Raw genomic sequence first — 117181 nt, 5'->3', positions numbered from 1 at the left:
GGGGCAAGGCCGGCGCGGCTCTCCCGCTCCCTCCGGCCGCGGTCCCCGTGGGCAGCCCCGCTCCGAGCCCGCGTCCCGCCGCCGTCAGGGGGGCGCGACCTTCGCCGACGCCGGCCGACCGCGGCCACGTCTCGAGGGCACCGAAGGCCGCTCGGCAGGGCGCCCCGCGGCCGCGGCCCCAACGAGGACAGGCCGTGCGGTTCGCCCGTGCGGCGGCCCCCGCGGGGTCCCCGGGCGCTGCTCCAGCGCGGACGTGCGGGCCGGGACCGCGGAGCTCGCCCAGCGCCCAGGCTGCCGGCGGGAAGCAGCGCGCGCGGAGAGCAGGTGCGGGACGGCCGCGCCCCCCGACGCCGCGGCCTCTTCCCGGCGGGCTCCCTCCGTCCGGGCCGCGCTGCCCCCGCGCCTGCCCCCTGCCCGGACGGGCCTTGGCCACGCCTCGCTCCCCGCTAGCAGGACCGCGGACGGAGGCTCACGGCCGCGCTCGCCCCGAGGGCCGTCGAAGCTCGAGTGCGGCCCGGGACGCAGCGCGAACGCACCCGAACTAGGGGCCCGCGCCGAGCCCGCCGCCCTCTCACCGGGCACGACCTTTTTAAATCCGGCCAATCACAGAGACAGCAGAGGCCTCCGCGCTCCACCATTGGTCCTGCTGGGAGGCGGGATCATCATCGCGCCAATGGGAGGCCAGCGGCCGGCAGGGGCGGGACCCGGGTCGCACCGCCCTCACCGCGCGTGCGCGAGGGCAGGAGCGCGCCCTCCCCACCCCCTCCGGGATTGGCGGCGGGCGGAGGGCGCACGCCGGGGGCGGAGCCGGGCTCACGTCTGCGTGACAGTTGTCGCGGGGGGAGGGCGAGCCCAGACTAGGGGGAGGGAGTGTAAATAGAGCGAAGGCGGCGGCCTCCGACCCCGTCACCTCTCGGGCGCCCCGTGAGAAGCCCTGCAGGGCATGGAAGAAGACGAGCAGGAGCAGCGGCGCAGGAAGGTGGAGGCCGGGAGGGCGAAGGTAACCGGCAGCGCCGCCGCCTCCTCCCGCTGTCCCAGCGTGGGTTCCCAAGGGCGGGTTCCGGTGACCGCTCCTGTTCCGTGCTAGGAGCGGGTGCGGGCAGGCAGGGTCCGCCGGCACAGTCTCGCCCTTCCCGCCGACTCGGCTGGAAGCCGCCTCCTGGCCGCCGCCATCTTGAATCCGCCGCCCTTTGCCCTGCCCCGCCCCCACGGCGGCCGCAGCCAATCACCGGTCGAGGACCGCGGGGGGGGAGGGGGGCGCGAGGAGGCCAGGCGCGGGGCATGCCGGGGTTTTGCGGGGCTGCGCCTGCGCGCAGGGCGGGGCGGACGCCCGTGGGAGCGCACGGCGGGGAGGGGCGGTGCCGGCGGGCGGGGTGGGGGCCGGTCTCGGCCGCGCGCGGGCTCCCGCCCCCGCCCGGGGCCTTCCCGCGCTCTCCCGCGCCTTCCCGCGTTTCCAGGGAAGCTGGCGCGGCCGCCTCCGGAGGCGCCGGGACGTCTCGGCCAGTGGCGCCCTGATGGACACGGGCGGCCTGGGAACGCCCCCCCCCCCCGCGTCCTGTTGTCCCGCGCGGTCGCACGCCCGCGCCCCGGCACCTGCCGCGGCCCCGTCCCCGCCCCCGGGGCTCGGGGCTCGGGACCGCGCGTAGGGCCGTGACTTCGTCCGGGCTCGGCTCCATTCCCGCCGTCTACCCGCGCGCCTTAGCGTCTCCCGGAGCTCTGCGGCTGCTCCGAACCCGAGAGACGCTGGGCCTGTGGCCGGGGCTAGTGGCCGGTCCGCCCTGCCGAGTGCCCGCTGCCGGCCCGGGGTCCGGACGCTCCGGCGGGCTCGAGGCCGGGGCCCGGGCGCGGAGCTCCGCTGGGGGCAGCCCCCGCTGGACAGGTGCGGGCCGCTCGGCGGGGAAAGCCCGGGAGCTCCGTGCTCCGGCGCGGGCGGCTGCGGGGCGCGGGGTCTTCCTGCCTCTGCCCGGGACCTGCGTCAGGGGCATAGCGTGGGCTTGAGCCGTGAGCCGGCCCGACCCGGGCGGCCGCGGAGGGGAGCACACGGCCGCTGAGGCTGGACTCCCCGCCCGCCCCGTCCCGTCCCCGTCCCCCCTTGTGGCTGCTCCGGGGCTGAGGCCCCTGCTGGCCGAGGGATGAGGGAGAGCCGCGCCGTGGCCCCCGCGGGCGGGCAGAGCCCGGGGTGTAGCTGCGTGAGGTCAGCTGTGGCCGGTCCGTGCTGATCTCCCTCGAGGGAGCCCCGGGGCCGCTGCAGGGAAGAGCCCGTCGCACACGTAGTGACCGCGGTGGGGCGGCAGGGCGAGGACAGGGCGGCCTCATTCGGGCTTCCTGGGAAGCAGAACTGTGGCTGGGTCTGAGCAGGGCGGCGGCGGCCGTTTCTCCTTCCACGAGCCCGGCCCGTAGCTGGGCCGGGGGACCAAGCTGCGCCGCAGTCCAGTATCTGACGTGCTTCCCCGAGCCTGCGGCGGGTGAGCTTCCACAGGCCTGCGGGGCGCTGGGCTGGCGAGGAAGGTTCACCTTGCAGGAGGAAGCAGGGCGCCTCTTGCGGAGACCCCAGGCCAGACTTGAGGGTGGTGACGGGGGAGGGACCCTGGGGACAGAGCTGACGGAGGGGCCATGAAGGGAGGAATGGGGGGCTGGCCTGGAAGGCAGGCCGAGCGGACCACACACGGTTTCTCGCGTGTAAGTGGCCTTACGGAGTTTCTCTGGGTCTGTGGAAGTGTGCACGTCTGCGTTGACACAAGTGCTTGCTAAATGCATCTGCTTTTATGAGTACAGCTGTCACTTGAAGGAGCTAGTGTCTCAGGAAAAGCCGGTGTTCCATCTCCTACCTTCGAGTAAGATCTTACGGGAGATGGTGTGGGAGCACACTCCAAAACCCTCCCGTTTGAGGGACTGAGCGGAGCTCGGTTGTGTCTTCTGATGGGTGACACTCTGGAGGTCCCTGGTGCACTGTGAGCTGTGTCACGGAAAATAGAACATCTGATTCCATAAAGGAGGATCGTAGATTGACCTGGCTTAATTAATTTTTTGCTATTTCTGTACCTTGCCTCAGAATCTGTGGCTAGAAGTTTTGGCTCGGCTATGTATTTCCTCGATTGGGGGAAAATGGGAGCAAAAAGAGATTTAGCATTTACATCGTTTTAAACCTTAAGCATGCCTTGATAAAGCTATCAGTCTTTTAAATAGATGTATCTTTTTTAAATCGTATTTTTCTGTGAACTGCCAGGGGCTAGAAGAGCTCTTCTGCCCGTTGGCCGTATTGCTTTCTTTTGTCTGTATGTAGGCGTAATTAGCAGTTCTTCTTGGGGGATCGTTGGGATCGAATTCTGAACTTAAATGCTGGCATTGCAGATATTAATGAAGGCGGAGTTTGTGGGACGGGGATCTGCCGGCTGACCTGCGGGTCTGGCGCGGTCTGGCGAGCGCACTGAGCGCCACAGCCTCATGTTCCCCAGCAGCTCGCTGGCTTTGTGGTTCTGTTACTTTTTTCTTACTTACCTTTGCCTTCACTACTTCTCGACGTTTTTGCGCAGCTTGCTCACTTCCGACAGAGAAAAGCCAAAGGTGACTGTGCGCATCCGAAGAAAAAGACGGCGAAGAGGAAGGGCCCGGCTGTCGATGCGCCTGTCCAGGAGGAGGGCCCGGTAGCCCCCGAGGATGGACTCCTGGGAAGAGGGGACGTTTGCAAAGATGCGTCGTGCAGCCACACCCCCGAGGGAGCACAGGCAGCACAGGTGGGTGTCTCAGCTCGGTGCAGCTTCGCGGCACCAGCAACTTTGGTCTGTTTTTGCCTGTCAGAGGTCGGGAAAGAGAGTTTCACTTTATGAAAAAGGGAATGTATCTATTGTTTTCACTCCTATACCTTTTGTGATTTTGGATTGACTGAAGGCAAGTGTCGGTATTGGTTCTTGCTTTGGTAGTGGAGGTTTTATCAGTGCTCCCTGGGTGTGGCTGTATCAGCCCCTTTAACAGGCTTTTTTCTTTGGACACTTAAACCGTGATATTCCTTCCGTCCGCTCACCCTCTCTGTTCCTCACTTTCTCTCTGAATGTCGGGGTGGAGAAGGCCTGGGTGGAAACGCTCCGGGAGTGGCGACCTGCTGGACGAGGCACCGCTCTCTGCTTGAGGCCTAGTCGGGGGCGGGTTGGGGCCCACCTGGCCTCCGGGTCGCCTGTGGGTGGGCTTGCGTTGTGGCTTCTTCGGTACCTTACTGAGGGCCCTTGCCGTGTGCGGCAGAGCAGGGGCAGGGGCCGGTGTTTGCTAGAAGCGGCTGGAACACTGGTGGCTGAGGGCAGAATTTGAGGAAACCTGTGATGCGTCTGGCCTGCTTTACTGGAAAAGTGGCGTCATGGCCAGTATGTGAATTCATGATACTCTCCCTGCACATCTGGAGTTTTCCTTCCGAGATTTGGAAGCTGTCGCTGTTGTACTCCCTCGTTGGGGGGCGCAGCTGGCCAGCACTCTGGGGGCTCAGCCTTTGGGTCAGCTTGATCCCCCACTGCAGGCCTGAGGGTCACTGTCCTCTCCTGTGCTTGTCCCGGGGGGGGGGGTCGCCGCCCTCACGGCTGCGCAGGTGAACGCCCCACACGCAGAGGCCCGATAGTTGGCTTCCAGGGCTCTTCTCTGCATGTTTTCTCCACGGCTCCTTGAGGAGAAAAGCTCATGACTTATAGTTAATGGTGGTTTTATTTTTGCTTTCAAGTTAGAGAAGTTTTTTAATTTTATGTTAAGGGTTCTAGCTTTTCATTTTGAAATAACGTTCAGCTTAAAAAATTTGCAAAAATTAGCCCAGGGTTTATGGACACTTTGCTCTGATTCCTGAAGTGTTAACGTTTTGTGTTACCGCACGATGATCATAATCTGTTTCAGTTCACGCTGAAACAGGACCGTGAGCTAACGGATGGATCATGTTCAGGGTTCTCGCTCCGTCCCACTGCTGCCCTTTTTCCAGTCCAGGACTGTGTACTGCATCTCAGTGTCCTGCCAGCTTAGTCTCCTCCAGTCTGAGACACTTTCTCAGTCTTACCTTGTCTTTTATAAGTTGGATATCTTCAAAGAGTCACTGGTAGGTATTTTTTTTTTTAAAGATTTTATTTTTATTTGAGAAAGAGAGAGCGTGCGCCCACAAGCCAGGGGGAGAGATAGAGGGGGAGAGAGAAGCAGACTCCCCGCTGAGCAGGGAGCCCCATGCCGTACTCAGTCCCAGGACCCTGGGATCTTGACCAGAGCTGATGGTAGAAGCTTACCCTGGTGAGCCACCCGGGCGATCCCTCACTAGTCATTTTGTGGAATGCCCGTCAGCTTGGGATTGTTTGATGTTTCCTTCTGATTAAAATCAGGTTATAAGTTCTGGTGAGAACAGGGTAGAAGTGAGGATTCCCTGCTCCGTGCAGGTGGTATTGATACGTGGTAGTCTCACTACTACTGGTGAGGTCAGCTTTGATCACTGAGTTACTATGGGACCTGCCAGATGTCCCTTGATAGAAAAGTCACTGTTTTTAACTTTGGTGTTAGTAAGTTTATTGTGGGAAGAGAGAGACCCTGCAAAGCCCCATTTCTCCTGCTTTCCTCCACTAATTTTACCTTCCATTGGTGATTCTTGTTTGCAGCAGTTGTTATGGTGGTGTTGGCCAAATGATGATTTCTGTGTCTGTTATTCTGTCTCCATGTGTTGATGTCCTGCTGTGAGGAGGAGCTGTCATTTCCCTCCCATCTGCTTGTGTGTCCAGTTGTGCATGGTAGTGTGGATTTAGGGATTTCTCTTTTCTTTTCTTTTTTTTTTCCCCCTTTTTAAAGTAAACCTTACACCCAACATGGGGCTTACACCCTTGACCCCGAGATCAAGAGTCACGCTCTCACCACCTGAGCCAGCCAGGCCCCCTGCGTTTATTCTGTAGGTTTTGCTCCGTTACAGCAACCACGCCAGTGTCCATTTCGTTGCCGAAATACAGAGATTTGGCCATTGGGTGTGCCTTTAAATTGGCATCAGTCTTTCCTACATGGCCTTGTTTTTGGCACCTTAGTTCTTTGCATTTGGGGACAGAGATTTCCCAAGTTTGTTTTGTCCTTTTCAGACTGTTATCACCCAATTCTTCAAGGAGCTCTGGTTTCTTTTAGTGGAGAATGGTATTTAGAAACCAATATCTGGATGATAGGTGTGCTCATTGCTATTGGGGTGTCTTTGGTTCCAGGCTGCTTCCACAGAGAACTAGGTCTCTGTTTCTTTGTCAGTCTCTGCGTATAGTTATGAGTTCACACTAGTACCATGAGTTCACACTAGTACCATGAGTTCACACTAGTACCTTCAGTTCCCATCCAACATCACGGGAATCATTCTAGCTTCTCACCCCTCTCCTTAATCTTAATTCCTTTTACCAATAGTGAGAAACCTGGCGCCTTATGTACAATAAATTCACTTACTTTCTCAGTCTTAAAATTTATACAGATTAGTTTCAGAATTGCTAATCCTCACTCCTGTGAAAACAAACTTACTAACTAGAATATTTGTATATGTAGTTGATCCTTCAACAGCAAGGGGGTTGGGGCACTGACCCCCCCCCCATGCAGTTGAAAATAGGCCTATAACTTTTGACTTCCCAAAACATAACTACTGTTGACCAGAAGCCTTACCAGCAACGTGTAACAGTCGATTAACACATATTTTGTGTGTTTTCTGTATCATATATGGTATTCTTTTTTTTTTTTTTTTTTAAGATTTTATTTATTTATTTATTTATTTGAGAGAGACATAGCAAGAGCCTGAGCATGAGTCAGGGGGAGTCACAGAGGGAGAGGGAGAAAGTCAGGTTCCCTGCTGAGCAGGAAGCTCTATGCGGGTCTTGATCCCAGGACCCTGAGATCACAATGTAAGCTGAAGGCAGACCCTTAGCCAACTGAGCCACACAGGCGCTCCTTCGGTATTCTTATAATAAAGCAAGCTATTTAAAAATGGAAAATCTTGAGGATGAAATATTTGAACTTAAATAAAAAGAGCTTAGGAAATATGCATGTGTCTGAAAGATTAGAATTTATTGTGAAACTAAAATTTAGTAATTTAAGTGTCATGCACAGTGAAATGAGGCAGAATTCATTAAATAGAAGAGCAGTACGGTGCCTAGGGGCTCAGTCGGTTAAGCATCCAGCTCTTGGTTTTGGCTCAGGTCATAATCTCAGGATCCTGGGACCGAGCCCCATGTTGGGCTCTGCACTTAGCATGGAGTCTGCTTGTCCCTCTCCTTCCCTGTCTGCCCTTCCCTAACCCAGAGAAATAAGTCAAATCTCAAAAAATAGAAGGGCAGTAACATCATTAGGGAAATGGTTGCATAAGAAATGTTTAGGGTTTGAGAATTGTTTATGGAGGAACGTGCATTCTGAATGGGAAATGGGAATGGAATTGGTGTGGGCATTTGGGTGTGTGGGTGGGAAGGCCTGAGGTTGCAGCCTTGGACGTTGCTGTAAATGCTCTTCTCTGGCCCTTCCTTCTTAGCTGGAGGACCCCAGTGGAGAGAGGACAGGGCACTCGGAGCAGCCACAGCAGAAGCTGGATGGCAACCACTTGGAACAGCCTGAGGATATCACAGAGGTATTCTTCAGGGTTCTCTGTTAAAGTGTGTTCCTTGTCAGAGGATTTCTCCATCTTGTGGTGGAAATCCAAACCAGAGAGAGGACTCAACGTCTGAAGGGCCCTGTCTCTTCAAGAGCAGAAGCTCAGAACAAAGAGAGCTGGATACAGAACTTCCCCTGCAGGCCTCACTTCCTTGGTGTCACCCTTGCACAGAAGGTCTTTCTGGTGATCCTTCTGATGGAGCCCCAGTCTCCCTTCCTTGGGACCTTTGATCTTTCCTTCCGGATGTTGAAGAGAGAAGGTTGCCTTTTATGCACTGAGGCTAGGGGTCATGTCTGACTTTCTTCATTTTCCCATGCCCAAATGTTGTGGCGTGTTCCTTGGGCCTGGCCTTCATCTCTCCCATTGTCAGTTGTGTGTGTGGGGTCTGTTTCTGCCACAGAGCCTGGCATGAATTCCATATATGATGGATTAGTTACACTTATTAATTGTTTGGTTTGTTTTAGCATTTGGAAGAAAATTCATTAGATGCTGAATTGACTGGTTTGAAAGTGTTGTGTTAAAATTCTGTATTTTCAACATTGGATTCTAGCTGGACTCAGTTCACATTACTTTAGACAGTGAGCAAGCTTGGCTTTTAATCTGTATTATTGCAGGTGAGATCTGGATCATAGGCAGGGCCTGGAAAAATCATCTCTGGTGGGGTCCACAAGGATCACCCTAAAATACATGTTTTTATACTTGTTTTAAACTGTGACACAAAAAACGGAAAATGATCCCTGTGATATACAGCATGTACACGGAAAAGTAGAAACTGCATAAAATGTACATACAGCCTAACAAACAAGTACACAGTAAACACCACGTGATCCCCCGCAGGTAAGACACGTGACAGTGCTGGGCCTGCTGCTGTCTTCTCTCGACCCCGAAGTCAGCTGCACCCCGATTTCCGTGGCAATTTTGCTTTAGAATGCTGTGTAAATGGGTCAGACGTGGTGCTGGTGTGTTTCTGTCCTTTCCCTTCCAACATCTTTGCGTCCTTGTGTTTCAGTTTATGTCCTGCTAAACAGTGGGGGCTTGATTTTTAAAAATTATTCTGATGGTCTGTGTCTTTTTGGTGGATAATATAATTCATTTACATTTAATGTAATCACTGATGTGTTTGAGCTTATGTTTCATTTTTAGGCTGTTTATTTCCTTTTTCCTTTTGCAGGGGCAAGGCTTTGGATTATTTTTTATCAGGGGATTTCTTTTTTTTTTAATTCTCCCTTCACCCATTTTGAAGTAATAATATACTCAGTTTCTGTTCTTTTACTGGTGAGCTTATTACATAGAATATTTATACTTGTCTATGTCTAAACTTAATCAGTAACTTTGGTCTTTGAAAGTACAAGGATCTTAGAATATTTAAACTCCATTTATAAGTCTCTTAGTGTACGTTATTGTTATTTTTTTGTTATAAAATAACACCATAAAATTTACCATCTTAACCATTTTTTTTTTAAAGATTTATTTATTTTAGACAGAGAGACGGGGGGGCATGCACAGAGCAGGGTGGAGGGACAGAGGGAGAGGGGGAGAATCTCAGGCAGACTGCCCCACTGAGCACAGAGTCTGACAAGTTGCTCAATCTCAAGACCCCAAGATCATGACCTGAGCCAAAACCAAGAGTTAGGTACTTAACCGACTGAGCCAGCCAGGTGCACCTTAACCATTTTTAAGTGCACAGCCCATTTGTTTTAAATGCATTCATAATGTCATGCGGCCATCACCACTGTCTATCTCCATAGCCTCTGTCATCTTGTAAAGCTGAAACTCTGTTCGCTTTAAGCAGTATGTCCCCATTCCTCCTCCCCAGCCTCTGGCAGACACCACTCTACTTTCTCAGTCTCTGATTTGGACTATTCTAGATACCACACTTAAGTGGAATATGTGGTATTTTTTGTTTGTTTGTTTGTTTTTGTGAGTGGCTTATTTCAGTTAGCATGATATTCTCAAGGTTCATATGTGTTGTAGCTTGTGACAAAGTTTCCTTCCTTTTTAAGGCTAATGTGCCTTAGTATGGTTAGACGGCTTTTTGGTCCATTCATCTGGGGGAAGATGCTTGAGTCTCTTCCACGTTTTAGGCATCGGGAGTAATGCTGCTGTGGATAGGTGTGCAAATACCTCTTTGAGACTGTGCTTTCAAGTCTTTGGCGGTTTATGTCAAGAAGTGTGCTAATAAATCAGATGGTAATTCTAATTTTAATTTTTGAGAAACCTCCACACTGTTTTCCACAGTGGCTGCCTCAGTTTACATTCCCACCAGCTGTGCACATCCTCCCCAACACCTGTTACTCTTTTTTATAGTAGCCATCCTAATGGGTGTCACATTCCTTTTTGTTTAAGTAAACTCTGCACCCAGCGTGGGGTTTGAACTCATGACCCTGAGATCAAGCATTGTACGCTCTACCAGCTCTGCCAGCCAGTGCCCTTGCTTTTGTTTTTTTAAAAATGACTTTTAGCCCCGCAGTTCGTTCAGCCTTCTGTCATCCAGCCGTTCATTGGTTTAAATAAGCTTTTAATTCGGGAAGCGTTAGAGATTTACAGCAGAGTTGCGGACTGGGTGCTGTTCCCGCACTCCCTCACTCCCTTCCGTCCTGCTGGCATCGCGGACGTGGGCACACGTGTTGGGGCGAAGGCCCTAACTCTGCAGCGTCACTGCTAACTGTGTGCGGACTCGCTTGGGTCCCAGGAGTTTTCCAGCTACGAGCTTTTTCCGTCTGGGACTCCGCTCAGGACCGCATCACTCTCAGTCGCCTGCTTCGACTCCTCAGGCCTCTGACCACGTCTCAGTTTCTGGTGACCATTTGGAACAGCGCTGGTGGCTGCTCGGGGACCGTCCCTCCGTGTGGGTCTCTCTGACGATTGTCATCATTAGGGATTTCACCACCGCGGCGACGTGCCCTTGTAGCCTCCTCCTGCCGGGCTGGGTCAGCCGGGTTTCCCCTTCTCCAGACTCTCCTCTTCGGGAGGGAGCCACTGAACCCAGCACACTCTTCAAGGGATGGAAATCACGTGCCGCCTCCCACAGGGAGGGGTAGCCACACATTCTGTTTGTAAATCTTCTGTAAGGGAGACTTGCTTCTTCGCCCCCATTAATTAATTTAATCACATATTTATATCAGTGTGGGCTCGTGTGTATTTAAGTTACACTTTCTGCTGTAACCTCAAACTACGTCTTATTTCTTTTGTTGCTTCAAGTGTTCCGGCTCGGGCCACTGGGAGCTTTTTCAGTCCGGCCCCTGCGTCCTGGTGACATGCCCCATCCTTTGTCTTAGAAGCACGTTCTGGCTTTCTTCAGGCTCGTCTTGCGCTCCCTGCCTCAGTTCTGGAGTCACACGTTTCTTCGAGGGGCCCTGGTTCCCTTCGTTTGATGCTGGTAGAAACCAAGACCGGGGCTCCGGGTGCGGTCACTGCTGGGTCACTCAGTGGATGCGGGGGCACACTAGTCCGTGTGCGTGTGCGGTTATTAACCACCTGCAGTTAATTCTGTGTCTGTCTGTCCTTATGTGCACTTATTAAAGTAAGCTTGAGCGCATCCTGCTGGCCCCAGATCGAGTCCGGCACCACAGGGCTCCCCACGGAACAGCTCCACCCCTGCAAGTTTCCCTGTGCCCCCCCACCCCCGCTGTCAGCCTCCCCTCCCTCCCCCAGCCCCGAGTGACGGCCTGCCTGTGTCTGTTCTGTACTTTTGCCTTTTCTGTGGTACGGATGGGATCTGACTTTTTGAACCTGTAGCACAACAAACGTAAGGTGCATGCCAGCTGATTCTCCATCAGGGCCCCCTTCTTTGGCTGCTTTACCGCATGCACGTGCTGGTTGACGCGCTCACCTGGTTGCTTCCGCACGATGGAAGGAGTCCTTTGTTTTTTCGTGTCCGTTCTTGTTTAGGGTGAGCGCTGTAGTTCTCTTTTCTTCCTCCTTTGCTCTTTCTCAGACTTGCACGGCGGGCCTCGCCCCTCTGTCCGCAGGACGCTGCCCAGCATTTCCTGTGGCAAGACCCTGCTTGTGCCCGTGTCCCATTTGATGTTTTCCTGAATATATTTTTGGCTTTTTCCCTTTGTTCCTGAAAGATAGCCCTGCCGGCGTGGACTCAGAGATTGGTGGTGTGTGTCACGTGCTGGGTGTTTGCCCGGCTCTGCCCCAGCTTCAGTGTCCGCAGCCAGCTCCCGGTCCCTTCGCCGCCGCCGCCACCTTGCACACTTCCTGCTTGGCCTTCCACACTCTCACTTTCCCAGGCCGAGATGTGCACGTCTCATTTTACTAGCGCGACCTGGGACCTGGGCTCTTGCGCCTGTTGCTTCTAGAAGATCTCCAGGCGCGTCCCCACACACAGCGTCCGGCCCTTCTTTCTCCAGGGCCCGAAATCCCAGTGGGGTTTTCCGAGCTCCTTGTGTGCACCTGTCCCGTCTTGTTGGTTACCCTGGCAGATTCCGTCTGGGTTCTCTCTTCTTTACTCTGTTCATCTGTGTGTCATCGGCTCCGAAATCCGTCTGTTGAGTTGTTGACTCTGGCTCCGCTCTCTGTATTTCGGGACATTCTGTCTGGACTCCTTAAAGACAGCGGCATCATTTTGTGTCATGTAATGTTTCCTGGAGGTACTTTGGAGCTGATTTTGTTGTAAGTGCAGCTGTACCTTTTCATGAGCAAATTGGTCTGAATTTTGCTCAGTGTTCAGAGGTGAGGTTCGTTCCTCTCTGTAGGTTTCTGTAGGGCTTGGGCTCGTTTTGGGCTGCGCACCTCTGTGGGGACCCCCTGCGGATGCTGCCGAAGGTCTTCTTCTTCTTTTTTTTTTTTTTTTAAGATTTTATTTATTTATTTGACAGAGAGATCACAAGTAGGCAGGGAGGCAGACAGAGAGAGGAGGAAGCAGGCTTTCCGTGGAGCAGAGAGCCCAATGTGGGGCTTGATCCCAGGACCCTGGGATCATGACCTGAGCCAAAGGCAGAGGCTTTAACCCACTGAGCCACCCAGGTGCCCCCGAAGGTCTTCTTTAATATCTTGTTCTGCAGGTACCTGCTACTTCCTGGGGTAGCCTGTGTGTGCTCGCTTTTAGTGAGGTGTTTGTGCGGTTCCCATGAGAATGTCTTGTGTCCCTCGCTTGTGGGAGCCCCTCCGGACGGGTGCCAGATGTGTACCGGATAGGTGTCCCAGGAACAGCCCTTTGTTAGGACTTATTTTTTCTTTTTAAGATTTTATTTGAGAGAGAGAGAGAGAGAGAGAGAGAGTACACAAGAAGGGGGAACAACAAGCGGGAGGGGGGTGGGGAGAAGCAGACTCCCTGCTGAGTAGGGAGCCTGACTGGACCCAGGGCTCCGTCCCAGGACCTTGATGTCATGACCTGAGCTGAAGGCAGATGCTTCGTGGACTGCGCCACCTGTGTGCCCTTGCTGGGACTTGTTTTTACGTGTGTCTTGGCGTGGGGGGTTCTGCATCCCACGGCACGTATACGTTTGTAAACATGCGATGAGCAGGCCTGGGTTTTAATGTTTCAGGAGAGACGCCCCCACCTCGCCGCCTCTGCCTCAGCATCTGGACGTGGGTCAGCTCCCTGGCCTCCCACACCTGCCTTCCCACCCTTGGGCAGCGAAGATACGCGTCCTGTCTTGCCGCACAGCCTTCAGGACACCTGCTTGTGTCCGACATCTCATTTCTAACTGCCCTTCCGGCAAAGCTGCCAGTTCTGGGAGCGTGTGCTGCCCTCACGTGGCCCTGTCCCCCTCGATCATTTTAGATTCTGGGTCCCTCCTGTCTGGCACCTGGTGGGTTCCCTCCCGGAGAGCATTTAGAGTCATTTTTGTTATATTTTATCCCACAATTCTGATGTTTGTAACAAAAATGTTTTGAGATCCTGCCTTTTATGTTTTAAACTGGACATTCCTATATTATCTTTTACCATTGGAAAGAACCCTTTAATCTGAAGAAGGGTCCGTAGTGATATTTACTGGGCTCTAACACTCCCCTTGGAACGGTTTGCTTCCACGCGCTGAGCCGCACAGGTAGAGGCGCGCTGTGCCTCACAGCTACGGGGCAGATTCCTGGGCATCACCGACAGGTGCAGGGAGCAGCGGGGGTGGGCGTCAGGGCTGGGAAGTCCCAGAGGAGCTTAAGGACGGGAGGCAGAGCCGGTCCGTATGTGCAGGGGCCCCCGGTGCACGAGGCAAGTGCCAAGTGGGACAGCAGGAGGGACTGCCCCCTTCAGGGATTTTTCCCCAAGGGCAGCAGGGGGTGACAAGGTTGGATTTGTTCCCTGAATGTATCATCTGGCCTCCAAGCCACTGACCTCACATTAGGCTGAGTGACCGTGGGGGCCAGTCACCTGTGCTCATGGGAATGGCAGTGGCCAGGATTGGCCTTGGGCTGCTGTGGGGTTGCTGTGAGGGGAGACAGGAATAGGAGTGTGAGGGTTTGGGGGTGCTGTTAACTGAGGTGCATAATGTTGGAGGAGCCCCGGCTTGGGCAGGAAAATTCAGTCTGGTTGGAGTCTGAGGTGCCTTTTCAGTAAGCCCCAGAGAAAGGTCTGGGCTGTCAGGGAGGGGAAGGTGGGAGGCCTGTGGCTCTAGCAGCCTGCTCTGCTCGGGGGGGGGGGGGGGGGGGGGGGGGGGGGGGGGGGGGGGGGGGGGGGGTCGGGGGGGGGGTGCTCGGGGGGGGGGGTGCTCGGGGCGGGGCTCTGGGGGGTGCTCGGGGCGGGGCCTGCTCTGGGAGGGGGGGTGCTGCTCGGGGCGGGGCCTGCTCTGGGAGGGGGGGTGCTCGGGGCGGGGGGGCCTGCTCTGGGAGGGGGGGTGCTCGGGGCGGGGCCTGCTCTGGGAGGGGGGGTGCTCGGGGGCGGGGCCTGCTCTGGGGGGCAGGGCCTGCTGCGGGTTGGGGGCCTCTCTGGGCGGGGCCTGCTCCTGGCTGGGCGTGGTCCAGGCTAGGTCTTCTCCAGGCCTGGCCTGGGGCTGGTTGCCGGGGAGGGTAGGGGAGACCGGGATGCTCAGGGAAGGCCTGTAGCTTTTCTTTTCCCTGTAGATTGTTGATGCTGAAAATGTTCCTAGAGTTGGGAAATTTTTTTTAAGTGGGTCTGAGCCCAGCGTGCAGCCCAGCGTGAGGCTTGAGCTCACGACTCTGAGATCAGGACGGGCTGAGATCAAGAGTCGGGTGCTTAACCACCCGAGCCACCCAGGTGCCCCCAGCCCAGGGAGTATTAAGACAGAAACGGTTTCTATGGCGCTTGACGTATGTTATCAGAATTGCTCCTAAGAAAACGTTACACCAGCTTACTCTGCTGTGGACGTGATCGGTTGTTTCCCCGTGACTTTGGTGACATTGAGGATCAATATTACCACGAGCTTTTGCTGCCTGACTGACTAGCTATAAAATGATATTTCAGTCTTACGTGTCAGGTTCATTGAGCTGTTACTGGTACCAGCCGTCGCAGGCGCCGTAAGGGCGTCTTCCTTCCCGTCAGCGTCACTCCTGACTGAGGAGCGGACAGCCTGGGGCACTCACGCTGCCGTCCCTCAGCGACACCTGCGGCTGCTGTCCGTTAGCAACATCTCTCCGGGGTTTGCTGCTTTACCCTAAGCCACTTAAACGGGCTGATTGTTCTTTCTTAGTTATTTTTATTGAGATACGATGCCCGTATATAAAATTGACCATTTTAAAGTATATATACCAGTGGCTTTTGATACATTTTGTTGCACAACCATCACAACTGTGTAATCATAAAATGTTTTCATTACCCGGAAAGGAGCCTCATACACGTTAGCAGTCATTCCCCATTCTTCTGTCCCTGTGGATTTGCCTATTCTGGAAGTTCATGTTCACAGAACCGCACAGTGTGTGTCTGGCTGCTTTCACGGAGTCTGACGTTTTGAGATTCTCAGTGTCGTAGCTCCTTTTTATAGCAGAGTGATGCTGCCCCAACCCCGATGGCTTTTCCACGTTCTGTTTGTGCATTTTGCTGTGTGTGGACGCTTGGGTTGTTTCCACCTTCTGGCAGCTGTGAGTTGTGCTGCCGTGAACACTGCTGGGCTCGGTTCCCTCTGGTGTGTCCTGAGTGTTGGTCGTGACTGTTTTCTCATGTGACTTCTCTGACTTCGGTCCTTCGCTGCCTTCTTTAGGGATGCGAGCAAGAACGCGAGCTGGAGTGTGCAGAACTGACGAGAAGACAGAAGGATGCCGGTGCCGGTGGCGCACAGCAGCAGGTGGCCGTGGGGCTTCAGCAGCCGACAGAGATGCAGCAGGTGCAGCTGTAGACCCGGCCACGGGGTGCTTGGGGGTGTGGCTGGTCCCTGCGCCAGTGGGTTTGGGGATCCGGGAAGGTTGCAGGTAGTACAGGTTTGTGCCGCAGGCTTGCTGCATGGGGGGGCTTTGAAAGGGCAGGTGGAGAGGTGTGGGAGGACACTTGGGGATGGTGAGTCTGGCCAAGGGCCACTCAGCACAGCCAACGGTTTCCCTATCAGCTGCCGCTCCCATTCATTAAACACAGGGGTTGCGTGATCCTGAGGGGCCTCGAGGGAGAGAAGCTGTGAGCCAGGCCATCCTGCAGGCACATCTGATTCCCCTGGTGGCTGCCGCCTCTGGGAAGCAGGAGGTGCTTGTGGCAGGAGGGCTGGTGCGCCTCACTGTCGCCTTGCTGTCCTGCCGGAGGTCCCTGCTGACCTCTCTGGAGACACATATGCTTTTCCCATGGTTTCTGCTTCTCATTTATTTATTTTCAAGGATTTTAATTATTTATTTGACTGACAGAAGGAGGATGAGCAGGGAGAGGCAGGCAGAGAGAGAGAAGCAGGCCCCCCGCTGAGCAGAGAGCCCGATGCGGGGCTCGATCCCAGGACCCTGAGATCATGACCTGAGCCGAAGGCAGAGGCTTTAACCCACTGAGCCACCTAGGTGCCCCATCTGATGGGGGTCTTGCAACATCTGGAATGACTGCTCCCCTGTCTCCAGCCGGGATGGGCCTGTGGGCTGGGGAGTCTGCCTGGAGGGAGGTTGGGGGCTATCCTGCGTGGCTGCATGTGGCCCGTGTCCTCCAGGAGGAACTACAGCCCCTGCTGTCTGCAGAGCGACTTTGGGTGGAGGCAGGGCCCTGTGGGCCCGAGCGGCTTCAGGAACAGCTGGCTGGGCCGTTTTGGGTGGCTGGGGAGCCGCCAGGCTGGGCCTGGCCGCCTGAGGTCCTTTGGGGAGCTGAGCTGGTACTGTCCCTGGAGCATGAGGCTCCCGGGACGCGGGTGGAAAGAGCCTGCGGGGGTGGGGTAGGGGCTGCTGCTGTAGCGAGTTGGCAGCCCCGGCCCCGCCAGGCCGTGCGCCAGAGTGCCCAGAAACACCCCTGTCCCACAGCCAGTGCCCGCGCTGGAGCTGGAGGCGCTGCGCCTGAGTCTGAGCAACTTGCACGCCGCACAGCTGGAGCGGACGCAGGCCACCCTGCAGCGGGAGAAGGAGGCCGCGCTGACCGAGCTGCGGGCCACGCTTAACGGCCGCCACGCCCAGGAGCTGGCCCTGCTGCAGAGCCGGCAGCAGCACGAGCAGGCGCTGGCCCAGGGAGCAGCATGCGCAGGAGCGCCAGGAGATGGAGCTGCGCTGCCGTCAGGAAACAGGTGCGGCCGTGCCTGCCTGGCCCGGGGCTCGGCGCCCACGGCTGCCCATGGGGAGGCAGGCGGGTGACCCGGCCAGTCCCATCCCGAGCTCCCTGAGCGCGTGTGCGGCACCCTGCTCGGGGGCGGGGCTCTGCGGTCCCCTCGCCCGCTGTCTGCTTCTCCCCTGGGCTTGTGTGCGTTTTTGAAGTGGGGTCCTGTCATGGGAGGTGATCCGCTTGTGTGCCGGAAGCTTCCGTGCCTGCCTCTGGCGGGACTGTCTGTGGCAGCGTTGTTGACCACCGCAGATGCTCCTGGACACAGACCCTGCATCCCACGGGCTCCTCCCTCTGCTCCCGTGGGGCCATGTCACTCCCCGGGGACAGCTGAGGCACCTGCTCCTTTGGTGATTCTCTGGCCTAGACCGAGCTCTTTCTCTACATCTAAGATTGAATTTTATGGGTTATTTTCTCCGAATTTTTTGTTTTAATTTTTTGTTTTCCAATTTCTTTGTTAGTCACTACTTTTGAAGACGTCAGTTTTGTGAATACCAGCTTGATTGTGTTCTAATTCACATAGCATACAATTTTCCCATTTAAAGCGCGCATTTCAGAGTTGTGCAAACGTCCCACGGTCTAAGGTTAGAACATTGATCCCCAGAAAGAAACTCGTGCCCGTGCAGTCACCCCCATTTCTCTGCTCATCTGCCCGTCGAGTTTTTCACTTGAAAATTGAAAACAGTGGCCCGGGTGTGTTGCAAGTCGCCGTCTTCTGGGTCGCACGCCCAGCCCTCAGAGGGAGCCAGTCTTCTTAGGTTCTGGGGATGCCGTCTCATGGGCCCTGACGTAGAGTCAAGCAAACATACGTAGTTTTATGTCCCCCCATTTTTGCTCATTTTTAAAAAATACAAAACGTGTTTTCCTTTAGGCTCCTTCCAATGCTGTCTTCTCTGCTCACCCTGGGGTGGGACCACAGGGGGCCACGCCTGCCCTCTGCTCCATGAGGCTCTGCCATGGGCTGGGTCCCTGGGACCTCCCCTCTGAAGTGGTGTCTGGCCTTGGCTTGAGCTCTGGGCTTGCTTGGGCCACCCTCACTTTGTACGTGTGCCGTTGCCTGGCCCCAGCTTCCCCTCCCCCCTTTCCTGAGGTCCCTGTGTCTCTTTCTGGTGCCCGCGTCCCCAGGTGTGCATCCACCTCAGTCCCTGCCCAGGCCATGCCCACTGGTCCAGCCTCACCCCTCCTCTGCATCTTTTCTTGTGGTTCTTCCCTTGGGGCTTGGGAGCTGATGGGTCATAGAAGGTCTTTGTCTGTCTTTCATACCTTGCCTGGAGTCTGGCACAGCGGGAGGCCGGGCGATGGGCCCAGGGTGCGTGGGGGCCCGGTGTGGGGCAGACAGACCAGAAGGGGCACCCAGGTCTAATGTGCCAGCCTGCGTGGGGCTGTCAGGCTGGCTGAAGGCTCTGTCCTGGTTTGGGAGGAAGAGAACTTGGTCGTCCGTCACACGTGGGATTCCTGTTGCCTCCCTGTCCTTCCGTGTTGGCGAGTGTCCTACGGCACGGCCTTGAGGTGCCGGCAGCCCTCTCCCCTGCGAGGGGTCAGGGTGTGGGAAACGTAGAGACTCTGGGAGCTGATCTGCCTTTCTGTTTCTCTTGCAGCCGAGCTGAAGGAGAAGTTACAGTTAGAGATGGAGAAGAACGCACGGATGCTAGAGGTAGACGTCGTTAGCGAGGTCACTCTGCGTGTGCGGCGTTCCCCTTTCCTGTCCATCGCCCCAGCCGGCCCGGATTCAGACAGCATGATTCAGACAGTGCAGTCAGAGCTCTGATTGAACGTGCCGGTAGAAAACACATGCCTTTTGCTATAAAGGGAGAGCATTCTTTCCTGTGTACAGGGTGTTAGCGCGGCTTGTGTGGGGGCTCACGCGTGCTTCTGCTGTCACAGGAAGCTCTAGCACCCTGAGCTCTGATTCCTAGGGGGCCCCGTGGCCTGGCTGTCGCTGTGCGCCAGACGGACGGACATCCCAGGGCAGGGAGGTGCCCCATGGCAACTGAATAAAACGTGGGGTGCCGGTCCCAGGCACCTCGGGGGAGCGTGTTGGGGAGGGGTGGGGCAGAGCCACCGTGCAGCAGCTGATGCCTCCCCTGGCCCCATGTGCTGTGCTGACCGTGTGTTCTGCGGTGGTCCCGCTGATGCCCCACGCCCCTCCTGGAGAAAGAGTTCTGTGTTCCGGTGGGACGGAGTTAGCTCCTCTCTGAAGACACCCCGCCCTGGATGGTCCATCCTGGCCATGTGTCCCCTTCTCAGGGCCGTGTTTGCGGAAGGGCTGTTGGTGCCAGTGACAGCAAAGGAAGTGGCTAGTGTTGGGGGACGTTAGTGACATGGGGGGACACATGTCTGACACTGGACACGTGGGCGTTTGTGTCCCAGCTGTTCTGATCGGGCCGTTGGCGGAGGACAGCTGTTAGTCCCAGGCTGGAGGCTCGTGCCCCAGCTCCCACCCCTCTGTGCCGGACAGCAGGGACTCATTTCTTAGGGCATCTGGGATAAAGCCAGCCCTTGGCAGAGGTCAGGTGACATCACTGTAGCATCTTGGGTCTTCTGTGGAGGACGTGTGTGTGTGAGAATTACTGAGCATGACTCTGTCCTCGCTTCGTTTCCGGGCAGGGGGCCCTTGCTCTCTCTGCTTCTGTCCCTGTGGGTGGTGGGGGCCACCCAGCTCCTCTGTGACAGTCCAGTCTGGGTGCAGTGACTGTCCACACCTGGTTTTCGAATGCAGTTTAAATTTTTTACCCCAGATCGTCCACCATTGGCCCATATCTTTCCCCTTACTTGGATTAGAACCTGAAGCAAGGATGCGCAGCCGAGAGAGAGTTGTGCTTGGAAAACCTGCGCAGAGAACTGTCGGCAAAGCATCGGTTGGAGTTGGAGAATTTGCAAGACCAGTTTAAGAACGAACTGGCAGAACAGAAAGCTGAATTGGAGAAGATTTTTCAAGCCAAAAATCAGGCTGAATGTGAGTTTCAAGTTCAAACGATCCGGTTTGAAGAGGGGACGTGTGTGTGTGTGTGTGTGTGTGTGTGTAGTGCTAGAAGGACAGTCCCGTGCGGTGCCAGGCCCTTGCTGGGGACGAGCATGTGCATCTCCTTGCCAGAGGGGTGGTGGCTGCGCGTCGCCCACAGCGATGGAGACAGGAGTGGGTCCGCTGGGCAGCACAGGCCCAGCCTTGGGCTCTCCCCTCGGTGAGCACAGGCTTCTCCAGCTCCTTGACCTCCCCTGAAACCTTGCTTTCAGAGGTGTTTGTCCCCGTTCTGTGATGGTCGTTAAGAAAGCAACGCTGTTCCTATTCACGTTCTATTCTTGCCGCCCACCCCACGGCGCCATCACGGTCAGGAGGTGGTGGCTGTCTGGGCTGCTCCCCGGGAGAGCAGAGTACTGGAGCCGTGCTCCCGCGTGGTCGGGAAGGCCACGTGCTCAGGGAGGTGTGTGCCCAGGTGCGCTGAGGACTCTGGAGACCCAGCAGGACGCGGCCCTGAGGCAGCTGCGCGAGGACCTGCAGTCTGAGAGCGGTCGGCATGTGCGGGACTTGGAGCAGAGGCTCCGCGACCAGGAGGCGGCCAAGCAGCTCGAGGTGGGCCGGACGTGTATGTGTGTGTCAGCCACTTGGCAGGGAGGGGAGGCTCTAGAAGGTTCTGGGTGGGATCGTTTCACGTTCTGGCGTTAGCTCTAACTCAGGTCGTAGATTCCGAGCCCGTTGGTTTCTAGTAGATGGAGGAGTGAGGACAGCGTGTGGAGCTGGCGTGACTTATGCTGGATCGCACACACGCGGAGCTGGTGCTCTTTACCAGGGCGCCTGGGACCCAGACTGCAGGCATCACGGGTCTAAGGCCAGGTTCTCTGACCGAGACCCTAAAGAAGCACGAAGTCTCAAGGAGACTGAGCCAGAGACACTTCTGCTGCTCGTGCTTTCAGAACTCTCTTCCAGCAAGACGTCATGTTCCCTCGGTGGGCCATGTGGTCAGGTCTTACGCAGACACCCGAGGGCTTCTGTCCCGAGGGCCATCGGTGCCCCAGCATCAGGCTGAGAAATCAGAGAGGCGGAGTCCGTGTTGGCCTGTGCGTGGATTTCAGAAGAGAACCCAGGAGGACCTTGTGCTTCTGTCCCCGTGGTGTCCACACCCACTCCCGGCCCCCATGCCCCATCCCCCCCATGCTCATTCTTCCTTGCTGATGGGAAAGGAACACGGAAGGGCACCTTCTGTCCTGTCCCTGCATGAGGCGGGCGGGGCCACCCACAAGGCAGCAGGCCGGCCTCAGGGCCACTGCAGGCCGGAGCTCCCATGTCCTGTGTCCCCTCTGGCAGGCCTTGTCCTTCAGCCCTGTGCCCTGCACTTGTACCCACCCACTTGGTGCCTTGGGGCCGCGTGCAGCCTGCCTCCAAGCCCCCCGTGAAGGGCCGAGCTGCACTCAGCTCCGTGGGTGCAGGGTTGGCTCTGTTCAGCCCCGAAGAGACCCTTCCTGGGGTGGGGTGTAACCGAAAAATGCAGAGAACACCCCACCATGTCCCAGGAGGGGGAGGGAGGGACCCCCGGGAGGCTGGTGCTGACGCAGTGTGGGCAGGAGCCTGGCCCTCCCTGCCCCGACAAGGTAGAAGGACGTGTGTCTGGGACAACAGAGAAAGTTTCCGTCCTCACTCAGTGAGGGGAAGGCCAGGCAGCAGCGGGGGGAGGCGCATGAGGAACGAGCCGTGTGCGGCCATGTGCGGCCGCTGTGGCTGGTTCGCTCTTGGCTGCAGGCCTGGGGTCTCACCGCGCGTTCCCCAGAGCTGGGCACAGACCTTCTGGGCTTGGTGTCGGGCGGTGTCTCATGCTGCGCTTCCCTCTTGCAGTTAGAGAGCCTCCGAGCGTCGTACGCCGCGCTGAAGGCCCAGTCGCAGGAAGAGATCCGGCGCCTGTGGTCCCAGCTCGAGTCTCCGGGACGCGACAGTCATGACCCGAGCGGTGAGGCATCTGCTGTTCAGAGCTCAGATCCTCGGAAGCTGACGCGGCGTCTCCACGGCCGTGACAGCTGTTGCATGGACAGCGGCCGGCGTGTGGTTTTCAGGCACAAACCCGAGGGCCTTGGCTTCACCGTGGGGCCGGCCTGCCGGGGGTGGGGGCCGTGAGGTACCTGCGGGGGGGCAGGGGCCGGCGAGGCTTACCTGGCGCGCCTCATCCCGCCACACCCCTGCACCCCTGAGCTCGCCTGGGGCAGGTGCTCTTAGGCTCCTATGGCCCCAAGGGGGCTGCCCACGTTGGCTGGGCCCAGCGGCTCGCCCGGCTCCTCCTATGGACCCTCTGTGAGAGGGTCCCTGCTCACGGGCGGTGCCTCCAGCGGGGATGTCAGGGGATGTGGGCGAGACAGGCGGACTCGTGTGTTCCTCCTGCTGCTCTCCACGTGGAGCCTTTGCAGTCCGGGGGTCAGCCTTGCCGGGCGCACATCGCTGGGGGCCCAGAGCAGGCTGGGAAGAAGGGCCAGAGTCCGTGGTGAGGCCACGCCCGTCCGCTCACGCCTGGTCTTTGCCTCGAGCCTGTCCATGGCGGCGGGTGTGGCTCCCGGCTCTACGGACGCCGCTGAGTGAGCTCTGGCGCTCGGCTCTCCGTGGCCTGTGGGGAGCCTCACACTGGCCTCCAGGGTCCTTCCTGGGACGTTTGTCTTGAAACTCCTGGGTGGTGCTCCATTCCCGTCCACGGTATTGTTAAGCAGCTGGAAGCACCCTCTTGCTGAAAGCGGCGATGCCAATACGTTTACTCACGCTTGGCGTCCACTCCAGTTCTGCTGCTCCTAGCAAAACGCCACAGATGCAGGGCGGGGAGCCACGCACGCTCCGTAGCGGCTGGTGCTGCGCAGGTCGGAGTGGATGGCGTGACTGGGTTTTCTGTCCAGGGTCACCTGCGGCCGGAATCAAGGTGCTGGCGGGGCCCGGCGGGGCTCACGGCGGCTGGGGCAGGATGAGTCCCTGCAGTTGGGGGGCCGAGGTCTTGTGTCCTTGCTGGCCGTTGGCCGGGGCTCTCAGGACCTGGGGACCGCCCACATCCCTGCTCTGCAGCCCCAGCTGCCCGTGGAGACCTGCTGGCATTTCTGGTCTCTGTGATGCCCGCAGCACCAGCCTGAGAAGCGCTATGCTTCTGGGGGCCCACGGGCTCCGCTGAGGTCGCCCCGGCCAGCTCCCTGTGTGAGGCACCCCCCAGCGTAAGCCGCGGAGGGTCCCGCTGCGCCTTCACGGAGGCTGGGACCAGGGCCTTCCCGGAGCGGAGGTCTGCAGTGTGTTCTGATGTGTCCTCCGCGTCTGGCCCGGAGGTGACTGCAGAATTCCTTCCCCTTGAAGCATTCCACGACCAGCTCCCGGCCCGCACGCCTCACGGGGAGGAGCAGGAGCACCGGAGGTGGGACCGGCGGCAGCGGCAGCAGCGAGAGGAGTCTGTTCCCGAGTCTGCACAAGTCAGGTGCACGGGGCCTTTCGTCTTTGCTGTGTGCTCAAAATACGGGGCCTTTGAGCTGAATCGGAGTCTGCTTTTATTTGCGGTTTCCTGCCCGTGGAGACCGGGAGCCTCGTGTTTTAGAAACAGCTGCCGCTTGAGCCTCGAGCAGGAGAGGGTTCAGACAAGGAGCCACATGGGACCTGCAGCTCCGGGGTCCCCTCTGCTCCAGCACGGGGTCCCGCCAGGCGGTCCCACAGCCACGGCCTGCTTGGCCGAGGGCTCCCGTCCTTGACGGGGGTGGGGGGTCACCGTGGAGGGAGCAGGGAGGGAAAGAGCGTATGAGGAGGTTTTAAAACGCATCTTCTCTCCTAGTGCACCCGGGCTGTCTCTAGAGGAGAGGACTGGAGAAGGGACAGCGCACCTCGAGGGACCCCGCCTTCAGCCGGAGGTGACAGCCCCTCTTCCCTGCATGGAGGGAGCGGACGCGGAGCGCACGTTTCAGGAGCGCGAGGTGCTGGCGTTTGCGGGTGTGGCCGGTGACCGCCCCTCGGTCTCCTCAACGCCTGTCAGCCCCAGGGCTCCAGACTTTCTTTTTCTCGTGACGAGGACTTGTAGGCTCTACCGTCTCAGCCACTCCCGTGTGTCCAGTGCAGCCTTGTCTCTGGTCACCGAGCACTGCACCCCCAGACTCTGTTCTGTGACCGGAGGCTCGTGGCCTCTGACCCTCCCTCTGTTCTGCCCACGCCCACCCCCACCCCCACCGCTCTGTGTCCGTCTGCTGGGTTAGCATCGCACGGGGCAGTGACGTCCCGTGGGGCGTGTTTCTCTCCGACTTATTCCGCTTCTCCCCTCGGGCTGCGTCCACGTCCACGTCCACGAGTGGCTCGTCCTTCGTGGCTGAGGAGTGTTCGGTCGTGTGTGTGCGCATCCCCTCGGTCCGACCGACAGTCCGCGATGCACGGGCTGTGCGCACTTGAGATGTGGTGTCCTGTCTCCTGAGCATCCCTTTACTTATGGTGATGCGTGGGGTGTCGGTGGCCCGGGTCTCGTGGCCGTCACCCCGGGCAGGTGGTGTGCGAGATGACGGTGGCCCCATGAGGACAAGCGTCCGCATCGGTGGTTTGCAGTCACCCTGGGTGGCCGTCACGTGTGCATCTCGGAATGGACGGTTACACGGCAGAGATGTGTCTCCTCAGAGACACGTCGTCTGGAGGCCGGGAGTGGGAGCTCGGGGCTGTTCTCTTGAGCCCCGTGTCCTTGGCTTGCGGTCGGCCGCCCTCAGGCTGCCTGGTCAGGAGGTGTGTGGTGTGCCCGGTGTCCCGGTGTCCAGATGGCCCCATTTTGATGCGTTGGAGGTTCAGACTTCGACATGTGGATTTTGGGGTCACAGTTGATCCTGTTCAGCTGGCCGCTTCCGGTTTCCCGTGGTTAATGTCCTTTTCCTAGAACTGTCTTTCTGCCTGCGTTGACTTCTGGGGACGGGGGCGCGGTGTGGCGGTGGCTCCCTCTCTTCCACTTCCTTTCTTGTGTGTCCCGCTGGGCGTGGTGTGGCCGCCACGGCAGAGCCTCCGGGTCCTTGTCCACGGCCCTGTCCTGCCCTCTGGGCCCCCTGCCTGCTGTCGTCCTGGGGTCCCCCTGCATTCTGGTCGGACGGTCCCTGCACGTGGTCCCGCTCTTGGCTGCACCTGTTCCCCGGTGGAGACCAAGGGCGCGTGAGGGGAGCCCTCTGAGAGCTTGTTCCGTTCGCGTGTGTTGGGCGTGTGTTGCGTGTCCTCCGCCTGCGCCGTGAGCCGCCCTCCATCCCGCTGATCCTCTCTCCTGTGTGCGCCGCCCGCAGCGCCGGGGCCCTGGGAGCTGCCTGGAGCTTTCAGGGAGCAGCTCCAGCGTGTGCGTCCACCGTTCCCGCTGGCCATGCAGGAGGGCCTTGCGTCAGACTGTCCCTCCGCGGCCCAGAGGCCGGTCCTGTCTGCACTTCTCAGCGTCCGCCATGCGCTTTCCTGGTGGCTCTTGTGAGCTGTGTTTGTCTTCAGGAGTGAGCGTCTCATTTCCGTTGGCGTTTTTGATTTCTGGGGGTTTCTTGCTTGTTCTGTCTGTGCCACGGTGCAGCGTTCTCACCCACATCTCTGGAGGCCCTCGGTGCTAAAGGGTTTCTCGTGCTGCCCATGTGCCCTGCTTTCCGTCCGTCTGTCCCTCTGTGTGGGTGTCGGGGTCCCCGTGTCGGTTTTTGGTCCAGGGCTTGTCTTCACAGGTGGCATGAGGCCCCCCCCTGGTGTCAGGGAGCTCCCTCTGGGGTCCAGCCTTAGAAGGCCGGGTCCCCGGACCCCCGACGGCCAGCTTCGGCCCTCGGGTCCTGCGTGCACGCAGCCCCTCTGCCCCGGGCCCCGGACGGTGCTGTGAGCAGTTTGGTCTTCCCAGGTTGGCCGGCCTTGGTGTCTCGAACCTCTTCCCATTGCCTCTCGTGACGTTTCAGGCAGGCAGAGGAGAGCGGTGGGACGTGTGTTTGCGGGAAGTCTGGAGTGTGCGCATGCCTCCTCACACGTGCGCGTGTGGAAATGTCGACAGGCCGCCGTGCCCTCCTCAGGGCGTCTGCGGAACTCCCCCGGGGGTGTGGGAGCCCAGGGCCTCCCGCCGCCGCTGGAGGTCGCCAGTGTGTGCTCCTCGCCGAGGGCCGGCCGGTGTGTCGGCAGTTTGCGTTTCTGTGGTTTCCAACGAGGTCAAACCTGTTTTCACTGAAGCTGAGCGTTCTCCCCTGCAAGCTCTTTCTGCACACCGTGGCTCTCCTGGCCTTGGTCCCCGTCCCCTGCGGTTCGGAGGGCCCCCCCGCGCGCCTTTGGACTCGGTCGTGGCCCTTCTCGCACTGTGCTCACGGGCCTGGGTCTGCGGTCCTGGGTCCTCCCCTGGCCCCTTGCTCTTTGTCCCCGTCCTGAGTGCCGCCGGCTTCCTGCGTTGTCTTCTGACGCTTGGACGTCATTCTCTCATTTCACCGACTCGTCTTTAGAGATCTGGTCTATCTGAGGGAGAGTGAGGCAGCGAGAGGGCGGGAACACAAGCAGGGGGAGAGGGGGAAGCAAGCTCCCGCGGAGCAGAGAGCCCAGCGTGGGACTCGATCCCCGGCCCCTGGGATCATGACCTGAGCCGAAGGCAGACGCTTAACCCACTGAGCCACCCAGGCGCCCCTTTTCTGATTTTAATTTAATTTTAAAGTCTTTGATTTTTCCTTGTCCACCCGAACCTAGTCATTGTCCAGCCAGAGGTGTAGGCTCTGAGCTGGTGAGCTGACCCCCTCTTTCCAAACAGCAGGTCACTCTCTCAGGCCTGACCTGTTAAAACACAGCCTGTGTGCTTAGCTGTCCCCGGGGCACAAGTGCGTTTCTGGACTCGATTCCTCCTGTCACTCAGGTGGTCCGTTTGTGTAAGAGCGCAGAGATTCGAGTCTTGCTTTAAAAGATAACGCAACCTTGTCGTGAGCTGGAAGTTGAGGTCGGTGTGATTGCTCCGTGGTACTTGAGGAAAGCGGGTTGCCTGGCTGTATTTTAAGGGGAACAGCAGAGTTTAGCACGTGCCCTGAGCCCTTGCCTAGTTTCCCGCCTCCCTGCCTTCCCTCAGGGTACTTGGGCTGGGCTTGTTGTCGGGTGCTTGCAGCAGGGCCCAGACACCCCTCCCTTGGGGGCCCCTTCCTCTTGGGGGCAGGTCCATGTCCAAGCAGGCCAGGCGTGTGTCCGCCTCCAGAAGGGGAAGTGCAGTGGGGAGACACAGTGTGGGGAGTGAGTATGCTGGGGCCCTGCAGCGGAGCAGGGTGTGTTTGGCCGAGGCCCCGGCCCTGGGAGGAGGGGGTCTGCTGGTCAGGGCCTGCGGCAGTTCTTGTCCGTGAATGTTCTGGTCAGGCTCGCGGCGGCGGCCTGCTTGGCATCCCTCAGCTGGGGCTCCGTGTCGGCCTTGGTGAGGACAGCACAGGGGTGAGGCGGGCTCTCCAGCCGGTGGTGTGCCCCGTCTCCTCCCGGCGGTGGTCTGCCGCCTCCTGAGTTACTTGGATCCCCGGAGGTGACGCGCTGCGGATGGAGGAGACGGCGTGAGCGTGCGCGGCCCCGCGAGGGTTCCGGGGGGCATTGACTGGGTGACGGGCTAAAGAGACCCCTTGTAACTTTTCTGTAACTTTTCCTGTGTGTGATTTTCCCTGCATCTGTACGCGCAGTTGGAGGAAAACCACCGGAGCCCGTCCTCCCTGGAAGCCCGGCAGCAGGTGGGCCACGAAGGGACCCCAGTGTCGGACGGGGAGCAACGTGTGGGGCTCTCAGAAGGGCCCAGAGAAGGTGTGTGAACCTGTGGTTCGGCCCGCAGGGAGCGATGTGTGGGAAGGTTTGGGGCTCCCACGTGGGTTATCGGGACATCCCGGGCCTCACGCCACAGACCTTCCCTGGTGGTGTCCTCAGAGTTCGGAGCTGGGCTCGGGCCTGACCAGATGCAGCGCCGGGGGTCCCAGGAGATGGGGGTGGATGAGAGGCGGAGGTCCTCCCAGCAGATGCAGCAGAGGGGGACAGGCAGGGGCCCCACTGCGGAGGGGAGCCGGTGCGAGGCCAGCCCTGGACACGGATTCCAGGACGGGGGGGCGCTGTTGCCACGCCTCGTAGCGCAGGGGTGGTGAGGTGGAGGGTCCCAGGGCGAGGGTGTGGGGGCCTGGCTCCACGGTGAGGGGCTCTGACACGACTTCCTGCTCTGGACAAGGGCTCCCGTGGAGCTGCTGAGACGGGCTAAGAGAAGGACCGTGGCTCGTGAGTGCCAAGGTCACGTTGACTTGGCTTCTGCCTCTTGCTCTCGTCCCAGTGCTGGAGCTTGTTCTCAGCTGCTGCACACGCGGTGGCCACTGGCTGCCGATGGGCACGCGCGGTGCTCTTCTGGCCGCCGCTCAGCTCATTCTTTTTTTTTTTTTTTAAAGATTTTATTTATTTATTTGTCAGAGAGAGAGAGCGAGAGCGAGCACAGGCAGAGGCAGAGGGAGAAGCAGGCTCCCTGCAGAGCAAGGAGCCCGATGTGGGACTCGATCCCAAGATGCTGGGATCATGACCTGAGCTGAAGGCAGCCGCTTAACCAACTGAGCCACCCAGGCGTCCCCCGCTCAGCTCATTCTTGAGCCCAGGGAGGGGACGAGTCCTGAGCTGACCGTCCCGGGAGGGGTCCCCCCGGCCTAGCTCCCCATAGCGGAAAACAGTCCCTGATACCCCACTGGTGGCCCAGGGTGGGCCCTGAAGGGGTGCGGGCCGCTCAGGACGGGGCAGCCCAGGGTGCGTCGGCCTGGGCTCCCCCAGGGCTTGGCAGAGCTCCAGGTGTCTGTGGTGCGAGGCGCCGGGCCCCGTGCTGTGTGTGGTGCCCTCGAGGTGCCTGACTCTCCCCCCTGCTTCTCGTCCCTCCCAGAGCTCGCTCGGGCGCCTCTCCCGTGTGTGCCGGACATGGCCTTGCAGGTGGAGGCCGAGGTGGCAGCCAGAGTCTTGCGCTTGGAAACTGAGCACAAGCTTAAACTCTCGCTTCTTCAGACGGAGCTCAAGGAAGAAATCGATGTCTTGAAACTAGAAAACGGAAGTTTACGCGAGAAGCTGCAGCAGGCGATCAGCGAGAAGGAGCACTGGGAGAGGGTGAGTGTCGCTCTGGCTTCCGCGGCGGCAGACTCCTGCCAGGGCCCCGCTGGTCCCCGCGCTCCGTCTCCTGCCGCCTGCGGCACAGTTGAGCGAGTGCAGAAGTGGGGTCAGGCCAGGGCCCCGCTGGTCCCCGCGCTCCGTCTCCTGCCGCCTGCGGCACAGTTGAGCGAGTGCAGAAGTGGGGTCAGGCCAGGGCCCCGCTGGTCCCCGCGCTCCGTCTCCTGCCGCCTGCGGCACAGTTGAGCGAGTGCAGAAGTGGGGTCAGGCCAGGGCCCCGCTGGTCCCCGCGCTCCGTCTCCTGCCGCCTGCGGCACAGTTGAGCGAGTGCAGAAGTGGGGTCAGGCCAGGGCCCCGCTGGTCCCCGCGCTCCGTCTCCTGCCGCCTGCGGCACAGTTGAGCGAGTGCAGAAGCGGGGTCAGGCCAGGGCCCCGCTCGAGCCGAGGCAGGGTCTGGCTCCTTGTTCCCCTTTGCCCTGCCTCCAGGTCAGGGGACTGGCTGGACGTCCTCAGACGGGCGGCAGGCTGGTTGGCACGGCCGGCGGCAGGCCCCGTGTGCCTTGGGGCCCCCAGTGGTACTGGGCTCCTGAGCTCTTCTGCTGTCGGTTGTGTGGCTGTGGGGTGTTCCGTGGGCGCGCGGAGAGCCTGCGCAGCACCCCCGCTGGCAGAGGTCTGGCGTGTGGGCCTCCCCCGGACTCCTGGCGCGTTTCACTGTATACGCAGCGCGGGCAGTGGCTCGTCTTTGGGTCGGAGTTGTTAGAGCGGAGTCTATTTCGCCAGCGTCCTAAGTGTTCAGCGAGCTAAGTGTCCCCCCGACTTCACACTTCACCCCGTAGCATTGTGTGAGCCGCAGCCGCCTTCCCGTTCATCAGTGCCGTGTTCAGCCTTCACGCACGTTCCGTTGGCACGGCGGACCCTTTTCTGTCCGTTTCACTTGGAGTCTCTGCAGACCACCTGGACTTAGTGCCGGCGCCTGTGGGTTGAGGGCTCAGTCCCGGGACACTGTCCCCACATCAGGAGCCGTTGGCAGTTACTGGGTCCCCAGGTGATCCACGGATCTCAGTCCGACTCGGCTTTGGAGTCTGGATAGTCCCCTGCCCCTCACGGCCCTTTCAGGCTGTCGCTCAGGGAAACAGTGTCCTAATACCAGTGTCTTAGGACGGAGGCGAGCGAGTGACCAAAGGGAAGAGAGGCGTGGGGTGAGGTGTGCGTGGTGGGTGGCGTCCACGCCCGCGCCTGTCCTGCCACCGCTCAGCCCCCCACGTGTGCACCCGCCTGGCAGCTCTCCGAGGCCCACCATTTGGGAGTTTTTACGGAAGCTCCGTAACACAGGCGTGTCTGAATCACCGGCCGTTGGTGACTGAACTCCGTCTCCGTCTCTCTTCTTCGGAGGTCGCGGTGGAGCTGGAATTTCCAACCCTCTAATCTTGCCCTGATTTTCTGGGGACCAGCTTCCACCCTGAAGCCACCCAGAGGTCCTCAGCCACACGCCATCTCGTTAGCATACAAAAGACACTGATCGTGCCAGAAATTCCAAGCGTTTTAGCAGCTGTGTGTCAGGAACAAGGGACCGAGACCACATACTTTTTAACATATTACACGTGTGCTTAACATATAGTTGATTATGTTTTTTAAGATTTTATTTATTTGAGAGAGAAAGAGCCCAAGTCGGGAGGTGAGGAAGAGCAGAGGGAGAAGGAGACTCAGACTCTCTGCTGAGCAGGGGGCCGACCCCCAGCTCGATCCCAGGACCCCAAGACCATGACCTGAGCTGAAAGCGAATCGTTGACCGACGGAGCCACCCAGGAGCCCCTGCAGTGGAATATTTTTAAAATCCTTTTTGACAAATCCTGCCTTTTGGTCAGAGTGTTTAGCTTGTCACATTTCATCTCGTTGTTGACCTGGTTGGAGCCGGGTCTACGTTCTACTCTCTTCTGTGTGTGCGTCTGTTTCTCCATTTGCTCCCTGTTCGGATTATTTGAGTATTTACTTGGATTGTTTGGATTTATTTGGATTATTTTATATTTATTTGTATTATTTTTAGAATTGGGTTAGTTAATTGGACTGATTAATTGAATTGGATTAATTTTTAGAATTGATTTTAATGTGTCTGTTGATTTCTCGGTCCTATTTCTTTGCATCACGTGTTTAATGATTGCTTCCGGGGCTCGACTCGTTCTCACGCTCTTCTCAGAGGTTCACGGTCGCTGTGCGGCTGGAAGGTGAGCTCCAGCCGCATCCTTCGTCCGCTGTCTTCCGAGCTGCCACGCTGACGGGTGTCACATCTGTCTTTGTGGTTAGATTCCACAATAGAAGTTTTGCTTTGAACAATCATGGGTCCTTGATTGATTAAAAGGGAAAGTGGTCTTAGATTCCCAACCCTGAAGCGTTCTTTCTTTCCTCCAGAAGTTGGGAGTTTCCGTTTGGCCTCACTTTCCTTCAGCCTTTCATGTTGTGCCTGTTTTCTTCACAAGTTTTCTTTGGGCTGAGAGTCTCTATTTTACTGTCTTTCGTGAAGAAATTTTTTTGCTACATATAGAAGGCAAGGTTTTTGTCCAGGATTTAAAGTTGATCACTTATGACCTTATTTCCAATAAGTGATCACTGAAATCAGTCTTACCCTGAATGTCATGTGTCATTTTCTTTTGACTGCTTGTTTTTCTCTCTTTTATTCTCCTATTTTTTTGAAGATTTTATTTATTTATTTGACAGACGGAGATCACAAGTAGGCAGAGAGGCAGGCAGAGAGAGAGAGGAGGAAGCAGGCTCCCTGCTGAGCAGAGAGCCCGATGCGGGGCTCGATCCCAGGATCCTGAGATCCTGACCCGAGCCGAAGGCAGAGGCTTAACCCACTGAGCCACCCAGGCGCCCCCAGGTGCCCCTATTCTTAGTCATTTCACCACGGTGTGCCTACGTGTGATTTTCTTGGATGTTTTTTCCTCATGAAATTCTTGAAATCTTAAAAACATAAAATTGATTCTGAGATAGTTACCTAAAAAAAGGAAAACAAAACTTGGTACTGGATTGACCTTATTTTTTCTTACATTTAATAATGACACTACTGAAAAGGTGGCCCGTTTTAGTGACTTACAGAGTATTCTGCTGTATGTTTATGTGTTTTCCCAAATTTTGAGAAATTTTTACCAAGTATGTTCTTCGTTTCTTCCTTCTGCTCCGTTCTGTCCTTTCTCTTGGACTCCGTTCACATGGATGTTCTGTTGGTTCGGTTTCTGTCTGGTCTGCTCCCTTCCTGTTGGTTGGATTCTGTTGGTCTCTGGTTCGTGGTCTCTTGCTCACTCTGATCTGCTTTTAAGTCCATCCAGTGGTTTTTAGAAGTTCAGATACTTTGCTCTCTAGTTCTGGGATTTCGGTTCGGTCGTTGTTTTCTTCTCCCTCATCCACGTCTTTTTTTTTTTTTTTAAGATTTTATTTATTTATTTGAGAGAGAGACAGTGAGAGAGAGCATGAGCGAGGAGAAGGTCAGAGGGAGAAGCAGACTCCCGTGGAGCTGGGAGCCCGATGCGGGACTCGATCCCGAGACTCAGGGATCAGGACCTGAGCTGAAGGCAGTCGTCCAACCAACTGAGCCACCCAGGCGTCCCACTCCCTCATCCACGTCTTAAGAGGGTCTTTTTTCTTTGCCGTGATTTGCTGTTTTTTATTCGTCATGAGCATGTTTTTCTTGCAGTTAGGGTATTTGCTTCTAAAATCTTTGTCTGCCGTTCAACATCTGTGTCATTTTGGGGTTCTCCAGTGATTGTATTTTTTTTTAGCATGGGTCATATTTCCGGCTTATTTGTATATCAACTAATTTTGGACTGTATTCTGGACGTCGTGAGGGAGACATTGTGGACACTCTGCATTCTGTTTCACGCTGCTGAAGGGTGTGAATTTTTCTGTGTAGCAGGGAGCTGACTTGGCGCACTCTGACTCCACACCATGTCTTCCCGGTGTCGCTCTGCTCTTGGCGTCTGCCCACACGCGTGTGCATCAGAGTCAGCCTGAGATGCGGGCAGGGGTTGATGCAGGGATTTGACGGCCGACTGTCTCTCTGGCTCTGTCCTCATGGGCACCTCTTACTTTCCACCTCCTCTGTTCATACAAGGGGTTGTGGGATTTCTGTGTGCATGGCCCGGACAGGGCAATTGCCCAGTGCCATTTCTTTCTTCTGGGTGTCCAGCCTTCTGCACAATCTCTCTGCTTAAGATGCTCTCTCAGGCCTTTGGGTAGCTTCTTATGTTCTTTCTAGCCTTTCTAGCTGTTACCCTCTGGGAGGGCTAGCCTGATTAAAGCTTCTCAGCCATCTCCAGAAGCATGACCCTAAACTTACTTTTGTTAATTTTTTTTTTTTAAGAAACTTTTACCCAGTGTGGGGCTTGAACTCATGATCCTGAGATCGAGTTGCTCTACTAACGCCAGCCAGGTGCTGCTTTAATAACTTAACTATTATTTATTTATTTATTTGTTTGTTTTTTAATATTTTATTTATTTATTTGACAGAGAGAGAGATCACAAGTAGGCAGAGAGGCAGGCAGAGAGAGAGAGAGAGGGAGAAGCAGGCTCCCCGCTGAGCAGAGAGCCCGATGCGGGACTCGATCCCAGGACCCTGAGATCATGACCTGAGCCGAAGGCAGAGGCTCAACCCACTGAGCCACCCAGACGCCCCATGACTTAACTTTTAGTATATGTGCTGCCAAAGCGAGCACATGACTTAACTTTTAAATAAGAAGCTGAGGTCAGTCTGCAACACCGCTCTTACTCTGGTTTCTTTCTGATGATGTTTCGTTGTTCACTGACTTCCTTTCCTCCTTTTTGTGAAAACCGAAATGTTTGTCGACTGTCAGCTTTGTGACTCACCTCCCTTTTCAGAAGAAACTCTTAAAAGTTTAAATTTTGGTTCATCAGTCTTTTGACCAGGTTCCGTGGAGATCATGGAACACAGATGCGGCCACAGACTCGAGCTTGTTGCAGCATTTGCTCCTCCGGGGACTTCTGGTCTTTTTGCTGAGGGCGGCTCTGCTCTGTCTGGGGTGGTCGGCCTCGCTTGGCGGAAGCCCTGGGATGTGCCTGCCTCTGCCGCCGGTGCTGGCTCACGACGAAGGCCTCTGACGCTCCCTTGGTTTGCTGAGCACGTGTGCGTGTGCGTCGAACTCCGTTAGTTTCGTCCGGGCCTGCCGGCTCCAGAGGGAAGGACAGCGGCTTTGGTGTCATTGCTGCCAGTAATCTTCTCCTTTAAAAAGTTTTTTCTGTTTTACCTGAGATTCTGCTCCCTGCAGGTAAAATGCGAGTTGGTTGAAGGTCACCAGGAGGAGCTGAAGAGAGCGAAGGAGAAACTGGAGCTGATGAAGCAGGAATCCAGAGACCGAGAAGCAGGATGGAAGGTGGCACGTGAAGTCCTGAAGAGAGAAGCTGAAGAGGAACGCACGCTGGCACTCCTGCAGCTCCGGGAGCAAGCCGAAGCCGAGACGCAGTCCCTGGTGACCAGGTTTGAGCTGCGGGAGCTCGAAATGAGGCGGCTTCAGGATCAGCAGGCCGCCCAGATCCGGGACCTGGAGGAGTCCCTGCTGGAGCAGCAGGGCCGCCTACGGCAGCTGGAGCTCGGCCTCGCGGGGGAGGAGTGTCCGCAGTGTGGCGGGGAGCCGGGCGGCCGTCCCGCAGACCAGGGCGGGGAGCTCGCCATGCTCCGCCTGAAGGAGGACTGTGCCCTCCAGCTGATGCAGGCGCAGAACAGGTGGGTGGCGCTCTCGGAGCAGGCGCTAGCTATAGAGCCGCCTGTCACTTTCCTGCCTGAGGTCCGACCCCGGCACCCGCCGCACGGCATGGGAGGCAGGTCCCCTGGCCGATGTGCTGTGGGCTTTCAGCAGGGTGGGGAGATCTGCAGGAAGGCAGGGCCGAGCATGGTGTGCCCGGAGTCCCGGACGCCTGGTCCTCACCCTGAAGTGGCAGCGGGGTCGAACCGCTGTCCCAACACTGGATATGCGGGAACCAGCCAGAGACCGCGTCCGGATGCTCCTGGTGGAGTCTGTGTCCCTTGGTGGATGCTACTGTGCACACGTCTTCATGTCAGTTTTGTTCTTTCCACATTTAAAACCTTCAAAGGCAAGAATTAGACCCCACTTACTAGACGTCATGCACTTTGTCCGTATTAGTTCTTTCTATTTTGAAAGTTCAGGCAGATGTTTTTAAGAGTAAGTGTTTTCCTCCTAAAACGTGCACATATTTCCTTGGAAGTAGATTGAGAATGTAGTTTGGTTCTTTGCCCCTGTTTATGCCAAGTCTGCAAATCTGAGCTTTCTTGCCTGGGCTTGATGGTCAGTCTTGGGGCCCCTGGACTCGCCGTTGGGCTACTTGTTCTCCCGGGTCCGCAGCTCCCGCCATCGTGACTGGAGTGCTTGAGCTTTGGGTCTGGGGTCTGAGGATGCGAGTTCAGATCTTGGCCCAGCAGGTGCACGCTGGGTGGATGCAGGCGCTGTGCTCAGCCTCACAAATGCTTCCTGCCCGCCCCGTGTGGAGAGGGTGTGTGGGTGGTGTGGGCAAGCCTCCAGAGTCTCTGGTGGCAGACCGGCCCGAGCAGAGCAGTAACCCGGGTCTTACCGCTCTTCGCGGGAGCGCACCAGGGCAAGTCATGCCCATGTAGCGTGTGGGGCTTCTTCCTGTCCCTGGTGGGATCCTGGGTGCCTTGGCTCAGGGGGAGTCTGCTGGCCTGTGTCTCTGCCAGCCAGCACCACTGGGGCTCTTTCTCATTCGTGTCCCTTAATTCACCAATTCTCCTGAGGTCTTTTGAGTGATCTTTATGGCCCTGTGGGCTCCTGCAGGGGACCCCGCTGCCGCTGCCCCATCGCGGTCCTTCTCACCGCGCGTGGGCCGGTGCGTCTGCTTTGGCGCGGATGCAGTGTCTTGCTGTGGGTCCCGCATCCCCACTTGAGTTCATCCCCACTTGAGCGGCCTTGTCCTTTGAGCTCCTCTGGCTTTGTGTGGCCTCTTCCCTCCCGCGTACTTCTGATGGTGGTCCTCTCGGGCCGTGGACAGCAGAGGGAGAAGGAGCGGGGACAGTCCGACACAGCAGCGACCTTGTGTTTCGAGTGGGAAGGGGCGGGGGTGCTTGTACGACTGTCATTCCACGGCCCGTGTTCACGCTGCGGGTCCTCGCAGGTTCCTGAAGGAACGGAAGGAGATCACGGAGAAGTTCGCGGCTGAGCAAGACGCGCTCCTTCGGGAGGCCCAGGAGAAGCACAGCCGCGAGCTCCAGCTGCTCCAGGAGAGACACCAGCGGCACGTGCTGTCCCTGACGGCCGAGCTGGAGGCCGTGCGCCGCGCGGAGCAGGAGGAGCTGAGAGCCTCCATGGAGGGGGAGCAGCGGGCCCTGGCGCAGGCCCGTGAGGCCGAATTGCAAGCCGGGCACGCGGCCGCGCTCCGGGCTCTCGAGGCCAGACACTCGTCCCACCTGGACTCTCTGGAGTCGCGCCACCGGTCGGAGGTGCAGGCCCTGCGGGAGCAGCACCGCCGGGCTCTGGAGCAGCTGAGCGCAGAGCTGGAGAAGCAGCGGCAGCACAAGGACGCCTCTTGCCCCGCGGTGCCGACTGGGGAGCGGGGCCAGGAGCTCCTGCCCGCGGACGGCGGCGTCACGGCACAGACGGAAGCGGATCCGGGGGCTGCCGGGGTCGCGCTGCTCTACCCCGCGCTGCCGGCCGGGCAGCAGGTGAGGCGGGCTCAGGGTGGGTCTCCGTGCGGTGGGCGGAGGGGTGCGTGGAGATGCGGGCGGGGCCGTGTGCTGGGGGAGAACATGTCCCAGCGTCTGGTCCGGCCTGGCAACAGTCGTCTGTGCAAGGCGGCTTCCTCCATAGTCTCTTCTGCACGTGGTCCCCGCACCGTGCACCCCCGGCAGCTCCCTCTGGTCCAGGGCGCAGCGCTGCACAAGCTCTTGCCGCAGGTGCATGCAGACCGTGTCTCCCGCTGTCCTGTCCCTTGTTACCTGGCCGGTGCTGGCCGCTCTGTGCTGTGAGCTTCTTCTCATGCACTCACCATTGCCGTCAGGTCGCCTCCCCAACCAGTGTGTCCCATCCTGCCCGGCGCGGACCCTCCTCTTCATCCAGGACGTCTAGGCCGGGCCCTGCACCGGGCCCAGCGGGAGCAGAGCGTGAGGGTCGTGCTTGTCGTCCCTGTCCTCGTGCTGCGTGCGCTCTCCATTGTGTCCGGGGCTGACCCCGCTCGTCTTTGCAGATGCCTTCAGGGGCCACCCCTGTGGCCCGGCCAACCTGTGTTGGTGTCACCTCGGAGGTCAGGGTGGGGAGGAGTGTCGGCAGGATCCACAGGGGTGAATCTGGAGGGTGGTGTCCTTGGAGGGCTGGGCCTCACTCGCAGGCAGTGGCAAAGGCACAGCTCTGTTCTGGCGGCATCCGTCGGACGGCGGGACGGAAGAAGGGCTGGCGGTGATGGGGCCACGTAGGGTGAGCGTCGGCTGCGGCCCTCAGGAAGCTCGGATGGGAGGGCGCAGAGGCAGGCCCGGGACCCCTGCAGGAGGTACCTGGTGCCCCACAGGGTGTGCTGGGCTAAGACTGACATGGTGCTTCCGGGGTCGTGGAGAGGCTGGGGGATGGCTGGGGGGGACGGCTGGCGCTGGGCTCGCGGGAGGGTGCGGCGGCTGAGGCAGAAGAGCCGTCCCCGCAGGAAGGGGAGGACCGTGCGGGGCGGCTGCCGCGGCGGTGCTGCTGCCTCGTGTCCACACGGAACACGTGCGCTACGGCGGTGCGCCCCGGTTCCCTGCGTGGGCTCTTCCATGAGGCCGGAGTGTCCACGGGCCTCGTGGTCGTTGGCAGAAGTCTGTCTGCAAAGCGGTGGAATTCTCTGGAACACGCGAGGCTGCCGTGGGGAGGGACGTGTGGGCGGGGACCTGGCGAAGGGGCGCTCGTGTCCTGCGCTCCCTGTGCATCCAGGCGGGGTGGCGAGTGGGGGTGCTGGCTGCACTCCCCGAGTTTTCGGGTGGGAAGTGCTCGTGTCTCCTGCCTCTCCCGGGCCTTGGAAAGATGAGGTCCGGTTGTCGCCTCTCTCCCGGGTCTCCGGGGCTGCGGCCCTGCCGCCGCGGGCTGTGGTCGCTGACACTGTCCTCCCGCTGCGTTGTTGTGTGGGGACACGGCCGTGTGCTTGCTGGAGCCGCGCGTCCGGTCTGGGCTTGGGCCGGGCCTCCTTGTATTTCTGTGTGGACGGCCGTCTGGGTGTCGCATAGCGTTTCGGGAGTGTTTGCAGTCGTCCGAGTGAGTCCTTGCTCGGGCAGAAGATGCCTTTACTCTGCCACCAAGGAGGTGAACGTGAGATACTTTTTAAGGGACCTTTGCTGTCTGGCCGGTTTCTCAGAAACCGCTGACTTGTGGGAAGGCGGGAAGCTGTTTCTGACCCTACTTTAGCTTTTACCGGAGAACATTCTGACATGGGCAGAAATAGGATAGTTGGGTGAGGCTCTCTGGCTGCGCAGGCGGGTACGTGCCAGTCGTCGTGCCTCGGGGCTCCCCCACCCTCCACGTATTTACAGCAGATCCCAGGGAGCGTGTGTTTTCATCTGTAAAGACGTCACTGTGTCTCTACCAAGTAGTGTGTTTCTCTCCCCGCAAGAGAACATAACTGCGATCCGTTCTAACTTAAAAATGGTCAGGGATCCTTGATGTGGTCCTATATCCAGCCCAAGTTCCCATCTCTTCCTGTGGTGGTTCAGTTCTGGGTCCACACGGGGCACGTGTGCTCGGAGTCTGGTTTTCCTGCCTGCTGTGATGCTGGCTGACCTGTCTGACCGCTGCACAGGCCGTCCCGTCGGGCCTTGGTGTGGACTCCTGGGTGTTCCCGCCGTGGCCTTCCCTCAGGCTCTGGCCCGCAGGCAGGTCCCGCAGAAAGCTTAACTGGGCACTTTCTGAGATGCCAGGGATATTGTCCCCAGAATAGCACGGACGCACTGTTCCGCCTCTGACAGGTTTTCTCTGGGCCACAAATATCTTTGCACCTGTTGGTCAAGCAGGGTCACTTCCCAGAAGAGTAATTTCACTTGTGCTTGTGAGCTAATTGGATTACTTTCCAGATTACTTCCTTTTGGAGTTACTTCTGAGGAAAGTTCTCTGAAACCGTAAGCTTGATTTCCTTTTCTTGGAGATGTGCCTCCTGTCGAACACTGTCCCTGTGGCCGGACCACTCAGCCGAGGTCTGGAGCACAGGAGTGGACCACAGTTTGCCCAGTGTCAATTGCTCAAGGCAGTTTCATCTTGTCTTCAATCAAAAAAAAAATTCTATACATGTAATTTTCGAAAACAGTAAGGTCATTTTAGATATAGTTTGAATGTTTTAAATTCATTACCGGCTGAATTTATATTACTTTTTTAAAAGACTTTATTTATTAGAGAAAGAGCAGGAGTGTGCACAGGGGTGCTGTGGGGTGGTGAGGGCCGGGGTGGAGGGAAGCAGGATCCCCGCTGAGCAGGGAGCCTGACGCGGGGCTCGATCCCAGGACCCTGAGATCATAACCCGAGCCGCCCTGGCTCCTGACTGTGTTGGTATTTTTTGTGTAATACTACTTTTTTTTCCCGGGCACATCTGTCATGTTTTCTTAATGGTTAAAAAGATGTATATGACGTTTTTCTCCCGTGTCTTTAGAAAAAATGGAGAATAAACTTCAAAAAGCATCTTTTTGTTACATGGACCTTACTGTTGAGCACCTGGAGAATCACGGAGTTTCACGCAAGGCTGAAGTAGAAAGGGTTATGTGTGAGGAGGCATTGTGGGTGGGGTAGGGCTGCATGAGTCAGCGGGGACTGGACTTGGAGCCTCTCCAGTCAGTTGGAGGGGGTGGCCTGAGAATGTGTCCCGCTGGATGTCTGCAACCATCCCGCAGCCTCTGGGCCTTCAGGGGCTGCACCTTTCCTGCCTCTCCGAGTGTTTCCCGGAGACCCGTCCGGCCTTACGATGCTGCCGTTTGGCCTTTGCCTCGGTTATGGCGATGGTGCACTTTTTCCGCAAGTTCCCGTTGTGGGCCCGGGCGTGCACTGGACAGGATAGGCGTGAAGTGCGTCCGCTGCCCCCTTGTAGAGCCATTCCTCCTACGCACAGTGCACGTGGGGTGGGTGCTTTTGTTTGCTACTGGCTTCGTTACGTTTATGCTCTTGTCATGCTGCGTGTGCGCCATAAGATCCCGAGACAGTGATGGGGGACACATGATACGCTTAGTGTCCACCGTCTTTTAGCAAGTGCAGCTCTGCGCTGTGTGGCCATGGGTCCCTCAGGCACGTGAGGGGCTGCACTCCCTGTGGCAGGGACACTGAGGTCCAGAAGGACCAGGTGGCCAGAGAGAGGGGCCTGGAGCCTGCTGATCACTGCTGCCCTGGTACCAGGTCCAGGTGCCCCAGGACTGCAGGGCGGGGTTCCTCATGGGCATGTGGGGGTGTGCGGAGCTCTTGGACTCCTGCCTGACCTCACACAGAAGTCGGCTTCTATGAAGGATTGTTGCCGGAAGAAAGCGATCTGTGGCTCAAGGTTTCCCAAGAACCATGTATCTAATCCTCATGCGTCTGCAGAAGAGCATTTGACGGGCAGGGTGAGCATGGGGGGGGTCAGCCGTCGTGACCAGTCCCTGAAGGCGTGGGGAGGGAAGCGCCCCCGGGCCTGTACCAGGGTCCCAGGGCCCGAAGAAGTGTGGTTTCCCTTTCCTGTCGCATTGTTAATTGTGACAAACATCGGGAAAGGATTCTGAAGACGTCTTTGGTGCAAAAGGGTGGATTTATTCAAGCACAAGAAATGCCGCACTGGGGTCATGAGGTGGCCCGTTCCATACTTCCAGGTTGGGAGGGGCCAGAGATCGCGGGAGTCTAAGGAATTCGGAAGCAAGGTTCCCGGGATCTTGGGGGGCTGTTGTCACCAGACCCTTCAGATGCATAGCAGTGGGCTGTGTGCTTGGGGGGTGACGACCAACACCTCTCTTGGAGGGTTTACAGGTAAAGGAAGTTTCCAAAGGAATTTGTCTATGTTGAAGTAGACTCACAGGGTCCTGGCCGGGGAGCCAGGGTCAGGCTGGCACTGCCTTTGCCCTCAGCAAAGTAATAACATGGAGGCACTTGAGTCCCTAGAGGAAGGTCGCGCTGCCTGTGTCAGGGACTTGTCAGTGGGCTGTAGGAAGTCAGGAAATTCGGTAGTTTTTTCTGTCTTTGTTTCCCACGTCAGTCCGTTTCTCACGTGCTGGGGTGAGGCAGGGCGGTGCTTGCCTCTTCCTCCATGTCGATGGTTTTCTTTTTCCCGGTGTCCTTCACAGTGGTGGCGGGGTTTCCCGAGCTGTCTCTTTTTGGAGGAAAGGCAGTATGGTTCCTGTCCCTTGGCCTTGGCCTTGCCGGTCTGTGGTGCTCTTGGCGTTCAGGGTTTTCCCTGTACTAACCCGCATTTTGTGGTTGTCCCTCGCGGCATTAGTGAGCCTCCTCGACCCTGACTGCGCTCCGGGCTGTCGCTTCCTTCCTAGCTGCGACTGGTTGGCTCAGCCCCGTCCTTCCCTCGGAGGGGAGTGGTGGCCGAAACGTGTCATTCAAGTACTTGGGAAGCTCGGACACGTGCGAGGACTTGGAGTTTGCACTCGGTGCTTCTTTCTTTAGTGACACAGAATGTGTTACTGGTCGGGGGTGCAGGTCTGTGGTCCGTAGTCTCACACAGGTCACAGCGCTCACCGTAGCTTGTGCCTCCCCAGTGTCCCTCAACCGGCCACCCCATCCCGCCCACCCCCACCCCTCCCCCGCAGTCTGTTTCCAGAGATGAAGAGTCTTCGGGTTTGTCTCCCTCTCTGGTTTCGTCTTCTTCCAGTTTCCCTTCCCTTGTTCCTCAGATTTTTCATGTCAGTGAGATTTGATGCTTCTTTTTAAAGGCTTTGGAGTTAAATTTATTTCAGGAGACAAAGTTTATAGGAATAATTTATGTTATCTCTGTAACTTGAAAGTATAATTTTACGGGCACCTGGGGCAGCTTAGTGGGTTAAGCCTCTCCTTTAGCTCAAGTCATGGTCCTGGGATCGAGTCCCGCATCAGGCTCTCTGTTCAGCGGGGAGCCTGCTTCCTTCTCTCTCTCTGCCTGCCTGTCTGCCTAGTTGGGAGCTCTGTCTGTCAAATAAATAAATAAAATCTTAAAAAAAAAAAAAGAAAGTATAATTTTAGTGTTGTGCCATGCGTGTCCGTTTTCTGATGATTGTGATTGAGATGAGAATCCAGAGCCTACAGTGGTCCGGAGCGTTCTAGGAGCTGTAGCCTGACTCCTGTGTGTCGTCACAGTGAAAATACGTGGAATCGAGGGGGTCCAGTAGGACAGGGCTGTGCATATGCAGAAGAGCTCAGTGCTGACTCTTCCTCCCTGTTCACGGGAGGCACCCTGGCTCCTGCAGTGCTTGGGGCCAGCGCCCAGCTCTTCGGGCCGAGCTGCAAGGGAAGGAGAGACGGGGCAGGGGACGGAGCTGCAGAAGAGCCGGTCGGAAGCCTTAGCAGAGCGGCTGGTCACACAGCCGGGGACGCAGGGGTGAAGAGGGGTCTGTGTTACTGCTCCCCTTTCCGGCTGCAAAATCAATGAGAAATTTTACTTTTAAGTCAACAGTGATCTGCAAAGTGAAAAGAAACATTTGCATTGTGTTAGACTTTTTAGGCAACTTTTTCATTCATTTTTTTCTATTTAAATAGGATGGTTATCATTCCTTTTCCACTAGAAGTTACCACCGAGTATTCTAAATCTGAGAAAGTTTGGGTCTTCTTGCTTTGGTGACCCAGAAGCCACATCACCAGTCTTCTTGCCTCCAAAGAGCAGGAGGCGTGAACACTCAAACACCTACTCTGAGGAGTTTTCACGTAGCTTTGTTTTAGTTCTTTATTTTATTTTTATTTTTTAAAAAACTTTTAGAAGATTTTATTTATTATTCATTTGACAGAGATCACAAGCAGGCAGAGAGGCAGGCAGAGAGAGAGAGGGAGGAAGCAGGCTCCCCGCTGAGCAGAGAGCCCGATGCGGGGCTCGATCCCAGGACCCTGGGATCATGACCTGAGCCGAAGGCAGAGGCTTTAACCCACTGAGCCACCCAGGCGCCTGTTTTTTAACAAGAACGTTATTGAGATCGAATTTCCATACTGTAAAAATCACTCTTGTTAAGTAGGTGTTTCAGTGGATTTCACCGTATTCATCAAGTGGCGCAGCTGTCACTGCTCTGTCACTACTTCCAGAACATCTGCCTCTGCACAGAGGACTCCCCGTCCCCCAGCCCCGGAGGGGTCGTGCCGGTTTGCCTCTTCGGGGCCTTGTAGATGCGGACTCATCCAGTAAGTGCCTTTTGTGCTGGTGTCTTCGACTTGGCCCGGCCTTTCCTAGGTCACAGGTGCTGTAGCGTGTTCAGTGCCTGCTGTTTGCTTTCCAGGTGTCTTTTGTCGCTTGTTTTCCTAATTTTCCATTACTGCCTTCTTTTCAATTTCCTTGATGTTTTTCTGTGTATTTTTTAGTTATTTTCTTAGTGCCTGCCCTGGGGATCGCAGCGAGCCCTTTATAACGTGCAGATCGGATCGGTACCGTCTTAATTCTAGTAGTCGCGGACTCGCCTCCTTTTAGCTACCCCCCCCCCCCGTCCCTATACCGTCCGTCAGACTACGGTCCTCTACGATTCATGCTCATGCCTCGTTCAGTTTCCTCTGACTCAGACCGAAGAAAAAGATGACCACGATTGCGTGGATTCTGTCTTTCCGTTCCCTCGATCGGTCACCTTACCACGTGTTCCTTTCTGTGCGGTTTCAGGGCCGTGCCCAGTGCCCTTTCAGTTTGGCCTGAGGGCGCCCTTCAGTGTATCTTCGGGCAGGCTTGTTAGTAGTGAATTCTCTCACTTTTCATTTACTGGGAAGGGTTTAATTTCTCCCTCATTTTGGCAAGATAGTTTCCTGGATACCTGATTCCTGGTCAAGTCTTTCTTTCAGCACTGAGGATCGCACCCCTGCCTGTGGGCCTCTGTGGTCTGAGCAGCGGGCCAGCTGTTGACCTGCTGTGGAAGATGGCTTGTGTTGAGTCACTCTTGCTGCTTTCAAGATTTTTTATTGTGTTAGTCACCGTGTAGTACGTCATTAGTTTTTGATGTAGTGTTCCGTGATTCATTGCTTGTGTGTTAACCCCAGTGCCCCTGCAGTGTTGGCCCTCCTTAATACCCATCTCCGGGCTCACCGGCCCCCAAACCCCCAGCTTGATTCCCGGAGTCCATAATCTGTCATTGTGCGTCTCCCCCTCTGACTTCCCCCCCGTCGTGAAACCGTATGATGCTTGACTTATTTCACTCAGCATCGTCTCCTCCAGTCCCGTCCATGTTGCTACAAAAGTTGGGTATTCGTCCTTTCTGATGGAGGCATCATACTCCATAGTGTATATGGACCACATCTTCCTTATCCATTCGTCCGTTGAAGGGCATCCTGGTTCTTTCCATAGTTTGGCGACCGTGGCCATTGCTGCTATGAACATTGGGGTACAGATGGCCCTTCTTTTCACTATATCTGCATCTTTGGGGTAAATACCCAGGAGTGCAATGGCAGGGTCATAGGGAAATTCTATTTTTAATTTCTTGAGGAATCTCCACACTGTTCTCCAAAGTGGCTGCACCAACTTGCATTCCCACCAACAGTGGAAGAGGGTTCCCCTTTCTCCACATCCCCTCCAGCACTTATTGTTTCTTGCCTTGTTAATTTTGGCCATTCTAACTGGTGGAAGGTGGTATCTCAGTGTGGTTTTGATTTGAATCTCCCTGATGGCCAGTGATGATGAACACTTTTTCATGTGTCTGGTAGCCATTTGTATGTCTTCTTTGGAGAAGTGTCTGTTCATGTCTTCTGGCCATTTTTTGACATGATTGTCTGTTTTCTGTATGTTGAGTTTGAGGAGTTCTTTGTAGATTTTGGATATTAGCCCTTTGTCTGTACTGTCATTTATGAATATCTTCTCCCATTCCATGGGTTGCCTCTTTGTTTTATGGACTGTTTCCTTTGCTGTGCAGAAGTTTTGATCTTGATGAAGTCCCAAAAGTTCATTTTCGCTTTTGTTTCCTTTCCCTTTGGAGACATATCTTGAAAGAAGTTGCTGTGGCTGATATCGAAGAGGTTACTGCCTATGTTCTCCTCTAGGATTCTGATGGATTCCTGCCTCATGTTGAGGTCTTTTATCCATTTTGGTTTTATCTTTGTGTATAGTGTAAGAGAATGGTTGAGTTTCATTCTTCTGCACATAGCTGTCCACTTTCCCCAGCACCATTTATTGAAGAGACTGTCTTTTTTCCACTGGATATTTTTTCTTGCTTCGTCCAAGATTATTTGACCACAGAGTTGAGTGTCCATATCGGTGCTCTCTATTCTGTTCCATTGATCTATGTCTCCAGGTTTTTTTTTTTTTTTTTTTTTTTTTTTTTGCCAATACTGTGCTTGTCTTGGTGACCACGGCTTTGTAATACAGCTCGAAATCAGGCAGTGTGATGCCCCCAGCTTTGTTTTCCTTTTTCAACATTTCCTTAACAATTCAGGGTCTTTTCTGGTTCCATACAAGTGTTAAGATTGTTTGTTCCACCTCTTTGAAAAAGGCCAGTGGAATTTTGATTGGAATGGCATTGAAAGTATAGATTGCTCTAGGCAGTTTAGATATTTTAACAATGTTTATTCTTCCAATACGTGAGCATGGACTGGTCTTCCATCTTTTTGTGTCTTCTTCAATTTCTTTCATGTGTTCAGTAGTTCCTTGAGAATAGATCCTTTACCTCTTCGATTAGGTTTATTCTCAGGTATCTTACGGTTTTTTGGTGTTACAGTAAATAGAATTGGTTCTCTAATTTCCCTTTCTATATTTCCACTGTTAGTGTATAAGAAAGCAACTGATTTCTGTATATTGATTCTGTATCCTGGCACATTACTGAATTGCTGTATGAGTTCTAGTAGTTTGGATATAGTCTTTTGGGTTTTCCATATAAAGTTACCATGTCATCTGCGAAGAGAGAGAGTTTGACTTCTTCATTGCCATTTTGACTACCTCTTTCTCCTTTTTGTTGTCTGATTGCGGATGTTAGGACTTCTAGTGCAGTGTTGAACAACAGCAGCAAGGGGGGGCATCCTTGTCGTGTTCCTGGTCTTAAGGGAAGGCTGTCAGCTTTGCCCCATTGAGAATGATGTTCACTGTGGGCTTTCATAGATGGTTTTTTTTAAGAACTGTTCCCTTTATCCCTACACTCTGAAGAGTTTTACTCAGGAAAAGATGCTGTATTTTGTCAAATGATTTTTCTGCATCAACTGAAAGTATCATATGGTTTTTGTCTTTTATTAATGTGCTCTATCAAGATGATTGATTTGCAAATGTTGAACCGCCCTTGCCTCCCAGGAATAAATCCCTCCTGGTCGTGTAGGATAATCCTTTTAATATACTGTTGAATTCTGTTGGCTAGGATCTTGTTGAGTATTTTGGCAACCATGTTCATCAGGGATATTGGTCTGTAATTCTCCTTTTGGATACGGTCTTTGTCTGGTTTTGGGATCAAGATAATGCTGGCCTCATAGAATGAATTGGGGAGTTTTCCTTCTGTTTCTCTTTTTTGAAACAGCTTTAGAAGAATAGGTATTATTTCTAATTTAAATATTTGGTAGAAGTCCCCTGGGATCCATCTGGCCCTGGATTCTTGTTTTTTGGGAGTTTTTGGATTTACTGCTTCAATTTTGTTACTGGTTATTGGTCTATTCAGATTGTGTATTTCTTTCTGCTTCAGTTTTGGCAGTTTTTAAGTTTCCAGGAAGACATCCATTTCTTCCAGTTTGCTTAACATATTGGCATATTGTTGCTGATAATAATTTCTAATAATTTTTTCTGTTTCCTCGGTGTTAGTCATGATCTCTCTCCTTTCATTCATGATTTTATTTATTTGGATCCTCTCTCTGTTCTTTTGGGTAAGTGCGGCCAGAGGATTATTGATCTTATTAATCTTTCAGAGAACCAGCTTCTAGTTTCATTGATCTGCTCTGCTGTTTTTCTGGTGTCTGTTTCATTGATCTCTGCTCTAATCTTTATAATTCCTCTTCTTCTGCTTGGTTTAAGTTTTCTTTGTTGTTTTTTCTCCAGTTCTTTTAGGTGTAAGTTTAGCTTCTGCATTTGGGATTTTTCTACTTACGTGAGTGAGGCTTGGATGGCTCTGTATTTCCCCCTTAAGACTTCCTTTGCTGTATCCCATAGGTGTTGGACCGATGCGTTTTCATTCTCATTGGTTCCCAGGAATTGTTTAAGTTCTTTGATTTCCTGGTTGATCTGAACATTCTTTTTTTTTTTTTTAAGATTTTATTTATTTATTTGTCAGAGAGAGAGAGAGAGAGAGCACAGGCAGACAGAGTGGCAGGCAGAGGCAGAGGGAGAAGTAGAACTCCCTGCTGAGCAAGGAGCCCGATGTAGGACTCGATCCCAGGACAGTGGGACCATGACCTGAGCTGAAGGCAGCTGCTTAACCAACTGAGCCACCCAGGCGTCCCTGATCCGAATGTTCTTGAGCAGGGTGGTCTTTTGCTTCCAAGTGTTTGTGTTCCTTCCAAATTTTTTCTTGTGAGTGAGTTCCAGTTTTAAAGCATTGTGGTCTGAGAATATGCCGAGAGTAGTCTCAGTCTTTTGGTATCGGTTGAGCCCTGATTTGTGACCCAGGATGTGCTCTAGAGAAAGTTCCATCTGCCACTTGAGAATGAGTATTCTGTTGTTTTATGATGGAATGTTCTGTGTGTATCTCTGAGGTCCCTCTGGTCCCATGTGTCATTCTAAGCTCTTGTTTGTAGATCTTCTGCTTAGATGACCTGTGTGTTGCTGTGAGTGGAGTGTTGCAGTCCCCTTCTATTAGCATATTATCATCAATATGTCTATTTCGGTTAACAGTTGGCTTATGTAGTTGGCTGCTTCCAACTGTAGGGGCACAGATACTTACAGTTGTTAGATCCTCTTGTTGGATAGGCCCTTTAAGTATGATGTAGTGTCCCTCTGCATCTCTAACTACAGTCTTTAGTTTGAAATCTAATTAGTCTGATACGAGAATTGCTACCCCAGTTTTCTTTTGAGGCCCATTGGCATGAAAGATGGTTTTCATCCCTTCACTTTCAGTCCGGATGTATCTTTGGATTCAGAATGAGTCTCTTGTAGACAGTGTATGGAAAGGTAATGTCTTTTTATCCAGTCCGCAGCCCTGTGCTGTTTCACGGGAGAAGTTAGACTGTTCACATTGAGAGTGATTATTGAAAGACACGATTTTATTGTCATTATGTTGCCTGTGAAATCCTTGTTTCTATAGGTCGTCTCTATAAATTTCTGTTCCATGTCACTCTTGGGGCCTTTCTCCTTTTATAGAACCCCCCCTTAATATTTCTTGCAGGGCCGGCTTGGTGGTTACATACTCTTTCAGTTTCTGCTGGTCTTGGAAGTTCCTTGTCTGTCCATCCATTCTGAATGACAGCCTTGCTGAATAAAGACTTCTTGGCTGCATGTTCTTCTCACTTAAGTGCCCTGGATATGTCTTGCCAGCCCTTTCTGGCTTGCCAGGGCTCTGTCGACAGGTCTGATGTTCTTCTGATGTTCCTCACTCTGCACGTAAGAAATCTTTTCCCCCTCACTGCTTTTAAGATTTTTTCCTTGAATCTAAGATTTGCAAATTGTACTATTATATGTTGTGGTGTTGGTCTGTTCTCATTGATCTTGGGACGGGTCCTCTCTGCCTCTTGGATACGATTGCTTGTTTCCTTCCCCAGATTAGGGAAGTTCTCAGCTACGATATGCTCAAATTTATTTTCTGGACCTCTCTCCACCCCCTCAGGGATCCCATCAGTTCTGACATTGGAACATTTCATGGTCATTAATCTCTCTCAATCTGATCTCTTGGGCTTTATGTTTTTCCAGCCTCCTTGGCTTCCTTCTTTTCTGTCATCTTATCCTCTAGGTCACTAATTCATTCTTCTGCCTCTTTTACCCTAGCAGTCGGAGTATTCAGTTTAGGCTGCATTTCGTTTATAGCATTTTTAAGTTCGGCCTGATTAGATCTCATTTCTGCCCTTAGAGATTCTATATTGTCCATATTTTTCTCAAGCCTAGAGATCGCCTTCATAATGTTACTCTGATGTCAGTTTCTGACGTTCGGTTATGTCCATATCCATTAGTTCTGTGGCAGAAGCCACAGTCTCTGAATTAATCTTGTGTTGGGGGTTCCTCCTCATAGTCATTCTGTTGAGTGGTGGTTGAGGGAATGCACGGGGTCCAAAGTATTGACCGTGACCCAAGCAAGAGGCAGCGGTTTTATAGGGACCTTAGGGTTGTCGGCCTCTTTCTTGGTCTTCCAGCCTGTCTTCTGGGGGAGGGACCTGCCGTGCTGTTACTCAGGCAACCCTGTTTGGGCAGAGTTGCCATGCCCCGGAGGTGGGAGTGGGCTCAGTGAAAACCAGTTTTGGGTGGCTTTTGTTCTCTGGCGGCTTTCCCCAGGTGGCTTTCCCATCTTTTCTGAGAGAGCAGAAGTGACTGTGTCCAGGCTCCTTTCTCAGAAGACCGAGATCGCCGTCTATTCTCCAGTGAGCTCTCCAGGCTGCACTGTCTCCGTTACTGTCTGTTCTGTTAAACACCTTCGTGTCCTGGGTTGTGGGCCCCACGGCAGCACTCCCTCTTTTGCTTCCAGGTCCAGGCACTGCTCCAGTGGTGCAGGATCCCACTCCCTCCCCCTTCTGTTGATCTTCCAGGATCTACCCATAGAGTCTCAGCTCCCCGCTTCAGACCTTGAGACCAGCTGCCTGAGATACCCCATTTGTAGGAATCCAGATGCGTCTTCAGGTGTAGCATCTCAGGCTGATTTCGTGGGTGTTCAGAGTGGGCTGGCAGGTACCGAGCTTAGTTCAGGGGACCGGTTGAAATAGGGTGCCCTACTCCTCCGTCATCTTTCTGCTTTCAAGATTCTTTTTCTTAGTCTTTCACAGTTTAATTGGGATGTCTCTTGGTATGGATCTCTTTGAATCTATCCTACCTGGGGTTAATTGGGCTTCTTGTGTTTGTAGATTAATATTTTTTCATCCAAGTTGTGGTTTTTGGCCAGTATATCATAAAGCAGGCTTTCTACCTTGTTCCTTCCTCCTCTCGTCTGCGACTCCCATCACGTGTATGTTGGTCTTTGAGAGTGTCCCACAGGCCTTGGGAGCTCTGTTTACTTTTCTTTCTTTCTTCTTTTTAGAGGTTTTACTTACTTATTTATTTATTTAAAGAGAGAGTGAGCACGCGAGCAGGGGGGAGGGTGAGAGGGATAGAAAGAGAGAATCTCTGAGATTATGGCCTGAGCTGAAATCAAGAGTTGGACACCCAAGGCATTTTTCTATTTACTTTTCTTTATTCTTTTTTCTTTTTATTCTTCAGACCAAATAGTCATATTTGATCTGTCTTCATATTTGCTGATTCTTCTGCCCATTCGAATTTACAGTTGAGCCTCTCTAGTGAATTTTTCATTTCAGTAATTGTACCTCTCAGCTCCAGAACAGCTCTACAGTTCCACTTTCTAATCTTTACTGAGGGGCTCTGGCTGGGGCGTGCTTCCAGTGCACTGTGGGTGGCTTCTTCCTTAGCTGTGACTTTGTGTGAGTGTGAGGTCAGCAAGGAGTGTTAGAGCCTTCTCAGCTTTTCCTGGATAGGTACATAGCCCTATACTTGCTTCCTAAAGTCCCAGGAATGTGCTGGAGCCTTCCAGAGCTCCCTGTTGACACCACATTCTCTAGTGTTTCCTTTTAAGCTTTTTTTGTTTACCTCTTACTGGCCCCAACCTTGACAAGTTAATGGGTTTCAGGGCACTGTAATGTTAAGCAGTCGCTGTCGGTTGATTGTGGTAAGTGGCCCCGCAGTAGGGTTGTGACAACGTGAGCTCTGGGAGCTCATCCTTGAGAACGGAGTTTCTCAGTGGGCTGCAGGATAGGTCAGTTGGTGATAGTTGGCGGGCTGGTGCTCTTGAGGAGCTCCGAACCCCTCTGGTCCCCCCCAACCCTTAGGACTGCGGGAGGCTGTGTGCAGAGCTCTGCCAGAGGTGCGAGGATGGGTTAGGGCAAGTTTGAGCACCTCAGAGCTGCTGTTCGGGTGGAGACTCAGACTCTGTTTTTAGCAAACTCTAGATTGTTACAAGTCTTTCTTAATTTCCAGAGCTCTGAAGAAGTTGTGTTTTCACAGTTTCTGTCAGTGTTCTCAGCCCTGTTATAGAGGAATGCGTTCTTGGATGTTCTTATTCTGCCATTTTGGAAGTGCTTCCTCTGTAGTAGTTGTTGTTTTGTTTGTTTGTTTGTTTGTTTAAAGCTTATTTCATTAAAGATGCCAGGGTGGCTCAGTTGGTTGAGCCACTGCTTCAGCTCAGGTCATGATCCTGGAGGCCAGGGATGGAGTTCTGCATCAGGCTCCCTGCTCGGCGGAGAGTCTGCTTCTCCCTCTGACCTCCCCCATCTCGTGCTCACTCTCTCTCATATATATATATATATATGTACATATGTGTATACATATATATGTATGTATATATCGGATATAGATCTTTTCTTTTTTTTAAACGATGACCTTAAAAAAAAAAAGAAGCTCATTTCATTAATGTAAGTTGTTAGGTGAATCTTATGAAGAACAATGTTTATTATTTAGGAAGAAATAGGGTTTATGTTTTGAAACCAAAGGAACTTTGTTTCTAAATATCTTAGATTCTGATGGCCGTGGTATGGTGGTGATGGGTAATTTCTTAATGTGATTGTTTGGGAAAAGAAGCGAGCTGTCCTCTTGATGTTCTCTGTGGGAAGCACATTGAATACGTGTTCACTGTGGGTAGTGGCTTTGTCCCTTTAGATCACTGCTCTTGGCACAGGGTGGACTCAATAAATACTTGTCCAGTGAACTGTGCTTTACAAACAACAAGGAAATGGAACAAGCATAACTTTTAGAGCTCAGAGCGACATTTTTGCTGTTTTGTTAACAGTGTTCTTTTATACAGGGTGAATCTGAAGGTGAAAAGAAAGCTGCTTTGCATGAACAGGAGGAGATCCCTAGGCTGGAGTGTGAGCAGGCACCGTCTCCTGGCCAAAAAGAGGAGGAGTGTTTGTTTCTGCAGCTTCAGGAGAAGAATGACCAAATTCTACGGGTATGTGGCAAGTGTCTTGTCTTTGTTTTTATTTCTGTGTGTGTAAAATGTGCATAACATGAATTTACCATTTTAGCCATTTCTTTTTTTTTTTAAGATTTTATTTATTTATTGGACAGAGAGAGATCACAAGTAGATGGAGAGGCAGCAGAGAGAAATAGAGAGAGGAGGAAGCAGGCTCCCCGCCGAGCAGAGAGCCCGATGTGGGACTCGATCCCAGGACCCTGGGATCATGACCTGAGCCGAAGGCAGCGGCTTAACCCACTGAGCCACCCAGGCGCCCCCATTTTAGTCATTTTTAAGTGTTACGGTTCAGGGGCGTTATACCCCGTTCACAGGGTTGCGCGGCTGTCACCGCTGTCCGTCTCCGGCACTGCTCATCCTCAGTCCGTCTCCGGCACTGCTCATCCTCACACGAGCGGAAACTACCCCCACTGCCCACGAGCTCCCCGTCCCTTCCTCCCTCCAGCCCCGGCACCCACTCTTCTGCCTTGTGCCGCTGACTCTGACCGCTTCCGGGGCCTCCTGTGATGGGGCCAACAGCAATAGTCCTCCTGCGTCTGGCTTAGTCCCTCAGTGCAACGTCCGCGGGGCCCGCCGCGTGGCAGCGTCTCGGGGTTTTGTGGCGGAGTGATAATTCTGTGACATAGAGATGCGCATCGTGTTGCTCTCTTCGTGGACTTGGCTGCTGATCGGCCTCTGGATGCTTGTTTCTCCGTCTTGGCTGCTGTGAATAACGTCACCGTGTGTACACGTCTTGTTCCAGTCCCTGCCGTTGGTTCGGGCTGTGGGCTTCTGGGAACAGGATTGCCGGGTGCTGGCGACTCCGTTTCTGTCTTGAGGAGCCGCCGGGCTGTCTTCCTGGCGGCTGCCCCGTCACGTGCCCCTGCGGCTGCGCGCGGGGCTCCGGTTTCTCCACAGCCATCATGGTCACGTCGCAGGGGGCGTGAGGTAGGACCACATCGTGGTTCTCATGTGCGTTTCCCTGGTGCTGAGTGACGAGCATCTTTTCAGGAGCTTATTGGCCATTCATTTGTCTTCGGAGAAACGTCTGTTCAGGTTTTTGAATTGGGTTTGGTTTTTTGTTAGTCCTTTGTAAGTTTAGTATGTGCAGTTTTACTATTTTCTTTTTTTTTAAGTATGCTCCACACACAGCGTGGGGCTTGAACTCAGGCCCTGAGATCAGGAGTCACATACTCTAGCAGCTGAGCCAGCCAGGTGTTCCTGTTTCTACTATTTTTTGAGATGGTCTCACAATGTAGATCTTTCAGGAGTGTAATAATACTGTTTCTTTTTCTTTTTTCTTTTTTTTTTTTAAGATTTTATTTACTTTTTTGACAGAGAGAGAGCACAAGCAGAGGGAGAGGGAGAAGCAGGCTCCCCACTGAGCGGGAAGCCTGAGGCAGGGCTCGATCCCAGGACCCCAGAATCAAGACCTGCACTGGAGGCAGCCGCTTAACTGACGGAGCCACCCAGGCGCCCCAGAAAAAGTTTTGTTAGGATGTTTATTTGTACTTTCCTCTTTCTTGATCAGTGTCACTAGAGATGTATCTATTAGGTTTTTTCAGTCACCGTGCCGTGTTTGTGAAAAGGGGGGAGCAGGGCCGGCAGAGGGAAAAGTCTGTGTCCCACAGGCTCAAAAGTGGACTCAGCCTCTGTGGAGGCCTGTGTTGCTGGCCCTCGCCGTGCTGCTGCCTCAGCCGCGGCCGCCCGTGGGAACAGGGCTCCGTGCTGCAGGCCTGGCGGGCCTCTGCCTTCTCTTCACACCCCCCAGCGGGGGCCCAGCCAGGCCTGGGGCCATCCCGGTGCCGGTTTCGTGTGCTGGCAGCATCCTCTCTTCTCTTTCGTTGGTGGTTGGTCATGGTTTGCCATCTCGTGTGATGGTACCAGTGGTTTATGGAACTGCATTTTTTTCTAATTTCCCTACAAGCACAGAATTGAAATTGTTTTTACAGTTTCCTTTCGCTCCTGGTACGGGGTTTCAAAACTACACTCTTCTTTGATCTGGTCTTTGTTTCTTTTTGTACTTGCTAACGTTTTACGGCCCCATCCGGGTTCTCTTACCCGTTTTCTACTCCACGCAAACCTTTGCTTACTCCTGGCTGAAGAGCTGTCCGCGCCAGCGGGGTGTGCACCTGCCAGCAGGGCTTCTGCACCTGGAGTCCACTTGCTTCTGGGCTCCACGCGTCCGATTCTAGAGCTGGAGACACTAGGCGTGTCATGCCTTGGCCACCGTGGACACCCATTGTTCCTGATTCTTGGTAGCAGCAGAGGACAGGCCTGTGGTCTGCCTGGCTCTGTGCCGCCTGTGTGCGTAGTCACGCTCTGTCATGTTCTCTGTGGGGACGATGCCCGGGTTCTTGACCTAATGGTCAAGGGCTCAGCCAGCCCTGAGAAATCACTGTGGTTGGCTCTGGGCTCAGGTCACTGCGTTGCTGGGAAGACATACTTGTCATTTCACTAAGCTGCACCACAAAACTGCAGTGACCTGTGCTCAGTGCTCGGGCAACCTGGGGAGCCCACAGTAGCCAGGGGTGCCCTGGGTAGCTGGTGCTGCCCACCCTGCCGGCTCACTGAGACCCTAGGATTGTTGACTGTTTTTTTAAAAGACTTATTTATTCAATTTAGAGTGTGTGTGTGCACAGGTAGGAGGGGCAGAGGGAGAGCTCAGCCTCACTGGGGCTCTATCCCAGGACCCTGAGGTGACGACCTGAGCCAGAACCCAGAGTTGGATGCTCAGCTGACGGGGCCTCCCAGGCGCCTTTGTGGGCTCCTTTTTTTCAAGGAGAAGTAAATAAGAATGATCTTCACTTGTCTAGAAACTGGTGTTTATTCTGAATGAATAGAAAAGAGATTTTGAGTTCTTACTTGTGAGAGTAACCTCTGGTGAGTTTGCCACTTCCCTCGGTGACTGGGGCAGACTAGAACGTTCATGTGTTCTGCTTTTGTAGGCAGTGAATAGTGGCGGGGTTGGGGGGTACCTGTAATTAGGAAAATTAGTAATTAGAAAATTAGTAATTTTCACCTTTAATCACTATTAACTAGGATGATGAGTGTTTCTGATGAAGTTTATTCCTGACTAAATTGCTCTAAATGAAGCTGTAACAATTTTTCCTCAACAGCTGAAAGACCAAATTTTATCCTTAAGTCAAGAAGTAGGCGAGTGCCATTCTGAACTGGAGAAGCTCCAGCAAAGGCGTGAAAGGGAGAACCAGGAAGGCACAAATCTCATCTCGATGCTGAAATCCGACGTTGATCTGTCTGACCGTGAAAGGTCAGTCACGTACTCGTCTGTCAGAGCTGCCCAGGGGCATGGTAGCGCTTGGCGGGATGGAGCTCTGTGCCGCGTTATTCTTCTCATTTAAAAACACTTTAAACATCAAGAAAAGTACTGAGTAATGTACGATACCCATATACCCACCACTCACTCTGCCAAATTTTCACATTGTGCCAGATTATAAAATTTGATGCTGTAATGTGGAGTTAACCTTAAAATTAAATTGCCAGGATTTTTGGTTTGTTTTCTTTTTTTCTTTTTCTTTCTTTCTTTCTTTTTTTTTTTTTTTAACTAATAAAACTTTAAATTTTTTTCTATTTTTTTATTTTTTCAGTGTTCCAAGATTCACTGTTTATGCTCCATACCCACATCCGTGCGATCCGTGCCCTCCATAATACCCACCACCAGGCTCCCCCAACCCCCACCCCCTGCCCCTCCAAAACCCTCAGTTTGTTTCTCAGAGTCCACAGTCTTTCGTGGCTCGTCTCCCCCTACGATTTCCCCCAGCTCACTTCTCCTCTCCATCTCCCCATGTCCTCCGTGTTATTCCTTAAGCTCCACAAATAAGTGAAACCATATGATAACTGACTCTCTCTGCTTGACTTATTTCACTCAGCATCGTCTCCTCCAGTCCCGTCCATGTTGCTACAAAAGTTGGGTATTCGTCCTTTCTGATGGAGGCATCATACTCCATAGTGTATGTGGACCACATCTTCCTGATCCATTCGTCCGTTGAAGGGCATCTTGGTTCTTTCCACAGTTTGGCGACCGTGGCCATTGCTGCTATAAACACTGGGGTACAGATGGCCCTTCTTTTCACTGCACCTGTGTCTTTGGGGTAAATACCCAGGAGTGCAAGTATAGGATCATAGGGTAGCTCCATTTTTAATTTCTTAAGGAATCTTTAAGCGGTGGGTTTATTCTGGAATACCAGAATTGCAGTCCAGGACAGGCTTGCTAGTGCACCACCAGAAACAAGTCTGGAGAACAGAGGAAGCTCTTTCATAGATGGAAGGAGGCTAGGGCTGTTGTAAACAAAGTCCGTTAGGAAACTGTGCACTGAAGGTGCAGTGGTTTCTCGTTGGCTGAGTTGTCGCTGGGCAGAAGGAAACCCTCCTTCCTCCTGCTGGAATCTTAATGTGCTCAACGCACCCCTCTTCCTGGGAGAGAAGCAGCTGGAAGGGCTTTCCCTCCAGGGAGTTCCCCACCCCCCACCTCCTCCACCCAGCTTCCTGACCCCGTTCTTTCTTTCTTTCTTTCTTTCTTTCTTTTTTTTTTTTTCCTTAAAGATCTTTTTTTTATTTGACAGAGGGAGGCACAGCGAGAAAGGAACACAGGCAGGGGCAGAGGGAGAAGGAGAAGCAGGTTTTCCGCGGAGCAGGGAGCCTGATGTGGGGCTTGATCCCAGGACCCTGAGACCACGACCTGAGCCTGAGGCAGACGCTTAACGACTGAGCCGCCCAGGCGCCCCATCCTGACCCCATTCTAGTCGAGGTTTTCTTTTATTAATTGTTACACTTCTCCCTTTTGATCAAGATCTTTCCTTGAAAGCATTGCTGATCAAGAGTCACGTGTTTCATATTTAATGGTCTTGTCCCTCAGTGCCAGGAAGGACTTTCCTGGTTGTCCTGGCCTACCTCAGAAAAGCCTGGCTAGAGGGGCTGGTTAGGCTCCCTGCTCTGGGAAGCCTCCTACCTCTGCCTCTCCCCTCATCATGCGCGCTCGTGCACGCGTGCTCTCTCTCTCAAATAAATAAATAAAATCTTAAAAAAAAAAACAAAAACAACCACAGAAAAGGCCAGCTAGAGGCCTGGAGGGACTGGAGTGCTTATGTTTGTAGTAGATGGCCCCACTCCCTGCCCGGCCCAGCATCCTGGCTCTTTGCAATAGCAGAAACTAAGTTCTTTGGCTTTGTTTAGGGGCCTTTACTTGTCAGATTTGAAAATTGAGGATTGTGACTTGTGTAGGATGTAAGCAGCTGGTTTGCTGTCGTCAGTAAATCTGGAGTGGGCACTGTCTCATTCTGTCCTGGTCCTTTTTTTTTTTTTTTTTTTTTTTAAGATTTTATTTATTTGACAGACAGCGATCACAAGCAGGCAGAGAGACAGATAAAGAGAGAGGAGGAAGCAGGCTCCCTGCTGAGCAGAGAGCCCGATGCGGGGCTCGATCCCAGGACCCTGAGATCATGACCTGAGCCGAAGGCAGCGGCTTAACCCACTGAGTCACCAGGCGCCCCTGTCCTGGTCCTTTTTAACTAAAAGGAAAGATCCTAGTTCGGCCTGTTAAAAAGTATAGAGAGTTAAATGCTACCCAGGTGGATTCAGCTAGAAGCTAGAATGGTCTCGTTCGCTGGGGTGGTCATGAAGAGGTCTGTGAGGCTTTGGTGTCCAAGCCTGAGTGTTCCGGTGAGCGGGCTGGAGGGCGGTTGTACCGGCTCCGTGATTTCCCGAGCCTGTGGTAGCGCCCAGGCAGAAGGTGAAGGGCCGGGTTCTCCGAAACCCCCTCGGGCTGCGTCCTCTGGGCCGGTTGCATCCCGAGCCGGCGCGCGGCCGACGGTGTGAGTGCGAGCAAGCGGCCCGCACGTCCGAGCGACCGGGCTCCGCAGCCGGCCCCGGCCCTCAGCCGCCCCCGGACGCGCTCCAGCTGCGGTTCGCGCGTTCTCGGTGCGGAGAACGCGGAAGCTTGGGGGTCGTGCGGGGCCTCGGGAGACCTGCAGGGGCGGGTTCGGTGGGTCGGAGGAGGAGGGCAGCTGGGCCAGAGAAGAGCCGGAGCTAGCCCTGGGGCCGACCCGGTACTGGGCGGTTCCGAGTGTCTGTGGAGGCCATGGGGGCGGGGCCTCAGAAGCCTCAGCTCCTTTATTTTTTATCTGTATTTTTTAAAGATTGTTAAATTTATTCACGAGAGAGAGCGCATGGGCAGGGGGCCGCCGGCGGAGGAGAGAGAGCGGGGAGCCCGATGCGGGGCTGGATCCCGGGACCCTGAGGCTGCGAGCTGAGCCGGAGGCAGAGGCGCCCCGGTTTGCCTCAGTTTAGTTTAGTTGAATGTTTTGTGAAGAGGCAGAATCCCGGGACTCCGGGAGCCTCGAGACAGGCGCCTCCGGGAGCCTCTTCCGGGAAGGACCCGTGGCTTCTAGTTTAATTCCACGTAGAGCAGGTTGAGGGGGAGCAACAGTTCCTGGTGACGGCCATCAGAGTCCTAAGTCACTTCTGCCCGAACCGGTCTGCTGACTTACAGATGCGCGTCGTTTCTAAGCTCAAGACCGGCGGGAGCACAGGGTTCCCTGCGTTCCCATGTCATTGCTGTGTCGCTCCCCGGCACCCATGTGCTCCGCACTCGGGGTTCACCGCGGACATCGCAGCCATCCAGGCCTGCACCGGGCCAGGGAGGAGGGGCAGCTTTGACGCTGACTTGGGTTTCTGCTGAAGCTCCCTGACCCGCCCTGTCCACGGTCACCCCGCGCCTGCCTCTGCCCACTCCCCGACAGGGCCCTCTCGTCCTGTGCCCGCCCACCCTCTGTCCGCAAGGTCTCCGCAGTCCGCTGGGGTGGCCTGGGCAGCAGTGGGGAGCCGTGGGGCCCTGGCTGTTCCTGCGCTTTCTCGTCTGTCCCGCTGCTTCCTTCCCGCCCATTCCTGCTGGGTCTCTCCCCTGCCCTTCGGCTCTGTAAGGGGCAGCTCTCCTGTGTTTCGTTCAGTGGCATGTCCCTGTGTTGAAAGCAGATCTAGTTCCAGGCCCGTGGTGGGGACAGAAGTATGTGAATGAGGGCGGAGGAGCCTGTCCCCCGCCCGCTGGGCCCTGGCATCTCCCAGCGGTGAGGACCCTGCCTCGGCTCCAGCACTTTGCCCCCAGCCGTGTCCTGGACAGGGTCACGGTGCTCTGAACAGAGGGCCATGTGGGTGCTCCGCTCTCCTCCTGAGCGGTAGAAAGGCTGTGAGTAGGGACAGGAGCCTGGTAAAACTGGCGATGAGATGATGTCTTTTTAAAGTCAAGAGCAGCAGCCCAAGGGTTTGGTCTTGTTGGCAGAGCTGCCCCCTGAGCTGTGCCCCTCTTGTCTGAGTCTGTCCGGCTTTGGGGTGTAGCTGACAGCCTGCTGTCCGCTCCGTGCTTTGTTCAGGAGGGCTCTCCGGGACGCTCTGCGGAGGCTGCTCACTTTGTTTGGAGAGACACTGAGGGCTGCCGTCACCCTGAAGAGCCGGATCGGTGAGCGTGTGGGGCTCTGTCTGGAGGATGAGGGCCTACCTGACGCGCGGCCCAGTGGCCAGGCCCTGTTTGCAGGTGAGTGCCCGGACAGCCCTGTGCCTGCAGCCCCTGGGCCGGGGCGCTTAGTGCACCGCTGGTGACCCATCCCCCTTCCCTGCTGGGGCCGGGCCGGAGGAGCTCCTGATGTTCGGGACGGGTCGTTGCCTCTAGGACGCGGGCGTGCTCGTGCTGCTGGAGCGCTGGTGGTGCGGGTGAGCTGGCCACGCAGTGTGTGTGCAGGTTTCTGTGTTTGCTCACTCTGCAGCCCCAGTGCTCGATGAGACGTGGCCTGCGTCTGAGGCAGCCCTGTTGGAGCTGGACCGAACTTTGCCCGAGTATGCGGAGGAGTCTTCCGAGGCTGAAATTAGCAGTCACATCTGTGAAAGCTTTTTCATGAGCCCAGAAAGTTCGCTGGAGTGTGAGCAGCCAGTTAGGAAGCTCTACCGGAGCCTTGGCCTGGCGGTGGATGGCCTGCTGGAGCGGGCTCTGGACTGCACCCGGCAGGTGAGACGCGGCTGCGCATGCCATCCGCCCGCGACCCTGGGCCGGCTCCGGCAGTTGCTCGTCTTCTGAGAAGGGTGGCAGGCTGACTCGTGGGCGAGTTGAACGGTTTGGTGGCATCAGCTAGATAGGCGAGGGCAGCGCAGCTCCCAGGTGCTCTGCTGGGCACAGAACACGCATGTCTGTCCTTCTCGAGCGTCATCTGCAGGGCGAGAAGGGGCCTGGGCGCTTTCCAGGTGGGTCTGGCTTCTCTCGCTGTTCACTCCTCTGGGCATTGAGAGCGGAAACTCAATTCTGGGTGCGCACCTGCTTTCCTCTCGTATTGTCTTGATCTTCTGTTGCGACCGGTGATATTCTCCCGTCTCTCCTAAGCAGAAGTCTTTTCTGGACTGAAATTCTGGAAGCAGTAGGCTTGCTGCGAATGGAAAGTCAGAGCTGAGTGTCAGGCCAAGGACGGACGGTTCCATCTCTCGTCTTTACCCTGTTCTGCCTTCAGCAGTGTTTACTGTTACGTTGGATGTGTGGTTCGAGCTTATCACTAGCGAAGGAGATGATGTTCATTGACCTTGCAGAACATTTTAGACAGGAAAGACATTAAATATGAATTATGAAAAGCAGCCCAATTAGAAAATACACATTTTTAGCCAAAACATTGCTGTATACCTCCCAGAAAGCCTCGAGTAAGTTCTCCCCACTTGGTGAAGGGATGAGAAGAAGGAGCCTTGAGGCTCTTTCCAGGGTAGATGCCCCCCGAGGCAGGGTCTAGGGAAGCTGGAGTTAGGGTTCGTGGGAAGGAGGTGGGGGGAGGCCCAGCGAGGCGCTCGGGTGTCTCTCGGCACAGCTGCGTGTGGGCGTCTGAATTCAGAGGTTAGTCTGGGCACCCCTCACCCCCAAGCCTGAAGGTGGCCTGGGAGCCTCAGGCTGGGCAGGGGAGGAAGGGGAGATTGGGGCCTGGGACTGGGCCAGGCCTGGGTGGCATCAGAGGAGGCCCAGAGGCCCTGGTGTGACGGAGGCGGGGGTGGTGCTGTGGGTGGTAGAAGAGGGTCAGGTGCCCGGCCCGCCGCGGGGACCGGCCTTTCCTCGCGCCCATGGCCTCCACATCCCTCCTCCCTGTGGAGCGCCGGGTGGCTACCCCTGCTCGGATTCTAGGGTCCTGAGGGACAGTTTTTGAGACCTTTGGCGCGCCCTTTCCCTTAGCAGCGTTGTCGGGCCGACGTGGTATCAGTAGTTCATGAACATGTGAATGTGTTGTGCTGCCTTGAATGTGTTTGTTCGAAGTTTTCTTTTTAAAAAACTGCTGAATGAGTAACTTGTCCAGTGATTGACACGGTACCGAGGATCAGTATCGTTGCTTCCAGGGTATTTGTGGTTTTGTCAGATTTCTACTGTGCCAGAATCCTGGTCCTGTGGTGGTAGCGTCAGCTCTATTTGGACGTGTGGTTTCATTTTCCCCGTGTGTGTTAACAGCTGGAGGAAGCGCGTCAGATCCATTCCCGTTTTGAGAAGGAATTCATCTGTAAGAACGAGGAGGTGGTTAGAAAGCACCAGGAGTTACTGGAGCGCCTGGAGGAGGCGAGCGCGGCCCGGACGCAACTGGTGCTGGAGCTGCACCAGGCTCAGGGTGAGCACCAGTCCCGGGCCGGGGAGGGCGGCGGGGCACACAGGTCCACGGTGCGTGGGGAAGGGCCGTGTTAACAGAGGTCTTACAGGCAAAACGTAGAACGAAATTAATGCCAGGGAAGGCCTCTGACGTTCGTCCGTGAAACAAGGCGCCACCAAGCTGCTCCCCAGGCTGCGAGCCCCTGAGTGGCCTCCTGGGCGGAGATGCGTGTCGGTCCTCCCTGTCCCCGGAAGTGACATTCGTGACCCCTCTGGCCCCCACACTTCTGTGTCTCGTGTGCTGGGCGTGTGGTGTGGGGGGTGTCTTGCGCACAGCTGCTCCAGGGCGTGTCGCCCTGTCCTCCTAGTGCGCCAGCCCTGTGCTGTCCGTCCAGGATCGCAGGCGTGACCGTGCAGCTCTCATGTCCCCCGGCCGCATCTCGCCGGGGCTGGGATGCCCTCGCGGGGACGCCCATCCTTCTGCTCTGCCAGCAAAGCCTCAGGAGCTGGGTCTCTCCGCGTCTCCGCAGGCATCATCGAAGGGTTCAAGGTGGAGAAGACCGGCCTGCAGGAGGCGCTGGGCCAGAAGGAGGCGGCCGAGCAGGGCCTCGCGGTCGAGCTGGAGAGCCTGAGGCAGCAGCTGCAGCGGGCGGCCCGGCAGCAGGCAGAGCTGGAGGAGGAGAACTCTGCCCTGTGCGCCCAGAAGGAGGCCTTGGCCGCCGAAGCGGGAGAGAGAGAAGCCGGTAAGAGTTGCTGGCCCGGGGGTCAGAGACGGGCACGGTGCAGGGCGGGAGCAGGGGCGGCCGCCGTTTACCGATGCTCAGTGTGGCGGAGGGCCGGGGAAGACGATGGGAGCCCCGGGCCGAGGGCCTTCCCGTGCGGGTGGCCCTGCTGCTGCCCCATCGGGGGGGGCAGGGTCGTCCTGGTGGCCGCGGGCCGGGTGGACGCCTGTGTGAGGCCCGCGTCGCCTCTGGCCGGCACGAGGCTGCTGGAAATGTCGCTGTTCCCAGTAAAAGAGCTTCGGACTGTTTGAGGCAAATCACCAAGTCTGGGGGGAAATGCAGGCTACTGAAAATTTTCATTTAGATTTTTTAAAAATCGTGAAATATGAACTTGGAGTAGGAAACGCAGTTGTTGTGAAAGTTGTGACTTCAGGTGGTCAGAGCTTTCGTATTTACAGTATTTCAGATATGCACAGTCAGAACACGAAGCGTTCAGACGGTTGCGTGGGCGGGTCCGGCGTCCGGGCAGAGTTGTGAGAAGCGGCCGGTGTGGGTCTGGCCTTCCCCAGAACCGCAGTCTCACTCACTAGGCTTCTCTCCCCACTGGCCGACTGCAGTGCGCGTCCCCAGGCCAGCCTGGGTTCTGGGGCGGTCGGGTCCTGGGGCGCGGGTCTGCTTGGTGGGACAGCCTCAGCCGTTCGCCTGCCACCCCAACAGCTCGGGAAAGGCACTTTTCTTTTCCGCTTGGCGTCCTCAGTGCGCGACCAGCTGTCGGGGGTGCTGGTCATTGCTGTGTCCTGTGTCCTCCGCTCATGGGTTTCCGGCCTTGTCTTTTTCTTTCTGGCCTGCTTCGTCCCGTGAGCTCTCCAGGCCATGGGCTTACTCGTGCCGAGAGGCGAGTCCCACGAGCCGTGCTTGCTTGAGGCGGAGGGAGTCGTCGGGGGCTCGTGGTTCCCCCCACGTGGGATGTTCTGGAAGGTCTGTGTGTGATCGTGCCCACCTCTCCCTGCTCGGCTGCCCACCTGTACGCTTCTCTGCCCCTTTCCACTCTTTGAGCTAAGTGTCTGAGGTTGAAAACTTAACCGAGCTTTGTTCTCTCCTGAATGTCATTTCCACTCGGTAAGTCTTTCTCCACCTTCAGGTGTGGCTCTTGCGGATCTCACATTAGCATGACTTCCGAGGAGGGGTCCACGTCGTGTCCCGCTGTGTCTCGTGGCTGTGCCCGCAGCCTCTCCGTCCGCCTGTGCTCTTCCGGTGACCTGTTCTCTTTCCCGTGTCTCTCTGGGTGGAAGGGACCTTCCTCGGCGGCCCGGAAGCCGTGCGTCCCGTTCTCCTCCGGGCTTCGCTCCTTCCTCGTTCGGGCCACTGTCTTGTGCTCCCCAGCGCTGAGCCTGTCCCGTCTCCCCCGTTCCCGTCTCTGCCCGGTGCCCAGCCCTGCTGGTGTCCAGTAAGGCTTCATTCACGCGTGAGACCGTGCGTGCACGTGGGCAGGCGTGTTAGCAAGCGTATGCGTGAGCAAAAGCCTGTGAGCTGGGGTGCCCACCTGTGTATGTGCACCTGAGAGCAAGCCTGCATGTGAGCCTGCATGAGCGCGCGTGTGTGGGTGGGTGGGCATGCACCTGTGTGAGAGAAGGCACGTGGCCGTGGGGGAGCTGGGAGCGAGCACGTATGCTCTGTGGATCCAGTGCCTGTGCAGGGCCCCTCCTGCTCGTTCTCAGGGGTTCCTGGCCCAGCCTCCGGGTCTTTGGGGTGGCCAGGCCCGCACCCGTCCACCGAGTTTACCCCCGTGAATGTGTGTACTTCTAGGGTGTCAGGACTTCAGAGCCGGGGCCTGAGCTGGGGAGCAGGCTCGTGCTCCCTGCCTGAGGCCCGAGGGGCCCCAACTCTGTGAGGTCCATCTGCTGTGGCTCTGCTGTGCCTGGGCCTGGCTCCTCCTGCACGTTTCCCGAGGCTCTGCCCACAGCTGCCCTTCTGCGTCTCTGGTCACCCCCGCGCCCAGAGCCCTGGCACTCCTTAGCAGAAGGGAGAGTGGGGCCAGTCTTTGCACCTTCCCTTGTCGCTCCTCTGGGACCCTCTGGGGTCCTCGGCTGGCTTTCGTCTTCCCTCGTTGCGCCTGAATTCCTCTCTGAGCTCTACTCCTTCCCATTCGCACATTTGGGACTCGCAGATGACTGCATCGCTTAACACACTGTTCGGGGCACCTGGTGGCTCTGTCAGTGGACTCGGAGTGGTGAGACCCAGCCCCACCCTGGGCTCCATGCACAGCGCCAAGTCTGCTTTTCTCCCCCGGCCCTCCCCCTGTTCACACTCAGGCGTGTGCGCGCGCGCTTTCTTTCCTCCCTCCTCTCCAAATACGTAAATCTTTATCAACAAAATGCTGCCGCCTACACAGCACCTCCTGACCGTCCCTGACCATGCCCCCTGCCCTGGCACAGTCCAGTATGTGGTCCTGATTCTGCCTCAGGCCTTCCTGAAGGCTGACCCACTTCTAAGAGCTTTTGGCGGTCAGTGCACCTTGTGGAGAAGCTCAGGTCGGCCTTGCCTGTGTGCAGGCGTGTGGTGTGTTTTGTGGCTGCGCTCAGGGCCGTGCCTTCTGTCCCCTTTAACAGTCCAGATCCTTTGGCCTCCAGGAGCTGCTGCAGCCCAAAGGCAGCTAGTCTGCCCAGGCTGCGGTCCTAGAACAGTGCGGACGGGTAGAACCGACGGACGCTGTGCCCTCGGTCCTTGAGGGTGGACGTCCACGGTAAAGGATGAGTGCCTGCCTCTGGGCTGTGTCCCACACACTAGAGCCCCTGGGAAGGCTCCGATCCCAACCATGAGGTTCGATGTATGGATGTTGGGGGACACAGATGTTCAGACCATCGCAGTGACGTTACGGAAAAGCGTGGCTGTTAGGGACTGCCCAGGACCACGGACGTGCCCTGGATTCCTGCTGACTGACCGTCCGTGTCCACATCTGAAGATGCTGTGTTTTCTTTCATAGGCACTCCTGGTCCCCTAGCCTACAGGGACTCAGGTTTGTAAACCAGTCTGGTAACTGCTGTGTGAGATGAGCTGTGTCTGCACCAGATTGCCCCAGTGTTTTACTAAAGAGGAAAACTATTTCAAGGCTTTTGTGGCAAACTGTTAACAACAATGCCGGTGTTACCTTCTGAACTGACCCGTGACAGTGCACGAGCTTCTGTCCAGTGATGCCCTCTGTGGCCCTGAGCTGCGGCCGGTGCTGCTGTGCGGGAGCCACGGCTGCCAGGAGATGCGCTGTCCTGGGAGGTCTCGAGGGAGGGGCTCGGGGAACCCGAGTGGAGCTCCTGGGCTGCTCCGACGTCGTGGCTGGCCCTCAGCATGGCCTGAACGGCCACAGGACAGCCTCCCCGCAGCGCCACCTGCATGGGGCCACGTGGGCCGTGGCTGCGGTTCTTCCTCCTGCACGTGGCCCCTGGGGATGGTGCTGTCTGGCCGGCTGCAGGGGTGGGGAGCTCCTTGTCCTAACTGCATGTGGAAGGCGAGTCCCCGAGGTGCTGACTTAGCAGCATGGAGTTGATTGGGGACGTTCTGTTTGCGGTCATGCTGGTTTGGCCTGAGACTGGCAGATTTGTGTAAAACAAAAGGAGTTTAGAGAGCCGGTAAAATGTAGTGAAACTTATGAAATTAAAATTTCAGTTTGGGGACAGTTTGAACACTCGAGGAGTCATCAGAGGCAAGCCTCCTTTTATATGGTGCTTACGAATTTACAGTTTCCATTGGATTATGGCCTTATCATCCAGTTAATTTTAGATTGGCTTTTTCTTTCTTTTTTAAAGATTTTATTTATTTATTCGACAGAGATCACAAGCAGGCAAAGAGACAGGCAGAGAGAGAGAGGAGGAAGCAGGCTCCCCCCTGAGCAGAGAGCCCGATGCGGGGCTCGATCCCAGGACCCTGAGATCATGACCTGAGCCGAAGGCAGAGGCTTAACCACTGAGCCACGCAGGCGCCCCTAGATTGGCTTTTGATGTACCATGGCTGGACCCGTGTCCTCGGAGATGGCTTCACACCCTGGGAGCACAGGGAGCGCGTCCTGCATCAGGGCTCGTGCGCCCTCCCGTGGACGTCTGAAGTGACTGTTCTTTTTCTACACGAGAGACTATGTAGTTTCATACTTTCTCGAAAATTAACCAATGTGTCTCTTGGAAATAACCAGGATGGAGTTTTCTCCGGCTCTAAAGTTTTTTATTTTAGCCGGTCTTAATTTAAAAGATGTAATTTTTTTTTCTTTTTTCGACTGTTTTCCGAGGGTATTTGGCTAAGTGGTGGCGATTAGGGTTAGGGTTAGTGTCTGGCCAGACTCGGGCTCACGCTGGCCTGCGGCATCCTGTTGTTTCCTCGGGGTGGGGTCTGGGAGCCTCAGCAACGCCGCGTCCCGGCCCCCTGGCCAGGCTTCGGGCTGGGGCTGCCAGGGAGGCTAGACCTGAGTGTGCTCTGTCCTCGGGCGGCCCTGGGTCTGTGGGGCACCCGCCACGCATGTTTCATGCTCTGCTTCTGCCCGAGGACCCGCCCTGATCCGTGGGGCTCTTCTCCCTGTTCGCTTCGTGTCCTCAGCTCTCCGTAGGGACGTGGACAGTTTGACCCAGGAGCAGGCGGAGGCCAGGAAGCAGTCGGAGAAGGACCGCGCCGCGCTGCTTTCCCAGATGGCGGTGTTGGAGGCGGAGCTGGAGGAGCAGCTGGCTCGGCAGGAAGCGAGCGCCCAGCAGGCCGAGGAGCTCCGCGCGCTGAGGCAGCAGCTGGCGGCTCTGGACAAGCAGCTGCGGAGCCAGCGCCAGTTCATGGACGTGAGCATCTTGGACTTGGACGCGCTGGATGGGCGTCCCTGGAGGTCTCCTCCGCCGCGTGCGCTGCCAGGACACGACGTTAGGGCCCGTGCACAGCCCCGTTGTTGTGGTCCCTTTGCTTCTCTGTGCATGTCGCGGGGGCTGTCGCCACGTGCCCGTGCGGGCTGCGGAGGGCCCTCGGCCGCCCACCTTGCGGACCCCGCGTGCCCAGCACTCCCCGGTTGGGCCCGAGCCATCTGCCGTCCGTGGCTTTCGTTCTCTCTGTCTCCCTCCTTCTGGTTTTATTTATCTGAGGAGGAGAGAGGGCAGACGCACAAGCGGGGCGGGGGAGAGGCAGGCCCCCGCGGAGCAGGAAGCCCCATGCGAGGCTCGATCCCAGGACCAGAGACCCTGCCCCGAGCGGAAGGCAGATGGCTCGGCCACGTGGCGCCCGGGGACCTTCCGTCCACGTCCCGCCGTCCTGGCCCCGTCCCTGCCTCTTCGCTTCGCTCCCTTACAGAGCCCCGGGCCGGGAGTCCCCAGCCTGGCCCGTGGACACTGTGGGAAGGGGAAGGCCGGGCGCGGTGTGGGCGGCCCCCTGCACGGGCGTCTGAGCGGGCAGTCTTCTCTCCTGACCCCACGCCGTCCCCCTTCCGTCCGGGGGAGAAGTGCTGTGTCCCGTCAGGGCGTCTGTCGTCTCCAGGCCGCTGCCTCCCCCCACAGGAGCAGGCCGTTGAGAGGGAGCACGAGCGGGAGGAGTTCCAGCGGGAGATCGAGAGGCTGGAGGAGCAGCTCCGACAGGCGGCCCGGCCGCGGCCCCGGGGCTCCTACGTCTGCGACGTAAGTCAGCCACCACACACGGTACCCGTCCGGCCGCCGTCTCGGGAGCGTTTTAAAGACTTAACCTTTTGGATGACTTTTTTTTTTTTTCCATGTGTGTGAAAACGGCAGCAGGAGCAGCTGGATGAGGAGGTACGGTGCGTCGTGGGTCTGCGTGGGTGGGGGTGCCTTCCCACCTCACCCCTGCGTGGCCAGCGGGGAGGGAGAGCTGCTACGGGCTGGCCTGTTCCTGGCGCGGAGCCGGACCTGCCGGCGTGGCTGGCGTTGGTTTGCTGTATTCTCCCCAAACACTGAGCACTTTCTGGACAGTCACGTCCTGTGTTTGGGTGTGAGCAGTAGGATGGTGGTCCCGTGCGGCCTTCACCCAGTTGCTCAGGGCGACGCCCACTGAGACGGAGCCCACCCCTCGGCATGGGCCCCCCCCACAGCCACACCCCTGCCCTCGGTGCTGGTTGTGTCATCCTCACGGTTGCACGAGGGACCAGGCGGTGGGACTGACCTGCCCGGTCCGAGTCTGGAGCCCCCTGGGGGCCGCCCTGCCTGGCGTTTTTCTCTCTTCTTGCCCAGTAGCGTCTCCCGACAAAATGAACCTTATTTTACAGACACATTTTGGGCTTGTGTTTTTCTGCGTCTTTCCGGAGAGAACGCCCGCGTCAGGGCTTCCCCGCACTCTGTCTCTGGGCTCCGGGAGCCCCTCCCTGCACACAGGCTCGCGGGGGTCGGTGTTCGCTCCGCTGCGGGCCGCGCTTCCCTCTGCAGAGATCGCGGTTTTCACTCCTGCATTTCTTAGTGTTTTTGTTATTTTAGGTTAAATTGTTACAAGAAAAGTTGCAAGAGAAATCCGATGGGTTTAATGAGTTGGCCGCGAAGAAGGAGTTGGTGGACAGACAGATGTTAGTCCAGGACGAGGAGATCCGGCGTCTGGAGGAAACCAATGCCTGCTGCAGGAGGGAGGCGGCCGTGCTGCGGGAGGAGCTGGAGAGGCAGAGGGACGCCGTGAAAGCCTTGCAGCAGGTGCAGCAGCGCCCCTGCCCCGCGCCCCCAGCCTGACAGCCTCCAAGGGGAGCGTCTCCTCGCGCCTCCCGTGCTTCAGTCCCTCCCAGCCCGTCCCTCTGGCCACCAGGCCTTACATACCCGCAGGCCCGCCTGTTCTTGGGCTCCCTTGTTCACACACCGTCAGCCTGGAGGTGGCATCGGCCCCGTGGCCAAGGGGCTCAGTCCCTTCTAGGGTCGTTCCCACATCCGGTTGGATCAGTTGGGGTTCCCGTGACGACCTCAGGCTCAGCTGACTTGCTAGAGCGGCTGACCGATCCCAGGGAAACCGTGGACTTCCTGTGAGAGGGTGGAACTCAGGAGCAGCCAGGTGGAGGGGGCGGCCGCGGTGGGAGGGCAGTGGGGCCCCCGGGCCCCCTCCAGGCGCGCCACCTGCACGTTTCCCGGGCCAGGAGCTCCCTAAACCCAGTCTTCGGGGTTCTCGTGGGGGCTTCACTCCCCAGAGGTCGGGGGTGGCAGCGGACCTGAAAGACCCGTTCTGATCTCCCTGCTCCCTCCACGCCTCCTCCCTCCACCTCTCTTCCCTCTTCCCTGTCTCTGCTCCCCCATCCTGTCTCCTCCCCGCAGCAGGCATTTCCTGAGCTCACCAGGTGCCGCAGGTGGAGACAGTGCCCTTTTTCCTCCTACAAAGTTGAACCACTTTTGTAACTTTTTTACTTGTCGTGACTAATTTTTCCCAGGTAACCGTTCTTTGGAAACACCTTGATGAGATGTTAATGTGCATTATACAGATGTATGATGTCATTGTCAGTCATTGTCCTGTTCTCGGACAAGTTCTTTACTTTTTTTCCTTTTGTTGCTGTGACAGCCGTAGTCTAGAGACTGTTCTGCACCTTCTTGAATAATTAGCGGTGGCATTGCGGGCACACGCGACGGCTCTGGTCGGCTCCCTGTCTTCGCCAGGGGCGCTCTGGAGCGCAGCCGGCGTGTGGCTCTCACGGCGGGCGTGCACAGGCACGCTCAGCGGAGCACCGGGAAGGTCTGAGGGCACAGTGCACTCATAATCACAGTTCGAGGCCCCTGATTCCTGAGATACTTACTGAGAATAAACCTTTTCTTCTTCCTCAGGATAAGGAGATGCTGGAGCAGCAGACGAGCCAGTTGCTTCTGGTGTCCACTCTGCAACCTGTGCCTCCCGCAGGCAGCCGTCCTGAGGGCCCCAAAGTCCAGTTAGACGCTGTGCAGAGCGCGCTCCGGCAGCGAGAGCGCGAGGCAAGTGCGGGGGCTCCGGGGCTCCGCCCACTCGGGGCTGCTGGCGGGGCGGGACCCCCACCCGGTCTGCGAACGGTTTGTGACGGCTGGAGAGCTCTGTAATTTTCACAGTTATGAAACAGTGATGACTCCTCGTGGCATGTACTTTTAAATATTTTAAAGTAATTTTAGTAATGATGGAGTGGCAGAATATGAGATCATCTCCAGGATTTCCTGTTCTACTGAAAGGTGTTGGACCTAAGAGAGCAGTTGGAGAGGATTAAAGACGACTTCGCGCGTAAGAGCGACGAGGTGCTACAGCTGAACGCGAAGCTCGGGGCACAGTGCAGCCGAGCCGCCGCCGGCGCGCAGGAGCTTCAGGAGGAGAACGCCAGCCTGAAGGTAAACCAGGTCGCCCGCCCGGACACCTGCAGGGGTGGTGCTCCTGGCAGGGCTGTGGCCCACCGGGGCCGGAGCTCAAGGACGCACGCGCTGTCCGTGTGTAGGAGGCGCTGACCTTCCGTACTGAGGTCAGCAGCTGGGGTGGAGCCCAGAGCCACCAAAGGGGACAGTGGCCCGCGTCCCTCCGCATCCGGCTTATGGCTCTGAGAGCCCGTCTTTTATAGGAGAGACGCACCTGTCCGATGGCAGAAGCTGTAAAGAGGAAATAAACCACCAGCGTTGACCTGATTTGGGTCATGAAAGGGTTACCCTGTTGTAGAAGAGGTGACTTTTGCTAAGTAGTAGCTCACTGTTAGCCTCTCATAAGAGCAGGATGAGAAAGAGAGGGGTTGGTTGGCTGGTCGTGGAGTGGACGTGGGGGCAGCAGGAGAGTCTCGGACTCCCACACGAGGCTTCATCTCTCGCCCCCAGCACCACGACCTGAGCAGGCATCAAGAGTCAGGCGCTTAACCAACCAAGCCACCCAGGCACTCTCCTATAAAACGGTTTTTAAATCTTCTTTGTCATCTTAATATAACGTGCTTTAGTGGAGAGTCAAGTTGTAGAGAAATGGCCTGAGTGCCGAGCCCTGGCCTGTGGCGCCCAGCAGCTGTCGGTGTGAGCGGAAGGCGCCAGAAGACCCTCGGCCTGTGATTTGTGTGGGTGCTCCCAGGCCACGTGTGTGACGTCCGTGTGCGACGTCCATGGCAGCAGGGTTGTAAGCCAATCGCAGGCAGCAGGCATCTCTCCGGGGGGGTTTCCTGCTGCTTCAGTGGGAACAGGAGACCGTTCTCAAGCTGAGTTGCAGGCAGGCGGGGTGCTTCCTGCGCTCGGGCCCCGTTTCGTTGGCACAGCTGTGGCCGGTTACTGTGTTCCTGCAGGCGTTCCTTCAGAGCAAAGAGGAGGAGATGGTGCGTGTAAGCGAGCAGCTTGGGGCACAGCTGGCCGGCATGGGAAGTGGCGCGCTTGGTGAGGTAGGCCTTTCCCGGCACCGCACACCCAGACCACGGTCTTGCACCGGAACCGCGCTCGTCGAGGGATGAGTGCCCCTGCTGACCACCCTGGGGTGGGGGCTCTCGGGCCTCGGCCCTCTGTAGGGCCCCGCTCGGAGCGGAGCTGCCTCAGCCTGCGTGAGACATCCCGGAGACCAGACGTGCTCCTGCCTCACGTGTCCACCTGTGTCCTCCGTTCCCAGCCTGCGCAGTTTTCCTGTTTTGGGGCAACCAGTGTTGCCCCTCTCTGGCCTTGCCTGCCCCATCTGCCCGGAACACCGGAGGAGTCGTCTTGGTTTTGGGGTTACAACCACCTTCCGTGCTGGTTTCTGTTTGTGTGGTGGTGGGGCTGCTCTGTGGCAGGTGCCTGGAGCAGCCAGTGGTACGTCCAGGTCGTGAGCGGACGGCGTCACTCCTGAGACCCCGGCGGTGCTCCAGAAGTGCGGGGCGCCCCGGGGCTGGCCGTGAGTCTTGCCTGAGCCGCCAGAGTGCCCTTGGCTAACTGGACTGGTCACAGCCGAGTTCGGAGATGCACAGTTGTGTGTCCCAGGACCACTCATGCCATCGAAGTCACAACCAGAAAGCCATCTGTTTTCTTACTTCTGTGTTCAGTATGGGCCAGATTTGATCTTGAGTTTAAAGGCACGAGGTGGTACTAATGAAACCAAGAATTCTTACGAAACCCTCGACTTCTGGGAAGCAGACATTGGAGTGTGAGAAATTGGCTAAGGATCGTCCACTGAGCCTGAGTCGGTCCGTGTCACTGGTGGTTCAGCCTCACGAGAACGGAGCTTGAGCTTTGCTGATGACCATTTCCACCTGACTTCCTACTTTCCGTCTTTGTAGTCTTGGCGGGATATTGAACGTCTGAGTTTCAGTTGTGTTAGCCCCAGAGTTCGTATGAGCACAGTTCCTACCTTACGGTTCTGGAGGCCAGCACTAAGCAGCATGAGGAAAAGCTTGCTCCAACACGTGAGGGGCCCCAGCCCTCGGCCTGGAGTAGCCAGGGTGGCCTTGACCGAGACCCCGTGGCCCCATCCGTGCGCCTTGGTCCTGGCTGTCGGTAGTGCTCCTTCCCAAGCCCGTTTCCTTGCTTGGTTCTTCTAGTGTTAGACGGATCCCTAGTGATTTTGACTCATGATTTATAAAGTTTAAATACAAAGAACACACATGCCGAAGGTGAAAAAGTGGCCGGTCTGCGCCCCCCTGCCTGCAGCGGGGGTGGCACGGTACGTGTCGGACGCGGCAAGTGTCCGAGCAGGTGGTTGGGCGGCCGCTGTGTGACTCTGAGCGGCTCGGTGCACCTGACGTGCCTGAGTGTGGCACCGGGGCAATTCCGGGGGGTCGTCCACAGGCTGAGGAGAGGCACTGAAGGGGAAGCTTGGCTTTGTCCTCTGACCGTGCTTCCTCCCCAGGTCCCGTGTGACAGGAGCTCTGAGGTCGAGGAGCTGAGATCCATCATCGAGAACCTGCGAGAGAACCAGCAGCGCCTGCAGAGAGAGAAGGTGGAGGAGACGGAGCGGCTGCATGAGGTCATCGAGAGGCTGCAGAGAGAGCTCTCGCTCGGGGGGCCCGCGGGGTCTGGGGCTGAGAGCGGCCAGGCGCTGGCCATCCCCGCCGTGGGACCCGAGGCGTTAGCGGCGGCGGGGGCCACAGGCCAGCTGCTCGCGGAGCAGGAGCGCAGGCACGGCCAGGCCCTGGAGGCCCTGCAGCAGCGGCTGCGGGCTGCGGAGGAGGCCGCCGCGACGCGGCTGGCGGACCTGGAGCGCTGCGCGGCCCACGGGGAGGCAGAGGTCCGGGGCCTGGCGGCTCAGATCCAGGCCTTCGAAGCCGCCCTGGAGGCCAAGGAGGCCGGGATCGCGGAAAGGGACTCAGAGATCGACGCCATGAAGCGGCAGAAACTGGCCCAGTCGGCCGAGCTGGAGGCCCTCCTGGCAGCCTTTTCCCACTTCCGCCTGGCGCTGGAGCAGCAGCCGCTGGCCGCCGAGACCGAGGGCGAGCCCCCCGAGCTGCGGCGGCTGCGGGTCCAGTGTGTCCGCCTCGGTCGCCAGCTGCAGTTGCTGCACCTCCGCTTCCTCAGCTGCCAGGGGCAGCCAGATGGGCAGCAGGCGCCGCGGGTCCACCTGCACCCTCATGTGGAGGGCTGCCCCCAGGGCCAGAGCCCCAGGGCTGCAGGGGCCTCGTGGGACGAAGAGTCGCAGCCGCCCACAGCCCCGCAGGGCCGGGCTGGGGACGCGCAGGTGAGCTGCGCTCCCTCCTGCCGGTGTGCCGGGGGCCTGTTGTCTGTGGGGAGGGGCGCGGGGGACGCGGGCGTGCGGGGGGCCCATGGGTGCAGGGGTGTGCGGGGGGTACGGGGGCACGTGGGGGTGGGCACGGGTGTGGGGGCGGGGAGCACGGGCACACACGCAGAGCCAGCAGGCCCTTGGCGCCTGTGAGAGGCCCTGACGCAGGCCGTGGGTGGCCAGGCACTGGGGCTGGACCAGAGGGGGCTACGAGTTCTCTGCAGAACCTCCCGTTGCTGGTCTTCTGTCTGTAAGCTGGAGCGGGTGTCCTTTCTGTGGCAGCGGGGGTTGTGGTTTCGTGGGCAGCTCCTGATGCGTCGAGTGGAACTGAGGTTCGGGGCTCCTGGGTGTGGTTAGGCGCCACAGAAGCTCGGGTTTCAGACCGTGGTTAGACGGTGAAACCGGACCGGAAGGTTCCCTGTTTCGTACAGCTCTCACCTACTGTTGTTGTCACTCGAGGCTTTCGGAGCCCGTGGTTGGGAGCATCCGATGAGACGGAGAGGCTGTGGCTTGCCCAGGTTCCCTGGGTTTTCCTTCCTGGGCGCTTGTCAGGCTCGTGTCACATTGGGACGAGCTGCACTTTGCTTTTCAGGAGACGTCACGGTTCGCTGCCCGATGCCTTGTGCCACTCCAGAACCTCTCCTTCTGGCCCGTGCGTCGTGGGGTGGCCCAGCTGGGGCTGTGCCCTGACCTGTGGTGGCCATGTGCAAGCAGCAGGACTGTGGGGCACAGCTCTGGTCTGATGTAGGAGATGCATAGGAGACGGGGACGTTCCCTCGGGGTCCTGCCGGCGACGCTGCGCTCTAGAGCTTCGAGAACCCGAGGGAGCCCAGGGACGGGGCTCAGGGCATGTCAGACTCTGGTGCCTTTAGCTTCATTGTCGATGTTTTCCCTGCTTGCTGTAGCGTGCAGCTCCTGAGGACTTGCAGCTGGCCAAGGCCCCAGAGTGCTTCCACCACCCGGCTCTGCACAGACGGGACAGCGTGATGTCGGTGCTGGCCGCCTGCCAGAAGCAGCTGCAGTCGGAGCTGCTCTTGGCGGAGAAGGAGATGCACGTGAGGACGGAGGACGGCGGCCCAGGGCCGGGAGGGGTGCAGGTACGTGGCACGCGGCCGTGCTCCTGCACGGGCAGAGACGTCCCTGACGCTTTTGCGGAGGGGTCATGCGCGTTACACAGGACAGCTGCCCTCTCAGGTTCTTCCACTCGTCTGTTCAGATCGGTTCTGAACTCCTGTACCTTCGCTTAAGAAACCCTCTAGCCTCTTTTCCATGGTCTTTCAGCCTGTGGAGACAAGCAGTTGCGTACTGCAAGTAGGACTTTATTGCACTGCGAGGCCTGTCTCTAGAGTGTGCCTGTGAGGACAGGTGGCCCACACAGCTGCTCTGGGGCTCAAGGCCTTTATCACCAGCGTCGGTTACTTCGAAAGGCTCTTGTTTATTTTTTGGACCTCAGGGTTTTTTCCTCCATACTTTGGTTCGTGCTCCCAGCAGAGAAGAGCGCAGTGATCAAGAATGCAACTGTTTGGGGTTCTGGTCACCGCGAGGGCTGCCCCAGGAGAGCTGACTTTTCTTTTCCTGTGGGGAAGGCTGCACGCTGGCCACGTCAGGTGTCGCAGGGTCGAGATGTTCTGAACATAGGAAGTGGCTGGCTGGTTGGGAGGTTTTCCTAAGTGCAGTGGCAAAGTGTGCTTCGATCTGTGGCCTGCGTGGGCCCAGGATCTTCCTAGCCTCCCGTAAACCTGCTGGTGTGGACATTGCGCAGTTTGACAAGAATGTTCCCGCTCTCCCGGCCCGAGAACTCTTCTGGAATGTGCCGTATGCACCACAGTCCTACTCTAAAATGAGGTGGTTCTGGATTCTGCAGGGATCGGTCCAGTGGTCTCAGAGCAGGTGTGTGGCATGTGCCTGCGGTTTTGATAGAAGATGCTCGGCTGTGGCTTTATATGTTTATCAGACGCTGCGGGACTTTTAGTTCTGCTGGAGAGGCCTTTCTGAACTCTGCCCCGCAAACTCCTCACTGCCCTTGGGATAAGAGCATTTGTTTGAATTCTTACGGGAAAGCCCAGCTGTGTGGTCATGAGCTGGTTGCCAGATTCTTAGCAGTTACACACAGACAGGGAAATTGAAGATTCACTCCATAAGTCACAATTTTATATTTTTCTTTCTTTTTTTCTTATCTTTTAGTTTTTAAGTGATCAGTACACCGAGTGTTGGCTTGCGTTTGTGACCCTGAAATCAAGAGCCCCACGCTCCTCCAGCTGAGCCAGCCGGGCCCCCGCACTTTTACATTTTTCAGTGTTTGCATCTAGAATCTTCCAGGCCCTTTTTCCCTTTAAAAAAAAAAAAGGAAAAATGCTACTGTTTTAAGTAAACTACCACAGAAGTAGGTTAGGACAGTTGCCTTTTTAGTGTATGTAGTAAAATACATGCAACCTAAGAGTTATATTCTAACCACTTTTTAAAAAAGAAAGGCTGTTATTTTTGGGGCCCCTGGGCGGCTCAGTCGTTTGAGCGTCTGACTCTTGGTTTCGGCTTAGGTCATGATCTCGGGGTGGTGAGATGGAGCCCCGCGTTGGGCTTCGTGCTCCTGGGGGTCTGCTTGGATTCCCTCTTCTCTCACTCCCTCATGTTTCCTCTCTCTCAGATGGAAAATCATTTTTTTTTTTTTTGAAAAAAATTTTTTTTTAAGATTTTATTTATTTATTTGACAGACAGAGAACACAAGTAGGCAGAGAGGCAGGCAGAGAGAGAGAGAGGAGGAAGCAGGCTCCCCGCTGAGCAGAGAGCCCGAAGCGGGACTCGATCCCAGGACTCTGGGATCATGACCTGAGCCGAAGGCAGAGGCTTTAACCCACTGAGCCACCCAGGCGCCCCTGAAAAATAAATCTTAAAAAAGATTTTATTTTTTGGTAAGTGATCTCCACACCCAACCTGGGGCTTGCTTAGAACCCCGAGACCAGCAGTTGCAGGCTCCACTCACTGAGCCAGCTGGGTTCCCCCCATCTTAACCTTTTTTTTTTTTTTTTAAGATTTTATGTATTAGAGAGCGAGTCGGGGCGGGGGAGGGTTAGGGGGAATCAGACCCCCTGCGGAGCCCTTGCCTACCCTTAGCCCTGGGGCTCCAGGATCATGACCTGAGCTGAAGGCAGCCGCTTAGCAGACTGAGCCCCCCACCGACACCTCACTGCTTTGATTACTGCAGCTTGGTTGTAAGTTTTGAAGTCAGACAGTTATAATCCTCCAGCTTTGTTCTTTTCCAGGACTGTGTTGACTCTTTTTGAATTTTAGGATGGGTTTTTCTGTCTCTGCAAAAAACATCCTTAGAATTTTTGCAGGGATTGTTTTGAACCTGTCGATCACTGTTAGCATTGACATCCTAACAGTTCTAGTCCTTGCAGTCCATGAGCGGGAAATGTGTTTCCGTTCATTTCTCTTCTGTGATCTGTCTCATCAGTGTTTTGTAGTTTTCTTTACAAGACTTGCATCTCCTTGGTTCAGTGAACTCTTATTCTTTTCTGTTGCTGTTGTAAATGGAAATGTGTTCCTCCTTTTTTCAGGTGGCTCGTTGTCGGTGTGTAGAAATAGGACTGATTTTTTGTGTGTTTACTTTGTATCCTGTTACTTTGCTGAGTTGATATATTAATTCTAATGGGGTTTTTCTTAATGGAATCTTTATTTTGTGCATGTACAATCATATCTTGGAACATAGATAATTTCAGTTCTTCCTTTCCAACTTGGACACATTTTATGTCTTTTTCCTTACAAAATTGCTCTGACTGGAAGGTCCAGTACTATGTTGAAGGGAAGTGCTGAAAGCACGAGTTCTCACTTTGTTCCTGGTGTTAGAGGACGTTTTAGTCTGTCACCATTGAGTGTGATGTGCACTGCATGTTTTCATGTATGGGTTTTATAGGTTAGGGTAGTTTTCTTTTAGTATGTTGAATGTCTTTATATGGAGGAGTCTTGAACTTTGTCAGACACATTTTCTGCACCAGTTGAGACAATCGCGTGACTTTTTTCTCCTTCATTTTACTAATGTGTATTATGTAGACTGGTTTTCCTATGTTGAACTGTCTTTGCATTCCAGGAGTAAATACTGCTGGGTTAGAGTTTATAATCCTTTTAGTATGGTACTGAATTCAGTTTGCTAGCATTTTAGAATTTTTTGTATCAAAGTTCATAGGGGATATTGGTCTGTAGTTTTCGTTTTTGTAGTGTCTTTTTCTAGCTTTAGTATCAAGGTAATGCTGGGCTCTTGCCATGAGTCTGGAAGCAGCCTCGTGCTTCTATCTTTTTTCTTTCAAAGATTTTGTTAATTTATTTGACAGAGATCACATGCACATATGGGGGGGAAGAGGCAGAGGGTGAAGCTGACTCCCCACTGAGCATGAACCTGAAGTGGGAATTGTGATCTCCCAACCCTGAGACCATGACCTGAGTTGAAATCAGGAGTCAGACTCCCAACTGACTACGCCACCCGGGCGCCCCAGGATCATGTGTTTTTATCCTTTCTGCTGATCTCTGTCTTTGATTGGAGAGATTAATCCGCTTATATTTAAAGTAATTATGGATAAAGAAGCATATATTTTTGTCATTTTGCTGTTTCCTATATGCCTTATATAGCTTTTTTTTGTTCTGATTTCCTGCATTACTGTATTCTCTTGTGCTTACTTGACATTTTATACTGAAATCTTGAAGTTCCTTTTTCATTTCTTTATATATATACTATAGCTGCCTGTGTGTGTGTGTGTGTGTGTGTGTGTGTGTGTGTGGTTCTGTTAGGCATTACATTCAGAATCCAGCATTATAACACTGTGGTTTGAATTTATACCAGCCTAACTCTTAAAAACTGTTCCTTTTTAGCTCTGCCCCACCCTTTTTGGTTTTTGTTGTGACCAAGCACATTTTTTTTTTTAAAGATTTTATTTATTTATTTATTTGACAGAGAGAGATCACAAGTAGACAGAGAGGCAGGCAGAGAGAGGGGGGGAAGCAGGGTCCCTGCTGAGCAGAGAGCCCGATGCGGGACTCGATCCCAGGACCCCGAGATCATGACCTGAGCCGAAGGCAGTGGCTTAACCCACTGAGCCACCCAGGCGCCCACCAAGTACATTTTTATACCTGTGTGCCTCACAGGATAAACTAATGATTGTTTTATATTTGTTAATTTTTTAAATTATGTAGAAAAAAATGTGGAGTTACAAACTGAAGTTAATAATACTGACTTTTAGACCATTAACTTGTTAAAAATGTGTCTTAAATCATGGTGAAAACAAAATGTGGAGTTGCAAACCACTGTCATAGCAGCATGAACTTTTAAAAAAATTCATGTATTTGAACAATCAGTGTTCTGTTTCAGGCATACCATCGTATATACTGGCTTTTCTTCTTGTACTTGCACTTACCTTTACTGAGGTCTTTATTTTGTCACGTGACCTCGAGTTACCACCCTCTGGTAACCTTGTGTTTGCCGTACAGATGCACTTGCAGGGCAGGTGGAGTGGTCACAAACTCCTGCTTTTATTTACCTGGGAATATCTTAATTTCTTCCTCACTCTCAAGGACAGTTTCGCTGGATGTTGGATTTTTCGCTGGCAGGGTTTTTTCTTTCTGCACTCGGAATATACCGAGTGGCTGTTCTCCGGCCGCCACGGTCTCTGAGGAGAAACCTGCTGGTGATGTTACTGAGGATCCTTGTGTGTGACAAGTCAGTTAGTGCCTTTAGCTTTTATGCATCTGGTTATCACCTAGCGTGGTGTGTCTCTCTTTGAATTCATCTTTTTTGGGGTTTGTTGAGTTTCTTGGATGTTTATATTTGTGTCTTTCATCAGTTCTGGGAACTTTTCTTCAGTATGTCCTCAGATACTCTCTCAGCCGCCTTTCTATCGTCCTCTGGGACTCCACAATGCGTATGTTGGTGCGCTTGCCGCTGCCCCCAGGTCCCTTAGTCCGAATTCACTTGTCAGTGTCCTCCTTCTCCCTCAGACACGATCGTTTCCATTATTGTCTTTCAGTTCAGCTCTTTCTCTTCCTCAAATCTGTCTTTGAATCCTTTAGTAAATTTTTAATTTTAATTATTCTACTTTTCTGCTTTGTCATTTCTTTTTGGTTTCTTTAGATTTTCCTCTCTCCTTTGATATTTCTACTTTGTTTACACATCACTTTCTTGATCTTCTCCACATCTTCCTCTAGTTCCTCAAATGTCTTAACCGTTTTGACTAGTAGATCCGACACGGGGTCTTTTTCTGGGACAGTTCCTTTGGGTTTGTTTTCGTTCTTTGAATAGGCCATACTTTCCTATTTCCTCATATGCCTTGGGATACTTTTTTTTCTGGTATGTGTTTGCCCAGTGAACATTTGAGTCTACTGTATATTTGGAAATCTGAATCTCCTACTTACTCATAATTTGCTATTTTTTGTTTTTGTTTTTTTTAATTGTAGTTTGTCTCTGTGCTGAGGATCAGCTTGAAGTTTAAACTTCAGGTCCCTTCAGATATTTTCTTAGTTTGCACCTTCACCTGGGCACATGCAGTGTACTTTCTCATTTCCTCTCTATATGCACTTGTTTTTTTAATGTTCTAGTGTTTAGTTTTTCCTCAAAAAGAAAAATGCTGCAGTGGGGAAGAAGGACAGTGGCCCTTTAAATCCTCTGGTGGTCACTTCGGCCGGACGGGTAGGGGCCACAACAATGGCTTCCCACCACTTTGCCTCTGGGCTGCGATCAGAAGCCGAAGCAGAGCACAGATGCCCAGTGTTTGGAGGACAGGGTCCTTTTTGCCCACCCAGGTGCTGCAGGCTGTGTGCGAGATGCTCCAGGAGTAGGCGCACCCCAGCCTGCCGAGGGGCTGGAGGTCCAGGAATGGGTAGCTGCTGCTGTGCTAGGAGCTGGAACTGACCCAGACTGACTCAGCTTACCCTCCAAGCCTCCCCCTGGAAGGTGCGAGCCTTGGACAGACTCCAGAGTTATACACAGCAGGCACGGTTCTGCCAGTGCAGGTGCCTGGGCAGGAGACAGATTCCTGCTGCTTCCTGCTCTACCATCTTCCCAGAGTCCTCTGCAGCACTCAGCTCATAGGCAAGGAGCTCTCAGCTGTGATTCTGTCTTTCATGGAATTAAAAAAGCTTGAAATCTCCACCCAAGCGCTCATCGTGGAGGCTTCTTCTTAAGTGCTCAGGCAGTTCTGAAACTGGCTTATAGAAACCAGACAGATATGACTAGGTGTAATTCCATTATTTCACTTTATGCCTGTTCCTTTTTACATGCAGAATAAGGGGAAAGTACTGGAAGATTGTCAGCCATGGAAAGTTGGTCTCCTAAGTCAGGTGAAAGAACTTCAAGAAAAGCTGAACCATTTGCTGAATTCTGTGAACTTCCAGAACACCGAGACCGAGGGTTTCAGACTTCAGCAGCCAGTGGCATCTCCACGTGCTCCAGAAAACAGCTGGAGTGATTGTTCTGATAATGGTGAAGGAACAGATAAATCTCTTGTTGATGCGTCTGGTATCGGGAAAACCACATGTGATCTAATCGACCTCAGTGGAAGTCAGGATCCACTGATAAAAAATGAAATGTCGGATGTTCCCGAGCAAGACCAGGTTGATTTGCAGGACGGGTCACCTTGTTTACAAGCAGGCTTCCACGGTGGCTCCCATGACCTGGCCCATCCTGAGAGGCCCGGGCCCTTGAAGAATGCACTCCGGGCAATGGATCTGTCCTCCTGGAGCTCGCCGGAGGTTGTCAGGAAGGACTCGACCCTTGAGCCTGCACCCAGCCTGCCCCTGACGCCGTGTTCGGACTCCCTGAGCTTGGACGCCTCCCTGCAGGACAGGACCAGTGCCTCACTGCAGGCAGACCAGGTGGAGCTGCTTGGGTACCTGGGGGGGTCAGCAGCAGGAAAGGCCTCCAGGTGGGCAGCGTCTCCCTTGGCTGCAGACAGGGCGCCCTCCGCTGACCGCCATGTGCAGTGGATGTCTGTGGTGAGTGGTCTTCTGGGGCCGCTGCCCTGATTTGGCGTCCTTGGGTTGCCCAGGCCCCAGAGTGTTCCCATGGGGGTATGTCCTCAGCGTCTGCAGTATCATAGCTGCAGCCATTGTTGGCTCATCTCCTCACGGGGCCAGAGGCCCCGGCGCGGGTGTGCACGGCAGTCCCCTGGTCAGCCATGTTTAGGGACAGCCAGCTTTCTGCAGCACCAGCCCCAGTCGGTTGTAATATGAATAATTAGAGGACTTGAGGTATTCCTGAAAGTACGTGAGATGCACGAGTCCTACTCAGATGTGCCAGGCCTCCGTGCGCTCACTAGCGCGGACTCGAGCAGCGCGGCCCCAAACCCGCCTGCGTGTGTAGTTGTCGTTCTGGTTCTTTGTCTAGGGTGGGTTTCCTAGATTGGTTTTCGGTTGTATTTCTTACTAGGTTCTACATCTAATGCTAATTAATCTCAAAAAGTTATTTTTGAGATGGACTGTGTCTTTTTATACGGAATAATATTGAGATTTTGCACATCCTGGGTTAGATAAAATAAAAAACAAGTTACAGGGAACATGATACCTGAGATACCCGTACGCACACTACCACGGAACTGTTTTTTAATCTGAGATGTTTGCTGGTGACTCCTTTAAAATAGTCCTAGAGAACTGTGGCCGGGTTTGTTTAACTTCTTAGAAGCACATGATTTTAGTGCGTTCTCCGGCGTGAAACACTCTTACTTGGGTTCTGTGTGGGAAAATGATCAGTTCAGGCCTTAGAAAGTTTCCATCTGGCTAGTTCAGCTCCCTGATGTGACAAGTTGTTATTTTATGACCATTTAAAAACTTGCCTGTTTGAACAGGAGAAAGATGTTGAAGATTTTATTGTAACATCTCTGGATGCTCAAGAAAAGCCCAGAACCTGTCCTCTCGGGTTTGAAGGGAAAAACAACGGAAGTGAAAACAGTGAGTCCGTCTTTTTTTTTTTTTTTTTTTTTAAACTGTTAAGGTTTCAGGGAACCTCGGGCCCTCCAGGCTGGTGCAGCCTGGCCGTGCCTGCCTCCGTCTCCTCCCTGTGCTGAGTGGCACTCGAAGGCCTGAGGTCTTGTTCTTCTGGAAAACCCGACCGTGGACCTTCAAAACCTGCACTCCGCACCCAGACCTCCTTGTGGCCCACGGCAGCATCTCAACTACAGACCCTCCTCAGATTTTGCCACTCGCCCCGTCGGCGCCCTTCACGGGAGGGGGGCTGTGCGGGTAAGGGGCACTCGGGTGTCCCTCGCACCACCGCAGTGTGGGAGGGAGGCTGTGCCGTGTGGGCCGGAGAGGAAGCCCTTTGCCAGCAGGTCCTGAATCTCGTCAGGGTCTGTGGCAACGTCGTCAGCGTGGGGTCCCCAGGTGTCCGGAGAGAGTGCACACCAATGCCGCGGTCTTCCCGGGGCACCACGGCACGAGGCCTGTGTCCGCTTGGACCCCTTGGTGTCTGCCAGGCTTTGTTCTGATTTCCTGTTTTTGATTGCTTGGTGTTGGGCAGGAGACTGCGTGGAGCTCGTGCTGTGATCTCTCGTTTCTGACTCGGACCCGCTCACGTTGGTCTCCAGGAGTGAGTGTGGCCTGGGCCATCATTGGGATGGTTGCCAAAGCACGACCTCCTAGCTTTGTCCTTCTCTAACTGGTTTTTCACAAGTCCGTCACCTCCTGAGATGTTTCCACTTTTTATAAGAAAGTCATCACTGACTCGACTCAGTGCTTTTGAAAGCGAGACCACAAAGGAAAGTTCGTGGGCGTTTCCGCTTGTGCTCGGTGGGGCCAGCAACGTCCTAATTTTAGTTCTGAGTTACTCCATGTGGTGAGTTCCTGGTCTCAGAATCCAGTGGTTCTGCAAGGTGCCTCCCAGCCCCCCGGCCAAACCACCATTCCCTGAGGACGCCCACGTTTAACTTCGGGAGGTGTGTGTGGTATTTATTTCTAAATTGCATTTGCTAGTTCCAGCAACATGTGTAAACTTCTAGCTGCCAGGTCTCCTCATACGTCCCTTCTGGGTCCTTGTACGGTGGCCCCGTCGTCCCGTCCTGTCCGCACACCCCAGGGTGTGTGTGTGTCGAGCACACCGGTCACATGCCCGCAGAGCCTCGGGGACGGAGACCCCTCGCAGACAGCTGGTTTCCTTGCTCGTGCCCTCCTGCTGTTCTCCGTCATGGGTCCCGCCACACTGTCCTCGAGTGTGGGTGTGCGCTGCCCACGCGGCCGTCCCCGTCTGAATGTGCCGCCTCCGCTCTCCGGGTCAGACCCTGTCCCTCCTTCGTGCTCCTCATTGAGTACTCTGCTCTCTAGAAGCGTTTGCAGAGAAAGCGTGTGTGAGGTGGGTTGTCTGAGAATTCCCGCATCTTCCCGGCGAGTGTGGATAGTTTGGGCTTGGTGCAGACTTGCAGGTGAGAAGTCAGGTTCCCTCAGGCCCCAGCACGTCTGACCAGTGTCCCAGAGCCTGGCGTCGAGAACCAAGGTGGCCACCACGTGACTCCACACGCCTGGGCGCAGCCGTCACCCTGAACAGGCCTTCGCTGCTCCTTGGGTCCTGCCCGTGGCTCTCATCTGCCGTACTTCTGTCGGCCCCGGACTGAGTTTCTTACTTTCTCACTTTGTTTCCATTTCTTTGTACTTTTGTTTTATTTGATAATAAAGGTTCTTAAAAGAAGCTTTTAAGGAATTATTTCTCAAGCTTGGAAGTAAATGTTTTCATTCTGCTGTGTCTTAACTTCAAAGAGCTCTTCTCTTGTATTCTCTGGTCCTTTTTCTTGAAAATTCCTTGTTGTGTCAAGACTGACTTCTCTGAAGATGTTCTCGGGTTTTCTAAGGTTTCCTGGTGTTGGCCTTATCGGCTCCTTCAGCCGTCTCCGAGTCCCTGTTCCACACTGTCTTCTGCGCAGCCCTTGGCGTGTCTGAGAACTCAGACCCCTCAGCAGGGTGCACGTCGGCAGCTGTGCTCCCAGGTCTGTGCGAGGCGCTCCAGCCCGGTCAGAGAAGCAGCTGCAGACGCCGAGCTTGCTTGTCCCTGGATGCCTCCCTCTGCTTTCCGAGCCTCTGCAAGGCTCAGGGACGTGCCGCGCCCGTCAGACACATTTGCGGCTCCTCTCTGAGGCCCCACCGTGGGGTTTCTGGCATCTGGAACCCTCAACACCAGAGGGCTCCCCCGTCCAGCCTGGCTGGTCTCAGGGCTGGCCTCCAAACACCCCCATCGGGCTCCCCTTTTCCTGGACAGATCCTTGCTGCTTGACCTGCCGCCCGCACACGGCCCTGCGGTTGGTACCACGCGTCTCCTGTCCCCCATCTCCTCTCCATGTGCCTAAGCGGAATCCTGCCCCGTCTTTGTCCCTTCCTTGGGTGACACGTGTGTCAGCCCAGGCGCTTCTGGCAGGAGCCCTGTGGCCTTGGGGTCCTGTCTTTGGGGGATGAGGAAACCCACTCGTGCGTCTGTTTACAGATGAGCTGAGAGACCATTAAGGCTTATGTTGGAGTCATGGGTTTACATGCCAAACGTACACAATATGCTTTTTCTTAATGGATGTAATTAAGTCATCGTATAGATTTATAGAAACATTTCTGCTCTCTTTGGTGCTCTGCGGGTGTCTTCGGGAAGGGGCGTCCCGGCCATAGCTCTTCCGGTGTTTCGGGGCCTCACACAGCACCAGGAAGCGGGGGTCTGGCCACACCCCTGTCACTGCCGAGTGTCTGCCCCCGGGCCCTCCCCCAGGAAGGCCACCAGAGGATTGTGGTTTGACTTGGACCTTGTGCCGTGTTTTTAGGTGATGGCTCGGGGTTTGGAGAGCTACTAAACCAGGGTTCGGGAAGACTCGACGCCTCTACTGCTAGTCCTGCAGTGCCGCCTCCTGCCTCTGGAAGGTTCCAGCAGCCGCTGGAAGCCATGAAGGAGAAGGGAGTCCATCCGAAACAAGTGAAGGTGAGGGCTGGCAGGAGCAGGGTGTTGTGGTGTTGACGGGCCTCCGTCTGTGGCCGCCGTGACTGCCGCGTGGTGCTGACGTATCGGGCGGCGTACGTCCCGCCACCCAGGCCGCTGCGTCGGTTCTAGCTGCTCTCGAACGACATCTCCTGTGAGTGTTTCCAGACAGAGCCGGCTGCTGTCCTGGGGGGCGTGGGGACAGGTGTCCCAGGTGAGATCCTGGCGTGGCGGGCTTGGGGGTGCTGTGGGAGCCTCGGGCTCCAGGGTCCCCAGAGGAGGGCCAGCTCTCCCTGCACCTGCTGGGGGCCTGCAGGTGCCGCGGTTGTAATAAATCACAAGAGACAAAATTAGGGTCAGCCTTCCTGAACTGAGTTTAGGTATCAGAACGCATGACCCTCTGTGGGGAAGTGGTTGTGGGCTTTGTCTGGTTCTGGAGACGGACTCTCGCGTTTCCTGAGACAGCTGTGGCCTGTGCTCCTGACTGGGCTGCCCTCTGCCCAGTACCTGCAGGGAACCGAGCTACGGGGCACGGGCAGTGGGGCTGTCTGCAGGCACAGGGCCGACGGGCCTCAGTGGAGAGCCCAGCCGGCTTTGCCGCAGGAGCTGCTGCTTGAGAGGGTCTCCGTCCCGTTGAGTAGAGTGCTCTGCCCTGTGCGTCTCCGTCGTCCTGGCGGTGGCTCTTGAGAAGGAAGCTTGTCTGGACTTGGGTAGCGGTGCGGGCATTGCGGATGGGCAGCCTCTGGCCCGGCCCAGCGGCTCCAGCAGCTCACGTGTGTTCCTGTACCAGACCGGAAGCTTCCTGTGGGGCAGCTCCAAGGGCACACCTGGGGGCCCCCAGTGAGTCCACGCTCGCTTGTCCCGTCCCTTTCGCCATCCGCTGGCTCTCCTCAGCGTGGCGGGGGCCTGTCTGCAGAGAACGGGCCAAGGCTTCCTTCAAGCCTGTTTGCCAGCAGCACCCTTGCCCTCCCCCGCCCCCCAACAGGACCTTTCTTGCCCGCCGTGGCAGACCTGCTCATCCACCCACCAGACCAGCCCCGTCGGCACGCTGGGCTCGTTCTGACCCATGTGTGGTGTGAGCCGCCTGCCGCGGCTCTGTCGGCCCTGCATGTGCCTCCCCCGAGGACCCGGTCACACAGCCACCTGGTCACAGAGCAGAGGCCCTGTCCTCCATTCACGGTCACGGTGGGAGGACTCGGTGCTCCGGGCTCAGAGCCAGGGCATCGCCGGAGGAAGGAAGCCACAGTCCACGTGCCGTGGTTCCACTTGGAGCCGACGTGTGAGAACGCTACGTTCTAGTTTGAATTGATGCGCGACCAGTGTGCGGCGTGTGCAGGTGCTACAGCGACTCCACGGTGCGGTCAGTTAGCACATCTGCCACCTGGCCACAAAGTCCGTGGCACTTCCCACAAGTTCTCTTTTCCCTCGCCAGATTAGCAAACCGTTCGTGTCACAGCACGGACACAGACTTGGCTGAATAAGTCACAGGGCAACGTCAGCATCGTGTCCTGCTCCAACCCCGAGAGCATTTCCAAAGGGAGCTCAGTGTTTTCTTTTAGCGTGAGGATCGTCGACGCCCGTGTTCCTGCGGTTTCAGGTGCGCAGCTCGGTGGCCCGACGAGTTCGTCTGTCACACGTGCTGCCCCCACGGGCCACCTGTCCCGTGACGTCGCTGTTAGGGTGCCAGCCAAAGGAAAGGATTCTTTTTAAAGGCTATTTGAGAGGGAGAGTGCGTGCACCAGTGTGAGCGGTGTGGGGCAGGGGCAGAGGCAAAGGGAGAAGCAGCCCTGCCCCCACGCTGAGCAGGGAGCCTTCTGTGGGGCTTGATCCCGGGATGCTGGGATCGTGACCTGAGCCACTCCGGTGCCCTTGCACTCCTCAGTTTTTTATGGGATATAAAATATTAAAGGCACGTTTCTTAGCAGCTCTAATCCAGGCAACCTAATGGTGGAAGAACCTATAATTTTCAGGAATGGATTCAGTTGTTTGGACAATTCTGTATACTTAGGCTTTGAGGTTTAATGTTCGGTGATTAACGAAGAAAACACAGAAGCCCAGTGAAGGCCCTGGAGCCCAGGAAGTGGCTGAGACTGTCTGTAGGGGAGCCGCGGTCTGCAGGGGAGCCACGTGGACACGGGCAAGCGTCAGGAGCTATTAGTGCAGCCCTTCATCGGCCCCTCGGAACCTGCGACTTCCCTGTTTCCAAGTGACAGTGGATAGGAGGGGCGCCTGGGTGGCGAGGTCAGTTGAGCTTGGTGATCTCAAGGTCGTGGGATCGAGCCCCACACCTGGTTCCTCCGACTCAGCCCACAGTCTGCTTGAGATTCTCCCTCTGCCCCTCCCCGTGCTTGTCCGCACGCTCCCTCGTTGAAAAAGAGGAGAGGACGGAAGTATCTTCCAGTAGGTTTCTCGGCGCATTTTCCTTTAAGTTTCTACACTGTTTCTGGAGCACAAGGCCACCGCGCTCACCGCTGGGGACAGCAGCTTCAAGAGAAGCCTGTGCTCCCGTCTGAGCTGGCCCTACCAGGCCTCCCGACGTGGCAGCCGTGAGCCGGAGTGGCCCCGGCTCCGGGTGCCCCGCAGCCAGGAGTACTGGGGGGAGGCCCAGCGGGCGCTGGAGGCCGTGGTAGGCCCGACTTGGACATCTCCAGGGCCTCTCCGGAAGCAGCCACGAGCAGGTTCGTGGCACGGACCTTGGTGCTGCGGTGCTGGGGGTGCTGTGCACCGGCGGGAGCTAACGCGGGCTCCACAGGAGGGGTGGGCAGGCTCGCAAGCAGTGGCGACACTGCACATGGAGGGGCAGTCCCAAAGCACAGGTCCCGCAGTGGAATGCCAGTCCTGAGGGTAGGGCTCAGCAGCAGACCCAGGGTCCTGCGACATCCCCAAAGGGCTGCGGTGGCCTGACGGCAGCTTCACTCGCGGGATGGTGCAGGCCGTGGTCCTTCGTCCTCACAGGCGCTCCGTGGAACGCCTAGCCGTGGGCAAGGGCTCCCGGAGGAGGGGCTGGCGGTCGTCTGCCGCAGAGTCCTTCCGGCCGTGCGTGGGGCTGCAGACTCGGGGACAGCCTCTCGTCTCCCCACAGCAGCTGCTGTCTGCCCTGGGCTGCGGCACGGGAAGTATGAGCATGAATGTGACATGTGCTTGGGCTTGTAGCACTTTCCGTATCGGTTCTCTGCGGTTCTGGCTCCATCGTTGGGATCCTAGCCAGAGCTGTTTGTAGTGAACTGGTCGTGCTCTGTCCTAAGCCTCTTCATGGCTGCTTCTCCCACAGAGGAATTTTAATGCACATTTACTTACTTACTCATTTAAAAAAATATTATTTATTTATTTATTTATTTTTTAAAAGATTTTATTTATTTATTTGACAGACAGAGATCACAAGTAGGCAGAGAGGCAGGCAGAGAGGGGGAAGCAGGCTCCCCGCTGAGCAGAGAGCCCGATGCGGGGCTCGATCCCACTTGAACCCACTGAGCCACCGGGCGACTCGTATTTCCCTGATGATGAGCGATGTTGAGCATCTTTTCATGCATTTCTTCGCCGTCTGGACATCTTTTTCGGAAAAGTGTCTCTTCGTGCCTTTTGTCCGTTTCTTAAACTGGGTAGTTTGTTTCTCGGGGGTTGAACTTGGGTTTCTTGGTTTTTGTTCTTGTTCTTGTTTTTTTTCGATTACTTGGGCGAGAGCAGGCACGCAAGGGGGAGAGAGAACCGCAAGCAGACCCTGCACTGAGCCTGGAGCCCGATGTGGGGCTTGATCTGAGGACCCCGAGACCGTGACACGGGCTGGAATCAAGGGCCGGGCTCCGAGCCGACCCAGCCAGCCCCGCTGCAGTGCTCCTTTCGTTCTTCCCTGTTCGAAGCGTCTGTTCGTCTTTGTTCCGCAGAGACAGACGCGGGACACGCCCCTTGAGTGACCCCGCGTGTGCAGCGAGGGCCGCTCTGGTTACTTCGGACCCTGTGTCGGTCCTAAGCGGGGGGCAGCTCTGGGGAAGCCACTTTGTTCCTCTGTCCGTGTCTTTGGGCAGGAGACCTGGCCAGTGCATTTCCCCGAGTCCTGGTGCCGTGCGGGACCCGTTCCTGCGCTCACAGTCCCAGCATGTGTGCTGGGACTTGTCTGGGCGTCGGGCGACCCTCTCCCTGCTGCCCATGTCCGGGCCCTGCTGTAGGCGGCGAGGGCCAGAGTGGCCTGCAGCGGGTCGGGTGCTGTGTGCAGGTGCCTCACCCCCAGGGAAGCCCAGGCCCCCTGTGTGGGTCCCTGCAGTCTGCTCAGAGCGCGGTGGCTGCGTCCCAGGAGAGCTGGGGAGTCGCAGGGCATCTCCATGATGGGGCCTGGGAAGTTGGCGCATGGCCCTGCCCTGCGCCCCGCCCAGGCTTCTGGAAGGGGTGGCAGGGGACGCTGCCCCGGTGCAGGCGCTGGTGGGGCGCCGTCTGGGGGGAGCGCACACCCACATCCTCTCTCCAGCTGGTTTCCTAGTGGGTCTGGAGGTCGGTGGGGGGTGGTTGTTGAGGAATCTCGCGGAACCACAGAACTCGCTCTCGGGTTCAGAGGTTGTGGAGAGCTGTGCGTACAGCCCTGGTGAGCGCTCCTGGGTGGTGGGCCAGGGACTAGACGGACGAGTGGCTTCCGGCCACTTTTCCTTCTTCCGTTGCAGGCCCTGCTGCAGATGGTGTGTGACGAGAGCCAGCACATTCTGGCCTTGTCTGAGCGCCACGGGCCGCCCAGCACCCTGAGCAAGGGCGAGCCGAGTGCCCCCCTTGAGTGCTTCCCGAGGGAGGGCTCCAGGCTTTTGGAGGCGGTGCCGGCCCTGCGGAGACATGAGACCCTAGCCCTCCACAAGGGAGAGAAGGTACGGGGCGCTCCACCTGAGAGAGGGGAAGGTGTGGGCAAGGAGCACTTGGTGGGGGACGCTTGGCTAGATGAGTGGGGTCAAGGGAAGGAGGGGTCAGCGCTGGGCACAGGGGCCTTGGACCTGGCCGGCCGCCCTCTCAGTCATGTTTGCTGGCACATTCCAGGCCCCTTTAGGGCAGGAAAGGCCGTGGGAGGAGGCCACGTGGTGGAGCTAGAGGTGGGTGACGGGGGCCGGGTATGGGGGCCAGGCCTGAGCCTTTGGGGTCCCAGTGTCTGCTCCGTGAGTGGGGAACCAGGGCGGCTGGGTGATGGCCAGGAAACCTACCCGAGGGACCTACCAACCACAGGGTGTGCAGGGAAGCAATACCCCAGTGCCAGCCCCAGGCCTGCCGGCGGACAAGGTGGCCAGCCAGCAGTACCCGCGCTGGGCCTGGCGTGGTGGTGGGAACGGAGGAAGTTTGCCCACCGTTGGCCCAGTCTTACGTGCTCTCCCCTTCGGTAGTGTCTCCTCTGTCAGCAGCGTTGGCTTCGTGTGCTCTAGGGCGGTCGTGGATGCACTGGTGTGTGCTCTTATGGGGGGCGGTTTCCGGGGCAACCCGCAGGATGTGTTTGTAAGAACACTGAGCTTCTTGTCCCAATATTTTAGGAACCTCCCGACACGTGTCTGGACTGGAGAGAATTTCTGCAGGTTGTGCAGGAGGCGTCTGGAAGAGAGTGGGAGGTGCTGAGGGCTGAGTTGCAGCCGCAGGCCTGTGCTCCGGACCCCGGGGACCACAGCTCCCTGCTGCAGCGGCTGGAGAAGGTGGTCCAGGAGCAGGTGAGCGCGTGCCGTGATGCGGTTCCTGCAGCCCCGCAACAGAGAGGGTGACGGAATGGGTTCATGGGAGTTTGACCTTGGAACGTGGCAGGGACCGGGGAAGACGTCCTGCCTCAGTCCACATGTAACACGGTTGAATCGCGATCTCGCCCAGTGCAGAGGTCTGTACGTTTATTCTGCTTCTCAGTCTCTGTGTTCTGGAAGTAACTGGCCTTTTCCTAAAGACAGAGCAGCGCCAAGTGTCCTGATGTAGGCCATGAGCGCTGAGTCCCGGGTGGGGAGGGTCAGAGAGCCAGAGGGGTCAGCATGGTCTCCACCGAGTCCCTTGGAGGAGAGGGCACTAGAGTCTAGTGGCAGGTCCATGGTAGGTCACAGTGACCTGTAGCACAGACCCGCAGGGAGCCGTGTGAGGTCGGAAGGTCCCCTGGGGCCTCCGTTCCATACTACGTGTTTGTCGCCGAACCCTCCTACGAGCCTGTTCTTACTCTGTCCGGGACGAGGCTCCGTCCCCAGGCTTGGGCCCACGGTGCTGGAGGCACGAATTTGCAGAGGGTGCGCTGCTCGTGTGGAGCCGCCAGCACGCTGCCAGGCCTGGCCTCCCCCACCCTGGGGCCCACTCCGTGCTCCCGTTCCTCCATTCAGGGCGTGCTCCTCCACAGGGCCGTCCAGTGGCCGAGTCCGTGACCCTGCTCCCTCCTTTCCCGCCCCGTCTCTCGGGCTGTCTGCAGGAGAAGTCCTTGGAGCACCTCCGTCTGTCGGACAGGAGCAGCTTGCTGGCGGAGATCCAGGCCCTGCGCGCCCAGCTGCGCATGACGCACCTGCAGAACCAGGAGAAGCTGCAGCAGCTGTGCGGGGCGCTGACCAGCGCGGAGGCCCGCGGGAGCCGGCAGGAGCACCAGCTGCGCAGGCAGGGTGGGTGCCGCGCTTGCGTCTGCTGCGGGAGTGGGACACGGGAGGACAATTTAATTTTTTTTCCCACCTGCCTCCTCCTACTGTCGCTCTGGTTAGGCCTTGAGCATTGGTGAGTGAGGGCAGGAGCAGGTCTGGCCACAGGGGCAGTGCCCCACCTCCTGCTCTGACTCGTGGTGCCAGCTGTGGTCCCTGCCCACGCATGCCGGCAGCTCTCAGGGCCACTTCTCCTCCTGGTTCTGGGTGCTGAACGGCGGGCCAGAGCCGTCCAGCGTGTGGCCTTGCGTTTGCGTCGTGTTGCCTTGTCTTGGGAGCGTTTCTGGGCCGGGCTGCTGGTTTTTCTCGTCTGCATGCGTGAGGGGCTGTGATTTTGTCTTCAGCTCTGGTGCTGGAGTCATGCCAGCCCCGTGGAGGGTGTGCGGGTGTCCCTTTTCTTCTGGGTTCCAGACGGGTCTATCGAGGACCAGGGCTGTTCCCTCCCTAGGGTTTGGGGCAGTGACACTGTTGGGATTGGGGCCGTCTCTGCTGGGGAGCGCACGGTGTAGGAGTCACAGGGAAGTGGTGATCCAGGAAGAGCAGAGGACGGTCCTTCTCCGTTCTGAGCCTCCAGGCAGACCCCAGGCCTTGAGCCACTGGCCCTGGGGAGCCTTGTCCTGTCCTTTGGCCTGTGGGGTCAGTCTGCCCATCTACCTCTGGGTGCCCCGAGGCCCGGGGAGTGTGGTGGGGAGGCCAGCGTCCTGGCCATAGGCCTGGAAGTGTCGTTTTCCCCAGAGTGAGTATGTCCCGTCCCCATACTGGTTTGTGTTTAATTTCTGAGGTCCCGGGCACAGCTCGCCCTGGAATGTGGGCGAGGCTGTCTCCCGTCCTCTGTGTCTTTCTCAGTGGAGCTACTGGCATATAAGGTCGAGCAGGAGAAGCGGATAGCCAGTGACGTGCAGAAAACCCTGAAGGAAGAGCAGGAGAAAGCCGGCAGTGCACGGAAGCTCCTGGCGGTGGAGCAGACCGCCGTCCGAGACTTGAGAGCTGAGCTCCGCGAGTGCAAACAGGACAATGAGAGGCTGCTGGCCTCCCTCAGCGAGGCGCAAAAGGAGGTCCTGCAGTTGAGGTAGGGCCGCAGCCCCACCCTGCACGCCCCTCCGGGTCCCGGTCCGGTCCGTCCGCAGACTCTGTCGAGGGAGGTACAGAGGCCTGGCAGGCGTCTGCACCCCTTCCCTTGGTGCGGCCGGGGAGGGCGGCCCTGGCGAGCTGTGGTTGGTGTGCGTGCTGTGACGGGGTGCTGGGTCTGCGGGGAGCGCCCGGCGCAGGTGCACATGCAGGTCGGACGAGGCCGCGGGCTCTGTCCCCGTCTCCTGCGCAGGTCCGTGCTGGACGGCAAGGAGAGCAGCCTGAAGGCCGCGCTGCAGGAGCTGGAATGCGAGCGTGGGAAGGAGCACGCCCTGCGGGGCCGGCTCGAGGAGCAGCGGCTACGGCACCTGCGCGAGGAGGGCCAGAGCTCCAAGACCCTGGAGGTGCCTGGGCGGCGGGGCCAGTGGGCAGCGGGGCCAGTGGGCGGTGGGGCCAGTGGGCGGTGGGGCTGGCGGGGCCCCTCTCCTCCTCTCCCCGTGGGCATGTGCCCGGCAGCCGGGCGGGACGGCGGCATCTTCATCGTGACCCACGGGTGCTGGGGTTGGACAGGCGGGACGGTGAGCCGAGGCCGGAGTTGTGGCCTCCAGACCTTCCGCCGCGAGGCTCGGGCGGGTGACGGCGGGACGGCTCCGTCCGTGGATGGGGGGGCCCGGCAGCTGCGGCCGGACAGTGCGATCCTTCCCCTCGGGTCACCGCGTGCCATCCGCTCCCCTGGCAGGAGCTGAGGACGGCCCTGGAGCAGCAGTGCGCCCAGAGCAGCCGGCTGCGCGTGGCCCTGGAGCACGAGCAGACGGCCACGGACAACCTGCGGCGGGAGCTGCAGATCGAGGCCTCGCGCTGCGAAGCGCTGTTGGCGCAGGAGCAGGGCCAGCTGTGCGAGCTGCGGCGCAGCCTGGAGGCCGAGAAGGGCCGCTCGCGGGAGCTGGCGGCCGCCCTGCGTCACGAGCGGCTGCTGACAGAGCAGCTGAGCCGTGGTGCCCGCGACCCCCCAGCGCAGCAGGCCCCGCCGCGGAGGTCGAGGGACGAGCGGGCGCGCGTGCCGGAGCCGCAGGCCCGACTGGAGCAGATGCAGCAGCGGGCAGCGGAGCTGGAGCGGGACAAGGAGGTAAGGGCGGTGCACAGCCCCGGCGCGCAGCCGCCCGTGGTCCGGGAGCCACGGCTTGCAGCCGCGGGGCCACCGGCGGGACTAGAGTGCGCAGAGGCGAGGCCGGCCGCGCGGGAAGGACACAAGGACTCGAGGAGGCGAGTGGAGACGGGGCCGGGCCGGGCCGACGCAGAGCTGCGGCCGCCGGGAGACAAGGAGAAACGGGTGAGCGCGCGCCGTCCGCGTCGCCGCCCTGACTCCCGCCGTGGGGCCGGATCCCCCCTCCGTCCCGCTGGTCCATCCGTCCGCCGCCCTCTGGTCGCCACTGCTCCGTGGCGGGTCTCTTGGGATCATGTGGGCACTCGGGTCCCGCGTAGACTCTGCGGGCAGCTCTGGGGGACAGTCCCCTTGGCGATGTCCCCTCTGCGGAGGGTGAAGGAGGCTGGGCCTGATCTTTGGGTGCTGCGGCTTCCAGGTGATGAGTGGGCGCCATCGGCCAGGTGTCCACAGGTGTTGAGCGATGTCCGTTGTTCCCAGCTGCTTAACGTACGTGTAGTTTTCCGTGGGTGAGATCACGTCTCCTGCACGTCCGCGGCGGCTTCTCCCGTCCCTGTGCGGCTGACGTTCACACGGCCCCCTGCCCGTCCCAGGGCCACCGTCTCGGTCTCCCGCCGTCGCAGGAGGCTCTCTTCCTGGTTTGCTCCCCCTGCGTGTGCCGTGTCTTCAGTTGCACTTTTGGTGTCTTGGAATCGATGTTTTTGCCCTTTATTCTGTGGACGCCGAGTTTCCTGTAGATCAGGTCCCGCCTGTGGAGCCCGCCGTGCGTTCCCGGCCGAACCCCGCTCTGGTGGTGCTTTTCTGTACGGCGCTGGCTGCGGCTTGCCGCGTTTGGTTAGGGTTCTGCATCTGTGTTCGTAGGGGACATGGGTCTTTTTCAAGTTGTGGTGTTTTTGACTTTGATACCTGGATGATTTTTGCCTTGCAGGTTGGGAAGTGTTTCAGTGTTTTGGATAAAATGTTACTTTTAGGTATGTTTTATGTCCATCAGAAATCTTTGTTTCCGAGAAAATTGAACTGTGTGTCTTTGCACGGATGGACACTTGTGTTGTTTTCTTAAAAAATGTTTTTAAAATATATTTTTAAAAAATATTTTTTAAACATTTTTTTAAATTGTGAAAATCCAAATAAGTTTTTAAAAACATACGAGGAAAGCCAGTAGCCTGGTGTTCTCAGTGGTTAGCCTACCCTGAAATATTTGAGAAATGAATATGTTTCCGAAAACTAGATTTCTCAAGGATAAGTCAGCTCCCCAGATGCTATGCGATTGGTTAGTTCGGGAAGTTCACAGCCGGTGTGATCAGTGCGCTGGACGGTTTGCTGAGACCCGGCTCACACCCGAGTTCACCAGCATCGCTTCTGTGCATCAGGGGTTTCGGTTCCTTCGGAATCTTGTGCCTGTCGCCACCACGCATGTTAGGACACATCCGTTGCCCCACACGGAAGCCACACCATTAACGCTCAGCCCTGGCCTCGGCAAGTCACCTTCCTGTGTGTGGGTCGGCCTGTGGTGCACGTTTCCTGGGAAGGAATCGGGCAGTGTGGGGCCTCCCTGCCCAGCTCCTGTCACAGTGTTTCCAAGGCCCACGTGTGTGCCGTGCTGTGGGACGCAGGCTTCCCGGTCATGGTCGTGTTTACCGCGCACCCACCCGGAAACACGCACCAGTTTGGAGGTGTTGCAAGGAGCGGGCGGTGTACGGTTGGACGGATCCTGGGCTGTTCCGTGAAAGAGACGAGTCGAGTCACGCCCCGGGGTGGACCTTGCTGGCGCAGAACCCCTGAATGTGTCCAGGATTGTGTGCGTGTGCGTGCGTGTGCGTGCGTGTGCGTGCGCTTGCCTTTTCTCCTGGGGAAGTGTGCCTTGGCCTCCACGTGCTTCTGAAGAACTTCCTCAACCCACCTCCAAAGTTTTCAGCCAAACCCCTTAACTTTGATTTGTTTTAGCTTTAAAAATGCAACAAAAATGTTTTTCAAGTTAATAAACTGTTCTTCACAGCGTGTCACGGAACAGAGATTTAAGGGATTGACACAGCTCTTTGGGTGTGGTGGTCTGTAGACGGTTGGTTTGTTCCGGATTGTGGACTTTCTTCGGAGCACGGCGGCCTCCCGAGGTGGTTGCTCCCGGTCTCTCCTATCTCTTCCGCACCCCGTAACTCGTAGGTCTCTCGGTGTCTTGCTTTCCTCACCCGGAAAATAGCCAAGTACCGATGCCCCCGTCCTCACGAGGCTGTTGCGTCGATCGAGCGGACACTGTGGTCTGCGCTGCGTGCGCCGCGCGGGGGCAGGAGGCCTGGGCTGGGTTCCGGGCGACCCAGGTTCTACGGACACGCCGCCTCTCTGGCCCTTCCCAAGGCGCCGCCCTCACCTGCGGAATCTCCTCCGAGCGGCCTTCTTGCATTCACGGCTGCCTGGACAGGTTTCCGCCGGTGAACCGCTCTGTGTCCCTGATGGGGGTGCAGATCCCCGTGCTGGGCCGGGAGCCGGGAGCTGTCCCGCCACGCCCAGCACCTCCATGGTGAAGGGCATTTTGCAAGTGAGGCCATTTCCGCCAGGTGCACGTGCACCTTCCTCCGTGCCCGTCGGGTCGGTGTGTGGGTGTGTGTGGGCGTGTGTGCGGGCACCCACCGGGGAAGCCGGGACGTGGGCCTGTGAGTTCTCCTGTTTCCGTGTCCCGCCTCCCCAGCGCACGCTCGTAAAAGCCCGACCGTTCTCAGAGGCGGCGATGAGACCGTCCACACCCACGCCGCGGAGCTTGGCTCTGCCTCTTGGTCGCTGCGCCCCGTGGAGGGTGTTGCTGTGCCGAGCAAGCCCCGCTTCACTCCCCCACCCTGCCCCGGGACCCCGTGCCGCCCACGCCCCCCCCCCCCCATGATGGCTGGGCTTCAGGCTTCTGCTTCGGGAACAGGTGTGTGAAGGACTTTTTTGTTGTTTTGCCGCAACAGCGGGAGCTGGAGCTCCAGCGCCAGCGAGACCAGCACAAGATCCGGCAGCTTCAGCGGACGGTGCAGGCCCTGGAGGCGAAGGAGGCGGCCTGCCAGGCCCCGGAGGCGGAGCGGCTGCAGGAGGAGCGGCTTGGCCTGGAGAAGGTCCGGCAGCAGCTGCTGTGCGCCGCCGGGCTCCTGACCAACTTCGTCAGCCGGACGGTGGACAGGTGAGCCCGTCCAGACGGGCTGTCCCCCGAGCCGAGCCGGGTGGGCGCTGGGGACCGGTCTTTGGTTTCCAGTCCCCGTGTTAATGCGGCAGGTTCTTCTGTTCCCATGGGTTTGATGGATTTCTGGGCAGCACCTTCCTGAAAGATGGCGACCGGGTTGTGTTTGTTTGCCTTGTGGTTGGAACAGTAAAGCCCAGGTTTCTCTTAGATCTGGTCTCCTCATGTCCCTTTGCAACCAGTCCCCGTCCCGAGGTTCCGGGCCGGGATACAGGCCCGGCCCGCTGGGGCCCGCTGGGGTTGGGTGGTGCAGCAGGTCCGCACGGTGTCTGCCAGGACCGCGGCTCACGCAAGCCGGGTGCCCCCCGTGTTTAAGGGGCCGACCAAAGAGTTGACACTCGCCCTCTCCTGTCTGCATGGTTCTTCCGTCGGGAATCAGTTTAGCTTGGAGAGCGTTCCTTCCGGACGGTGCTTCACACCCAAACCAGACGCCAGCGGAAAGCCGCGCTCGGGCAGTCTCTGTGGTCTGTGCTCAGCGGCCGGACGTCTCTGGGCCTCCCGGACTGTGCGCACGAGGGCTGCGTCCCGTCCCTGCGGCCGCCATGGGCAGAGTGCAGCTCGAGGGGGTGGTCCGAAGCACACCCTCCAGGGGCAGCGTTGTGGCCTGTGCCAGCCCTTCCAGTGTCTCTCTGTGTTCACAGGACAATCAGCGACTGGACGTCATCGAACGAGAAAGCCGTGACCTCCTTACTGTGCACGTTAGAGGAGCTCAAGTCTGAGCTGAGCACACCCGGTTCCTCCCAGGTGAGGGCGGCTCTCCCGCCCCCCGCGTGGTTCCTCAGTCTGACACCCCCTCCCGTGGGCGTGACCTTGCCAAGTGCCCGGGTGCACCCTCCGGCGGGCACTGGCTGGGCTGTGGTGCTCAGGGCAGGTGTCCCAGGGCCCCTGCGGACCTAGGCTGCTCCACGTACACCTGGGTTGAAAGCCTGAGCCAGAAGTGAGCTCCCGAGGGCCGAGTCCATGCTCCCTGGCAGCGGCGCCTGGAGGGTTCGGAAGTCCTGAGGCTGATGCCGGTTCCTGGTGGGTGACCCCGTGAAATCCCGCCACGTCTCGTGAAGGTGGCACACGTAGGCAGCAGGAGAGCGGACCGCGTGCCCGTGGGGCCGCCGGGTCCGTGTGGGGCGTGCTGTCTGAGGAGGCTGTGCCCGTGTCCACGTCCCGAGTCAGCTGCAGGCCGCACGACTCCAGGGACGTGCGTGTTGGGCCCCCCCGGACGAGCACACAGCGTTCCCCGTTCCCTGCGTGCTACTCACGGGGCTCGAGCCATCCGCGCGGAGTTCTGTTGCACGGGCTTCGTTAGTGCGGCCCCGCGCTGGGCGGTGTCTCGTGCACAGAGGAACGGCGATGAGAGTCGGGACTCTCTGTCGGGACTCAGAGTCGGGACTCTGCTGTCCCGTAGGTGGAGACGTCTGTCCAGCCCCACAAGCTCCCGCTGAACCCCAAATGCGTATAAAACTGTGGTTCTTGAAAGTAACCAACAGTAAAAAACACAAGTAGCAAGTATCCTTTTTTTAGCAAAGATCTTACTCACTTATGTGGGAGAGAGGGAGAGAGAGCTCACAAGCAGGGGCGCAGCGGAGGGAGGGACGGGGAGAAGCAGGCTCCCGGCTGAGCAGGCCCCTCTCCCACGCGGGCCTCCATCTCAGGACCTCGAGGTCATGACCGAAGCCGCAGGCAGACGCGTCGCCGACTCAGCCCCCCAGGCTCTCCTCAGAGATATCTTTTAACAGACAGATTCGTTTTACAATTTCTGTTTCTCCTGTTAAGAGGAAGATGAGGGCAGAGCTGCAGACCCAGCTGGTGGACGTCCTCCTGAAGGACAACGACTCTCTGACCACAGCCTTGCGCACGGTGACGCAGGAGAAGGCGGAGCTGTGCCGGGCGGTGTCGCAGCTGGAGAAGTCGCTGAAGCAGCACCTGCTGCGGCGCGGCGTGTGCAGTGTACGTACGCGCCTCCCTCTGGCCGGGGGCCTCTGAGCCCCCCGCGTGCGCCCTGCAGCCCCGTGTCCACGCTGTTCCCAGACGCGAGCGCCCGCGCGGACACGCGTGAGATCATGTTCCCCAGCGCCTTGGGGCAGGAAATCTATTTGACGTTTACCTAATTAAAATGACGTAGTGTTCCTGATCACGTAGTTTGATAGACTTTATTCCTAGAACGCCTGGTGTTTTTCTTTTATACTTAGATTCGTATCTTTGTGATTTGCTTTTCTATTTTTACAAAGAAAAAAAGGTTTTTTTTAATTCTTTTTAAGATTTTATTTATTTCACGAAGACTCAGCGAGAGCGGGAACACAAGCAGGGGGAGTGGGGGAGAGAGAAGCAGGCTTCCCGCGGAGCAGAGAGCCCGATGCGGGGCTCAATCCCAGGACCCTGAGATCATGACCTGAGCCGAAGGCAGAGGCTTAATGACTGAAACACGCAGGCATCCCTGCAATGAGAAATTTTAAATTATTTTTTACTTTACGTGCAGTAAAGTTGGCCCCTAGTTAGTAGGGGTCACTTGAGGTTACACACGCCCAGACTCGGGACCCGCGTGCTCGTCCGCATGGTCAGAGCTCGCTGCCCCAGGCACAGCCTGGCCGTTTCCCGGGTGTCACGGGCCCTGAGGCGCACGGTGTGTCCTCTTGCAGGCCCTTTGCTTCTTCCGGGAGCTCCCGTGAGCCGTCCTGGGCGTTGACGTAGCTGCCGTACCGCCGGGCAGCGTCCGGGCGCAGATGGGCCTCCGCAGGGTGGCTGCGTGGTCTCGGGGCTGCACACGGGCTGCTCGCGTTCCTGGAAGCAGTTGCTCTGGGGCAAATGCCCAGATGGGGGCACGGGGGCTGCTGTGTCCCTGCAGTGTGCATGTCGAGCCCACCTAGTGTCCAGCGGCTCACCGTTCCCTTTCCCCTCGAACAGAGTGGGGGAGTGCCGTCGCGTGTCGGCTCGCTGGCTGCTGGCTGTGCGGTTGCTGCTAGCGTCGCGCCCTGTGCCGATGGCGTCTGGATCTTCTTCAGTGACCTGTCCCTTAACGGCCTTACCCACCTGTAAACTGCGCTGTTTGCGTTCGATACTGCTGTGTTCGGAGCGGTTTGCATGTTGTGGACACGACTGTGTGGTTAGATGTGTGACGTGTGACTCCCCGCCCCGCCGCAGTCTGTGCAGCCCCCTCTGTAGAGACAGTAGCCTTTGCAGATCAAGAGTTCTTCATTTTAATAAAGTCAGTTTTTTTGTGTGTGGATCACGCCAAGAATTTTGTAGTTCTACTTTTTAGGTTTCTGTCGAGGGTTGTGTGCGTGCTGATACCGTTTTCCTGGGACATGTTGGAAGACAGTCTCTTTTCCTGACACGTCTTGCACCGATGTCAGAAGCCCTTGCGCAGTGTGTTGTGTCTGTCTGGACTGTGCTTACGGCACTGCCGACCAGGCAGTTTGGGTCACGCCGCAGCCTCGCGCAGGGCAGTGGGAGTGCTCAGGCTTTCTGTCTTCAAATTACGTGGCTATTCCCGTTCCTCTGTCTTGCTGCATAAATTTTAGAATCTTGCTGGTTGGTTGGTTGGGAGGTGGGAGGAACCCGGAGGCACAGGGTCCGGCTGTTCTGGAAGAGTCCGGCCACTCTTAGCAGCACATAAAAGCCTTTGCCCAGACTCTCCTGTCACCACGACTCATTGTAGCCTAAAAGAGGAAATAATCCAAATGTCCGTTAATTCGTGAACAGGGAAATAAAATACAGCCTGTCCCTAAATGGGCTTATTCGGCAGAGAAAGGGCCGAAAGACCACTCGGTGCTGCAGTGTGGACGCTCCTCTGTCACTGCGATGTGCAGAGCCGCAGAACCGTGGAGGCAGGAAACACACTCGTGGGTGCCTGGGGCGTGTAGGGGCGCGGGGGGGCCTGGGGTGATGAAAACACGCATTACGGAGGGGTGGTCGTTGCAGTCTGTAAATGTACTCCAGCCCGTTGAGTCGCACATTTTCAGAGGACAAAGCTCAGGGGTGTGTTCAGCTCTCAGTGAGGCCGTCGTGAAGGGTTTAGACGAGAATGGACGTCTGGGCTCCTCGGGCCGACGACCCGCGTTTGACTGTAGTGTCGTCGGATCTTCCCGTCTGGGAACTGGCACGTCCGCTCCTCTGTTTCCGTCTCCTAAATGCGTTGTCACATCCGTGTTCAGACCCTGAATACGTGACATTGATACCCTAGATACTCCGTTTCTTGGGGGTGTTGTGAAAGGTGCTGCCCAGGCCTCTCGTGCTCCCGTCACGCCTGGCTCGCGCATGGAAGCACGTCCACACTCCCGGGCCCCCCAGTGCCGGGACCCTTGCTGACAGCGCTTTTTAATCCCATGAGCCCTTCCATAGGATTTCGTGTGGACACAGTTCTGTCATCTGTGAGCAGGGGTTTATTTTCTTTCCCGTGTGATTACCTTTCATTTCCGTCTCTTGGTGGTGGCAGAGGCTGGACTTCTGGATGCTGTCGAGCAGCCCCGGTTCCAGTCCTGGGGGCGGAGCTTCTGTTTGTCAGGCAGTTGTGCAAAGGCCCTGCGGCTGAGGAAAGTTCCTTCTGAGTCTTAGTTTGCAAAAACTTTTTTTCTTATGAATGGATGTTGAACTTTGTAATACTTTCTTTTCACCTGTTGACGAGGGGATGCATGTTTCTTTGTTTTCTCAGCTGACCTGGTGTTTACGGTGACTTCTGGATATGGGCTCCGAGTTCTGGTGCCAGGGAGTCATGATATCCTATTGTTTTCACGTGTTATTAGATGCAGTTTGCCCATATTTTGGGCACATTGAGTGTTGTTTACTCTTGGTTCATGAGGGATGTTAATCTGGAGGGGTTTTTTGTTGTTTTGTTTTTGTTTTTAAAGATTTTATTTATTAGACAGACACAGCAAGAGAGGGAACACAAGCAGGGGGAGTGGGAGAGGGGGAAGCAGGCCTCCCGCTGAGCAGAGAGCCCAATGCTCAATCCCAGGACCCTGGGATCATGACGTGAGCTGAAGGCAGCTACGTAACTGACTGAGCCACCCGGGTATCCCTGGAGGGTTGTTTTTTATTTTTATTTTTTTTTATTTTTAAATTTTTGGGGGTATTGTCGAGCTTTGGCCTCATAAAATGAGTTGGAACATGTTTCTTCCTCTTCTTAATTTCTGGTAAGAGTTCCCTAGAGCTGGCATTTATTTCTTCCTTACATATTTGTATAAATTCACCAGTGAAATCACCTGGGCCTAGTAGGGGTCTTCTAGGGAAGGTTTTTCGTGACGGATGTAGAGTTTCTGGTGCTGGCAGAGGGTCCCACAGAGGTCATTCTGATCTCCTGTAGCCTTACCGAGCTGCTGCTCCTCATCCTCGGCCCCCGCGAGGGAGCACAGGGCATGCCGCTGTCTCTAAGTCACGGATCTATCCGCAAGCTCTGTGCAGGCTTGCTTTGCCCGTTGCGAGCTCTGTTGCTGGGTGAGGTAAGGGGCCTCTGTACGTGGGAGGGAGGGTCCGGCCGCTCGGCCAGGCCAGGACCTGCAGTCCTTGATGGGAGCGCTCACGGCTCCGGGTGTTAACCCTGATGAAAGCTGCCGTCAGCGCCGTTCACAGCCCTGTCCGCTTCTCTGGGACTTGTCAGAAGCGCAGGGAGGTCCCTGTGGGACTAAAGCCCAGTCGCCAGGAGAACACGTTCATGCTTTCAGTGGACATTAACCAGGAAATCGGGAAACACGTTATTTCATTGAGGAATAACTGACGTGCGATACCGTTTCAGGTGAGCACAGGGGGATGTGACACTCGCGTCCGTCATGAGACCTTGACCAGCGCGAGGCAGGTTCCCGTCTGTCACTGACCTGTCACAGTGCCACTGACTGCTCTCTCGTCTCTGGCCACCAGCCATGTTGCTCTGTTTCTGTGACGCTGTTTTCTGCGTTTGTTTGGTTTGGCTTTTTAGGCTCTGCGTCTGAGTGAGGTGATGGGGTAGCGGTCGTGTCGGACCCCTTTCACTTCGTGTAACCCCGGTGTCCGTCCGCGATGTCAGAAGAAAAGCAGGATTTCCTCCTTCTGTGATGACTGAGTCCTACTCTGTTGAGCTTATGACCTGCGGCTCCTCTGTTCACTCGTCTGTCGGTGGACGTCCGGGCTCTCCCCGCAGTCTGGCCGTCACGGAGGCTGCCGGAATGGTCAGGGCGCCTGTGTCCCTTTGAATCTGTATTTTAAGTTTCTTTGGGGTAAATACCCGTTAGTGCGATGGCTGGGTCGTAGGGCAGCTCTATTTTCAACTTCCCGAGGACCCTCCGTGCTGTTTTCCAGAGCGGCGGCACCAGCTTGCCTTCCCACCAGCCGTGCAGGAGGCTCCCCTTTCTCCGCATCCTCGCCAGCACCTGTCGTTTCCCAAATGGCTAATTTTAGCCACGTTCTGACCCGTGTGAGGTGGGATCTCACTGTGGTTCTGACGTGTATTTCTCGGATGCCGAGTGACGTGGAGCATTTTTTCAGGTGTTTTTTGGCCATTTATATGTATTTTTTTTGAAAATGCCCGGGTTTTCTGCTCAATGGGCAGTTTTTTCATACTGAATCGTATACAAGTATTTTAATGTATTTTTGGATGCTCACTTCCTGCCGGCTCTATCACCGTTTTATCGATGGTTTCCTGCGTAGAAAGTTTTTAGGTTGACATAGTCCCACTTGTTAATTTTTGCTTTTGTTGAAGGAAATAAGTATTTATTTGCTTTTAAGTATTTTGTTTGAGAGAGTGAGCATGAGTGTGATGGGGCAGACGGAGAGGGGGAAGCAGGCTCCCCGCTCAGCAGGAACCGCCCCCCCGGCCCCAACGCGGGGCCCGAGCCCAGGACCCTGGGATCATAATGTGAGCTGAAGGCAGATGCTTCACCGACTGAGCACCCAGGCGCCCCCGAAAGAGAAGTATTTTTAAGGAGTAAATCGCAGGCTGAGCGTGAACTTGTGGAGCGTTTCCTCCTCCGCGTCCGAGATGACTTTGATCCCTGGAGTCTCTTCCCCCCAGGCTGCGTTTTGGGACCAGAAAAACAGCCTCTAGTCTTTTCCACACCAGGGCCTGCGACAGCCCTTCCGCAGGGTCACCTCGGACACAGGCTCGGTCTCTCAGCTGCACCCTGGAGCTGGGGGCCGGTGCGACCAGGTGACCTCTGATTCCTGTTCCACATGCTGGGACCACGGCCCGATGCTCGGAGTGCCCTCTGGTCATCCGTGTGGGCAACCCCTCTCCTGTCCTCACTGGGGGGTTCCTTGTGCTCTGGAAACGAGCCCCCCACGGAGCTCTGGGCACCCTCCGCACACTGTGGTATCCAGGCCACACTACCCACGTTTGGGTGCTGCTTGGCCGTGACAGCCCCTCAGCGTGCATGGTGCCCGCGTGGGGCCCTTGCTGAGGTTTCCAGGCCTGGGATTTGCCGGTCCCGCAGTACGACTGGGGACCCAGGCCTGTCAGGAGTGAGCCTCTCTAGGACCTGAGACTGTGTGTGTGTTCAACAGGCTTAATGCTTTGAATCTGGTGTTCTTACACCAGTGTTTGGAGTTTGTTTTTAATAAAAATGTACCTGTTGTGCAGTCGTAATTGGCATGCAGTCACCACCCCTGAGTGCTGACGATCTGCTTGATGCTACATGACAGCTCTGCCTGGATGGACCCAGGATGGCCCATGTCCTGGCACTCAGGAGACGTGACCCTGACCCTGGGGTGGCGGTGCCGACTGCCCTCGGCCGTACTCGCGAGATGGTCTTCTGCTGGGGGAACCGTGCAGACGATGTCATCTGTGGTTTGTTACAGAGGCCGGACAAGTCTGCGTGGAAGCAGGATGGAGCGGGCTCGCAGAGCTCAGCGCGCCAGCCAGACCCGGCACTGCCGGCGCCAGCCGCACGCGAGGAAGCCAGCAGCGGCAGCGTGCAGGTAAGGCTAGGCCTGCGCCGTGCTGGATGTGTACGGTGCCACCCACTTGGGACCCCTTATCCGTCTCTCAGACCTTGTATTTCTGGGGCGCCCGGGGAGCTCCGCCAGTTGATGTCCGGCTCTTGATTTCAGCTCCGGCCATGATCTCGGGGTCGTGGGCTTGACCCCGTGTTAGGCTCCGTGCTCAGCAGGGAGTGGCTTGGGATGCTCTCTCCCTCTTCTCCTGCTCGCTCACTCATACTCTTAAAAAGGAAAAGGCCTTTATGTTCCCAGAACAGCGCAGGGCTGACGGCAGAGTCGGAGCGAAGGTGCGGGGAGCGCCAGTGCGTTCTTGCCCCCGTGTCGATGGCCCGCACTTGCATGAGCACCGACGGCCATCACCCCGGGTCCACAGGGGACGTCGGGGTTCACTCTCGGTGGAGTGCGTTCCGTGGGTCTCCCTCGTAGCTGCACAAGCCCTGTCGTGACGGCGGGGCTCTCCCTTGCCTGAGCACAGGTGCCGACACGTGTACACCCGTGTCAGTTGGGAGACGTGGAGCCGTCACAGACGGGAGCAGTGACGGTGGATACAGTTGCCCCTGCGGTGTCGTTCCGCACAAGTACTTCGTGTCTGTGCACATGAATTCAGGGCATGTGACTTGGGGTCACATTAGGTGATGGTCATCACAGCCTGAAAACACCCCAGACTGGGGATTCGCAGGTCAGCGTGTTTGTCCCTGCGGTCCGAGCTCCGAGGCCTCTCTAGAGGGAAACTGTGTGTTAGAGTAACAGGGTTTGCAGGTACGCCTCTGGGTAGGCCTTCAGGGGTTTCCCACAGCCCCCGAGACGTCCCAAGGCCTGGGGATGAGACCCCATCCCACCCCGGGAGTGCACCTCCGCTCGTGGTCAGATTCTTGGGGCCTTTGGGGGCTCCTGTGAGACTCGGAAAGGGTGTCTGATCTGCCGTTTGTCAAAGTGCCCTGCGAGGCTGGCCCTGGGGACGGGTCCTGCAGGGCTGGCTTCCGTAACAATGTGACAGTTTGCTGATCAGAGGAACAGTCGGGGTTTTCTCAGTTTGACCTTTTTGAAGATTATTTATTTATCTATTTAAGTCCTGCCTACGCCCCATGTGGGGCTTGAGCTCACAACCCCAAGACCCTGAGGCTCTCACTACTCTGACCGAGCCGGCCAGGCGCCGCTTGCTGCCCTTTGACGCCCGGCGGTGCAGTCGCGCGGTGCACGTGGCGGAAGGTGTCTTCCTTCCCTGATCGCTTGGCGTCCGCTTTCTCTAGGTGGAGAAGTTGTACCTGCATTACTTGAGAGCAGAAAGCTTCAGAAAAGCTCTGATTTATCAAAAGAAGTATCTTCTGCTATTGATTGGCGGATTCCAAGACTCTGAACAGGAAACGCTGTCCATGATCGCCCATTTGGGAGTGTTTCCTTCCAAAGCAGATAAGAAAATTACACCTTCTCGCCCTTTTACGAAGTTTCGGACCGCCGTCAGGGTGGTGATCGCGATACTAAGGTAGCACTGGGGTCCCTGCCGCCGCCGTGTCCCGGGGCAGGAGCGTGCGAGGGCTCGGGCTGTGTGCGTGAATGTGCCTCCTTCTGAGCGACGCTTGCCTCCCGGAGGCCGTGTGCAGAGCTGTCACTCTCCTTCTGACACTAGGGTTCAGGGAGGCCTTCTTGTCACCCAGCAACACCTCGCCCCTCCATGGACTTCATGCTGGGACTCCTCTGACACCAGGCACAGCCGATAAGAGTTTGAACCCGCATTCACGGCTTCACGTTCTTGGTCCCCGTATTTCCGTGAAAGGGGCCGGGTCCGCTGGAGCGCGTGAGCCGCGCGGGCAGTAGCTGTGTGTGGTGGTGTCATCCTGGCTACAAGCCCACTCCCCGGGGGAGGTCAGGGCCCGGGGGTCCTGCCAGTCTCAGGGCCCCAGGTGTTGTTGACACGGGCTGTTGTTTTGGGAGCAGGTATGTGGGTCTCTGGTGTGACTGGGAATTTTGACCCGTTCAGAATTAACAGTGATGAAAATCCATTTTATAACTTTAAGATTTGCTGAATTTTCACACGTTTGTCCCACTAACAATTGTTAGTGCGACGTGTGCCGTGGGAAGCCCGAGAGGTGCCGTCCTCAGCCCCCGGTCGTCGTCGTCCGTGTGGGCCAAACGCCCAACGCAGCAGCCGGGTGGGCTGGCTTCCCCGGCTTCTCCCGACCGAGCTGCGGAGCCCTACCCCTGCAGAGACCCAGCTCTCGGCCGGCCGGTTCCAGCAGAGGCGGGGGCTGCCTGGCCTCCTCACTCTCCTGCTCTCAGCCCTCAGCCTCAGGGCACTTGGTCCCCTCATCTCTGGGTTCTGACCACACACTGCCCAGCCGTCACCTGTCCATCCATCCTTCCGGTCTGCGTGTTTGGAGAGAAGGCCCCGTGCCAGGAGCCTGGTGGGTGCGATGCGGGCAGCTGCCCAGGCCCAGGCCCTGCCTTCTGCCTTCCTGCCAAGGGGCCGAGCATTTCCAGCGGCTGCTGTTTTGATGCGAGTCAGAAGGCGCCGTCTGAGAGGCCCCACGGTCAGAGGCAGCGGTGTCTAGAAGGAGCAGCTGGTAGGAAGGCCAGAAGGGTGTCTGCTGAGCCACGGAGGGGCCGTCCCAGGAGGGGCCAGGGAGCCCCGCCACGGTGCACCTCCGGGGGCCGACCTCTGGCGCTCGTCACCCTGACAGCCCTGCTCCCCATCTGACTGAGAACGCCTGAGGGCAGGGGCCTCTGTCTTTGCTCCTCCTGCCCTGAGTCATCGAGTGGCATTTGTGGCGGCAGGGAGCGGGCATTGCGGGTTTTGAACTGAGTCTGTGGGGCCCCGGGCTGGTGGGTGTCAGGGCGGCGCCACTGCAGTGGCCACCCAGGTCTGATCCCAGCTGTTGGTCACGCCTGGACTCCCACTGCTCTTTCCACAACGGTTTTGCTCTAGTTTCTGATGTTTTGTGTCCTTTCTTTCCTTTGTAGGTTACGTTTCTTGGTTAAGAAGTGGCAAGAGGTAGATCGTAAAGGGGCCATCATGCTGGGCCGAGCGCCCCGTCCAGGTGGGAGCCCAGTGAAGCCTGCAGGAAGCCCTGGGGTGCGGTGGCTCGTGGAGGCGGGCGGTTTCAGTGCTGGGAAGCGCACACCAGCTACGGTGGGAACGGTGTGGAGGTGCCGAAGTAGAGGCGAGCAACCCCAAAACAGACGTCGGCTGCTGGGCTGCGGCTCTGCTTTGCAAGAGCCGGCCTCCCGCGGGCCCTGCCCCAGAGCAACCGTGTGCAGAGAACCCCCCCCTCGCAGGGGGCATGCCCCCCGGTCCTGCAGGGAGGGCTTCGGGCATCTGGAAGGGAGGCGGCCAGACCCTCGACAGCTGGCCTCCCCCGGCCACCGATGGGTACTTGGGCCCTTGGGCCTTCAGGAGAGTTTGCTCCCCGACCAGGTATACCTGGTGGTCTCGGTTCAGCTTCTTCCTTCTCCAGAGCCCCCTCCTCAAAGCTGGGGTGGGGGGAGCGCCCCATTGGCTCCGCAAGGTCACAGAGGGCTCTGCTGGGGTCAGGTCAGCCCAGGAGGGGCACAACACAAGTGATCAAACCTACATTTTCTCTAGAGCTTTTTGAAATGTAATTTTTATAAATCGGGTATTTTAAAAATGTTTTCAAATTGCCATACAGACTCCTAGAAGTTTTGGTAGAGGGGTCTTCCTGCTAAAAAGCTTTCGTCTCTTTTCCTAACCCCTCTGTTGTTCAGCGGTGGCCGGGGAAGGAGTCCCGGTTCCACGCCAGCAGGCTCCACCCAAAACCAGCACGTCCCCGCCAACCCGGGACGTGTCCTCCAGCCACGCCGGGGACCGTGTGCCCAAGGCCTCCCCGCGCAGGAGGGAAAGGTGAGTGGGCTTCCGGGCCGCGGTTCCGGCGTAGGTGGGCCTGCGGGCCAGCTCCGTGCGCAGGGCGGCTCCCCAGACGAGCCGTGCTCACCAGTCCTGGGGGGGCTTGAGCTCATCTCTCTGTGCCATTCGGGGGGTTCTGCACACATGACGTCACCTCCCTGCGTCCCACTCAGCTGGCTGTTGAGGTGTTCGCGCGCGGAGGGCCAGTGGGCGGACGGCGGAATGCAAGTTTGCTTCCACGTTACCGCGAGCAGGAGGAGCCCTGACTGCACAGACAGGCGAGAAAGGGTTGTGGCCGCGGCTTCCCCTCCGGGTGTTACCGTGCAGGGCGGGGGCCTGGGTTTCCTTTCTGCAGAGCAAACGCCTGAACGCCCGCCGCAGGCACCGAGATGCGGGCATCTGCTGCTGGGCCCTGTGTTCCCTCCTCTCAGCCACGACAGTGCCAATTCTGTAACGCAGCCAAGTTCAGTCTGTGTCTGCGCGTGTGTCCGCACGTCCAGGGTCCCCCGTTTCTCTGCGTGCGCTTTCCGCAGCACGGCTCCGGGACGGGACGGGGAGGACGCGCCGGCGTGTGCGCCTCCAGCCCCTGCCCCTGGCTGACGGGGGCTTCTCTGCACACGGCTCGTCTCTGGTGGGGCCGTCCTGACAGGACAGACAGGACGTACGCGCGATAGGACGCACGCCCAGGCGCAGACGTGCACCCCAGCTCCGCACCAGCCGGGCGTGCAGCTGACTTGCGATCACCTGCTGGTGACGTCCCACCGACGTATGGGGCTCCTTGGGGAGATGTGCTTTGGAAGCTCTGGCTTTGGGCTGGCCCCAAGCAAGGCAGGGCATGCGCAGGACTCGGGGGCCCGGAGGCCCAGCCCTGTGTGGGGAAGGCAGAGACGCTCCGTCTGTGGCTGTGGCACCCCTGGGGTCTGGGTGGGTGATGGTTACGGAGAGTCCGCGCCAGCCAACGGCCGTCCTGTGTGGATGGTGCGAGGGCAAGCGAGACCCTAACCCTAACCCGAAGGAGCGTGGGGGTTGCAGAGCAGAGGCCGGGAGGAAAGGTGCTGTGCGGAGACTGGGTCGGGCAGGTCGTGCCCCGAGCGAAGGGGATGCTTTGGGATGATCAAGGAGAGGTCAGTGGGTCGTTGGGTCACCCACAGGGCACTGGGGGGCGGTTCTGAGGGACATGGCTGCGCAACCCAGTGGAGGTAACACATTTATACTTGAAAATTTCGTAAATAAAAAAATTTTTTGTGAATAAAGTAACATATCTTGGGGCACCTGGGTGGCTTAGTCGGTTAAATGTCCAATTCTTGCTTTCTGCTCAGGTCATGATCTCAAGGTCATGAGATCAAGCCCTGCATCAGATTCGATGCTCCGCATGGAGTCTGCTTGGGATTCTGTTTCCCTCTACCTGTCGCCTGATGGGCCCCCATACTCTCTCTCTTACATAAATAAGTCTTTTTATTTTTTATTTATTTATTTTTTTAAGATTTTATTTATTTATTTGACAGAGATCACAAGTAGGCAGAGAGGCAGGCAGAGAGAGAGGAGGAAGCAGGCTCCCCGCTGAGCCGAGAGCCCGATGCGGGGCTCGATCCCAGGACCCTGAGATCATGACCTGAGCCGAAGGCAGAGGCTTTAACCCACTGAGCCACCCAGGTGCCCCATAAATAAGTCTTTTTAAATAATAAGATAATATACAATAATTTTTATTCATTTTAACTCTGAGACGTTTTATAGAAGTTGGTTTTGTTTGTTCTTAAAGATTTTATCTATTTATTTGCGAGAGTGAGTGAGCCCAAGAGAGCATGAGCAGGAGGAGAGGGAGGGAGAGAAGCTGGCCCCCCGCTGAGCAGGGAGCCCGATGGCGGGGCTGGACCTCAGGACGCCGGGATCGTGACCTGAGCTGGAGGCAGACGTTTCACCGACGGAGCCACCCAGGCGCCCCGGGAAGTTGATTTTCAAAGCGTCGTGTGACACTCTGAAACAGCGCCCGAGCTTGGGGGCGCCCGGCTGGCCCCGTTGGCGGCCTGTGTGGCTCTTGATCTCAGGGTCAGGGGCTCGAGCCTCACGGTGGGCAGAGAGAGGACATGCCGACGTACGCGCACACAGAAGCACACTGAGAAATACACACACTCTACTCTCTCATTTTGGGGTGCAGCAGGCGTCGGAAGGAAACGGCGTGTGGCCCCCGTCCCCGCTGTCTGCTGCTGTGTCGCTTGAGTTTCACTGTTTCTTGGTGTGTTTGTTTGTTTGTTTGAAGATCCACTCCGTCCCTGGATTCGAGATCCGAAAGATCCCTGGCTGCTTCTCAAGACCCCGAGCGTTCCTTGACGGAATATATTCATCATTTGGAGATGGTCCAGCAGAGACTGGCCGGGGCCCCTCCAGGTAACGAGTTCTGTTTCTCTCGATGAGACGCGGCACCCGAGGAACACACAGTCCCGGGGCGCAGGCTGAGTGAGCTTCCGTCTTGTCACCAGCCGCCGTCGGTCGCCTCAGGACGGCCGCGAGTGCAGGCGCCGCAGACGGGTCCTTGGCGGGAAGCGTAACGCTCGCTCCTTCCCTGACGCGCTCGGGCCGCAGCGACCCTGCTTTGGGGTTGGGGTTTCTTCCCTGTCCTTGGAACCGTGCTGCACCTCAGTTGTCTTTACCGGAAATGAGATCAATTCAGGGGCACTGTTTAAGAATTTTGAAATTCTTCTTAAAAGACACAGGAAGACTTCTAACGAATTGCTGTGTCATTTTCATTCATTTTTAGATTCTGCTTCAAAGAGATCCTGCCGCCAGAAGACAAAACAGTGAATAAAATCCTTGTGCCTCTTACCATGACAATTCCATTTGAGGAAAAGATTTATTTTTCCCCTTTTCTCAAGGAAGACGCGTGGCGTGGCGTGGCGTGGCGTGGCGTGGCCTGGCCTGCGCTCAGTGCCTGGTCTCCTCCCGTGCCTGAGATGCCAGCCCCAAGAGCCGCTCACGGGGCGTCCCCACCTCCCTGTGATGCTGGAGAGCCCAGTGGAGGATGTTCTGTGCGACGGTCGTGTGTTTTAGCTCCTCACCTTCCGACGGTGGCGTGCGCGCCCGGGGTGACTGGCGCCCGTCCTGCTCGGTGTGAGCGGCCAGAGCTGTCCGGCTGGCTGCCGCGTTGTTGATTGTCTTAAAGTGTACAGATGGGAACTTGGTTTAAAAACAGAAACACCCCAAGAACAAAAAGAATAAAATCAAGCACTATTTTATTGTGAGTGGCCCTTGTGTTGTTTTTTAGTTCTATTCGATTTGCCCCATCATTGGTGAAAAACCAGAACAGACCTAGAATTTACGTTGAACTGGACGTCCGCGTTTTCAGTGGAATGCAAAGTCCTCCTCGCCCGGTAAAGAGAGAAAGATAGCCACGTGCCGTGGTCTTTCTTGGTTTCTTAGTATTTCCATGGGGTTTTAGGACTTTGGAACGTCGTATTCATTCTGCTGGGCGTAGGTTTTGATGTCAAACCACTTTTTCGAATGACCGCATATTTCCGCAGTCGATCTTCCTCGTAGCCCGCGGCCCTGGGGCACGTCTCTGTTCTCCGTGTGTCCGTGGACGCGACCGTCAGGCCCATCGGTGGTCTTTCCGCCTCTTGCTGTCCCCGAGGCCGGGTCGTCCCAGCCCCAGGACTTGGAGCCCAGGCAGGGTCTCTTCAGTCTCACGTCCAGGAGGAGAGTCACAGTGGTAGGTTATCAAACACTGAATGGCTCGTGGGCGGTGCCATCACGCCAGCTCAGTACCCGTGGGAGGAAATCCCGATGCCCCTGCCTTAGGCGTCCTCTGCTGGGTTCCTGAGGACACGGCGGAGCCTGGCGCTGGCAGCCTCGTGTTCCCGTCTCAGCGGGTGCTGCTGTGTAGACTGTGCGGGGTCTCCGGCGGCGGATCCCGACTTGGAGGAGGAGGAACAAAGTGCGTGAGACCGTGTAAGACTGACCGCACCGTCAGGAGGACAAACACAGGGGCCTGTTCTCTCAAGGAGACTGGACCCAATGCGGTGGTGAAGCTTTGTCCTTAAGTTGAGGGACAGCACCCGTGAAGGTAGTTTGGGGTCACTGAAGGCACAGCTGACTCTGTACCAGACGGTAGATTTTTAGGGAGTTGTTAGTTGCCAATCTTGGGTGTGCTGACAGGTAACAGAATGATGCGTTCTTAGGCTTTGTACACATAATTATTAAGAATAAGGAGCCACAACAGGGAGATACACATCAGAACCACAGTGAGACCCCACCTCACACGGGTCAGAACGGCTAAAATCAACACGTCAGGAAACGACAGGTGCTGGCGAGGATGCGGAGAAAGGGGAACCTCCTGCATGGCTGGTGGGAATGCAAGCTGGTGCCGCCGCTCTGGAAAACAGCACGGAGGGTCCTCGGGAAGTTGAGAATAGAGCTGCCCTATGACCCAGCCATCGCACTACTGGGTATTTACCCCAAAGATGAAGACAGAGTGATCTGAAGGGGCCCCTGCCCCGCAGAGTTCACAGCAGCGACGCCCACGACAGCCGGACTGCGGGAAGAGCCCGGACGTCCGTCGGCAGATGCACGGACAGAGAAGACGGGGTTCGTCTACACGACGGAATGTGACTCGGCAATCAGAAAGGGAGACGTCCTGCCCTTGGCATCGGCGTGGATGGAACCGGAGGGGACTGTGCTGAGCGAAGTCGGTCCGTCAGAGAAAGACAATTCTACGATCTCACTCGTATGTGGGTTTAAGAAGACAGAGGACCACAGGGGAAGGAAAAATAAAACGATGAAATCAGAGACAAACCAATAGAGACTCAACCATAGGAAACACACAGGGTTGCTGGGGAGGATGTGGGTGGGGAGTGGGGTCACGGGGGTCGGGCGTTCAGGAGGGCATGTGATGGGAGGAGCCCTGGGTGTCGTATGCAGCGGGACTCCCCGACCTCCACCCCTGAGACTAATACACTGTGTATTAATTGAATTTATACATTGTTTTAAAAATATTTTAAAAAGAGCCACAACATAAACAGTATACTTTGAAATGGCTCTTTTTAAAAAATTTTTAAAATAACTTTCTTTTTATTTATTTACTTATTTGACAGTGATCACAAGCAGGCAGAGAGAGAGAAGGAAGCAGGCTCCCCGCTGAGCAGAGAGCCCGATGCGGGACTCGATCCCAGGACCCTGAGATCATGACCCGAGCTGAAGGCAGAGGCTTTAACCCACTGAGCCATCCAGGCGCCCCTGAAATGGTTCTTTAGTCAAAGAAAATTCATGCACTTGAATATGTATTAAATAAACATGGCAGAGTCGTTAAATGTTGAATCTAGTTCACACAGTGCATATGTGGTTGTTATGTGAAAATTTTCACAACAAAAGATGAGCAACTGTATCACGACCAGAGTCTGGCCAGGATGTCCTCATCTAAGAACAGGACCCCGGGCAGGGGACGGAACCCCCGGGTGCCCAAAGGAGGAATTTAAAGCAAGGGTCTGACTCCTCTGACGGTGCGGGAGCCGTGAAGAGCCCGGCCTGACGCTGCAGGGTCGAGAGATTAGTCCCAGCGTTGCAGGGACAAGGTGCCCCCAGAAGGAACTGGCCACACAGAGGAGACTTGTCGGCTGCCAGGGATGCCGCGTGCGGCACCGTTAAAAAGAAGCGGCCATCTCCACCCTGCTGTCCACCAAGACCGACGGAGCGTGGGATGGTCCTGGCGTGTGGCAGGCGGGTGGGGATGCATCTGCAGCCGCGGGAGGCACCACCCACCCCTCCGGTTCTCCTGCCTCACCCACATTTCCTGACCCAGACGGAACGTCGCGCACCTGCCTGACCTGGGGGGCTTGTGGTAGGGTGCCCTGCACCTCTCCGCGGCCCACACGGCCTTGCTGTCCAGGGGAAGCCGACCCCCTCTCTGGGACGGGGTCTCCCTCATGACCGTGCGCAGCCGACGCGCTGCGGCTTGTCACACCAAGTGGGGGCACTGGGCGCGGGGGAGCCTGCCGCCTCCCTGTTCTGTACAGGGTCGCAAGGCTCTCTTCCTCCATCCCCGGGGCCTTGGCTCCTGGCCCTCAGCCAGCACCGTCCAGAAAGACCGGAGACCTCGATCTCTTGGTTTTGGAAGACTTTGCTCGTTTACTTTCGCAGTTGAGCCTGAAAGTACCGAGCACCAAGAGGTGCCTGGTGAGTGTGGTGGGCTACAGACCGCGGTCCCCGTCGTCCCGCGAGCCGGCCACCCAGCTGCCTCGTGCTGACTGGAGTGTGTCCTACCAGCCAGGACAGTAACCCTGTCTCTGCTGACTCTGGGGACAGTCTCCACTCATCGTTCAAAGGGACCGTTGTCTGCTGGGGGAAGCGGTCCTTCCTTGGGACAGCCCAGCCCGGCGTCCTAGGCTGAGACGCAGAAACTGCCCTGGAGTCCTTCAGCATGAATGGCGGTCACGGGCTGAGCCTGTCTTGCCCACAGGCTCCAGGCTGACCGTCCGGGCTGTGGGAGGAACGACTCCGGGAGAGCAGGCGGGCCTTGCTACCGTCTGCTACCGCGGGGAGGGAAGCTCCTAGTGAGTCAGGGGTGCCACCCTTGCTGTGAGAAGCCGTGATGGTGAGTGAGAATTTGGGATGTCCACCGCTGAGCTTTGGGCAGGAAAAGCAAATCTGGGCCCAACACAGAAGTGGACAGAGGCTCGGGGACAACGGACCTGGAGAAATCTCATGTAGTTTATTCCGAACAGTCTTGTGTCCCATTTTCATCGCGTTTCCTGCGCACCGGAGTGTCCCGAGGCCAGTCAGTTCTGACCCTGCCTGGCGCTGTCACGACAGCCCCACAGACTGCCCCACCCCAACGTGAGCCGTGTGTGGGGCCCCCGGGCCGCCCACACTGCTGCCTGGCCAGCTCCGGACACGGATGACCTGTGGCCTCTCGCCTCAGGTCTGCTGCGGGGAAGGGCTGGGCGTTGCTTCCTCTGTTTGGTACCAAGGTCACAGCTCAGAGGCAGTGAGCAGAAGCCGCGCACAGAGCTGACTATCCCTGTGGGCATGTCCCCTCGGCCCCCGCCGCCCCACTTAGCATGGCCGGAGGCGCACTGGCCCGGAAGACCCCAAGCCTTGCTCAGGGTTGTATGGTGGCTTCTGGTCACGAGGGCTGGCGGCATGATGGAAGTCAGTCCCCAGCTCCCCACCC

General features: G+C 56.5%; 1 protein-coding gene across 1 annotated transcript; it reads left to right on the top strand.

Annotated features, from left to right (window-relative positions):
- The first annotated feature begins 774 nt into the window (after positions 1-774).
- PCNT (pericentrin) lies at positions 775-113258 on the top strand. The gene is given in 50 exon segments (XM_045084283.1): positions 775-1000; positions 3534-3734; positions 7487-7582; positions 15709-15831; positions 16928-17125; positions 17127-17184; positions 18815-18870; positions 19998-20172; positions 20651-20787; positions 22045-22156; positions 23524-23641; positions 23990-24065; positions 27810-27927; positions 29027-29244; positions 34520-34974; positions 36396-36942; positions 52237-52383; positions 55506-55657; positions 59772-59932; positions 60162-60400; positions 61865-62018; positions 62527-62739; positions 65702-65734; positions 67297-67526; positions 68229-68345; positions 68457-68477; positions 69153-69359; positions 70467-70610; positions 70839-70991; positions 71912-72004; positions 73438-74262; positions 75210-75401; positions 81571-82281; positions 83130-83232; positions 86070-86224; positions 90871-91065; positions 91714-91884; positions 92613-92796; positions 93676-93898; positions 94151-94301; positions 94637-95227; positions 98002-98210; positions 98909-99011; positions 100035-100208; positions 106023-106142; positions 107414-107646; positions 109122-109198; positions 109884-110019; positions 112280-112407; positions 112778-113258. Coding segments are annotated over 50 exon segments (9534 nt in total). The 5' UTR covers positions 775-943; the 3' UTR covers positions 112822-113258.
- Positions 113259-117181: the final 3923 nt, after the last annotated feature.

Source organism: Mustela putorius, unplaced genomic scaffold (assembly GCF_011764305.1).
Source record: "Mustela putorius furo isolate JIRA1106 unplaced genomic scaffold, ASM1176430v1.1 tig00000765_pilon_pilon_pilon, whole genome shotgun sequence".
NCBI lineage: Eukaryota > Metazoa > Chordata > Mammalia > Carnivora > Mustelidae > Mustela > Mustela putorius.
Note: the sequence above shows the minus strand (reverse complement) of the source record. Positions and strands in the feature narration are given on the sequence as shown.